Source organism: Manis javanica, chromosome 2 (assembly GCF_040802235.1).
Source record: "Manis javanica isolate MJ-LG chromosome 2, MJ_LKY, whole genome shotgun sequence".
NCBI lineage: Eukaryota > Metazoa > Chordata > Mammalia > Pholidota > Manidae > Manis > Manis javanica.
The window spans coordinates 31,240,003-31,383,284 of record NC_133157.1 but is presented as its reverse complement, the minus strand read 5'-3'; the positions used below and the strand labels follow the sequence as shown (position 1 = coordinate 31,383,284).

At 48.1% G+C, this 143,282-nt stretch overlaps 1 protein-coding gene and 1 long non-coding RNA gene across 3 annotated transcripts; one reads left to right on the top strand and one right to left on the bottom strand.

Moving 5' to 3' along the window:
* Positions 1 to 34,507: 34,507 nt before the first annotated feature.
* On the bottom strand, positions 34,508 to 37,604 carry LOC118969559 (uncharacterized). The gene is made up of 3 exons (XR_005057468.2): positions 37,479 to 37,604; positions 36,187 to 36,983; positions 34,508 to 35,719 (listed from the first exon to the last, which is right to left on the bottom strand). It is a non-coding gene; the product is annotated as an uncharacterized lncRNA (long non-coding RNA).
* Positions 36,934 to 135,182, top strand: COL15A1 (collagen type XV alpha 1 chain). 2 transcript variants are annotated; one of them, XM_017659747.3, is made up of 42 exons: positions 36,934 to 37,070; positions 37,324 to 37,425; positions 37,506 to 37,591; positions 71,457 to 72,004; positions 73,065 to 73,139; positions 74,653 to 74,733; positions 80,180 to 80,327; positions 83,576 to 83,685; positions 86,016 to 86,168; positions 87,442 to 87,594; positions 89,603 to 89,752; positions 90,250 to 90,393; positions 95,657 to 95,716; positions 96,876 to 96,968; positions 97,720 to 97,845; positions 98,403 to 98,465; positions 103,342 to 103,377; positions 103,797 to 103,937; positions 104,124 to 104,192; positions 104,976 to 105,011; positions 105,116 to 105,199; positions 106,453 to 106,518; positions 108,594 to 108,629; positions 110,536 to 110,598; positions 112,896 to 112,964; positions 113,075 to 113,110; positions 113,638 to 113,691; positions 113,792 to 113,851; positions 115,295 to 115,363; positions 115,484 to 115,525; positions 117,951 to 117,996; positions 120,167 to 120,247; positions 120,700 to 120,749; positions 120,843 to 120,944; positions 121,786 to 121,930; positions 125,354 to 125,418; positions 126,780 to 126,908; positions 127,051 to 127,110; positions 127,837 to 127,896; positions 131,581 to 131,766; positions 133,047 to 133,162; positions 134,099 to 135,182. In XM_017659747.3, exons 2-42 carry the CDS (start codon positions 37,415 to 37,417, stop codon positions 134,310 to 134,312), a joined length of 4,116 nt encoding a protein of 1,371 aa, XP_017515236.2. In that variant the 5' UTR covers positions 36,934 to 37,070; positions 37,324 to 37,414; the 3' UTR covers positions 134,313 to 135,182. The 2 variants fall into 2 exon arrangements, with proteins under 2 accessions (XP_017515236.2, XP_017515237.2); XM_017659748.3 differs by lacking the exons at positions 36,934 to 37,070; positions 108,594 to 108,629 and having other exon boundaries at positions 37,096 to 37,425.
* Positions 135,183 to 143,282: the final 8,100 nt, after the last annotated feature.

Below are 143,282 nucleotides of genomic sequence, written 5' to 3'. Positions count from 1 at the left end.
TGTATGCAGCATTTGGTACTATCTGCTGTTTCAGGTATCCACTGGGGTCCTAGAACATATCCCACATAGATTAGTGGGGACTACTGAACCATTTTGCTAACTGAAAGAGATCTGAAGAGAATTTTCACTTTTATGAAAAAAGGGTAAAAGCTAAAATAGCATTCACATTTGCTTTGCAGCCGCTATTACAGAAGCAGCTTGTGCTCTGAGCAGAGAGTGGCCCCTGCCGAGCTCCTTCCAGGGAACTACGCTCAGCATCTCAGCATCAAGCCTCCATAGCTTTCAACTGTGTCTGTGAGCATCCGTGCTTTATCTTGATTTATTTTGTGCATTCGTTAGCAAGATGTGCCCTAGGGTATCAGAAAAGGATAAGACAGGTTACTTTTTGGGTCTGGAGCATACAAACATTTTCCATATAAATCAGTGGTAACTGCTTCTTCATTTTATGCCATCTCAGCTTACAAAAGTTTTCATAGGAATGTTCTGCTTTTGGATAGAGGGGGAAGTCTGTATAATTGCATTAATCCTGAAAGATGAGCATTTCCTCCATTTTATAGCTGGGGAAACAGATTCAAGGAGGTGAAGTGACTTTCCCAAGGTCATTACTTGTTAATGGCAAAGCTGTGGTTTGAATCCAGGCCTGTCACATTGCCTCATTTCCTCAGTTCTTTCTGGAACCCACTTAGTCATCCGATGATCTACTTATCTATTTACTCAACCAGAATTTCTTCTGGACTGACCAGGGATCTGGCATTGTGTGAGGCCCTGGGATACAGCAATTAGCCACACAGACATGCTGGAAGGACACCATCAGGAGCACGAGAGAGGGCTCTAGCCCTGCTCAACTACATGGCTTTATTGGTGAGATGAGCCATATGGACACCACAAGTTCAGACACTGTTGCTTAAAATGACTCCAGGAGTGACCAGTATTGGAAGGGCTTTAGGAGGTCAGAGTAGAGAGATGTCTGAGGACTGGAGTCGTTAAGGATGCCTGCGGTCCTGGAGGACAGAGAGAAGAGAAGGGAGGAAGACACCGCAGCAGGCAGAGAGGCACTGTTTCTACCTTCTGAGTTTCACTTTTTACATCTGCTTCTCTGTGTCCCCACTGGGCCCTCCCCTGTTTGGGGTCACCAACACCTCTTACCTGGGTACCACCTAAGCCTCCCTAGCAGATCTTGCCCCTCTCTGTCTTGTTCTCCACCAATCCACTTGAAATTTAATTGCAAAATGCTTAAAGCATATTGTAAGAACAAATTGCAACTTACAGAGCTGTTACCCTACAGATGCCTGGAAAGGTCATTTCTACTTTTTCACCATTACAAGTGGTACTGTGGTGAATATCCTCACGTATGTCTCTTTGTGGATAGAAACCAAAAAAGGGAGTTGCCAAGTCAAGAATGCAATATCTTCAACTTTGCGAGGTATTGCCAAATGGTCTTTAAGATGGTGGTGCAGGTTAAGTGTAGACTTCCCAGTGTATCTGAGTATGGGAGTTCTAGTGGCTCCACATCCTCACAGAACTTGGTATTGTCAATCTTTTTGTTTGTTTGTTTTTAATTAGAGCCTCTCTTCCCATGGGAAGAAGGTGGATCTTTCTAAAATACATTTCTGACCATGTCCCTTACCTGCTTAAAATCCTTCCAGTGGACCCCCACTGCTGTCTGTATAATACCCAAAGTCTGGCTCTGTGTGAGCCAGTTCATGGCCACCTCCCCAGGCTCACCTGTCTGCCCTCTCCTACTCCAACATGCCTGCATATATAAACACACACACTCACACACACACATAAGCTCGCGTGCATGTGCACACACTATGGTCCACCCCAATCACACCATGTTCATGTCCTCTAACCTGCTCATCCTCTCTTGTATTTGGGCCTTTGTGAAAGCTCTTCTTTCTGCCTGGAATGCTCTTCCCCTCCTTCAGAGGGATGATTGCTACCGGCTCTCAACTCTCAGCTTGATGTCCTCTCCTCTAGGAAGCTTTTGTGGCACCCCAAGTCTGCGTTAGATGCCTTTCCTACCCTTGCCCCAGCACCCTGACTTCTGGCATTGCAGTTCTCAGGGTGCTTCTTGTAACTGCCTGTTCATCACCTCCCTGCCCCACTAGACTGTGCACTCCTGGAGAGCAAGGCCTGTTCAGAGCTTCTCACAAGAGTGTCCTCCATGCCCAGCCCATCTACTGAGTGAATTTATACGTAATCCAGGGGTAGGAGACAGGTGGGGATGGAGCAGAAGTGGCTCTCCATCACCATCCCGGTTTCCAGGCAGGAAACCACAGCTCAGCCAGGTAACTGACCCTGCCTAGAGAGCCACACACTTTGTAAGTGACAAATCCAGATCTGATTCCCAGTATCCTGACTCTACATCTGGCCTCTGACTGCTGCACTTGAGCTGCAGTGATGGAAGGAGCCAACAGAGAGGAAGAGAGGGGCTGCCAGGAAGGTGAGGGTGTGCAGGAGAGAGGGGCCATGCTACGTATGCAGGTGCGGGGCTGGGCCAAGTAGACATGACTCCCAGTCCTCTGAGCCAGTAAGGAAGGAAGAACATTGGGCCAGATTTTTAGAACAGACACTCATTCAGGCCAGCCCTTCTCTGAGGAGGAGCAGACTTGTGGGGAGTAACTCAGCATCTCCCTCAGCACCCAGCCCACCCGAGTGGCTTCTTCCTGCTGCATCAGGAGAAGGATTTCTCAAGGGAGACTGGAGCCAAGGACAGCTGGGAAGAAACAGGGGCCAAAACTAAACAGGCAGGAGCTGCCTGGGAACTAGAGCTCTAGTGGAGATTACACTGGCCAGGCACAGAGGCTCGGCGGCATTAGGCGCCTAGAGGAGCCCTGCCGTGGACTGGCTCACACGCGGCAGGGCAAGGGGATGTTGGCAAAATGGGGACCATAGTACCTATACTTGATGTGATTATAGTGAGGATTAAGAAAGATGAAATAGATAAAGGGCTTGGAATAATGCTGGGCACATAATATCACTCAGCCAACTATATTTATTATTTTCTCATAGGGTTGTTGGGAGAAGTGAACAGGATGATATGGCGAACAGACTAAAACTATCAGTGTGGGTGAGCATCTTTCTTTGTTAGGAACTCAGTACATGAGTACCAGCAACAATGGGACCACCAGGGGGATGGAATGGAGGGCTGTGGGATCGAGTGATCAGCCAGCCTCCTCTGTTCCTTGAGTTTCTCACCTGACATGGGCATCAGACGTTTAGAGATGGTGCAGTCCAATCCTCCAGCTTCACATGAGGGAAACCAAGGCCCACAGGGCAGGGGTGACTTGTCCAAGGCCGTGTACAAGGCACCTGACTCAGACCCAGTGCTTGTCCCGTCCCCTTAGCCCAGCCCCAGCCCAGGACATGGCAATTTCAGCAGGTTCGCTGGTTGGCTTTCCTTCCCCCAGTTGCCCACTCCCTTGAAAAGTCAGTGAGGCCCCTACCAGCTCTGAGAACCGCAGCCTCTGAGAGCTCCTGCCTTGAATGCTCTCTTCCTGTTTTCCCATGGAAGGCAGTTGAAAAGTAATAGAAAGCCACTTCCAGCTCTGGTTTCCCCTCCAGAGCTCTTCTTTCTTGCACCTCTCGGAGAGTCGGGAGCAGGTCAACAGCGTGCACACACCTGCCCCCTTCACCAAGGCTTCACCAGCATCAGACAGGTGTGAATATTTCCCTCCCCATCAAGCAGGGCTCCCTCCTTCCCTTCCTCCTCCTTTTTTTTTTTGACAGCTCCACCACACACACCTTGCCCTTGACCATACCCATCTGGCAAATCAGAAGCTCATTCTGATAGATTTCTCTACTGAGCAACAGTTGCAGGAGAAAGATACAAAGTGGCAGGCCTGATAAGAGCTCACTTGTAATGCACCTGTTGACCAACAAACCCTGGAATTACAGGCATGCAAAGAGTGGAAAAATGAAGATTTGGGTTTTTTCTCTTTGCTTCCCAGTTTCTTGGGGGAGCTCTTGGACCAGCCCCAGAGGGGCCTTGGTGCCGTGAAGGACACCCACATGGGCAGAGGGGCTTCCCACTCATGAAGCAGGCTCACAGTCATTATTTCATTTGAACTCTGTAAGGGCCCTGTGAGGTGCTGGGAAGAGTTATTTTCTCTGCTTTCCTGTTGAGGAAACTGAAGCTCAGAGAGGTCAGGGTCATGTCTAAAGATCAGGAGGTGCAGGCCTCAACTCAGGGGTCTAACTCCACATCCAGGGATCCAGGGCTCCCTTATCTACTGAAAGAAATCCAGAGTTTTAAATTTAGGACAAGATTCTGCCTTGAATCTTTAGTTCACAGGTAAAACTAAGTCAATTGGAAGTAGACAACCACAAAAGGGACAAGTTATGGTGAAGATAGAAGTGACCATGAAAATCAACAAAAATTGTCCCATACTGTTCTTGTTCTGCCTTTAAACTAGTTGGACAACATTTCCTCCCCTGACCCCTTCCCACAGCTCGAGTTGAGAGGATTCTTCTCCTCTGGGGTGACCCTTCCAAGCTCTGGTCCTGTCATTTTCCTGTTCCTTTAACACTCTCGTCCTGTGTGCAGTGGGTTCCTCCAGGGTAGAGACCCCCAGGGCACCACGGCCTTATGCAGTTGGGTGGTCTGCAGCTGGGCTGCTGTGATCCACTTCAGCCACACAGCAAAGGGTCCCGTTGGAGGCTGGCTCAAAGCAGTGGCATTTGGAGGTCCAGGGAGAAGCCCGAAGCAGTTAAGAGTGGTGACCCTAGAAGGTTCTAGGGCACTGGGAGCTTCTGAGGAAGTCTAGGAGCCATAAGTCTGAGGCTTGGGGTCAGGATTCATGTCATTGGGGTCCAGGCGTAGGGACCTAAATGACCTTGAGGAAACAGGCTGCAAGGCCTGGACGGGTGTCAGGTCAGGAGGGAGTCAAACCCTTCCCTGCAGGCCCAGCTGCCAGGCCCACCCCAGCTGAGTCCTCTGCCCACCTTGAGAGAGGGGAGCGCCAGGGACCTGGGGCCACCTCTGCGGTGGGGAGAAGAAGAAGGCTAGGGGTGAGAATCCCCATTTTCCTTATTCCCAAAAGGCAAAAGTGAGGAGTTCTGAGAAATTAAAATACAAATACCAAAAAATAGTGTTTGGTTTAGAAATTGCCATAACCCGCATTCTTAGATAAGGGGGTGCCTGACTTTCATACAAAGCTTTGTGTGATCTTTACTGTAAAGGAAATGGTCTCTTTGCTCCATTTCTGCTCCTGCTAAGCTGCCCTGGCCCATCACTCTGACCTCAAGGACAGGCTGACATCCAGAAGGCATATTGAGTAACCGAGCTCATATCTTACCAAACCTTTTGGATTTGACTTTCTGGGTAAAAAGTAACTGCAGTTTCTTTAAAGACAGGTCATTCTCGTCGCCTCTGGAAGGAAAGCACATAGTCCCTGCACCCTGTCCCCCGCAGGGAGGAACACTAGCCCTCTCACCTGTCTGTTGAGCCAAGGGAGCACAAAGGTCAGTGTATCTTGTGCTTGAAGAAGTGAAAGGAGGAAACTAATAGTATTTATTGAGAAACTGTTTTGCACAGATGTGGCCTTAAGCTTTGTACATATGTAATTATATGTGCACACATTTGCATATAACAGTCCAGGGGCAGTCCAATCTCCAACGAAGAAACAGATGCCATATAGGAAGAGTAATGGAGGTTGGATCTCCAGCCTCAACTCAGGCCTCTCAGAGATCCTTACGTCCTGTCTTTCTGCACAGTGCAGATGCCCAGAAAGGATGGTGCTGCCTTTTCAGAGCTGGTGCTCAGACAACACCAAAGGCCACTGGAGCTGGTCTGATTACAACGGCTTTTTGATTTCCCCAGTGCCCCTCCTTTACTTCCATCTCTCCAGTTGATGTCAGCTGGAGCATCTGGTGGGTTGGCCCAGATGTCCAGAGGTAAAGGCCTGGCCTGGCCTGGCCTAGGGGCTGCTTGTTGACGGGAGAAAAGTGCCATTGCTGGTTCTCTGTGAGGGGTACTGTGAATCCACCAAGAGGAAGCACTGGCTGGACAGGTTTGCTGGCTGAGGAACCAGTGCGGTTGGTTGTATGGAATCTGATGAAAATAATCAGCTGCAAACTCCTAAAACAAACAGACCACAATCCAGAGGTTTGAATAACAACCCCCTCAGCCAGATGGCCACAGGAGCCTTGCCAGCGAGAGAAAATGATCTTCCGCCCTGAATTTCTTTTTGTTCTGGACTCTGCTGTCTTTGGATGTCATCGGTCCCCCCACCCATCTTGTGTGCCAGCTACCCAGACAGAGTCTTATGTTCAGGGAGCTTAAGGCAGCTTTCCCCAGATTAGGATTTGGGAACAGGGAATCCAGGCAAAGAAGCAGCTTTCTTGTCCCAGCATGAGTCACCCTCGACCGGAGGAAGCACACAGCTGTCTGCATCTGGACGTGGAATGCTGCTTCCTCCTCGGAGGACACTCCCCAAAAGCCTGGGACTCTAGTGGATGCAGAGCAGGAGGTCATGAGCAGGGCTGCCCTGAGTGGGGCAGGCCCTCTGGACACATCAGTTCTCTCCATGAGACCTTCGTGTCCAATATGTTGGGAAACGGAATGCTAGCTTGTTGCAATGTTAAATTACAGCCATGCCTGTAGCAAATGGTAGCCAGTGTGTGTCCTGCCAAACTCAACCTCCCTATGGTTCCAATAAGAGCATTTATGTAAGAACAGGCCAACATAGATATGAATCCTTGCTCTGCCACTCTGTGACCCAGGACAACTTATTTGACCTCTCTGAGCTTCTGTTTCTACTTCAGTGAGTTTTAGTGAATCTAATAAATTATATTTTCAATGCATATAGTACAATACCTGGCACACAGCAGGCATTCAATAAACACTGGTTTCCTCCCTCCCAGCCCGCATTGGTCCAGAGCCTTTTGGTGCTAATTTCTTCTATTACCCACTACTAAGTGCTTTCACTGATCCATTATTTAGTATTTTATTCTTGGATTTTGGCAAAGCTTCCAGGTATTATTTGTTGGGCAGCTGCATCCCTGTGCACTAGGTGAAACGTCAGCCTGGCCAGGGGGAGGGTTCTTGACTCTGAATGAGAACGAATTCTCAAACAGGTTGGCCAGTGGAGGTAAGGAAGGAATTCATTTAAGCAAGAGTAGAGCAAATGTCGGCAGGTGTTGGGCAGCAGAGAGCAAAGAAGAGCAGAGCGAGGAAAGGGAAGTTCATTAAATTCCTGTTCAACATAGAGCAGATCCCTTGACAACTCCTGAAGCCAGGTTTCCCTGGTGTCCAGTGTCCACTTGAATCTGCATGGTGTGGGTACTAAACCCCCACCAGCCCAGGATTTAGGGGAGCCACAGAGCACTGGATGGAGTGAGATTATGTTCTGAGAACTTCCATTTCCCTACCGATCTGAAATAAAACAGGGAGAAGAAAAGGACTGTGTTAAGACTTAGAAAGCTGAATGAAATAGCAACGTGACAAAGACATTTACCACCCGAGATGGAGGCTGGAGAGTTCTCTTCTTTATCGTGGAAGAGAGTTCAGAGGCAAGTGCAAATCTGCTTATGCAACACCAAAGTTTGTTTGATCTAAGCACACGCTCAGATGGGAGTGCTGGTGACCTCAGAGGGGAGGTGCACTTAAGGGTTTAGGGTTTGGGGTTTTGTAGGGCCTTTTGGGTAGGGGTCAGCATGAGGCAAGATGTATACTCGTAATTCCTTTGAAGTTTTGTCTTAACCATAGCGTAATTTAGGTGATTGTGTTGGTCTTTATCTTGGCATTCTTTATTTCATTTACACTTTGGAGGTCTATCACCTGTCCTGGTTACAAAGTTACTTAATTGATTAAGGGGCTGGAAGAAGAGCAAGAACAACATGCAGATTAAGTTAAAGAATAAGATCAGCCTTTTTCCTCAGGCTAAGTACATTTTACCATGGCGTGACCCTGGTCCCATTTCCCTGCCCTACCTCACAGGTACATTCCTCCGTTTTTCCTGAACGGATTCCCATCTCTCCTCCATTGTTATGTTAGCTGCTGTGTTTGCCAGTGTGTATTTTAACTTGCTAAACTATTACACACTCTGTTTGGAAGGAAACTAGGCAGGATATAATTGCAGTGAAGGTGGAAGAGGCTCCTTTAATTTGCAAGCTTACTTAGAAAACTTTCCTCCCCCTGTAAGATATAATGCCACTTAAAAAAATCTTCACAACAATAAACACACCTATTAATATTTATCAAGATGTAAAACATATCAGTCAGGATAGATTGGGTTTTGCTGCAGTACCACACAGCACCCAGATATAAATGGCTTAAAACAGCAAAGGTTCGTTTCTCATTCAAACTATACATCCTTTGTAGATTGAGGGGGTGGGTGGTCTCTGCTCCAATCTGGCTTCTCTTAGGTACTCAGAGTTCACTATCTGGAACATCCTCAGTCACTGGAGCAGGGGAGGAGAAGATGACTTATCAGCACTTTAATGCTTCTGCCCATAGTAACACATACCACTTCACCTTTCACTGGCCAAAGCAAGTTACAGGGTTTCCCCCAGCCTCAAAGACTCAGAGACATCCAATCCTACTATGTTCACAAGTGGAAACAACCAGAAACATGGATGGACAATGCTAATGTCTACCACATAGGAACTCAGTGTTTTAAAAATAGAGGAAACCCTGCAGCAAGCAGAAGCTCCAGAATTGTCCATTCCTGCCATTCACCACTAGGGATTTGCTAGTCATTTTAAGAACAGAAAATGCCCAGATATTTACATAGGGAAGTTCCTTTTGTCCCTGCCTTCATTTTATTTCGTGATCCTCAATTTCCAGTGTGCTTAAGAATTTCTATTTGACATTGCACAACATTGTATACCCACTCCTAAAGGGTTTCAAAGGGTTTGAACATGTGTGGTTTTCCCTGCATGTGCTGAATTTAGAACCTAACCTATTTAGGATGTGACTCCACAGTATCTAACTGGTACTAAGGTCTAGCTTTATCATTTTTAAAAGCTACTTTATTGAGGTATGATTGACATACAAAAAGTGGTTGGTATTTAAAGTATACAATCTGGTAAGTTTGGAGATAACATACATAAACATCCATAAAGCCATCAACACAACCTTTGTCATAAATGCATCTATCACCTCCAAAGGCTTCCTCCTCTCCTCTTTAATTGCCTAAATTTAATTGTTCTATTGTTTTAGCACCTTCTCTTCCATACTTCATTTACAACCTGAGGGGCCACTCCCTCTCTGAACCCAATGGCAGTTAACATTTGATTTTTTGTGTATATACTTGACAATAAGAGTTTATACTATCTAACTCCTATCCAAAATTCTAAAGAAGTCTTCCACATATATTGTATCATTTAGTAATTCTCACCATAGCCCTAAGGAATTGGCTTACTAATAGAACATTTCCATTATATTGATGAGCTAATGGGGGCTCAGAGAGGCTGTGACTTGCCCAAAGACACACAGAACAAAATGTGTTGAAGTCAGGTTTGGAAGCTGAGGTCCCCCAGACCTCTCTCCCTACTGCTGCCCCCACCGGCTGGGGCACTGTGTCCCATGGAAGCCGGCTTCTGCGGGGTTACTCTGGGCACGCAACCTCCCAGGAGCTGGACATCCAGGAACTCCTGTCAGTTAGGCATTTATTCACGGAATGAACATTTCCCTGAAGAGCTTTCCGTAGCTGGCCAATGTCACGGCCCTGCCGTGGTTCAGTCTTAGGTGGGGAGAAGCCCAATAGCCTCGGGGGCCGGACAGTGGGAGGTGCACGCTCACACATGCAGTTTGTAATAGGTTTAAATTAAGTGTGAAAGCTGTGCTTGTGTGGGTTGATGTTTGTGTAAGACTGTCTCAGTTTGTGGGGTCACGAATAAAATACAGGACGCCCAGTTAAATTTGAATTTCCCATGATTTATTTGCTAAATTTGGCAACTTAATCTCTACGCGTGTCTGCTGGTATACATGGGCTTGGTTATGTCTCAGGGAGCACTTCAGTGTGTGTGTCTGTGCCTATGTGACCCCATCTGTGTGTGGGGGTGGTCTTTGGGCATCTGTGTCCTGGCTTACAAGGAGTCAGCAGGTGGCTGGGAGCAAAGGACCACCCACAGCTCATCTCTTGCCAGGCCAACCCGGCTGGAGCAGGAGAGGGCAGGACAGGCCTTGAGTGCCAGAACAGGGAGTGTGGCCTTCCTCCTGAGGACCATGAAGAACCCTGGAGGCCTCTGCCCTGGGACGGGCAGATTCAGGTGTGTGCTGGAGATGCCCCCTGGCTGTACTGCAGGGAGAGAGCTGGGGAAGGAAGACCACATGCAAGGGAAGTGAGGAGGCAATGGTGCCTTGGTGAGAGAGGATGAAGATCTGGACCCAGGCCTTGGCAGTGGAGATGGAGGGAAAGGGCAGGCCACGGGACTTGTTTAACATTCCTGCAGGGGGTGAGGGAGGGAGGACTTGGAGGTGATGCTCGGGTTTCTAGCTTGGGCACATGACAGACTGCGGGCGCCTTGAGGATCTGTCTTGCTCCCTTACTCATTCTCAATTCAGCATAGTCCCTGGCATGTAGTACATGCTAGTGTTTCCAGCATGGATGCGTGCAGGCATGAGTGAGAGCAAGGGGGAATACAGGAGGCAGAGGAAGGAGAGGTCTGGGAAGGAAGCTGACCCAAGTTATTTGGGGAGACCTTGAGCTTGAGGTCGCAGTGGGAGCTCCCAGAGAGATGTCCAGCAGGCAGCTGGCCTCCTCAGGAGAGACGTGCAAGGTGGAGAGACAAATCCAGGGTGTATGAGTGACTAGGAAAGGAATGGAACCACCAGCTGGGGTCATATCACTACAGGGTACAGTGAGGAATGAGAAGACAGTGGCCGAGGAAGGGAGCTTGGGGGCAGCGGTGTTTAAGGAGTGGAAGGAATCTGAAAGGGTCAATAGTTACCCTTCACAGGGCTGCTGGGGTTTAAGTGAGATAACCCACTGGCCTGGGAGCTCCAACATGGCCAGGCAAGGGCCCATGAGCAGCACATTTCACGGGCCCTGGCCCATCAGGTCAGGCTGGGCTACTGACGGGAGCCTGGTCTTCTGGGCTTCCCGCTGTGCTGGAGACAGCTCTTAGTAGCTGGACTATGGAGACATGGAGGGAAGGATGGGAAAAGGGCCCAGGACAGCTGGGGCAGGGGGTGGGGAGCGCTCAGGGGCTCGGGCAGCTGCTCTGTATGCTAGAACAGAAGCATGTAAATATTCTAACAAGTGGGACTGTTACATAAGGACATCTGGCTGCATGTCAGTCCTGGGACTAACAGGGTCTACATCACTCCTGGCTACGGCCTTGCATTAGAATAGCACCCAGCAGGGACTAAGTGACAGTTCACACCAAGTCCTAGTACAATGCTTGGCATATAATAGGAGTTCAACAAGTGTGCTTTTTCATCTTGTTTTCATGGAGTAAAGATGCCTTCACAGTTCTAAGGAGTTTCCTTGCCTGAGCAGTTTTTGTATTTTAGGGAATCAAATTTCCTTTCACTTGGAAGACCTGTCTTTTCTGTCATTGAATTCCTGGGAATTTCAAAGCACTGGGTCTGCAAGCCTGCCTTGGATCACTGGACAGGCAGAGACCACGTGAACAACGGTGCGCTCTCGGGGGACAGGTCCAGTCAGGACCACCCCTCTCCAGCCTCCCCTTCCTTCCGACGTAGCCTTGTCATCTCCCGGCCTAGCTCACAGTCTGTGCTGTATTAAGTGTTTGCTGAGATTATTTTTGTTATTACTCTCCCTGGCCTGGTGTTTCCTCAAATTGAATCATTTTTGTGACTCCAAAGTTTATTTATTTTATTTTTATCCAAGCCTCAGACTAATACCTTGATGGCTTTAGATCCCCAAAGCAGAGCTGTCTCCCAAAGACTAATTCCAACACAATCTCTTTCCGGTGATTTTAAACACTCACATCACAGAGGGAGGTAGGCTTCCTTCAAAAGGTTACTTAGTTTAGATAAATATTTCGCCTTGTGGATATACAAACAGTCGTAAAATGTGTATTTTTCTAGGTATAGGGCCTCAAAAAGAATTTTCAGGATTCACCGTATATTCATGCAGTCATTGATTTGTCCACCTACCCACCAGAATGTCAACTTCTGTTCTACTCACTCTAAACCCAGAGGCAGAGCAATGTAGGTGCTCGATGTATATTTGTTGAATGAATGAATGTGTGAATGAGCATCTTCTCTGTGCCGGGACACTGGTGTTGGAAAGCCAGTTACAGGACACAAACCCTGCAGTCTGTGTGGGCTTGTGGTCTTAGGGAAGAAATCCCACTCCCTCCAACACCTACCTGAAATTCAAAGCACATCAGCACAATTGCCCATGAGATATGTGAACACACTGCAGTGGCCATGAGAGCCTGGCAGAAGGGGTCGTCGCTGCCTTTGGGAATACCAGAGAGGCTGTCCCAGAAGAGGTGTCCTTTGAGATAGGGTTGATTTCAGCATGAGTAGTTGGAGGAAGGGAAACAGAATGAGCCAGGGTCCAGAGAGGGAAATCCTGGTTTAGTAGAGGGAGTTCCAGGCGGGCCACCTGGGTTGCTCAGGTCACTGGACTGTAAGCTCCAGGAGGGCAGGGGCTGTGTCTATCTTGTCCTATATGACACAGTCAGTGTCTGGCACATGGTGGGCTCTCAGCAAATTGTAGCTTAAGTGAATGAATGACGTGACATGGAAAGAAAAGATGGGACCTAGAATTCTTTTTTTGTAGGTCTCATTGTCTCCTTCCATCCAGAAACTGTAGATGCTGATGTCTGGGAGGAACTGATAGGCCCAAACCTCATCACCCCCGAAACTGCCCACTGAGTAATGGGTAGCTGGGGCCCGAATGCCCCTCAGTGATGAAGGGCGCCCTCCTCCCACACAGCTGGTCTCTGTATAGAGCTGATGGTGAGAATAGCCGTCCTTGTACTGCCCACACAGCAGAGGGGCGGCAGAAAGATCGCTGGACTTGGCTTGGCTCCTGGCTCTGCTGCGGACTCATATGGTCCTCGGGCAGGGCTGAGGTCCAGTCGTGGGCTCTAGCATCCAACACAACTGCAGTTACTTGGCATCTCTGTGCCTTAATCTCCTTATTTGTAATGGGGGATAGCAGTACTACTACTTACCTCATAGGATTCTTGTGAGGGTTGAATGAGCTAATACATGCAAAGTTCTTAGTACCTATTGGCAAGTTAGTAAATGCTCAGTAAAAGTCAGCCATGCTTTGTGTATTAGCTCCGCCTTCCCAGTTCTGGGTTTCTTCCTCTGTAGAATGAGAATAAGAACCACTGTCTAGGAGGCCTCCAAGAGTTGGTGTGAGGAGCCAGAGAGGGCAGCTGGGCGGCATCCTCGCAGGGAGGGTTGTGTGGCATCCCCTTCAGCTGAGGCATTGGCCCCGGCAGATCTCACCAGCATGGTGCCCCCTCAAATCACTTCCACCCCATCTGGCTCCTGAGTTTTCTGTCTACTTTTGGCGACAAGGTTCTGCTCCCTGCTATCCTGTATCTTGACCTCTAAGATATGTATTTAGAACAGACCTGCAAGGAGAGGAAGGGGGAAATGAAGGAAAGGAAGCTGGCTGGGTTCTCTCCCAGCAGTTCCTTGGGGGCCTCTGGGCTCAGGCTCTCTGACTGCTTTGTGAAGGGGACTCACCTAGCCTTTGACATAACCACTTGATTCTCTTCTCGCCTTTTCAGATCAGAGAGGTGGGAGCGGGTGGGGAGAACAGGTTCCCAGGTATGCCGGACAGGAGGCAAGCTTCCCTCTGAAGTGCGACCCTGCTCCAGGGCCCCGGGCCTCAGGAGCCAGGCCTGGGCCACGGCAGCTCCTCCCGGGGTCGGCGTTGGGCTTGCCGCGGGCCCAGCTGCCCCTCACCACACCCATCTCTTCTAAGAGGCTTGACTGACCTTCAGCATAGCTGAGAGGCTCTCAGAGATGAAAGGACCTTTAAGACTCCCTCAGCCAGTAGTTCCCAGGGTGAGGGCCCTGGGCACTGGGGGGCCTCAGACTATTTCCAAACCTTGTACAAGCCTGAAAAAGCAGTAGACAGCCCCTCTGTGAGGACTCACAGGCTCCTAACAGTGTCAGGTTCCCTGTGTTTCCCTGAAGTCAACTCAGGCTGGTCCCTCTGTGCCCTGGTGTTGCTAAGGATAACAACATAGTGAGCTTATGTGCTACCAGGATCTGGGCTGCCCACATCATCTCACTTATTTTCAACCAGTAAGGTGGGTACATTTATGAGCCCTGTTTGGCAGATGGAGAAACTGAAGGTCAAAGTGGGTAAGCAGGTTGTCCAATGCCGCACAGCCAACCAAGATTCCGGTCTAGGCAGATGGATTCTGCAGCTCCAATGTCCAACCACTAGGAAACAGCCTCCTAGAAGCTCGGTTGTGCGCCTTTGCATACTGCAAAAGAGCAAACACATTCATCATTACTCAGGGAAGGGTATTTGTATGGACAGTTTTCAGATGCAAGTACTAGATGTAAAAGAATAATAAAACCGGTGGTGGAATAGTGGAGAACCAGCCGCCTCGTATTATAGTGAAATGAAGGTTTTTTCCAGGGTCTTCTTGGAAACTGGCAGCTGGGAAAGAACTTGATTCACTTCAAGTGGCCTCGTGGGCCTGATTCCAGAGTGCCCTTGGCTAGCCAGGAAGCAGGGCAGCAGTGTTTCCCACCACGATGGCTCATGCCTATGATGGCATATGCCTGTGGCTCTGCCTGGCAGGATCTCGGAGTGCCCCTGCCCCAGCAGGCCGCTCCCCAACAGGGGTCAGACCACACACCCTGACAACTTCCCACTAGTCCCCACCTACCTCCCACCGGCTGCACAGGGCTTCGGCCTTGCCAGACCACAGGGCTGTGGAGTGCTGGCGGAGCCGGCCGTATTTGTCTTCAGCAAGCTCTTCCTTTACCATCTCTGAGACTGCTAACTCCCTACTTGTGCATATACTTAACAGTTGGCAAAGTGCTTCCACATTTACTATTTCATGGGGCCCAAGGCTGTTCTGGAAATTGGGCAGGGTAGGGATAATAGCCCATTTTACAGAAGATGAAAAGGAAGTTTTGAGAGGCAAGGTGCCTTGTTCAAGCTAAGAAAGGTTAGAAGTTGGAGCCAGGTCAGCCTGTTCCACCCCACCAAGCAGCCTCTCTCAGAAATGAGGACTCTCAGGGAGCAGTGAGGAGTAGGGCTAAGCTGGGTCCTGCAAAGAACTTCATACATACCCTCAGCAGGATCTTTAACTCTTTCTTCCTGTAGTGGGCAATTGCAGGTGCCTGACTTGAAACAGCTAAACCTGTGTCATCTCGGATTGCAGGCCTGCACACTGAGAACTTGTGATGTGATGAAAAGAGACAGATGTTCCCGTCAGAGGTGGTTTATGTCTTAGGGCCATAACTTTCTCGCTGTGACCCTGCCCTGGAAAGACAGGTCACCTTCCAGGCCTCCATTTCTGCATGTGGATAGTGTAAATGATGATATTATTTACCTTACATATTATAAAAATGAGTAGGGCCATCCTATACAAATTTCTTTGAAAAATTTTAAAAGGTGTCATACAACTATTACACTTGACAGTAATTTTCATAAATAGGGAAGGCAAAGGAAATTCAGATATATAAGCTAGTGATTATTAATGCTTCCTAAGTAATTTACATGGATTGTTCTATTAATTCAAACAAGAGCCTTTAGGGCACCGGTACCATTATCATCTCCATCATATAGATGAGAAGACTGAGACCCAGAGATTTTTAAGTAACAAGTCATAAATGGCAGAAGCAAAATATGAAATTTTGGTGATTTAGTGTCTGCAGATAATTGCTCATAACCACCTAGGCATAGCAGAGTCACCTGAAGGACTGAGTTAATTGCTGGGCCCCACCTCAGAGTTTCTGATTCAGTAGGTTTGGGGTGGGGCCTGAGCATTTGATTTCTAGCAAGTTCCCAGGTGCTTCTGGTACTGCCGGATGGGGGCCACACTGTGAGAACTCTGTGAGTCACGGAACTCTCCTTACCTCCCAGCAACCTGCCTGCCGTGGCCAAATCCAGGCCCTCTGAGGCCCATTTGCACAGGTTAGCTGGACATCTGTCTTAGCTGGACACTAGATATTTGACCTGTGTCATGTGGATACATGCTATGATAATGGGAAAAGTGGATGGGGGTGCTGAGGAGGTCCTTAGTCCTTCAGAGACCAAGGGAGAGAAGTTGCCACTTGCCTGATGGCCTAATAGGCACCTGAGTCCTAGCTTGGACTCATCAGGCCCTTCCCCAGAGCTTGCCAGTGGGAGGAAAGGCTGTTTGTCTGGGGAAGGCACAGAGAACAGATTCACAGGCTATCTCCCATTTTTTCCCATTAAGCTGCTCACATTCCCGGATTTCAAAAGTAGTTTATGAACAGAGAGATAAGACAGCAAAAGTTTATGGAGAGAGAGATAAGACAGCCTGCAACAGAGAAAGCGCAGACCAAAATTTAAATTTAATTTATGTGTTTGAAAAGAAATAAGAAAATGACTTCTAGGGGCTGATATCCAAAGCATATAAAAAACTCATACAACTCAACACCAAAACACCAAATAATCCAATTAAAAAATGGGCAGAGTACCTGAACAGACATTTGTCTAAAGAAGACATACAGATGGCCAACAGGCACATGAAAAGATGCTCTACGATGCTAATCATCAGGGAAATGCAAATCAAAACCACAGCGAGTTATCCCCTCACACCAGTTAGAATGGCCACTATCCAAAAGATAAGAAATAAGAAGCGTTGGAGAGGATGTGGAGAAAAGGAAACCCTCCTACACTGCTGGTGGGAATGTAAATTAGTCCAGCCACCATGGAAAACAATATGAAGGTTCCTCAAAAAATTAAAAATAGAAATACCATACAACCCAGTAATTCCACTTCTGGGAATTTATCCGAAGAAAACAAAATTACTGATTTGAAAAGATGTATGCACACCTATGTTCACTGCAGCATTATTTACAATAGCAAAGATATGGGAGCAACCCAAGTACCCATGGATAGATGAAGAAGATGTGGTACATATATACACAAAGGAATATTATTCAGACATAGAAAAGAAGGAAATCTTTCATTTGTGACAGCATGGATGGACCTAGAGGGTATCATGTTAAGGGAAATAAGCCAGACAGGGAAAGACACATACTGTATGATTTCACTTATAGGTGGAATCTAAAAAAACAAACAAACAAACAAAATAGACCCACAAATATAGACAACAGACTGTTGGTTACCATAAGGAAGGGGATTGGCAGGATGGGTAAAATAGGTGAAGAGGATAAAGAGGTACAAGCTGCAATTGTAAAATAAGTTAGACATAGGAATGGAAGTACTACATAGAGAATATAACCAATACTATTGTAATATCCTGATATGATAATGAGGTAACTACACCTATTGTTGTAAGCATCTAGTAATATATGCAATAGTTGAATTTCTGTGTTGTATATCTGAAACCAACATAAAATTGTATATCAACTTTATTGCAATAAGAAATTATAAAAAATATATAAAAATAAGTGGAAGCCTGAAAAATGAGGGAGGGTGATGATAGTACCCTGCCAAAAAAAGAAAGAGAACAACTTCTAGAAGAATAGAAGCATTTCAGAAAACAGGGTTGAGCCAAAAGCAGGGGACACAGGTAGAAGAAACTAAAAAATCAAGCTTATATGAGTATCCAATTATTCCAGAACTCTGTTAAAAAGACTATGCTTTGTCCATTAAACTACCTTTATGCCTGTGTCAAAAGTCAGTTGTCCAAACCTAGAGTAGCCAAAACAATCTTGAAAAAGGAGAATAAAGTTGGAGGACTCACACTTCACCATTTCAAAATTTACTACGAATCTTCAGAAATCAAAACTGTGTGGTACTAACTAGCATAAAGATAGACCTACACGCAATGGAATACAACTGAGAGTCCAGAAAAAATCCTCACATTTATGATCAACTGATTTTCTGCATTGGTACCAGGGCCATTCAATGAGGGGATAAAAACAGGGTCTTTAACAAATGGTAGTGGGAACAGATGAATACCCACATCCAAAAGAATAGAGTTAGACCCCTACCTCATACCATATACAAAAACGAACTCAACATGAATCAAAGACTCCAATGTAAGAGTTAAAATTATAAGACTGAGAAGAAACTAGGAGTAAATCTTTGTGATCCTGGACTAGGTAATGGGCTCTCTCTCCATTTGTTTAGGTTTTGTTTAATTTCTCCCACCAATGTTTTATAGTATTCAATACTCGTCTTTCACATCTTTCACCAGATTTATACATAAGCATTTCATATTTTCATGCTCTTGTAAATACCATTGTTTTTAGATTTCAAATTCCATTTTATTGCTAGTGTATAGAAATAAAATGAAGTTTTGTGTATTGAGTAAGTATGGTGCAACCTTGCTAAACTCACTTCTCAGTTCTAGCAGCTTTACTGTAATTCAGATTTTCTCCATAGACAATCATGTCATGTGTGCATAAAAGTAGTTACTTCCTTTCTAATCTGGACGTCTCTCATTTCTTTTTCTTGCCTTAGCAAACTAAGTAGACCCTCTGATACAACACAGAGTAGCAGTGAGAGTGGCCATCCTTATATTGTTCTGATCCTAAGGGGAGAAGCTCTTACCATGGAGTTGGAGTTGGTAGTGGGTTTTGTGGGTGCCCTTTGACAGACAGAGGAGGCCCCCTTGTATTACACTTATATTCTTAGTTTGCCGAGACTTAATCAGGAATGTATGTTGGATTTCACCAAATGCTTTTTCTGTGTCTGCTGATACAGAAAATACAGTGGTCACTGACTGGAGAGAGTCCAAACTCAAGAGCGGCCTCTGCCTTCTCTCAAAGAGAGAAGGGGAGGAAGAAACCCGGTCCTGTGGAAGGAGCCTGTCTTCAGGAGCTGTGCTCATCCTGCCTCTGCTCTGTGCTTCTGTCCTTGGCTGGCCTTCCTAGAGTTCAGAGCCTGGCCTATGGGCTCCAAAGCAGTGCTCTTTCCTCTGCATCAAATTGTCTAAAGACTTTGCCTCTGGAACCCAGCCTGGCCAAGGTCCAGAAGATGGATTAACCTTCAGATCCCTCAATAATATAAAATATTATAGCCATTTACTGAGCAATTTTGGAATATCAAGAACCAGGGCCGGGACTAGGGTGAGGTGAGTGACCCATCTATGGGTATGGAATTTAAGGAGGTATCCGGAGGCCCACCAGTTGCTTCACCCTCAATCCAGCTCTGCAAAAGATAGTGCTAAACACTCTGCTTGCATGATCCTCAAACAACCCTATAATGGTAGGTGCTATGATCATTCTTATTTTTCAGATGAGGAAAGAGGATCAGAGTGGTGAAGTGACTTACCCAAGTAATAAGTGGCACAGCTAGCATTGTAAGCAAAGTGTGTTCACACTCCATCTGTGCTCTTTAACTCTATGGGTCAGACTCTCCTGGAAGATTAGTTAAAACACTGATGGCTGCCCCACCCCAGAATTTCTGAACCAGTGGGGCTGCTGTGTAGGCAAGAGAATGTGCTTTTCTAACAATTTCCCAGGTGACACTGATGCTGCCTGTCCGGGGACCCGACTTTGCGAACCACTGTGCTATGTCATACTTCCTCCTCTGTGGCTCTGGCTCATCAGATCTCAGGGACACAAAGATGCCGAGTGTGCAAAAGAGAAATCTGAGAAAACACTGCCAGATCCCTCCGGCTTGTGAAAATAAAGAAAGCACCAATTTCCCAGGACTGACCAAGAGTTTCCTTGTCCATCCTACATGTGTTGGAGCCCCAGCCCATTCCAGAGTGCTTCACGTGGAATCAATGAGCAGCTATGAGTTGAATAGAGGGATGAACTGACCAGTCGTGATGGGACCTCTGTGGGGACTTACTCATCTGAAAAGAATGCCTGACATTTATTCTGAAAGACGTCTTTCTATAGACCCTCAATCCTTGCAGTACAAAATGGCATTTTTCTAAATGTGTTTTAATATGTTTCAAATGTTTTCTAATTTATTCTTAGGCATCTATATCAGACAGACATAATACATCAAAATTTGCAAGCTTTTGAAGAAGGGCCACTGCACAATAACAGAGAGTGGGGGGAGAAAACCAACACAGAGCTATTCACCATGTTATAAAAAAAGCAAATTTAAACCAGACTTGGCAAAATCGCCAAGCTCGAAACATGTGACAACATTCCAGAGTTGACCCTAGTGTCCAAGGGGTTAAATTTTTCTTTAATCTCCCAAATCTTTGGACCCTAAGGCCCCCATCCAGCTATTCTTGGCTCTGAAGTGAAATAAGGAAAAAGCTGATTTTATTCATTCACTGATCTTTATCAGGAGTATCACAAGTCCCCATGGCAGGAATTCTCAACCCTGCTGCACACTGAAGTCGACTTGGGGAGCTTCTAAAGAGCCCTGCATTCTGGCCGCATCAGACAAAGCACAGCAGATCCCCTGGGGGTGGGGTCAGGTAGGAGCCTTTCTGAAAGCCCCCAGACAAAGCCAGGGCAGCCAGGGCTGAGAAAGTCCTATTCCAGAGATAGTGAATTATCAGTGAATCCCCTCAGCCTTCTCCCGGACAATAATGCTTCTGAATCCTGAATATCTCCCTTGGTGTGAGACCCTTGCTTAGAATATGGAGACAGCTGCTGCCCGGGACTCCGAACAGAGTGGGGATGAGTGGGAAGGGAACTCCTATTTGTTAGAGGTCTTCCTGATGCCAGTCTAGTCCCATCTGCTTAGTCACCCTGTGAGGCAGGTATCACTACCTTCACTTTGTAGAGGACACTCTGCCCATCAGAGAGGTGAAGGAACTTGCCCAAGGTGGTGCAGCTGGAATGTAAAGCCAGGCTTATCTCCTTCCTTTTTAGAAAAGAGTAAAGAGGCTGAGTCCCTGTTACAGCCACAGATTGCTCCCTCCAATCACAGGGAGCCCCTCCTTCTTAAGGCAGCCCCTTCCATCCCTCCTACCTGGACCCCTATGCCCAGCCTGGTAAGCACGACCTCCCCAGTTCCGAGGCCCCTTGCCTCTCTAGCTAGAGGCCAGGGATGGGTCAGCTCCCTTATCCTGCTCCCCAGGACCTGCTATTGGGTGGGGGATGACAAGGGCCCGGCTGGGCTTGTCTCCAGGATTCTGGCTTCTGGCATCCCCTCCCTTTCTGTGCCCTGACCAATAATCAGCTGCTCAGTCAGCAGCAGCTGACGTCCCCATGTCCACTCACGGAACGGGTATGGGCGACCTGATCAAACATGAGAGGAAGCTGTGCTTTAATACTGCTCCTAATATATGCACAGCACACAACGGCCTTTCTGCCCCAAGTAGGCATGTGGTACTGTGATTTATGATAAGAAATATGTACTTGGTCTTCACCCCCATTTCTGGCAAAGAGCTGCTAAAACCCTTGAAATTTCCTGTGATGAGAGGAATAAGGTTATTTTTTATGTTAATGAGGTAGCTTTTGGTCCAGCACCTAATGATGGGGGCTTGTTACCAGTGAAGCCAACATGTGGTTAGAGGGTCAGAACTTTCACTCTTACCTCCAGACTTCTGTGAAGGGGGCAGGGGCTGGAGGTTGAGTTTCATCACCAGTGGCCATTGATTAATCAATCATGCCATGAATGAAGACTCCATAAAAACCCAAAAGGATGTGGTTCAGAGAGCTTCCTGGTTGGTAAACACGTGGAGATTTGGGGAGAACGGCACATTCCCTGAGGGTGTGGAAGCCCCTAGCCCCACACCCTTTCCCCATACTTTACCCTATGTATCTCTCCCATCTGGCTGTTTCTGAGTTACTTCCTTTTATAATGAACCAATGATCTAGTAAGTAAAATGTTTCTCTGAGTTCTGTGAGCTACTTTAGCAAATTAAACCCCAGGAGAGCACTGTTGGAACCTCCAGTCCATAGGCAGTTGGCCAGAAGCTCAGGTGACAACCAGTGAAGAGGGAGTTGGGAGGTAGGCAGTCTTGTAGGACTGAGCCCTTAACCTGTGGGATCTGATGCTACCTCTGGGTATCAGAGGTCAGAATTGAGTTAAACTGTAGGACACCCAGCTGGTGTCAGAGAATTGCCTGGTGGTGTGGGAGGAAACTTCCCCCATCAACACACCCGCACCCCCACTGGAAGTCTTTAAGGTATCCAACAGTTTCAAGTGTGTGTCTCAGTGGAGCCTCAAAACACCATGGAAGGTAAAATCTTTATCCCTGGTTAATGGCTGACGATGAGACTCTGAGAGGACACAGGGCTCAAAGCAGCCCATCTGGGACCAGCGCCAGGTCTCCTGTTTGTAAAGACCTGCTTAGGTTTCTAAGACCCCCGCTGGTCACCAGGTCAGGCCTTCCTCATCTCCAGGCTCCTCATCACCTCCTTCCGAGACCACCATCAGAGTCATCCCTCCAAGGCACTGCCTGGCTTGCCCCTTCATTCAACAACCTTAGGGGACATTGAAAAAAACACCTTTTTATTATGGGAACTTCCAACAAAATGCAGAAGAGAACAGTGTAATACCACCATCTATAACTACCAACTGTTCATCTCCTTTTATCTTTACTACACCCACTGCTCCCATCCCTCCATATGTTTTAAAAGCAAATCCCAGATAGCACATCATTTAATCTGTGAACTTTTCTGTATGTGTTTCTAAAAGATAAAGCTTTGCAAAATAACCATAATACCACTATCACCTTTAACAACATAAACAATATTTCCTTGATATGAACAAAAGTTCAGGGTTCAGATTTTTTCCTAATGTCTATTAAATGTCATTACAATTCACTTATTTGGATAAGGATCAAAATAATGCCATTAATTCCAATTGGTTGACAAGTTTCTTAAATCTCTTTAAACCTCTAGATTCCCCTACTTCTTGTGTTTTTTCCCTTGTAATTTATTTGTTGAATAAAACTGACCATTGTCCTGTAGGCTCTGTCTCACAGTCTGGATTTTGCTGTGTGCATCCCCCATGGTGGTGTTTAACAAGTTTCTCTGTTCCTCATGTCTTAAAGAAAAAAAATCTAAAAGGAAAAATAATGACCTAATATCATTACCCTAATAAAACTATTTTTAATTCCTATCTATTCCTTTCTGATCCCTATTTCATGCATATAATTTTTTGTGTATTTTTGACACCACATTGTAAATGTTTTCCATGTTTATATGTAAAGGTTTCATAATTAACATTCTTATTAGCTACTTACTATTCCAGAGTGGTGTTAAACCTTAATCATTTTCCTGCAGTTGAACTCTTAGGTTTCTTTCTATTTTTGTCACTCTGATAGATAACAGTAAATCTCTAACGTCTCTGGTATAATGATTTCTTTTGGATAGATACATGCCCAGGTGTGAGACAGAGGGGCCAAAGTGGATGAATGATTTTATGTATTCTATGCATACTGTCAAGGTGACTTCTCAAAGTGTTGAACCAAGTTACATCATCACCAGCAATGTACACATGAACTCCATCTCCATCCCTTTGTCTATGCTGCTTCTGCCCTGCAATTTTCCCCCTAATTAAAGTGTTTGTAAAATGATGCTGTGGTAGACCAGAGATGATCACAAACTCTTTGCTGTCTCTCCCATTGAGAGATGGAGTCTAACTCCCTCCCTTTGAACCTGGGCTGGCCTTTGTGATTGTTTGACCAACAGTATCTGGTGTAAGTGATATTCTGGAACTTCTGAGCTAGGTTGCAAGAAGCTTTGCAGCTTTTGCCCAGGTCTCTCCAAACACTTGCTCTAGGGTGCCGGCTACCACATAAGAGCTGCAACCGTGCTAAGGAGACTGTCATGCTAGAGAGGCCCAGTGGAAGAGCTGTGGTCAACAGATCCAGCAGAGTCCAGCCTGCCAGCCTCCTCAGGCATTCAGGCATGAAAGGGAATCCTGGGATCCTCTAGGCTCATTTGCTAGGTAAGTACCACTGAGTACCCTCAGATGCCACCAAGAGCAAAAGCATGTCTCAGCTGCCTAAATTCCTGACCCTATGAAATACAATTAAATGGTACTTGTTTTAAGCTGCTAAATTTTTAAAGTTTGTTTTGCAACAGTAGATAAGTGGCATGTTGCCTTTATGTCCTCCCACCCTCCTTTTTATATTGTGGTAAGAACTATGTCCCTCTGACTTACATTTTCAGTTTGCATTTTCCCGGGTATTTGAATTTGGACCTGTGAATTTTTTATTCACCTTTGTAAATTGGCCTTATTTTGTCCCTATGAGAGTACTGACTCCATACAAGCTTACATAGCATGTCTGGAAGCCCGAACATCCAACTCCCCACCCACATGACTGCAACATGAGCTCTATGGGTAAAATTGTAATATTTCCAGAATATCTCACCTGGCTTTAGTACATCTGCATATCAATAGGCATTCAGAGGTGGAAAGAAGTATGGCTTTAGTGTATTTGCATCATTCCTCAGGGGTGGAGAGAAGTTCATCTTCATATCAATGGGTAGTTACTGGGGCAAGGAGGGCTCATCTACCTGAGAGGTGAGGGGAGGGCGGGTTTTGCTGCTGCTGCAGCAGGAAAGAGAGAAGGCCTCAGATTGAAGTTTGTAAGCAGTAAACGGATTTTAAACTTTATTTCTCCCTTTGACTAATTTCGGTGTTTAGAGGTATTTTGCCCCGGGATTTCCTTTCCCCTGACTTACAAGCTCCCACCAACGAAATTTCTACCTGAATGACCTTGAAGTTCCTTCCCATTCTTTCATGGTTCCAAGTGTCCTGAGTGGTAGAGGGAGAAAATTAGATTGTTTCATATCTAACTGATCGTGGTGTATTGAGTGCTACAGATGAAGTAAAAATAGATACTCAGCATCATTTCATTGCTCTTTGACAAGAAGGCCCTTGTAAGTAGATCCATAGCAACCTGAAAACACATTTCTGTAAAAACACAGAAATAAGAGAATCTTCAAACCCTGAATGATTTCTGCAGTAATATAATTTGGATTTTTTGCACCTTCAACAAACCATATGTTTCTATTTACTTTTTGCAAATTTTTTAAAATTAAAGTATCATTGATATAGAATCTTATGATGGTTTCACATACACAAAACAGTGGTTCAACAATCACCCATATTATCAGGACCTCACCCCCTCCATTGCGGTCACTGTCTATCAACGTAATAAGATGTTATGGAGTCATTAATTGTCTTCTCTGTGCTGTACTACCATCCCAGTGACCTACCTATACTGTGATTGTGAATTATTGTGCCCCTTAATCCCCTTTGCCCTCCCCTCTCACCCTCTCTAACCCTCCCCCTTTGGTAACCACTAGTCCCTTCTCAGTGTTTATGAGTCTACTGCTTTTTTTGTTCCTTCTGTTTTGCTTTGTTTTTATACTCTACAAATGAGTGAAATCATTTGGTATTTGTCTTTCTCTGTCTCACTTTTTTCACTGAACATAATACCCTCTGATCCATCCATGTTGTTGCAAATGGCAGGATTTCTTCTCTTTTTATGGCTGAATAGTATTCCATTGTATATATATACCACATCTTCCTTATCCATTCATCTATTGATGAACATTTAGGTTGCTTCCATATCTTGGCTTTTGTAAATAGTGCAGCAATAAACATAGGGGTGCTTATGTCTTTTTGAGTCAGGGGTCTTTTTTTCTTTGGGTAATTTCCTAGAAGTGGAATGATTAGGTCAAATGGTATTTCTATTTTTAATTTTGTGAGGAACCTCCATATTGCTTTCCACAATGGCTACACCAATTTACATTCCCACCAACAGTGTAGGAGGGTTCCCTTTTCTCTGCATCCTTGCCAACATTTATTGTTTCTTGTCTTTTGGAAAGTGGCCATCCTAACTGGTGTGGGGTGATATCTCATTGTGGTTTTAATTTGCATTTCCCTGTTGATTATGCTTTTTGCAGATGTTTTATGTCTGTTTCATAAAATGTGAAAGCACTGTAAATTAATTGGGCAATAAGATGGGCAGTTTCTCAACTTACCCCCTCAACTTCTGCTAACAATGTTTTCTTCCTACTTGAAGCACTAATAGCATCTATTGCCTTTTCTTTTTTAGAGATTGAACTTCTTAAAAAATTAGAGATATTATATTACAGGAATTTGAAAACAAGGTAAAAATCCTTATGCCTACCACTTTAACATAGTGGGAACTATATTTTTATATTCCTTTCCTGTTTTTACAAATCACGTGCATGCAAATATTTTTCCAGATTTTTTTTACCCCCTACTTTATCTTAAGTAGTTTCTATGTCCGTCATAAACTTCATACCCATCATTTTTAATGGTTATAGAATATTTCTTCAAGGCTTACACCATAATTTACTTTACCATCCTCCCTCCTCTTTTTGAATATTTGGGCTGCTTCCAGTTTCTCACTAAGCAGCTCTTTGATGAATATTTTTCTGCATATGGTTTTTCCATATTTCAGGGTATTTTCTTAGGCGAGATTCCCAGAAGGGGATTATTCAGTCAAAGTGTATGAACATTTTTATGGCTTCAAAGTATCTTTTGAAGAAGGTAGGTGTTCCATTTCATGAGGTCCACAAAGATAAAAGGAAATTTGGCTTCAAAAAGTTCCTTGTAACACATGTTATGTAAAAATTTGGGCAAAGAGCTGCTCTGATAATTTTCTAAGTCATTAAAGATTGCTCTTTTCAATTAAAAAAATTAGGTTACTTTTCATTTCATTTGTTCTTGATGAGAGTCTTTTCTGAGATGTTTTACACTTTGGAGCCTTTCTAGAAAGAACCCACAGAGCACAATTTAACCTTTTCTTGATAACTTACAAGATCAGTATAACCATGAGCCATTTCCCTGGGCTAATACCTGAGCACTTTCAGGAATTTCTGAGGTGGAGAGGCTACTTGCTCCGTTACAAAACAGCCGCAGACTAGGAGTGCCTGTGGGGGTCTCTGCCTGCCTCGAGTCTCACGGCTCTGCACCCAAGTGGCTGGCGGCTTCTACATGCTGCTGCCTTCTCAGGCTTGTCTGTCTGGCTGGAGACACTAATGTCAGCTCCAATCTGTACTCACAGACCACAGGCACCGCTTGGAACTGGGGGTCTGAGGACTGAACCTGACCTAATACCACATCAGCAATAGTCCCTCTTGGTCAGTATTATGTGTGAAGCACAAATATTGAGGTAGCAAAACACCTGTGTTGGGATTGTCCTGGACTCACCTTGTCATTAGAAATCTGCCTCTCCCGCAGGAGTGCCTTGTCACTATTCATGTGAGGGTGAAACACCCTCAGCTGCCTTTTCCTGTGTTACCTGGATAGCAGGTGGGTGGCCAGACTTGTGAATAGAGCCTGGCACCTTTCTGAGGTGGTGGAGTGAAGTGGAATGTGAGGTCAGAACACCCAAGTTCAAGGTGCAGCTCTGCCCTTCATTAGCCTGCTGACCCTGGTAGTCGCTCAGCCCCTCTGAGTTCTGGTTCTCTCATCTGTGAAATGGGGATAAGATGAGCCCTGCCACCTCCGGGTGGCTGTGATGACCCCGTGAGATAAGTGGTGCGGAAGCTGAAGGCTGCCACATGTGTGTGTTGTCATAATCTTGTTTAGATTGTAAGAACACAGACCTGCTCAGGCCGGCACAAGCTGATGTTTTATTTTGTCAGCTTTTTGGTGGGGAAACATATGAAGTTTCACATGTCATTAAGAATGGGAGCCCGGTAGGGCAGGGCTCCCCAAGGCCTAGAGTGGTGGGGGAAGGGTTTGAGGAGCCATCTGGTCCCTTGGTGGCATGGGGCTCCTGTGGAGAGTGTGGTGCTTACTCAAGGGCTCTACGTGAGAAAACACTGAGTCACAAATCTGGGGAGCAGAAAAAGTATAAGCCAAGATAGGGAGGGACTGTCCATGGGAGGTGGGGAGCACGGACAGGACATTTTCTTAAAGTAGTCTTTCCAACCATTTAAAGTAATATGTTGATACGATGGTTGGTACAGGTGTGGTAAAAAGAAGAAAGGAAGCAGTCAGAAGAGGGAATTGGATTATTTAGTTTGTGAGTGACCAGTGATCAGGAGGCGGTCAAAAAGTGGCCAGTCAGCCCATCAAGCAGTGTCATGGGCCCTGGCCCTGCCCTCCACCTCCTGGCTGGCATCTGTTCTTGCACTTCTGCCATATTAGAACCCAGCCTGCTTGCACACGGTGGTGGGGACCTTTGGAATTGGTTTGGAGAACCAGGTTGCCCATCTGACATAGGTGCCAGGCTGTGGTTCAGAGAGGATGAGAAATACATTCTTAATGCCTTTTGGCTTAATTCAGGGTCCTCAGCCCACCCCCACCCCACTCCTACTGTGGCTGCTTCCACTGTCCACTGTGATACGAGAGACTTTGAATGGGTTGATCCATCCCTCCCCTCTGTGGGGAAATGCAAAACACACGGACGGTCTGCCTCCGAGCAGGACCCTGCAAGAGCCACATGCCTTGGCAAATGGATAATTGCTTGTCTCTCTTGGGCATCTGGTTTGGGGAAACAGAGCAAGACTAGTTTAGCTCATCCAATCCTTGGGGCTTTCACTTTAGCCCTGAGATTTTAAGTCAAGTAGCATGGGTGAGAGCAGACAAATGATTCCTCCAGTGAGATTCATTCTGTTTCCACCCAATGGTGCTGACTAAGGGTTTTGAAATGATCACACTTAATATATGGGTCATGGCCTATTTGTACGTCATGAAATGTATTTAATGGATTTTGATCAGCCTTAAAAAATTTTTTTAATCCAATGGAACAGAACAGAATAGAGAAACACCTGAGTTCATTATGTATAGTAAGGGCAAGTATGGCTACATGAAACTCTTGTCCCAAAAGTGTGTGTTTGTGGACTTGGGAGACCAAGGGTCTTGGTCAAAAACAATTTGAAAGCCACAATCTGCTAGCATTTCTCAGTGGGGCACAATTGGCATTTGTGCTGGGATATTATTTCTTTATTGTGTAGCCTGCTTCTTGCACTGCAGAATTTAGCATCCTTGGTCCCTGCCTGCCAAGTGCCAGTAGCTCCCCATTCATTGTGCCAAATTCTAAACACCTCCTAGGAGTGCCACTGACCAAACCCTTGAACCTATAGGGTCAAGGACAGAGGAAACTGCAACCTGTTGCTGATCCAAAACAAGTCAAGCCCAGAGGAGACAGTAGGCAGCATGGCATATAAGGATAAAGAGAGAGAGGCTGTGTTTTTTGTAAGTTGTACTGCTGGCCACACTCAAAAGCAACGTGTGGCCTTGCCATTTGGGGGTATCAGTCCTTAATCAGTGATAAAGCTCCTATCACTTTGGACAGATTTCGTGTCCTGTTCTCTCTGGACGATAAAATAATACATTTATCATCTCTCATCCTCCTTGAGACAAAAACAGCCGTTGACTTTAGTGCCTCCATATTCGCCACATCATTCTTTTTGGGGAAGTGACAGCTATTAGCTGGTGTATTGGTAAGGGGGTTGGGGTAGGGTGGAAGGCAGGCAGCCCCCAGGTGTGGGGTTTGCCCACATCCTCTCTGATAGACCTCCTTCTCTAGCCAAATAGTATCCAGGGAATTCTCCAGTTGTCCCATTTCTTTAAATCAGAGACTGACTGGACTGGGCTTGGGATCAGGTGCAAGGTCCCTTTTAGCTTTGGGCTGCTTTCTCTCCAAATTCTTGGATCCTAAAGGCCTTAACTCAATAAAACACATGATCTCTTGCTCTTTCAAGGGTGTGGTGAGTGGGAAAATCCATCCAAGAGAGCTCTTGGCAGTCTAACTAGAGACTGCAAATGCATCATTGTGGGGAGTTAGATTTGAACGGGAAAGTGTCCTAATGCAAAATGTCCTAATGCACGACAGAATTCAGGAATCAAGTGCCATGAGAAATAAAGATGTGACACTTGATGCCAACGGCAATGAGATCTCAGTATACTTATGAGGGACCAGAGGAGCTTCTCAAGTGCCAGTTCCCAGGTTCTGCCTGCAGACATTCTGATTTGGCAGGCATTGGGTAGAGACTCAGAATCAGCACTTTTAGCATTCTCTCCACAAAAGAATTCTGATGCATGTGGGCCACAGGTTCAAAAATACTGGTATGGACTGTGGCTGCCTAATGCTGATTGGCAGAATTAAACACTTAGCATTTAGCATTTAGCAAATTGTGCAGAGACTTCGGGACATGATATAAGAATGAAACATTTCTGATTATTCTTCTGATTTGTAATGGTCTTAATTATGAATGTATGGGGGAACTGGGCAGGAGCCCCAAAAGGCAGAGAAAAGAGCACTGGTCAGGCGCAGGACTATTTGGCTCTGGCTTTGCCCTGGATTAACTGTGGCCCCGGGCAAGCCCCTGCCCGGGCATGAGTGGAGGCTGGCTGGACAATCTCTGAGCACTCTTCTAGATCTGATACTCTGTGACTATAAATCTGGGCCTTTTATTTATATTAGACAAAATCACTAAATAATAAAAAAGAAAAATGCTTAGTGAGTGCTACATGCCTGAGTCATTTAATTTGATGCACTCAATCACTCTGTGTTGTTATAAGTGTTTTCTCAGTTCGTGACCCTTGAGGCACGGGGAAGTTAAGTAACTTTCCTGAGGCCATACAGCCAGTATGGGACAGCCCATGAATTCAAACCTATACAGTCTAATTTTGGATGCTCTGTGCTGCTTGTATGTCAGATGTTGGATGGACTCCTGTCTGCCTATTGGAAATGACTTTTGCCTGCCCCCATTCTGTCACTTTTGGAAACCTGAAGTCATTCTCAATATCTAAGCAAATTCTCAGAAGCTAAAGTTCTCACACTTACCTCTGATGCTGAGCTCTCATTTGTGCTAAGTTCTGATTACAGCTCATCAGAACATCCCATGTGCGTAGCCTTTGTTCTGTTCTGTTGACCAAGATACGGAATTCATCTCTCAGTTGATATTCATAAAACCCCATTTTCACAAAACATTTGTGTTTTGTTAAACTTAATCAAAGGCTTCTGTTGTTGCTGGGGGAAGGGGACTGGCAGGAGGGATTTCCACTGCTGGAATGCAAACAGCTCCAAACCGTACATTGGGTTTATGATTTCAGATGTCCTGGGGCCATACCCACACCGGAAATGTTTCACCAGCTACTTCATCATACAGAACTTCCAGCCACTATCTTGATGGTGCTTATAAGCTCTTGCTTCTCTTTCTTAACCTGAGTTTCAGAAAGCAGAGCCTGAGGCCAATTTCTGTGCTCCCTTGTTAAGGAGTGGAATCCCAGGAATGAGGGGAAATGAGGCAGGGAAGGAGGAAGAGTCAATGAGAGGCATTAGATGGTTGATGATTCGGTCTGGTGAGACCTTCTTCTGAGACGCCTATACACAACTTTCTCAGGACAGCACATCTGGGAGAAGTAGGGAGGAAAAGGCATTTCTGGCTGAGTCCTAAGATCCCCATGTTCTGATCTCATTGTAAACAATTTAGACCAGCTTTGGTGACCTGAAGCTTCCTCTTGGCTATTTCTACAACCTTGCATTGAATGGAAGGAAATCACTTAAACCCTCAAAACACAGTCTGGCAGGAGGCAAAATGCCTTGCTTGGCATCCTGCCCCCATTCCTCCCACATGCGCAGTTGGAACCATTTGGATCCCCTTCAGCTCCCAGACCTGCCACCCTCCCTGTTCTCTGTTCTCCATCAGCTTGAGTTCACAGTTCCCACTTCCAGGTCAACTCCAAAATGAGAGCCCTAATGTCTTTGAACATGGCCTGGCTTCCCTGGTGAAGTAGGTACAAAATTAACAATACTAACATGCATCTATTTCCAATTATTTGTGGGGGAGAAATGTACTTTGGGGGCTTTCATCTTTGGATTCCAGTGAATTGGATATTATCAGACACAGCAAACCAAGAAACTATGAACAGTGCACATAGGATTTCTAACCAGAGTAAGGGAATCTGGTGCCTTATGCATACAAATTTTCCTCTACTAACAATGGGGTTACATTCTGATAAACCCATCATAAGATGGAAATATCATCAAGTAAAAAATGCATTTAATATACCTAACCTACTGAACATCACAGCTTAGCCTATCCTATCCTAAACATGCTCAGAACACTTACATTAGCCTAGCATTGGACAAAATCATCTAACACAAAGTCTATTTTATAAGTGTTGGATATCCATGTAATTTATGGAATACTGTACTGAAAGTGAAACACAGAATGGTGCTATGAGTACAGAATAGTTATGAGTTTCTTGGTTGTTTACCCTCGTTGATTGCTTGAGAACTGAGGCTGCTGCTACTGCCCAGCACCAAGAGAGTATATCCTACTGCCTATTCCTAGCCTGGGAGAAGATCAACATTCAAAATTAGAAATACAGTTTCTATTGGATGCATATCACTTTTGCACTATCATAAAGTTGAAAAATCATAAGCTGAACTATTGTCAATCCAGGACCATCTGTATGTATCCTGGATTGATATATTGGACCACAGTTACGCCCACCAATCAAAATGCAACTAGGCCTTCAGCCCTCAGGTAACATACATAACTTAGGGGGACCAAGTTTGTTTCAAAATGGCATCTTTTCATTTTTTCGAGGTAGGTATATCTTATTTATATATTAAATATGTAGCTATATATATATCTCTCTTTTTTTAACCCATTTTTAACAGAGACATGATTACTCAATCTATTTTGCTTTTTTTAAATAAGGAAAGATAGGGTTACATTGCATATAATGACAGATTTCTTAACTTTGATGTTGGGGAACAATAGGGAGTGGTGGGAACTATGGCAAACTGGAGAACATTGATTTAACTGAAGACAGCAGCCCTTTTCAATGTCACCACTCAGTTGTTGGCACAGGGAATGCAGGTCCCATGCTGTCAGGTTTTCCAAAAATGTAAAAAGAAGCCAGAAATCTAGATTTTAATGTAAAATCTTATCAATTATTAATATTGCTGAATAATTTAATTTGGAGCTTGTAACAAAACATATCTGTAGACCAAATTGAGTCCATAGCAGCAGTTCTCAACCTCTGGATATAACTGTCAGACCATAGAACTATTATATAATCGTAGTTAATGTGGCTCTTTCTAAGCAATACAGAAATACAGTTCTAAGAAAGTTATATTCGTAGTTGATATGGTACTTTATAAACAATAGAGAAATGTAAAACTAAGAAAACAAATTCCCTATGGTTAGTAATTCATAATAAAAAAGGTTTGTTCAGCACAGAAGGGCTGCAAATGGGAGAGAATTCATAGTCACTGAGAATATAAACAGATGAAGAAAGAAGTGCAGAGCAGACAACTTTGTTAGAAAGTACTTGGCTTTGTGTATTAGTTCCACCTAGGACCATCCTAGCTCCAGAGCTGCTTTGGCTGCTGGGCCTCAAACCCTTGAAGGCTGGGTCTGGGGTCTTGCCGCTCTCTTGCCAGTCACTCCTCTTGCCACAATATCGCCACCACCATTAACAGAGGCTGACATCTGATGAGCATTGTCTTGCATCAGACACTGATAAGTGCTTTATATCTCAGTAACACCTTGCATCCTCCCAACAACCTAGAAAGGAAGGAACTTCTGTCACCCTCATTGTACATATTTACCCACATTTCACATAGTCTGTAAGTAACTGAGCCAGGTTTCACTTAGACCATGACCCCAGAGCCCAGGTTCATAATTCCTACCTTCTCTGTGACCTCTTGCTTGTTAAGGGGTCTTTCCAATGACAGGAACTTCACCTCCTTTAAGGATCCCCTGACTCCATGTGAGCTCAGCAGCATTTGAAGAACTTGCCCATTCTTTCCTTCTCTTGTGTGTCCTTGGCTTTGGGACTTATGAATCTGTCACGTACTGGATAGTTGACTTGGTAAATTGTATGTCTTCTCTGGGCCTCAGTTTACCATCAATAAAATGGGGACAGGAGGGAGATAGGGTTTCGTAGGGGTCCCCTCTCCAGCCCAAAGAGTTCTTACCCATTTACTGCTTGGGTGTGCAGCCCTCTGAGTATTGCCTTCTCCTCCCTCCTGTTTGCCCAGACTCTTTGCAGACCCCAGAGCCTGGGATAACTTCACTCCCATCTTGAAGCTTCACTTGCCTTCTCCAGGCCATGTGAATTTCTTCCTTTTCTGAAGACTGCATTAATCCCAGACATGACTCTCACATCTGTGCAACACTTTACAGGGGAGAGCACTGGGGCATGCACGTTTTCTCAAGAGACTCACAGCCATCCACCCACATCAGGATCATTACATCCATTATATAGATGAAGAAATAAAAATCAGATAATGGCAGGATTTGCTCAGCTTCACTCTACAGCCAAGGCCAGAACTGGACTGCATCCCGGCTCCCGACCTCCAGCAGAGCTCCCTGTGGCACCCTCACTGCCCGTGCTGGCATCAACCCTTTCACGCCTGAGTGCTCTGTGCCTCTAGTGCAGTTGTGCTTTTGACAGTGGGAAGGAGGTCCAATCCTCTTGTTCACCGACAGGTGGTATGATTGAGTGGCAAATAGCATGGGTGTCAGCCCCTGTCATGCAATGCGAGGGCTTTATTTATTTATTTATTTATTTATTTATTAATTATTATTTTTTTTATTGAAGGGTAGTTGACACACAGTATTACATTAGTTTCAGGTGTACAACACAGTGATTCAACATTTATATACATGATAATTCTAGCTACCAGCTATCACCATACCAAGTTGTTACAATATTTTGACTATATTCCTTATGCTATACATTACATTCCGGTTACTTATTTATTTTACAATTGGAAGTCTGTACTTTTTGTTGTTGTTGTTGTTGTTGTTGTTTTTGTTTATTTGTTTTTGAGAGGGCATCTCTCATATTTATTGATCAAATGGTTGTTAACAACAATAAAATTCTGTATAGGGGAGTCAATGCTCAATGCACAATCATTAATCCATCCCAAGCCTAATTTTCGTCAGTTTCCAATCTTCTGAAGCATAACGAACAAGCTCTTACATGGAGAACAAATTCTTACATAGTGAATAAGTTACATGGTGAACAGTACAAGGGCAGTCATCACAGAAACTTTCGGTTTTGATCATGCATTATGAACTATAAATGATCAGGTCAAATATGAATATTCATTTGATTTTTATACTTGATTTATATGTGAATCCCACATTTCTCCCTTTATTATTATTACTTTTTTTTAAATAAAATGCTGAAGTGGTAGGGAGATGCAAGATAAAGGTAGAAAACATAGTTTAGTGTTGTAAGAGAGCAAATGTAGATGATCAGGTGTGTGCCTGTAGACTATGTGTTAATCCAAGCTAGACAAGGGCAATAAAACATCCACGGATGCAGAAGATTTCTCTCAAAACAGGAGGGGTGAGGTTCTAAGCCTCACCTCTGTTGATCCTCATTTTCTCACCTGATGGCCCCCCTGCGACTGTGCCTGTCTTAGGTTGTTCCTCCCTTGAGGAATCTTACCCATCTCTGGCTAACCAGTCATCTTTCGGGGCCATACAGGGAAATGTAAAGTTGGTAAGTGAGAGAGAAGCCTTATTGTTTGAAAAGGTTAGCTTTTTACTTCTTTGCATATTTATGCCCTGTGGCTTCTATGCCCAGCATTTGTCTTGAGGTATCGCGAGGGCATGTTTTAAACCTTGTCGGTGAAATGAGGATCAGTGCAGTGCCGTCCTTCCAGGGCTGCTGTGTACTCAATGACGTAACACAGGTAAGGTATCCCCTCCTTTTCGAATGTTCAAATTACGCCACTTCACTTTTATGAAAGATACATTAGTACAGGTTTTCAGTAAGTGAAAGAAATCCGAAGAGGATTTTCACTTCTACGAAAAAGGCAAAAATGAAAATACCAGTGAGCTTTTGTTCTGCAGCATCATTACAGGGTCATCGTGCAGCCCAAGCAGTGGCAGTGGCTCCACGAAGTTCTTTTCTGAGAACTACACTCAGCATCAAGCAACCATAACTTTGAACTGTGTCTATAGGCATCTGTTCTTTAGCAAGATGTGTCCTAGGTTATCAGAAAAGCCTAAGAGAGGTTATTTTTGGGGATCTGAGAACACTCCAAAAGTTTTCCTTCTAATTTAATGGTAATTGTTTATGCCATCCCAGCTTATGAAAGCTCTCATAGGAATGCTCTACTTCCAGATAGAGGTGGGAAACCGGTAAAGCATTTAGCACAGGGCCTGGGACACAGTCAACACTCCATCAATGTCAGCTACCAGGTCCATCCCCATCCCATCTCCATGGGGCTAATTGAAATTACCTCTTCACTCGGCAGATGGTGACTCACCTGCAAGAAATGGAATGAAGACAAGATCTACAGTCCACTGTCGCTGTATCGGGAAGACAGGTGCATCAGCAAGAGAGGCCTCTGGAGTTTGCCTGGCTGCAGACCTGTCCAGGTCTCAGCTGGTTTCAGGGGTGCTGCCCCTTGCCTAACAGTCTTATGCTACTTTGCCTGGTGGTAATTATCAAAATAAAGAGCTACCATATGAGGGCTTAGGCAGTGCCCGGCCCTGAGCTAAGCTCTGTGGGGGTGGGGTACTTAACCCCCGGCCCGCACCATGGGTCTGGGAGGCTGAGATGGGTCCTCTCTCCCACAGGACCACAGTGCCTGGAGTGGTGCCTCACCTAAGACTGTATTGCTTCATTCGTTCAGTGTTTATTAACGTCTCTCACTGCTATTTTAGGCAGAGAACAAAACAAATACAAACTCTTGTCCCCTTGGAGCTTACACACTGGTGGGAGTCCGGGACAGAGGTGGGGCAGGCAAAGTATAGGAAGGAAAACCTTGGAATTGTAGATACTTAAAAACTATTAGGATGATCTTTGCTGCATTTATTTCTATCTGTCCCTTATATCCCTCAAAGGAGGCTGCTCCAGGGCATCCAAGTGGGTTCGCGTGTCAGGCGTGCAGGGCGGGGCACAGCGGTCAGCCGCTCAGTCCCAGCCGTGTGACTTTGGGGCATTCGCTCCATCTCCCTGAGACTCAGTTTCTCCGTCCAATATTTAGGGAAATCACAGCGGTTGCAGCCTCCCTGGGCTGTTGAGAGAATTCCACTGGCGCGTGAAAGGAGGGCACTCTGCCTGCGGGACAGGAACCGACAAGAGGGCTGGAGGGAGCCGTGTCCCGCTCACGCTGGCGGGCGCGGGCGCGCTTTTCTCGCGGGCTGCGTAAGGCCGCCCGGGTGGAGCGGCGGCGGGGAGCGCGCGTCCGTAGAAGGGGAAAGGGGCGTGGGGAGGCGGTCGGCGCGGCGGGGATCCCCGGGCGCGAGTGCCGCGCCGCTGCCCGACGTGGGCGCGGCGCGCCGGGGAGCGCAGGGCGCGGCGGGGTCGGGTTTCAGAGCGCGGTGACTCAGGGCGCGGGCCGGGAGCCGGGATCCTGCCCGCCGCTGCCACTGCCCAGCGCCGCCTTTGTTCGCTGCAGGAAGAGCGAGCAGCGGCCAGCGCGCAGCGCCCCTGCGCCCTCCGCGGAGCTCGGCGGCTCGGTGCCTTCGGGGGCTCGGCTGACCAGCGAGATGGCGCCGAGGTAGGACGCGTGTCCCCGCGCCCCGGCCCCCTCTGCGCCCCGCGCCGCCTCACCTTCTCTCCCTTGGCCACTTCTTGCAGGAGGAGCGGGCAGACCTGGCGCCTGCTGTTGCTGATTTCAGTCTCCGCGCTACTCCCCGCTGTCACCCAGACCCGAGCAGCGACAGGTAGGCGACCGGCCTGAGGGTGGCACCGGCTGTCTTCGGCGCCCTGGGGGAAATTGATTTTGGCGGCAGGCGCGGCTGCGGTGCGCGCCTCATTCCTGGACATAAAAGGGAGTCCTCGCCGCTCAGTGCGCACTGACGGCGCTGCCGCGGCTCTCCGGGTAGTGCAAGAGGGCTCGAGGGGCGCAGCCGGGGCGATGGGGCACTGTCTGGGCACCTGAGGTGTCGCGGCTAGGCATTGCCCCTCCATTTCTGGGCAGAGAGGGACTTTGGAAGCACAGTGACAGCGCCAAGCTCCGCTGGGTAAATTAGCCCGCGCTCAGCCAGCGTGCGTGCCGGCCCATGGTACAGGCAGGGTTGACGCCCTCTCTGCACACAGGTGCGGAAGCATGACTACCAGCAGACACCTGGCGCCTTTGTCGTGCAAGAAATAACGGGACTGAATTGCCCTATACTTAACTTAGCTCTGAGTTACCTAGGCCGTACCATCCCTCGTGGGCAGTGGTGCCATGAGTGATGGGAAGAGTATGGGCTGGGAGCCAGGTGATCTGGGCTTCTGTTTCCTGGGCCTCACTTTTCCTACCAGGACCCAGAGGAGTTGGAGGACTAGTGGGGTCTGGGTTAAAATAGATTTTGCTTAAACTGTGTTGAGGCTGCATGGGCTTGGCTTGTGGCTGAGTTAGGTGCCTTGGGCGATGAATTTCACTTCTCTGTGCCTCAGTTTCCTCATCTGAAAAAGGGGAATAATTAAGCCACCTTTCCTCCTAGGGATGCTGTGGAAATTAATAGAGATATTTGAAATAATATGCTTTCTATCCCTTTGCACTTACTAGGTACAAAATAAGTGATAGAAAGTACCAGTTAATCCTTGCAATAGCTGTGTTAGAAACAATGCAGACATTTTTACAGAAGAGGACATTGAGGATGAAAGAGGCTTAGGAAATGCCCCTTCAGAAAGGCAGGACTTAAGCCCAGATCTCGAACCCTGTGCTTCCTTACTCAGCCCTTTCCCCATGCAGTTCTGCAGGAGAACTACCCTCTCCAAACAGTAGTCTCTGACTTGTGGATTTGTACATAGCCTCAGTAGAATGAGAGTGTGGGGAAAGGGAGGGACAACATTTGTCCCTCTGAAGGAAACAGGATTGAATGGGCAGCCTTGGTTAACTCTTTGTGTGCTGGAGGAAGCCTGGGACAGCCCAGACCATTGTCTCCTTGGGAGCAAGACCCAAAGGCGATGACAGTTTTTCCTGCCAGAAGGTCCAGCCTGGCACTTCTGCAGATCAAAGGGCAGCTGGAGCACAGTTTTGGCTTCTCAGCACCATGGCCATGTCGGAACATTGCAATTTTGCATGTGATACAGGCTACTGCCAGCTCAGCGGCGCAGGCAGCTTCAGGGTCCGTGGCCTTTTGTGAACTTCGCTGCAATCCTCACCTCCAAAAGGAAGAGGGCTCCAGGGAAAGAAACTTTGGTGTTTCTTCTCCTGCATTTATAGGCTGGAACCCTTAATGTACAGTCAGGACTGTTGTTTCTAACACAGAGGAAGTCCTGTTTCCATCTATAATGTTAAAAGGGAGTGACAGGAAACCCTCAGCAGTTGAAAAGGGCTGGGAGAGGACCATTTGCAACTCATGGGCATTCAGCGTCCCTCTGGGACTGTGAAGAGAATCTTCTTAGACGCAGGAAATATCCCCTTGCAAACCAGATTTTGCATACAGTCTAATAAGGCTAAGCCTTATAAACCACATCATGTGGTCACACAGTGGTGTGAACACACTCATATTTCATTCATTCAATCCTCACAATTGCTCCAGGAGGTGTGGACTGGAATTGTTATTATCCCTGGGCTTCACATGAGGAAACCGAGGCCCAACGTCCCAAGGCTTCTCAGCACCTGAGGATTCCCTGGCCCAACCTATTTTAAGAGACCCTTGTCAGTGAGTTCTTTGTCCCCCCACGTGGATCCTTGTGCCCCTAATGGGTCATGGTTGAGTTAGTAAAGTCACAGTGTCATTGTAATACCTGCTGTTTTAGGAGAGAAGGAGGTTGTTGTGGGGGCAGAGGCAGTGGTGCCATAAGATAATAAAATGCTAATATGTACAAATTTACTTACCTTCAAACTGTTTTGTTGTGAAACATAACATCCACTCAGAAAAGTGAACATAAAAAAATACAGTCCAATGATTTATCCAGAGCAAATATCCACATAGTCCAGGTGGAGAAGTAGGATGGCCCCAGAAACTCTGGTGCCTTGGCTGTGATTATTCCCTGCCTCCTCTCAGAGGTAACCATCACCTTGGCTTCCATGGTGATCACGTCCTTACTTCTAAAAATAACTTTAATTCCTAAGCATGTGTCCCCAAATTCTACAGTTCCATTTTACTTGATTTTGAACTTTATACATGCAGGATGTCTTCTTTGCTGGGTAGCTTCTTTCACTGTGTATTAAGTTTTGAAATTCATTTATGCTATTGTATGTGGCTGTAGTTAATTCATCTTCATTGCGATATAATAGTCCACTGTTAGTAGACCACATATTATTTATTCATATGTCTCCAACATTTGTTTCCATTTTTGGCTGATGCAGTAGTGTGGCTCTGCACGTTCTCGTGCATGTCTCTTGGTGCACATGTGCTTGCATTTCTGTGGGTTTTAGATCTAGACATGGAGGGCTGGGTGACAGTGTATGCACATCCACCCGTGAGCACACATGCCAGCACATCTTCCACTAAGGCTGTACTGAGGTCATGGCTGCCTACCTGGCAGGAGAGTCCCCATAGTTTTGCATCCTCACCAGCACTTGGTCTTGTCACTTGGGCTGAATTTCCACCTTTTTACTGGGTATGTTACTGTAGTCTAAATTTATATTTTCTTAATTTTAAGTTCATTATCTTTTCATACACTTATTGGGCATTTGAATATTCTAATTTACCTTTTTTTTTCAAGGTGAAATTCACCTAACAGAAACTAGCCATTTTCATGCATACAACCTAGGGACCCTGAGTGTATTCACAGCGGTGTGCTGCTGTCATCTCTTCCTGGTTCCAAACATTTCATCACACCAGAGCAAACCCTGTTTCCGCCAAACAGTCACTCCCCACCCTCCCCACTCCCACCCCTCCAACCCCTGGCACCCACCAAACCACTTTCTGCCTCTGCGGATTTGCCTATTCTGGACATTTCCTGCCAAGGGAAACATACAACATATGACATTGTATGTCTAGCTTCTTTCACTTAGCATGTTTTCAAGGTTCATTCATGTTTTAGTGTGTGTCAGTACATCATTCCTTTTTAGGCTAAATAATATTGCATTGTAGCATATACATATACATTGTATGGAAAACGGTTTGTTTATCTGTTCTGCCATTAATGGGGGCATTTGGGTTGTTTCCTCCTTTTGACTATTATGAGTAGCGCTGTTATGAACATTTGTGTATAAGGATTTGAGTATTTCTTCTCAGTTATTTTAGATATATACCTAGCAGTCGGATCACTGGGTCATATGATAATTCATGCTTGTTTTTTTGAAACTCCCCAACTATTTTCCTCAGTGGCTGTGCCATTTCACACTCCTACTAAAGTATACAAGGGTTCTGATTTTTCCAGATCTTTGTCAACACTTGTTATTGGGGATAACACGTCTCAGGGGATATGAAATGATACCTCATTGTGGTTTTGATTGGCATCTCCCTAATGACCAGTGGTGTTGAATATCTTTTCATGGACTTATTGGCCATTTGTTTATCTGCTGTGGGGAAATTCTGTATTCTGATAATCAGAGAAGGTTCAGGTTTTCCCTGTAATCATCTTGCTCTTGTTCATGGCAGTCTGATGTGCTTTCCTGAGTGAGAAAAGAGTTGATAAGAGTTGTATCTGAATCTCCCATGTTGTCCTCCTGCCTTATTTATGCTTTGGCCTGTAATGAGCTAATATTGTCACATACCATTAGAAGCTGTGATGAACATAAATGACTATGGTGTTTTAATTACTGGCTAAATTTTTTGTTTGCCTGAAGTTGGGAAAGCCTGTGGTAGCATCATGTCTCACTTGTGTGTGTTTTGCAGCAGAGTAAAGGCTGAAAACCCCTGGCACACTGAACCACTCACAGCTCCCCACGTATCGTTGGGGTTTTTGTAGTCTCTGCCACTTTGCACAAGTTGTAAACTAATCTCCCTGTCTAGAGTACACTTTCTCACCCTCCTGTTCTCTTGAAGGCTTAATCTTACCTACCAACTTAAATGGCATTTCTTCCAGGGTGCCTTCCTGGGTTTCTCCAGCTGAGTGCTCTCATTGCTAAGCCCCACTGCCTTTCAGTGGCCTCTCCGGGCACCAGCCACTACCTCCTGCTCCCACCATACTGCCAATATATTTCTTCATCTCTCCTTCCCAGAGGAGCATCTAGAGGGCATGGGTCGTGCCTCCTTTGTCCAGAGTTGGTCACTTGGGCTTTGGCTATTTTGTCATTATTATAAACAGTGCTGCAGAGAGTGTCTTCAGAAAAGTGGCCTTTGTTTTCTTTTAGATTATTTCCTTTGACTAGATTACCCCCAACAGACTTGCCTTTCAAAGGACAGAACTAGTTGGATAGTTGCTATATATTTAGATGGATCTTTCATATATATAAATTTTATCATGCCACTTCCTAGTTTAATTGCTCTCAGTGGGTTCTCATAATGCCTACGATGGAGACATGCTCCTCACCCCAGTGGGCCTTTTGTGGGCAGGCCTCTGCTTGCTTGCTGGTCTCCACTCATACTGAGCCCCTTTTGACCTGGTCTCATCCTGAATCACTGGCGGGTTTTGGAATGAGATATTCAATGTCCCACCTCTGTGTCCTTGCACAGGCCAGGCTCTCTTTGAGAATTCCTTTCCCCTTGTCCACCTGGAAACCCCATTCATCCTTTCAGGATCCTCTCTGGGAAGTCTTCTTGTTCTACCAGGCATTTGGGTGTCTCTGGGCTAATACTTATCTCACCCATCTCTCAGTCACAGGGCTTCTCAGACTGGATGGTGGCCACTGACTACTCATCTGCCTCCCCTACCACAAGGGAAGCTCCAAGAGAAAGGGACTGGGCCTTACCCAACTCTGAATCCCAGAACCTACATAAGGTCTGGCAGAGGGTGGGCACTCAGCAGACTCTGTCAATGAATCAAAGAGGGAATGAATGGGTAGGTCCACCTGTGGACTAGAGAGAATGTACCATTTTCCCATGTCCTTTGCTGTGTGTAAGTCATCCCTATTCTTCCATGACTCTGCCAACTATGGAGTGACTGTGGCTCAGTAAACAGGGTTCATTATGGGGCTTTTAGTTTTCTTTCCTTTAGTAACTAGTTAGGCTGGAATTTACACTAATGCTACTTTGCTCTTTACCTTTTTTTCATTTCATCTAATTGTATAAACTATTTCTAGTTTATCTTTACTCTTTTTATTCCTAATAGTTTTGTCAAAAGTTTTACATTTAACTTTTCTCTGCTTCGCTAAATATATGAGCTTATATTCGAATGTCTGCAGCTTGATCCATTTAAAACGGACCACAGATTAGGTAGATTACATTCACAGAGTAGATCTGAAGTCAGGTTTTTTCCTAAGTGGTACCCAGGATTCCCCAAAATACTAATTAAAATATGAGCTATTTTCCCATCATTATGTTGCTTCTGATTATCATATAAAATTCTTTTCTTTAATGATAGATTTTTTTCTTGAATCTCTATATTATTGGTCACTTTCTTGTATATATGTGCTTTTTTTTTTAATTCTACATGACCATGATAATTGTTGCTTGGTGATATATTTTAAAACCTGGTAAGGGAAGTCACCTGCTTCCTTTATTAAACCATGAATTCCTTTAGTATAGATTGACATATCACATAATTTCCTCATGATATGGTTGACGTGATGTGTATGTGGCATATCTCATGATATGGTATGTAGTGGTGGTACACAGGTGAGGGTTATAAAAAGGGAGGCAGTCTTATACTAAGAGTCAATTGAAAACATTAATGTGCAGCGAGGTAAATGGATGAGCAAATAAGGCTTCACAATCCTAGCAGCAGATCCTGGGGCCTGAGCTGCTGCTGTTGACACAGAGCCCAGGGAGCTGGGATGAATCAGGGGTGTTGAGAGGAGCCAGGCTTGCTGTCAGACCACCTTCCTCTGCTTGACCCCAACTCCAGAGAAAAGGCCTAGGGTTAGAACAGAATCTGGGAGAAGGTCCAGACCTCTTCCTGGGCAAGATCTAATGGGGGAGACATGAGGCTGGCATTGCCTAATGAGTACAATGCCCCCTTTCACCCTCTCAGAACTCATCTCAATCCAACCCAACCCAACCTAATCCAGTTGAATTTGCTTTGCACTGGCTGTATATTCCGTGGATGATGTGAAGGACCAGGCAGGGCAGAAAACCATTACAAAGTCCCTGGTGTCTCTCAAGTGAGCAGGATCCTGACCTGGGGTGTGCAGAGAACCCCTCCCTGGGTCGGTGGCATGGCTAGAGTCTGGCTTGCAGGGATCAGCCCTGCCTCATGCCTCTCCAGAAGTCTCCCTTCCATCACTGAGGGACTCAGAGGGGTCCCCACTTGAGAGCCCCCTTCACCACCTTCTTCAGCTAGCCTCCCCACAAAGTGAACGACTGCTGAAGTCTTCAAAAAACTGCCCTGTTCTGTGTTCTGGCAACTATATAGACTTCTGTTTTCCTCCCAGATTTCCTGGCTGCCTGCTCTCTCTGAGGCCCTCTGGGGTGGGTGGCAGGGTGACTGGAGAGCTGCATTGGACCCAGTGGCCATCCTGGAGGGACTCACAGTCCAGTGGTAGTGTCCAGCAGCTGACTTGAATGCTCCGGAGCTTGTTCTGAGTGCCCTAATATGGGTGCAAGTGAGCCTCAGCACTACCGAAGTGAGGGCATCCCTTTCTACCAGAAGATGGGGGAGGCTGGGGGAGGTAAGCAGACTTTAAAAGAGATTTATTTTTTCAAGAACATTTAATTTTTTTGATAATAAAAATAATAGTCATTAAAAAAATCTAGGGGGAAAAAGGGAGTTTAAAAATGTCACACATCATCTTGTGACTCAGAGATAAACCTTACTAACATTTGATGGAATATCTCTCAAGTTTATTTTCCATGCTTAAATACACACATATATTATAATATGAATAAATCATTCCATATGTGTTTTGTTACTTGGCATTTTTTTCCTTAACAATTATGTAGACACTTACTCTGGGACATTAAATATTGTTCCCTAACATCTTTCGTAATTGAAATAGTATTTCACTGTATGTATGTCCCATAATTAAACTAGTCCCCTTTTATGCCTTTAGACTCTTTTCAGTTGTTTCTAGTTGTTCACTATTATAAACATTATTGCAACACCCCTATTCTTGTAGCTCTGTATTTGACCTTTTTTGTGATTATTTTCTAGCACAAATTACTAAAACAAATTGTTGGGTCTAGCACATGCCCATTTTAAGGCTTTGCTGCACCCACAGCCTCTACTGTGATGGATGATGGAGGACCAGAGATGTGGTAGGAGCAGGGACTGGATAGAGCAGATATGTAGGGGATAGAATACATGGCATGAAAGAAAAATATAGGTATGTTTTTTGGGTGATGGGAAGTTATAACCATCCCACTGTATAGATCAGAAGTGCAGAGAGTCCAAAAGCTGGTGACAAAATGAATCTAAATTCCTGCAATCTCAAAAATGTCACGTGTAGAACTCCATCTGAAGTTGGGTTAGCTAGCTTCTTCTCCACTTCCAGCCATACAGTCTTAGTTCTGGCTAGTTCTGTCTCTAATTTCAGCACACAGATCTGTCTCCTGACCTCCGTTTTCTCCACCCTTCAACCCATCCCCATTGCAGCCACAGTAGTCTTCTAGCTCCTTGCTACTCAGATGTGGTCCCTGGACCAGCAGCATCAGCCTGACCTGGGAACTAGTAGAAATGCAGAGCCTCCAGTCGCACCTGCAGACCCAGTAATTACATCAGAATCTACATTTTAACAGGATGATCCCTGGTGATTCACAAGCACAGTAAAGTTTGAGCCATACTGTAAAACTAACTCTGATTATGTCACCCCTGCTCAGAACCCTTTGTCATCTTCCCGTGCTAACCTCTTGTGGTAGGCAGAGTAATGAGCTCCAGGAGTGTCCACATCCTAACCCCCAGAACTTGTGAATATGTTAGGTTACATGGAAAAGAGAAATCAGCTGACCTTAAAAGAGGGCAAAGGTCCTGATTACCCAGGTGGGCCCAGTGTAATCACATGCATACTTAAAAGAGGAGGAGGTCAGAGAGCTCTGTGACTTGAGGAGTACTTGTCCAGCCTTCTTTAGTGATGCTGGGAAGGGGCCATAAGCTAAGGAATGCAGGCAGCCTCTAGAAGCTGAAAAAGGTAAGAAAATGGATTTTCTTTTAAAGTTTCCAGAAAGGAGGACAGTCTGTTGACACCTTACTTTTTTTTCTGAGTAAGACTTGTGTCGGACTTCTAACCTATAGAACTGTAAGATAATAAATTTGTGTTGATGTAAGTCACTAAATTTGTGGTAATGTTTTACAGGAGCCATAGAAAATCATCATAGCACTCCTTGGCATGGCATTTAAGACCCTCTAATATTCCACCAATGTGCTGGTCTGGCCTTGTCTCCCATTATATCCCTCCTCACAGCCTGATTTTATACCATCCACCCCAAGAATAGCTGGAAGGTAGGGAGGCCACCCCACAGCCTGAGAGTCTGGACTGGGGTCATTCTCCCCGGCAGCCCCAGCTCCTAGCCGAGCTTGGGCCCTGGCAGATACTCAGGCAATGCTTGTTAAATGAGTAACTCAGTGGAAGCTTGCTGCATTCACGTCATCACCAGCCACAGAGGGGCCCCGGTATTTGAGCGCAAATATGACAATGGGGAGGAAGGGGAGGCATGGTGGAGACTTGCTCTATGGCTCGGGTTCGGCATTTCCCTGCTCTTCTTTTGTCTTGGGAAAATCTCTGTCTCTTTTTGCATCTCAATTTCCCCATCTGTGAAGTGAAGGGGTTGGGCCAGATAAACCCTAAAAGCACTGTTAGCATGAACATTCTAGGATACCTGAGTTTAGTTTGGCCAGACTTGGCAGCCATTGGGAGAAATGGTTCAACCCAGCAGTTCTCGGCCCTGTTGATCTTGTTGCTGAGCAAACCCTCCACTGCATCCCATACCCCAAGTCAAGTTACAAAGCCATGCCCAGCAACTGTGTGTACGTGGTACAAAGTGGAGACTATAGCTGCTCTCTTCCCCCTGTCTAGTTAAAATGCCAAATTCCTCACTCTCCCACAGTAAGAAAAAGGGGGTAAAAAGGAAACCATTTCTTACTGCAGAGTTTTTCCATGTGACACATTTTCTAATTTTATTTCAGGTTTAACTGTCTAGAATAGATGGCTCCATTTCAGGGTCTCTCCACCCCCTTTCAGAAAATGAGCTTTCAGTTTAAGCAGTGGAATGTTTTTGCTTGTTTAACAGTTGCAAGTGTGGGCTGATGTCAAGTTACAGCTGAAGGTAATTTTCTCTATTGGGAGAAGTGCTCTAAAATGCACAGCACTGTTCTAGCAGTAGCTCCCATTCTGGGCCCAGCTGTGGGAGCTTGACCAAGTTGCTTCCACTCCTGGACTCAGATGCTTCAGCTGCAAAGAGAGGAAAAGGCTGGCTCACCACGGAGACTGTGGGGCTGGATTGGAAGAAGTGGTTGGTGGGCCCCATTTCTAAGAGTAGTTCTGTTTCAGACTTCACTGGCATTGTAGGCACCAAAGTATATGTCTGCCATCAGCTTTTGTAATCTCTGCTTTGTTGCTCTAGTGCATGGAGTGGCTGAGAAAGTTTTAGCACCTGGAAAGAGGACTGTAGCTTTGTTGCAAAGAAAGTGGTTCTGCCCCTGTGATTCTGCTGTATCCAGTCCCTCCCTCCCCGGCCTTTGCCCCACTGGGTTCAGGCCTGCATCTCGGCCTCTAGTAGGTGGTCACAGCAGCTCCCTGCTGGCAGGGCCTCCATCTCTCTGCCACTCTGTGAGAGTGGCTCCTCAAACACAGGTTCTACCATGTCATGCTCCCTCTTAAAAACCCTTCCATTCTTCCCATTATAATACCTTAAATGCCACTCTGCCTGTGCTGGAGCTTGAGGCTTCTCCTCCCCTCACATCCCTCCTCATGTCCTGGCTCCAGCCAGGCTGAGCTACTTTCTGATCTCCGAATTTAATGAGTATGTTCCCTTCTCCCAGCCTTTGCAAGGGTTGCCCCACAGACTGGAATACTTTCCCCGCCCTATAGAAGTCCTCTTTCACCTTTTCTCCTTTATAGACTTGCTCTCAAAGTGTGCTCCCTGCATGAGCAACATGGACCTTACTCCAGAGCTTGCTGGCAATGCAGGGTCCCAGGGCCTGCCACCTGGAAACCTGCACCTCACCAAGGCCCAGGGAAGTGCTGGGACTGTGGGGCCAGACAATGCTGGTTGGGTTCTAGGCTTTGTACCATACTAGCTAGTGACCTTGGATGTTTGCTAGCCCTCTTCTTTCCTCAGTTACCTCATCTGTAGAATAGAGATGATGATATTACCTGTCTCAGAGTTCTTGTGATTAAGTACATGACATCACGTCCCTAAAGTTCTTAGCATAGTGCATGGACCTAGTTCATTCCGTCAGGGGTCAGAATTCATTTTCAAGTCCTTCTTGCCAAGGACAGGGAAGGCTGTGACAATGTTGTTCATTTTTGAAATCACTGACCTTCCAGTGGAGGGAGATAAACAGCCATACTCCAATATGAGAAAAGTGAACTAACCAAATATTTGCAAGAGTGGGTGGTAGGGTAGGATTAATGCTAAAGTCTCTGTCCTTAGTAGATTATTACTATCCTGCCTGTCATAGCCTGGTAGGGTTTTCATTTATTCATTTGTTCTCTCACTTTTTTTTTTCCTTTCTCTAATTTTTTTTTGTATCATTAATAAACAATTCCATGAGCAACATTATGGTTACTGACTCCCCCCATCACCAAGTCCCCCCAACATATCCCATTACAGTCACTGCCCATCAGTGTAGTAAGAGGCTATAGAGTCACTACTTGTCTTCTCTGTGTTGCACAGCCCTCCCCATGCCGCCCTCCCTACATTATGTCTGCTATTCATAATGCCCCTTTTTCCCCCTGTCCCTCCCTTCCCACCCATCCTCACAGTCCCTTTCTCTTTGGTAACTGTTAGTCCCTTCTTGGGTTCTGTGATTCTGCTGCTGTTTTGTTTCTTCCGTTTTTTTCTTTGTTCTTATACTCCACATATGAGTGAAATCATTTGGTACTTGTCTTTCTCTGCCTGGCTTATTTCACTGAGCATAATACCCTCTAGCTCCATCCATGTTGTTGCAAATGGTAGGATTTGTTTTCTTCTTATGGCTAAATAATATTCCATTGTGTCTATGTACCACATTGTTCTCTCACTTTTATTGAATAAATATTTATTGACTGCCTACTCTTTGAGGCCATGTGGTATGTACTGGGCATAAAATGATGAACAAGATAGGCATGGTTCCCAACCTCAGGGAGCAATGATCTAATGGGGAACACAGACAGTAAATAAAGGATGGTATAAAAAATAAATATTTGTAAATTTATGAAGAAGTATAGGGAACTATAAAAGCAGATACCTGACTACTCTAATCTGTACTGGGGTTCAGGAAACTGTTTCTAGGGACATTTAAAATGAGGGGCGAATAGATTTAACCAGGAAAGGGGGTGGGGCTGATAGGTTGGAAGAGGAGTAGAATGTTCCAGATACAGGGAACAGAATGAGGAGCAAAGTAGAGCAGCAGCCTTTGTGCAGCCTAAGCATGGGAAGGGACGGGAGGCTGGGGGGATGAAGGCAGAAACCCCAGCCAGCCAGTAGCTGCTTTCTGGAACTTGGCACTGGGCGAGCACCTTAGCTTCCCGTCATCCCTTGGGTCTGCACAGCACTCAGGGCCCAGGGATCCACTGGCTGAGGGTCTGCTTCTGACCCTGCTCTTGCCTCTACTTATCAGAGAGTTAAGTGCTTCAGGGAGGGGACACAGGGTCCCAATCTTTGTGTTGCCCAAGAGAAGTGCATTTATGAGACTTGCAGCAAAATGATAGGAACTGGGCTGCAGTAAGAGCCCCAAGCCAGCACAGAGTTTCTGTCCTTCCTTACCCACCCAGAGCCTCCCAGGCTGTCACAGGCCTGGCTGAGAGGTCATGAAGGTCATGTGGGGGAAGCATTCTAAGAATTGCCCTCTGCAGTTAGATTCCAGTTAGTCTTGGCTTTGAAAAGCCTCTTCCTGTCTGTGAAACCAAGGGTTGGACCATCTCTAAGCCTCCTCCAGATCTGATATTTTCTCTTGATTTTTGTCTCTGGATCTCTGTATTCAAAATGTGCCTCCATAAACACAATGCAGAATTTCTCTCTGGGGAACAGGAATGAGATCTTGAGGGGAATAACTCAGATGGGAAGTATTTAGGTATTTAGTTTTATATGTTTTAGTTTTAGGGAAGCAGTTCCTTTAGAAATAGTGGGATATGGAGGATGCATCACCCCCCCACCACTGTATGAGCCATCCCTTTACAGACCTGCTTCTCAAACTGGGGGTGCTGGTGGTCCCTGGCTGTGTAACAGTGGCATGCAAAGCCACATTATTTATTTCCATTTTACTCAGTGGTTGATAACATGGGGTCGGGGAGTGGGAAGTCGGGTAACAACTGGGGAATAATTTAGAATATTTTTATAACAAAAGAAACAGCATATGTGTGCTGTGGAGTGTAAAATTTCAGTGCTTTTAAAGATACAGCAGGAGGCTTTAATTAAATTTGCAAGCCCTGGGGGCTCTTTGGCTAGACCCAAGCCCTCCCATATAGGATTCCCTCTCTCTGATGATAGGATGCTTTAAGTGGAGATGAGGTGATATACATGAAGATTGGACGCCCCCAACTTGTGGGGAAGGCTCAGATAATTGCAACAGGTGCCAGAATCCATTGTTACATAAACATTTTCTCCACCCACAGATACCTAACACACTTGTGTGGGGAAGGGGCTATTAATGCTTTTTTTTTGCTATTGAAAAATGGAGATCACTGCTTTCCAAAGCTCTTGTACTGTAGCTATCAACTTTAGGAGGGAAGGAACTTGTCTCTCTGTCACTGCTGAATCCCCAGCACCTAGAACAGTGCCTGCCATACAGCAGGTGCTCAGAAAATGCTAGTTGAATGAACAGATGTGCGTGTTCCCAGCCACAGAAGTTTTCCTCTTTCGCTCTGCATTTACCTCTCCAGGAATAAGTGTGTGGGGCTGCATTAGCATGGGAATGTTAGGTGGAATGCAAAAAATGCTGCTCATGTATATGCATGTAGGAGACTGGCCAGTTCCACTCAAGTTCAAAGTTCTAAAAATCGCCTTTGGAGCCAGCTTCCTACCCAGCGTGGCGCATGCTGCACAGTGGCTCCTCGTGGGGAAAGAAGGCACGGTTCACCACTCCTGCACCCTGGATAACAGGGCTCCTGGGGCTCCCTTCTGATGGGGCCACAGCTCCCCCAGGACATCGTTTCCATCCATACCCACTGGGAACCTTGAGGACCCAGAAGACATTGGGCTTTAAGGATCACCTCTTCTAGCTCTCCTGAATTATCAATGGGAAGATGGAGGCTCAGACAGAACAAGGGATGTGAGAGCCACACAGAGTCAGGAAGAAGTGGGCCTGGAGCCCAGGTTTCCCATGCCCAGGTGGGTGGCATTGCACTGCCCTGAAATTCCCAAGTGCTGCTTGGCGTGGATGCATTGTCAGTCTGTCCCAGCCTCAGGAAAGATGGAGGACATGAACAGATCTCTTATGGCCCTAGGAGTGCTTGGTTAGAGCTGAGCTTTGGAAACATCAGATTGACTTCAAATTCCAGTTCTTCTATGTATTAGCCATGTGACCTGGGCAAATTGCTCAGAAAGAAGCACGGTTCCCTCATCTGGACAGGTGGTAGTAGAGGTCCCCCTCCCAGGGCTGCGTGAGGTGTTCAGCAGTAATTACAGAGGAGTGCTCAGAGAGAGCCCTTAGGGGATGAGAACCCTTCCCGAAGCTCTGAACCTCACCCCGCTGCATGGCACCATCCCCAGGCAGCTTGGAAAACCTGCTGAGACTGGGGCCTCATCCCCGAGATTCTGACTGGGGTGGGAGCCAGGCATCAGTACTCAAAAGCCCCCAGGTGATTCTCACCCAGCTGGGGAAGAGGAGCTCAGTATTAGACTGCAGGCCTGTGAAAGCAGGAGACGTATCTGTCCTACTTGCCCGTGAACCTGCAATGCTAGCAGTGGCAGGCGCTGGTGGTGGGTGCGGATAATATTTGTGAATGACCAGATGTATGAACAGGATGTGCTTGGCGCCTGACGTGGCACTGTACCACCTCTCTGAGGGCCAGGTGTTGCCATCTCTACATCCAGACGAGGAAACTAAAGCTCAGAGAAGTTAAAGAAGTAGTGCAAGGTCACTGGATAGTAAATGGTGGAACAAGGACTTGCATGCCTGTCTCTCTGGCACTGAATCCCATGTCCTTTCCCCCACAACTGCTGGGCAATACTTGTCCTCCTTAGGCACCCCCAAGGTCCCCTTCAGTTTCAGGTCCCTGGGTAGGGGCATCTCCTGGGTGCTCAGCTTGGAGGTCTGATTCCCCCTCCCAATACTCTGTAGTACACAGGCTCTTCCCCCAGCAAACATTTGGAGACCGTCAAGCTGTACTTTCATCTAGATTAAACAAGAGTCAGTTTGTTTCAAAATATGACTTCAGGGTCACCATCTGTTCTGGCAGTTCCCTTAAACTCCAATCCCATTTCAGAACTACATGGAGCTCCGGCATCCCGTGGGGAGCAGGTCTCTGCACAAGCGAGCACCAGGGTCTGCAGAAGAAGCAGTGTGTTTGATAACAGCTGTAGGACAAATTTCCCTCTACTCAACAACATCCAAGTCATTATATGTATGTACCATGGGCCCCCATTACAGACTTGAATGCCTTCATTCCCATATTGGGCACCTACTGTGTATGGAGTACATATGAGGTGCTTTCCCATGCCATGCCTTCTCTAGGGTAATGGATGAGAGTGACCTGGGTAGTAGACGGCTGTGGGAACATGACATGTAGGCATTTGTGTGAGTCCAGACCTCAGTTTTCTCATCTTGGGCGCATTTGGCTGGGTATTTCCTGAGGTCCCTCCCAGCCCTGCAGGTCACCCCAGTTCTCCAGGCTTCCATCAGACTTGGTCAGTGCAGGCGAGGTTTCACATGCCTGCTGAAGCCATGAGCTCATTCTGCCAGTCTCCTCTGCCCTGGCTGAATTCACACAAGCTCATCTGTTGCGGTGCCCTGGGGCCGTTCCCAGGGTGGCCTGATTTTGCCCAGGGCAGAACATGCCAAGTGCTGAGAGGCTGCAGGAAAGTATGTCTCCTGCTTCTGCCAAACTCCCGCCTTCACTCCACATTCCAAATCGCCCAATTCCACCCTCTTCTTGGCAAGAGAAAGAAAGGGGCCTGACTGCCAGGGGCAGCAGCTCAAGATGAAGTGGGGATGCCTCCTAAAATGGTCAGCTGAAGCCTTCCTCAGAAACTTGCAAAGGCGCCCCATTGCCTGTTGGATCAATTTGAGTCTTCTTGACTTGACATTCAAGGCTCTCCACAATCTGGCTCCATTCTCCAAAGTTAAAAAACAATTAAGAGTAGAAAGAGCTGGGAAGGACCTCAGATGACCCACACAGGAGTCCCAACCACCCCAGTTACCAGCTCTGTGGACTTGATCTTGCTCAGTCTCAGTCTACTCGTTTGCAAAACGGGATAGCAACAGTCACCATCTTAGCAAATGGTTCTGATATTAAATGAACAAATGCATGTTGGTTTAACATTTCTAATATCTATATTTATCTAGGTTTTTAATTCTCTACCTTCAGCTTTACTGCTGGAGGTTATCTAAGGGTCCCACCATTCCCAATCCCCGGAACTACTCACATAGCCTGTTTTCCTAACTGTGGGTTTGCTTGTGCTCTGCTCACCCTGCCGTGTCCACCTGTGCAAAGCCTTCCAGGGCCATCTCAGTTGCCCCATCCTTCAGTTCAGTCTTCTTGTCTCAGGCCTCCATGTATTGGTGTCTTGTCCCCCCTACTAGGCTGGGAGCTACTCAGGGACCAGAGTCCAGCCCAGGGCCAAGTCTAGACAAGGTTGAACACTAGACACTGGCTGTGGGTGAGATAAGAATCCTTAACTGGGACCAGGACAGTCTACCCTTCCAGTGTGGCTGCATTATGGCTGGGATAATGTAAATTATGACTGAATTGAGGCATATGAACAGCAACTTTTTAAGAGATTTTATTGACCAAGTGGTGTCAACCATGCCAAAGAATTCAAGAAACACCCAAAGACATGCCTCTCTTAAAGACTTAGAAAGCTCCAGAAGTGTAATACTCCTTCAGGCTCCTCCTACCATATGATGCCCCTCCCACCCCAGTGCTCTACTTCTGGGGCTGGGGGTGGGCATGGGAGGCAGGGATGCAGCCAGGAGCAGGAATTGTATCATTCTGCTCCTGGGATCTCCAGGGCTGTCTTGTTCCCCTTCCCCTCCCATCCTGCACAGTGGCCCCAGCTCACACTCTAACACCCAGACAGGCTACCACCCTCCAGCCAGACCTCAAGAACTCTGACAGTATATAATGGAGAAGGGGAGGCATATATTGTTCACCTCCCTCACCCAGACCCTTGTTGCAGGAAGGGGAAGGTGGAGGCAACTGGAATTTAGTCTGAAGTCTAAGAGGCCAGTGGGTTTAAGAGAGGCTCTCAGTTCAGTCGGTGGGTGAGGGCCAAAGGCAGGCACTTTGCAGAAGAGGCTCATTAAGAGCCCTCCTACTTAGGGGTCAGTCAGAAGGATGGAAGATTGCAGCCCCCAGAAAAGGTGACATCAAGCCCCTGTGTGGCTGTGCATATTATGCCTCAACAGTGGGGAACAGATAAGCGTTAGGCCATTAAATGCATATTGAGCTAAATGGTGCTGGGGTTACTATGACAACAGCCGGCACTCGTTAGAATTCCTGTGATTGATGGCAGTAAATATGGTATGGTAAGACAAGCAGATCACTCTTGTCCAGAATCCACTAAGCTCATTCACTGACTCATGTGTGCAGTATTTGTTCATCTGTTTCTTCATTCATTCATTCATTCATGCTCAGTCTTTGCTTACTGCAGTCCAGCTCCTGTGCTGGAAGGGTAGGGGTGAAGTTGGGAGATTACAGGGATGAAACCAGACATGATGCCTGCTCTCCACAGGGCTTACAGGCTGGTGGGAGACAGGCGAGTAAACAGGTAATAACAGAGGAGTGAGAAATCGGAGCTTCCTGGGAAATTCACCCAGGGAGGGTTTCTTGACAAGATGGTGTGACTCATTTGTAGGCATCTAGGAGTCAGCCCTAGGGCCCAGCTTCCCAGTGCAGCTGGAATGGACTTCCCTGGATGTCTTCAGGCCCCTTAAGCCCAGTGCAGGGAGAGGGGAAGCTGCGGAGGCAAGGGAAGTAGCTGTCGCCAGCCCTCCCGGAAGGCGTGGGTTCCTTATGCTTGGGACAGGCTTTCCCTGGGGATGAGCTCCTTTGGAAGCTACAAGCTGCTTCTGGCTGCAGAACTATCACCGCATGCACCCAGGCCCAGGAACTCAAGTTCCCAAGCCTCTCTGCAGCCTGCCTACCTCCTGCCTGCGGCTGTTCGGCTGCCTCACCCAGGCTCTAGGGCCCCCCTGATGTCAATCAGTGGGATCAGGTCCCTTGGAGACCCAGCATCCCCACAGCTTGGGTGGGAAGTTGCTTATTTGCTGCCCTGTGATGAGAGGGAAGCTCCATCTCAGTTGGTGCCCTGCCTGGGGGTCTGTCCCCTGGTGGCTGGAGTCCTGCCTAGCCCTGTGCTGGGGTTGCAGCCCTGCAGCTGCTGCTGGCTGCCCTCTTATACCTCCCGCCTGCCCTGCCGGTACCTCCACCATCCCCACAGCTGGCCTCCATTCTGGTCTTGGGCCACCACCTTAGCCTCAGTGGTACAACATAGGGCAGGGGGTCTCAGAGCTGGCTGTGTATCCCTGCCTGGAGGGCTGGCTGTAACACAGGGTCTGATTCAGTAGGTCCAGGGCAGAGCAGGAGCTTCCCAGGGATGCTACTGGTCCAGGAACCATACTCTGGAACCATTGGTGTCGTGGTTAAGCAGGTGAGCTATGGAACTTGAACCCAAGCTATCTGGATCTATCAGGGTCCAAATCTTGTCTCTGCCACTTATTAGCTATATGACCTAATCCCTCTGCACCTCAACCTCTGCGTCTATAAAGTGGAGATAGTAGTAACGCCTTCCTCACTGGTGTTGTGACTATCAGGTGGCCCAATCTAGGTCATACTTGGCATACAGCGAGCGTTCAATGAATGTATTAGTTTCTTTGGCTGCTGTAACAAATTACCACAAACTGGGCATCTTAAAGCCACAGAAATTTATTGCAAAGTTCCTGTAAAGGATGACCGTCTAAATCCAAAGTGCTGGCAGGGCCGCTCCCTGTCTGGAGGCTCCAGGGAGGATCCTTATCCGCCTCTCCCAGCCTCTGGGGGCTGTCAGCCTTCCTGGACTCACAGCTGCTCTATCACTCCAGTCTCTGTTCCTGCAGGCACAATGTCTCCTCATCTGTCTGTCAGATTTCTGCTGTGTATCTCTTTTAAGGACACTTGTCATTGGATTTAAGGCCAGTGAGATAATCCAGGAGGATCTGTCTCTTCATGTCAAGATTCTTAATTCAATTATATCTGCAAAAGACCCTTCTTCCAAATAAGTCACATTTGCAAGTACCAGGGATTAGGGTATGGACATATCTTTTTGGGTACGTCATTCAACCCGCTACAGTCAACATGGGCCAGTATTATTATTGGTTAGTTGTTTTTTCCTGCAGCTCAGTTAGGCCTGACCCTAGCTTCCTTCCTTGTGATGGGGAGGTATGGAGTGGGGTGCTAAACCAATTTCCAGGTTCTAGCTCCTCTCCACTGGCCCTATTGTCCCAGGCTGGGGTGGGAAGCATGTTCCAGTTTCACAAATCTGAAAAAAATAGCACTGTCAGCCCCAAGACACCTGCTGGAAGCCCTCTGTCCATGTTAATGGTTCCTTACGCCTGAGCAGTTCTGCATCTGACAAAGTGCTTGCACATGCAGAACCACATTTGACCTTCACGACAGCCTCATGAAGGAAGTTGTAGCTCCCCATTGTGCAGGAGAGAAAACCGAGACCCAGAGTGAAAATTGCCCAAAGCTATCTTTCAAGGCAATTATAGACAACAACAGTGAAAAGGGGAATAAAGAAGGCTTATGACACTGGTAATAATAACAGTAACCACCACCACTATGCTTTATTGTGCATGCTTTTGCTAGGCTCTCTGCTCAATATTTTATGACATTTAATATCAAAACTTTCTCTTGAAGTAGGCAGCATTATTATGTTACAGATGTTGAATCTAAGGTTTGGAGAGGTGAAGTTGTGTTGTCCAAAGTTGCACAGTTTTAAATGCAGAGATGGGTTTTGGGGCCGGAACTGGTTGTCTTTCTCCTCAACACCATGCTGTTTGGAGACCCTTCTCCCAGCTCTGAAAATGCCAGGTCAGCCATGAGGAGAGCAGTGGCTTCCTGGTGGCCAGTAAGACCAGGGCCTCCAGCCCTTCTAGGTCTGCTCAGAAGATGCAGCCCATGAAAGTCTGTCTCTCGCTGGCAGCAGAGCCTGGCTCCTGGCACCTGGGAGGCAGGAACTGAGTGTCGATGTCAGGAGTGATGGGAAGGGGCGGGTAGGGCGGTGGGCACAGAGAGGCAGATGCTGGTCACTGAGGGCTGGAGCAGTGGGGTGTGTTCCCTGGAGTGGGTCAGCTTGGGTTGAAGTGGCCTTCCTGGAAAGGAACAGAGGGAGACTCGACTCCTCGCATCCAACAGATGAGGGCTTAAAAAAAAATCGCCAGTCCTGAGACCTGACATCTACTTGTCCTTGTACAAGTTATTTCACTTCTCTGGGCCTCTGTCCCCTCATCTGTAGATTGGGACCAATGAGTGGGTTGTTGTAAAGAATGTGGTGGCTGTGAATTAGCATCACCTGGGAAGTTTGTGCAACCTCACCGTGCCCAGGCCACACCTGGACCAACTGGGTCAACCTCTCTGGGAGAGGGGTCTGGGCATTAGTATTTTTAAAAATCTCCCCAATGATTCTGCTGTGCAGCCAGGGTTGAGAACTGCTGTTATGCAGGTAAAGCACTGGGTGCCCGGGACACAGCAAGGGCATGAGCTATCATTATGCATTTGTGGAACTAACATCTATTGGGCACCTACCTGTGCCAGGCCTGAGCCAGGTGCCAGGTGTCACCTGTACAGGTCAGGTGTTTGTATTTACTGATTGGCCGTTTCTAGCATTGCTTTCAAGGTAATGAGTTAATTGCGTTCAATGTTTGTGATACTCAAATCTGGTATTCTGAGAAGGCGTTTTACTGACAAGGGGGAAAATGCAGAAAAGGTACCCTCGTCAGGGCAACCGAAACCCTGTGTGAAGGAAGTGCAATTAAAGATCTCCAGGCCACTAAGGAGGTAGCTAGAGAGCAGTGGGCTGCAGGCTCCCAGTGGGCCCTTAGGCAGGCGTCTTCCTTGCCACCCCCAGGGCTGGCATCGACGATGTGGAAGGCTGGCAGCAGTTGGGTTTTGTTGGTTGGTTGGTTTTAGATGTAGAACCCTTCCTTCAAATGGGACTCTACTCAAAACCAATATATTCAACAAATTGAGTCTAAGTTGCTTTGGTGTGAGCATGTGTCTGAGGGTAGGTGAGCATGTGGTGATGTGTGTCAGTGTGTGAAAGAGTATCCATGAATGCATGTGTAAGAGAGTGTGAGTAGGTATAAGTGGGTATGTGTATGGGATGAGTGTAGGTGAAGGTGTGTGGGTCTGGGCAAGTGTGGGACCGTGTATGTATAAATATATGTATCCGTGTGTCTGAGTGTGTTCATGGGGGTGTTGGGAATAGGTCAGAGCATGGATATGAGTACGCGAGTGTGCGTGTGGTCATATACATGCATGTGAGGGGCCGAGGGGCAGGCCTCCTCCTGCTCTGTGCCCCTTCCTCCCTCCCCACGCCGTCCCGGGCCCTGGAGAATGCTGTCTGAAACCCTCTGGTCCAGATGCCTTCACTAATCCTGCCCGCACTGCCGGCTGATGGTTCCCTGTTCCCTGCCAGTGCCGAGGCTGGCAGTTTTCAGGAGCTGCAAGTTGTAGGGTGCCCACTGCCAGCAGGTGGCCACACGTCTCCCTCTGGGGCTCCTCGCATGCCCCTGTCAGGCCCCTTCTCCATGCCCATTTTCCACGAGCTTCCCTCCCAGCCCTGGCTGAGTCCGCCTGCTGGGAGATGACTCATTCCAGTTGATGTCATCCTCAGGATTCAAGGCCCTCATGACACTCAATGAGTCTTTGTTCCCCAAATGGAAAAGGAAGGTCTATAAACTGAAAGGAGTTAGTTGACTACAAAACTCTTCCCAGATGCCCATAGCTGCTCGCGCCCGCCTACACCTGCCGGCCTTCACGTGCCACCTGGTGCACGTGGTCCCTGTAGTGGTCTGGGCCAGGTGCCCAGGACAGAGGTTGGGGAAGAGGGTGAAGGCTCTCACTCTGCAAGTCAGCAAGACCCACTGCATGCTCCCTGAGGCCTAACCCAAGTGCGCGTGTGTGTGTGTGTGTGTGTGGGGTGGGTGCTGCCGAGCTGCTGACCCACATCACAGAAAGACAGAGTCATACCATGTTCTCTCCAGCCTGACCTCCTCAGTTCCTTAGTCACTGGGCCTACTTATCCAATTATATTACTAATTTAATGACCACCAGCTGGAGGGTGGCTGGGAGGAAGCCTGACAAGAGCGTGAGAGCGCTCGGCCCAGGTCAGCCCCAGGGAGCTCGCCAGGGTTCACGCCAGGTCCTGGGCTAAGCACGGCTCCCCTTGTTGTCCACTCTCAGGGTGACTCTGAGCTGGCCTCTGTTGCTGCCCCACTGTGCAGATTAGTCTACAGCTCAGAGAAGTGAAGTGGCTCGTCCAGAGTCACGTACCAGTTAGAAGCAGACCCCAGGACTCAAGCCCAGTTCTGTCTGATATGAAAGCCCAGGGTATTAACCCTCACCTGTAGCTGCTGAGAGAGGGCATCAGACTCACCCTGGCAGACCCTAGAAGACTCTGAGGCCATAGGGCCAGGCAGGAGGGCCAGACCTTTGTGCTTTTAAAAGCTGCCTGGATGACTCTCATGGGTGGCTAGATGGAGCCTTGTACTCTGCCACACCACCTATTCAGATTTGACTGCGGACTCCAATCCCTTATTATCCTCATGGCCTTAGAGCAGTAATTAACATCTCCAAGGCTCAGATTTCTAACCTGTAAAATGGAGATAATATCTACCTCAAAGAGAATCAGGAGTGAAGATGAAATGAATCATGGAAAGCTCTTTGACTAGTGCCTGTGACACAGCAAGCCCACAATAAATCTTAGTTGCTGATATGATTATTTCTGTCATTCACATGAATGTCACGTATCATTCATAGATCACCCTTGCCAGCCTCTGTTCTGGTGCTGGGGACCAAGAGGTGAGTCTGCGTCGTCTCTACCCAGGAGCCTGTCTAATCATATCAGAGAAGGAAGGGAACTGACCATCAACATGCAGAGATGAGGGTGTTTGGATGGAAGGATGGACAGAGACTATGGGGACACAGAGGTGTGCATCTGCATCTGGGAGGGTCACAAGGGCAGCCCCCGAGGCAGGGGCTCTAATGTGCAGAGCCCAGGGACAGGTCTTCAGTGCTGGCCCCTGCACTGGGGTTTGGTCCCTCCCCCACAAAGTGAGCAAATGATCTCTGCCTTGCCTCCCTCTGGACAGAGGGAACAGGTGAGAGGATGCTTTGGAAACCAGAGAGGGTGCTGTGTGGCTGAGGATGTCTCCCTCCTGCTGAGGCCCTCAGTTGGCCTAGCTCCCTCCAGCTGCCAGGCAGAGTGGCCAAGCTGCGGTGCCCACACCTTGCCAGTCTCTGCCCACCTCCAGGCCCCTTCAAAACCAGCTCTTTCTCAGTTTAGGCCAGAGGCCAGCAAGAGCAAGAGAGAAAGAGAGAGAGGGAGGGAGGAAAGCTCACACAGTAACTTCATTGAGCAGGAAAATTCCTATGCTATATATGAAAACCGGAAAAGGGAAGGAGGCGTTCTAAGTTTACATGTAGAAAAATGCTCTTCTGTAATTCAGAAAAATGAGGTCTTTGATTGTTGCCAAGCCCAGGTCTCCTTTCTAAGTTGATCCAGGATTATTTCCCTGGCAGGGAAACAGTTCCTTTTCTAAGAAATGCATTGGGTGGTAGGTGTTTCCCAGAACCTCTTGCATCTTTGCTGGGTGCAGGCAGACCCTGTGCAGTGTGAATTTGGTTGTGCTCGCTTTCCTCTAGAAGAGAGTCAGGTAAATCCAGGAGACTCTGGGACTCAGCCTGGGTGTGGCAGGGTTTCCTCCCAGGCAGGGCTGAGACAGTTTCCTGGGCACACTCTCCCTGCCTCTGGCCAGACCATGCTGTCCAAAGGTGGGGAAGCCTGTGGGCAGGGCTGGGCTTGTCCTGGTCCCTGGTGGAGTCATTCCTTCCAGGCCTGAGGGCTGTGGCTGAAGGAACTAGCAGTTGAGGGTGGTTAGAGAAACTGGAAAACAGACTGGAGCTGAGGAGGATGCAGAATGGGAGGCCCTCAGGCAGGGCAAGGGCCTCTGGAAACCATTGAGTCCCAGCCTCCCATTTCACAAATGAGGAACCTGAGGCTCAGATAGAAGGGACCCTCAAGGGCATATACTGAGTTGGTAGCAAATTCTGCTTCCCAAGCCAACCCTTTCCACCACACTGGGTAACATCTGAGAGGCCCTGATGTGGGAGTGAATGTTGACTTATGTGTGGTCCCAGAGGGTAGAGATGGGCCCAGATAGGTGGGTGCTAGCTACAGGGAAACATGCCTCAGCACATCAGGAGAAAGAACTCTGAAGACTTAGGATTATCTAGCAGTGGTCAGGGTTGCCATGGGGGTAATGAGCTCCCCAACAGTGGAGACATGAAAACAGAAACCTCGCACATGGCAGATGGCCTTTCAGTAGGTATGTGGTGGAGGAAAGCCCTTCTCCAGATGGTGAGCTGTGCCCTTTCTGCATAGTCTGGGGCTTGCTGAACTCCTGGCTTCCTGTCTCTCTGGGGAGGAAGGAGGAAAGGAAGCCACAGACCAGGAGGTCTGATTTTGATATACCCAGAGTCCTCAGGGGCCACCTCCCTGTAGGGGTGTCTAAAGGGAAAGGAAAGAATAATCCGGAGAAGATGCAAGAATGCCCACCTTCCAGGCAGGCTGGCCTGAGAAAGAGCAGCAAAGAAGAGGGACACTTGGGTTACCTGAGGCTCCCCAGTTCATGTTCCAGGCAGCAAAGAGGGTACTGCCCTCTTCTCTCCCCAAGGCCCTAGTGCAGGGAAATCCAGGCTGGAGGGCTTCTGCTGAGGTCCTAGGGCAGGCCCCCACCACTTTAACTACACACCCTTAGCCTGCTGGCTCCAGCCCCAGGCTGCAACCACAAGGGGTCCTCTGAACCTTGAGCCCTGCCCCTAATGGGAATATACTGAGCAGCCTGAAGAATCACCAAGTCCCCAGGTAAGTTAACTGAAGAGTTCCATGGGTCTTCATGGCTACAGGTGGGATGAGAGTTGTGGGCAGGGGTACCTTTTGCTTTCCCAGGCAGCCCGAGTAGGAAAAGGGCAGAGGTTGGGGAAGTAAGTATCTGCGTTGTAGCCCTACCTTGGTCACAGCCCCCCACCTGACCTCAGACCTGCTCTCTTGGGTCCCTTGCAGACCTATGACTCTGAATCTGTTGTCGGGACCCCATGTTCTCCGGTTTCCCTAAGCAGGCAACGCAATCTCTTGCACCTGAATCCTGGGAAGCCTTCCTTGAGTTTCGTGGAGGGGCAGTTCTCCATGTGGCCGCCAGGGGCCGCTGCCGCGCACGCTCCTGAGCTGTCCTCCGCCTCCCTGTCTGGTTTCTCTGCAGCCCTCCTTGACCCAGAGCCAGAGGAACGCTCCTTAGCCCCTTCAGGCCTTAAATGCTAACAAACTTGAGCACTGGGCTCACATCCCAGATCATCATCTGCAAGATGGAGTTTTGCAGAGCTAGATATAGTTCCCTGGGGAGGCAAGGCTCCAAAGCCTAGGCTAGCCTCAGACACTGCCTCAGGACCCTGCAGATTTGAGGGCAGAACCAGCCCATTATGCAGGAGAAACTGAGACCCAGCTGGGGAGGAGAGATACCAGATATCCTGGAGTCTTTGGCTGAGAGGAGGAGAGGGAAGGGCTCATGTTCTTCACCTCCTCTGGCCAGGTTGCTGTCATCTCTGTGGAAGGAAAACCTGAATCCTGCCCTGTTTGTTTCTTCAGTGTTAGGATTATGCCCTGGTTCCCATGGAAACCGCCTTTGGACCCCTGGGAGGAAAGTTGCACCCTGCAGTGACTGTTCAGATTTTCCTCTGCCTGGTCCATCCCCAAAGCCGACTGATTTCTCTTCCCTGGGCCTGCAGGTGGGGCTGCCCCAGAGTTGTGCTCAGGAGCCTAAACCAAAGACTTGAGAGGGAGGCCAGTGGCATTGGTCTGTCCGCTTTCCTCAGGCCACAGCACTGAGTGCCTGCCCTGTGTCTAGTCCTGATGTGTGTGTTTAGAGGAACGGGGGACGCCTGCAACTCTGCGTATGGGGTGGGGGGCGTGTTCCAGTGTCTTAGGGTGCAGCTGAGCAAGTTTAGAAAGATTCAGCTGTGAGAAGATAGGGAAGGGTGTTAACAATAGAGGGAGCAGCATGAGCAAAGACAGAAGTCAAGGAAATGGAGAGAATGAGGAGATGAAGCAGAGGATGTCTTGAATGAAATTTCAACATGATCCTGAAGGCACTAGGGAGCCATCGAAGGCTTTGGAAGTTGTGAATAGCATGAACGGATAAATGCTGAGACACCCAGATTGTGAGCCTTTGAGGTCCAGCCCCATCTCCCCAGCAGCACACAAGGCATGATGTGGGGACTTTACAAATTCATGAATCGGAAAAGTGGGTTGAAGAACCTCTAATGGAAATGAAGCTATCCCTCTGCATTAATAAAGTAAGAGATTAAGACTGAGGTCAGATTCAGCTGCAGGAGGTATTCTGAAGGCAGTGAAGATACATAAAATGTGTCAGAAGGGATACAGCAATAAAAGTCCATCTTGTCTAACTTCTTGATGTGCAGGTGGGGAAACTGAGGTCAGGGAGAGGGAGCAGCTTGCACAAGAGCACAGTTGGAGCCAATGGCAGAGCTGGGGCACAACTCAAGTGTCCTGCCTCCCCCACCTGGGTCTCTCTCCTTGCCCCACAGTGTGTGCCTCCCTGGGGCAGGGGCCAGGGGTGGGGGTGGGGCAGGCCCTCAGACCCAGCCCTATGGAGGTGGGCCAGGTGTCCAGTGATGGATGAGCACGCAGGGAGGTCCTTGTTGCATGTGGGACCGGCGCCTAACCTCACTAGCCTTGACCTGGGCCTCAGACTCTGAGCCTGGCTCTTCCTGTGTGCTGAGCATTTTAGCTGTATTATCTTCCTCAAGTTACACAGCTGTCCTGTGTGATAGGTATTATAATCTGTAGGGAAGTATGGCTCTCTCCTATGAAGGGCCCTGAGGCTCCTGAGGCCAGAGACTTCCAGGATCAGCCCCTCCAGGATGGTGGGATGTCTTCCCACCAGCTGTGATCCCCACCCTCCCCCTTCCCACCCAGCACAGAGCCATCCAGGACAAGCCTATTGACCAAGTTGCTGGGCCTGTTTATCTTGGCTCCCTGGCCTCTCTCTTCTCCCTGGTGGCTGCCTGAGCAGGTGGCCCTCCTGCCAGAGGCCAAGGGGAAGTGAGCCAGCAGGCCCAGGCGCAGCCCTGAGCATGGGTCAGTCCAGGCCGGGGATGCTCCCCACCACACTGCACTGTGGCACAAGGCTTGCAGAGGGGCGTGGGGGTTGCTGAGAGCAGAGCTGGGCCGACTTGGGCTTCCTTTAGATTGTGGACTGGCTCTCTCTGTGGCCCACCCCCCTACCCCAGCAGAAACAAGGCCTGTGGTCCAGCACCTGCAAACTGTCCTCCTTAGCACGTCCGAGGCGTGGGCGCAGCCTGGTGGGCCAGGGAGGAGGCTCTCTGCTAAGCTTATACCTTCAAATGGAACAGAACCAATCACTACCTGTGCTGAGCACTTGTACTTCCCACCCATCATTTCGTTTAATCCCCCTGTGTGAGATGGGCAGATGTCCACATATCACTGGTAAGTCATCTGCCCGCCTGGTAAAAGACTAAGGCTGGATCTGAACCCAGCTCTGTCTGACACGCAGTCTGCCTCTGCAGGCTGCCTCCTTTTCTGTCTCTCCAGATGGCGGACCAACCACCAGGGCCTGGAGGGGCCAGCAGCTGGGGGTCATGGGAGGGGCATTCCAAGGCACTCCAGGGCAGAACCATACCCCTCCTCTGTCTGTCCTTGCTTTACTCTTCCAGCAGCCACTTCCTGGCTGTGTCTCGTGGTCATGAAACTCCTTCCCTGATCATGTTTCCCTCTCTGTAAAACAAGGAGGTTGAATAGATGTGTGATTTTTTTTTTTTTTAAGCAGAATCCTCCTGGGACGAAAATTCCCAGAATTGCCATGCAGAGCCTGGGTGTACGGGCTGCCGCAGCCCTGGGCTGGTTAATGCAGGCTTCGGGGTGGGAGCCCCCGGGGTCCCCTAAAGCCCCACCTGTCCCTGGAATCCCCAGGACACCACTTGGAAGCAAGCCTGTGGATGCGAGGCTGGGGCCCACTTAGTCCCTGCGGAACCACACAAGCTCCAGCCTGGAGCAGCCGCCCGAAAGGGGCTTCCTCTCCTGTTCTCAGTAGGAGACATCCTGGAACTAGAGGAGAAGGTTTCCACTGGATTAGGCCAAGAAGAAAGCAGGGCTGTCAGCAGGGTGCTTGTGGTTTTTGTTTTGTTTTGTTTTTATCTTTCAACTGTGGAGGGAAGAAAAGAAATCTCGGTGGGGTGTTCCCTTTTATTTCTATTTCTTTCCTTTTTACTCTCCCCACACACCCCCTTTCTTCCTATATAAAGACAGGCTGTATCTGAATGCAGGAAAAGCAGGAAAGGTTTTAGAATTTCTGAAAGAGGATGGAAGGAGTTAATGTCTTTAAAAATGTGTAAATGTCTTTATTTTTCACATCCTCTACATGGTGTAAAATTCACAAATTACAAAAGAATTTCTAGTGAAAATTCTGCTGTCCCCCAGCCACCAGTTCCCTTCCCTGGAGACAATCTGTGACCTCAGTTTCTAACCCGTCCTTCTAGAGACATTCTAATGTATGTTTTTAAATATACTTTATATATTTATTTACCAGGTATTAATATGTATTTCCAATGCATAGTGATTCTATTCTGCACCTTGTGCTTTTTCTTTGCTCTTGGTGTTTGGTCTGTTTTTACTTAATGCATCTTGTGATTGTTTCACTTAAGGAGTCACACCTTTTCAAAGGCTGCACTGTATGTCCTGTGTGGATATCAACATTTATTATTTATTTAACCCCTCCCAAAGATGAACACTTAGATACCAGTTCTGCAGTGAATATTCTTGTACCTGCTTTATGTGTCACACAGGTTGTAGCTTTGTTAAATTTCATGGTAGTGTGACTGCTGGGTCAAAGAGTACACTGTACATAAAATTTTGATAGGTATTGTTAAAGTGCCTCCCACAGACATTACACCAATTTACACTCCCAGCAGCAGTGTGTGCAATGGCCTGTTTCCTCAAACCCTTGCCAACCCGGCATATTATCCAACATTCTGGTCTTTGCCAATCTAATGGGAAAATGCTTGTCTCTGTAGTCTTAGCTCGTATTTCTCTGGTTGTGTGTGAGGTTGAGTATCTTCTCGTATGTGTAAGAGCCATTCTCATTTCTTTTGTTACCAGACCTCCAAAGACCAGGTTCTTGAGTTTCAGTGTTACAGAAATGAACACTGACCTGGGAAGCAAGCAAGCAGACAGTGTGTATCGGAGACAGCTGTACACAGGGAGCCGACAGTTCAGAGGAATGTCAGCTCCTCTCCTTGAAGGGGTTGTGCAAGGGCTTATAAATGCAGGTTCAGGTGAGGAGGCTGGGGAGAAATGGCATTGAGGAATTACTTCATGATGTTATCTCCCTCATTTGCTTTTTGGTGGCGCTACTCCATGGTCAGCAGACGTTGATTCACTGGCTTTCCAAATACAGTCAGGACATCCTTTTTTGATGTTTCTATAGGATAAGCTTAACATAAAGAATTTTGTAAATTTTTCTTCTTCCCTCAAGGTAATGATTTTAGTGAAAACAGGGACTGGTTTCTAATTCTTGGGACTGTTTGTTCTGGCTTAAGATACGGTCAGTTGATTGTTATTTATATGGATGGTTAATGGAATTTCTTTGCTTTTAAAGGCAGTCTAGGAATTTTACCATTTAACCTTTAAGCCCCAAGATGGAGGCTCAGCTTAACATGGAGTCCCTCTTGCTCTTCCCTATCCTATTTTACGTCTACTGTGGAAAGAATTTCCTGTTCTTCACTCATCTTTCTACTGGGTTCTTGCCCTCCTGCTTATTTATTTGCTTCATGTATTAGGGTAATTACTTTGTAGTCTATAATATACGTAGCAAATATTTTTGCTGAGTCTTGGGATTTTATTTGACACTGTGGAGGTATTTTTTTTGCTATGCAGAACTTTAAAAATGTCTATGTAGTCAGAGTTAACCAAATTTATCGATCATTTTATTTATGCCTTCTGGAATTTTCATACTTAAAATTAATTTCTGTTTTAATGCACTTGCAAACTGGAGAGAAAAAGCAATCCCCTTCCCTCTTTTAACCTTACTCTGCCTGCTATAGATGGACTTCATTCATTCACTCCTCCTCAGCCCTGGGCTGGGTACTGGGAACACAGGGTTGAATGGGGTACCCATGGCCCAATGGAGAGAGAGACAAGTGACCCACCAGTGACATGCAGTATGCTGGGGGCTCTGATGGGGGATGCAGGGTGTCCAGCTCCGTGAAGGGGAGGAGGCGCAGGGTTTTCAATGGGGTGAGGCCAGGCTGAATCTTGATATAAAGAGTTATTCTGGCAAAATAACGGTGGGGTGGGGTGGGGCCGGGTGGATGGCAGAGAGGAAAGCATTTGATTTGGTGAGATTGGGTGGAGGGGGGCAGCCTGTGACAGCCCGAGGCACTGGAGGGATTATGCTGGGACATGGCCAAGAGCCAGCATGCAGCTGCGTCCAGACCGCAAAGGCCGATCAAGCCTGGTGGTGGCAGTTTTACGCTAACCCCGAGGGCCACAGATGGCCATAGAAGGCTTCAAGGCAAGGCACCAACATAATCATATTTGCTCTTCTGTTGAGGCAGGGATAGTTGTTTTCATTAAAGTGTTGTGAAATATTTTCCATGATACTTTTAATAAAGAACAATACAATGAATACTTCTTTTGAATATTGCCTCGTTTAAGAAAAACATCATCCCTATAGCTAGAAAGCCCATGCTCCTGAATCACATCTTTCTTCTCTCATAAACACTGGCATATAAAATGGCAGAGTTGCATCTTAAATGTTCTCCCTGCAAAAAAGATATAATTATGTGACACGATGGAGGTGTTAGCTAAAGCTACTGGTAGTAATCATATTGAAGTATATAATGTATCAAATCAACATCTTGTACACCTTGAACATACACAGTGTTATATGTCAATAATGTTTCAATTAAAATTTGACACACTTGCTTTGGAGAACATTTTAGCAACATCCAGTGAAAATGCAGATGTACATCCCCATGTCATCCAATAATTCAACCCCAGGTGGTAGAATTAGATGCACAGGTAAGCAGAAAGAGACATGTAAAGATCATAGCAGTTATGTTTCTAATAGGAATGGGAACCTTACTTTACATCAAAAGAAAAGTGAACCAATCCATTATGGCTTATTTACACCATAGAGTACTGCTGTGAAAATCAAAGACCCGGAGCCACGTCCCTCGCTAGAGATGGATCTTAAAAATACAATATTGGGGTGGGGTGGGCAAGTGCCTAAAGAATACATGCAGTATGTATGCCAACATTGATATGAGGTTTAGAGATGTGCACAGTAGTACCACATTCTGTTAGGGACACATACATACTCATGTAGTAAACATACAAAGACATGCATAGGAATGATAAACACCAAATCTCCAAAGTGGCTGCTCTGGGGTGTGGGCAGCGGGAGAAGATGGGAGAGTTCATGAGAACTTCAGCTAAATCAGTATTTTCTTCCTTAAGTAGAGTGATAAGCACATGCCTGTTCCTATTATTATTCTTAAAAATTCTACGTAATTATTCTTTTTAACCTGGTATTTACCCAAATTATCATTTCAACATGTAATCAATATAAACATTATTAATGAGCTATTTTGCCAAACTAAACTGGTTTGTATTTTATATTTACGGCGCATCTCAGTTGGGATCACCCACACTGCAAGTGCTCAGGAGCCACACTTGGCGAACACTGAACAGGCAGGGTTAACGTATCTCAGATAGAGAGACTGTATCTGGTGGCCCTGGAGATTCCTTTCTGAACCTGATGATGATGATGATGCTAATAATACCTACCAGTTATTGAGCATTTTCCATGTGCCAGCACCTTGTATTATCTCATTTAGTCCTCTCATCTAAGCCCTCTTCAAAATTACGGTATAATATAAATACATAAAATTTACCATCCTAACCACTTTTATGTGTCTCACATTATTATTTATGTTTGTTTTGTGCCCTAAATGTTTCATATGGTTTTGTGAGAACCTCCCCCCCACCGCCCCGCCCCAGCACACACACGGAGGCCAGCTGCTGCTGACTTAGGCGTCCTGGCATCCCTCACTCCCATCCTCCAGGGAAGCTTGAGTTCCTGGACCATTCAGACTTTTATCTGCATCCCCCTTGCTGCTGAAGGGCCACTGGCACTGCCAGAACCACTGGGAGAGCCCCTGTCTGCTGAGACCGAGCCAACCAGCCGAGGTGTGAGCAGTCCTGGCTCAAAGACATCCTGTCACCCACTGGTCATGCAGGCTCAGGCCAGTCCCCCCGTCTCCCCCAGCCTTGGTTCTTAATCTGTGAAATGGGATAACAGCAGTAGTTCCTAGGACTGCAGTGAGGCTGAGCAATATCATGCATGAAAACCCAGTTGTTACTGTTCTTTGTGGGGAGGTCAGGGCACAGAGGCGGGGTGTCCGGGCCCCATCTTCAGCCCCCCTTCCCATCAGCGCGGTGGGAGCAGTGACTCCTGGCCACCCTGTCCTGGGGTGCTGCATGGATATTACAAAAGGGAAGTGCGGCGAGTGTTCAGCCATTACCACCATATTTACCGGGTGACACCAGTGGTCCCGTTGAACTGTTCTCATGGAACCCACATCGCGGGGGAGGACACAGCCTGAGAGCAGTGCGGGTGACTCACCTGAAGCCACACAGCTAGCTCGTTGTCCACTCAGACTGGGAGGCAGGCTGGGTTCATCAGGCGGGGCTTTCCTTGCAGTGCCCCCAAGCGGCTTGGGTTTCCTCGGAGGCTGGCCGAGTCCCCTGAGGTCACTCAGGCTCTCAGAGCCCTAGGCCTCTGGGGAGTGTGCCCTGCCTTCTCATCTCTTTGGGAGAACACTGCCTGATTCTGACCCTCCCTGCATCCAGGCTTCCTCATCTGGCTGAATCCTTGGGGTCCAGCTTCACTTCCAAGGCCTAAGGGCCCTGTTTGTCCACTGCCCTTGCTGCGGGGGTCCTGTCTGCCTGTCTCATTGCTGGAACCTTCGCATCCCCTCGGGAGTGGGTGTGTGTCCCCGCAAGCTGGCCTGCAGCCTTCTCCCGGGGGGCAGTGGTGGGGCGGGCCAGGCTCCTGAGCTGCAGCCCTTGCCAGGCCCCAACCATGGAGCCCGAGCCCAGACTCTGGGATCGGATGATCCGTCTTTGAACCCTGAGAGAATTTACCCCGGGCAAATTTATTAACTACTCTTAAGTTTTCTATGAAGTAAAATGGGGGTACTCATACCCACACTCATGTACTTGGTGCGAGGATTAAATGGCCTACTGTGTGGCAGAGTTCAGAGCAGAGCCTGGCTCAGGGTGAGAGCTCAGGGCTGCTGCTGATGACAAGGCGCCATGACAGCCAGGACAAAGGTCCATGATGACAGTGGTGCGAATTTCAAGTGTCCTGACGTGTGAGAACACTTCACTTTAGCCCTGCTTTTTCCCCGCACCCTGAGGCACTCAAACAGTAGAGTTCATTCAAAACAAAACAGAGCAAGCTTCCGTAGTTTTATAGAAAGAAATGGAGAGAAAGTCTCCAAGTTGATGGGAGAACATTATATACTTTAGGAGTATTCAAGGAAATATTTTGAAATGTTTTCCAAACTGCAGGTCATGACCTATTAGTGGGTAATGAAATAAATTAATAGACTGTTTTCAATATATTTTTAATAAAAGAGAAAACAAATTATTAAATAGAAAAGAAAATATGAAAGGGCCTGGTATGTATTAAGAGTAAAGAATGTTTTATGAAACATCTGTTTCAGTGTTACAAATATGTATTTATCTAAACAGACACACTGGGTCACAATGTAAATGCATTTCTTATTGTGGTTTCTTGTCAAAAAAGTTTGAAAAACAGTAATTAAGAAACTACAGTAGGGTTCCTGAGGGGTCCCATTTTATTTGTTATTTTATTTCTTCCTCTTTTCCAAGTAGAGGAGAATATATGTGTGAAGCATGTCCTCTCCCTCCTTTCCTACAGAATTGGCTTCCCAGAGCCCCCTGGACCTCACTGAGCTTGTCGGCGTCCCTCTGCCCTCGTCTGTGTCCTTTGTCTCCGGCTATGGCGGCTTCCCAGCCTACAGCTTCGAGCCTGGTGCCAATGTTGGCCGCCCCGCCAGGACCCTCCTCCCTCCAACCTTCTTCAGGGACTTTGCCATCAGCGCCACGGTGAAGCCCAGCAGCGCCCGAGGCGGTGTGCTCTTTGCTGTCACTGATGCCCTACAGAAGGTCATCTACCTGGGCCTGCGCCTCTCGGGTGTGGAGGATGGTCGCCAGAGGGTCATCCTCTACTACACAGAGCCTGGCTCCCATGTGTCACACGAGGCTGCCGCCTTCCTGGTACCCGTGATGACCCACAGGTGGAACCGCTTCGCTGTGATCGTCGAGGGCGAGGAAGTGACCCTCCTCGTGGACTGTGAGGAGCATAGCCATGTTCCCTTCCCGAGGTCCTCCCGGGCCTTGGCTTTTGAGGCCAGTGCAGGAATCTTCGTGGGCAATGCAGGAGCCACAGGGCTGGAGAGATTCACCGTGAGTCCAAGCCTTGCAGATCAGGGAGGCCATGGGACACTGCAACAAGCATATGCCACTATTCCTGTTATTGTTTTTGTCTTATGTCCTTAAAGAGACATGCACGTATGGTGGGAAGAGCACTCAGCCCAGAACCCAAAACTAGGTTCGCGTCCTCAGTTTTTTATTTATCCTGATGACTGTAGACAATACTCAGATTCTCCATTTTCTCATCTGAAAGTGGGGATAAGAAAACCTACGCCATGGGGTTGTAGTCAAGTGAAATAGCCTGTGTGAAAGTGCTTTGTGCATTTTAATGCATTTGCACTAAGTAATTTCTACAAAGGTGGAATAAGCCTGAATGTCAGAGAGGTAGTTTCTTTTTCTCCTTTTGGACAATGTGCCCTGAAAAAATATCAGAAAAGCGACCTTGCTGTCAATATGGGCTTCTGTGAATAGCCAGCCATTCTAAGATATTGTGGTTCTTCATTTATCAGCACCTGTCCTTACTGATGCCTTACCTGGCTGAGACAAGACGGTGCCGGGGGCAGAGTGTGGGTTTATGTGGAAGACAGAATCTCAAGTGTTAAAATCTGATTAATGATTTTTCAATACTCCCTTTAGGAGCATTGTGGAGAACGAACTCTCAGGTGTTGGGAGAGGAGGCTGGGAGGCTGGCTAGCAGCTTTTCGTGGGATGAGGCCTTCCAGCCAACACGATTTGAGCTACAAGGGAAAGACACATTCTGCAAGAGGGGAGATGTGCATTTTAGGGCCTACCCCTGAAAAACTGGGGCCTGGGGCCCAGTTAGGAGGCTGCTGTGTTATTCTGCACTTTGAACTCAATGCTCCCCAAGGGCCTCTCCAACTAGAGGGGCGCATATTACATTGGCCTGGGGAGAGCTGCCCCTAATGAGAGTGGGCCAAGGCGTGGGTCGTTTTCACGGTCACGGCCGCAGGCCTCATACTCCCACACCTGTCCTTTCTCTTGGTCCTCTCTGTTACGAAAGCAATCGTGTTTCCCACTGGTGGTCAAATTAAATGTGCAGGCAGTGGCTTCTGACCTCTCTGCTTTTCCCCAGGGCTCCATACAGCAGCTCACCATCCACCCTGATCCCCGGACTCCTGAGGAGCTCTGTGAAGCCGAAGAATCCTCGGTGAGCAACCCCTCTCCCCCACCACCCCCACCATGGGCCCTGCGGCCCCAGCAGTCATTGGCCAGGAGGGCTGGCGCCCAGGGAATTCTTCATCCCCAGTGTCATGGAGTCTCAAAAATCTCTCATCTTGGCACGTGCTGCAAGTCCTATTTTGGGCTTTTCGGTTTTCTTTTATATTTTAAGAAGCTTCAGCCATCTCCTTAGTGTGGGGGGTATATGTTTCTTCTAAGGTGTTAGGTTCTTCCATGGCTGTGGCAGTCAATGGCCTGGTTTCTAGATTTCCTGCCAAGAAAGGATGCCAGGATTCTAAAATCAAAGTTAAAACTCTAAGACATTCTGGGTCTAATTCCTATAAAAATGAACTTAAATTTAGCTTTTATACTTGGCAAATGAGTCAGTTCTTAAGTTGGGAGTGAAGTGGTAGGCAGGGAAATAGATGGGTCCTCTTCCCCTCCTTCCCCCCCATCTGCCCCTCCCTTCCTCACTCTCCTTGCTTCCCTCCTACCTCCAGGGTTTACTGAGCACCTGCTAGGTGACAGCCCTAGGGGATGCTGGAGATGAAGGGATATACTAGGAGGTGTTTCCATCCTTAAGCTGCACACAAGCACTTACACCCAAATGCAGTAACAGAGTGTGGAACATGGGAGAGCCTCAGATCCAACTCTGCATATGGGTTGAGTGGGGGCAAGAAGGTGAAAGAGGAGGAACCAGAGTAGGTCACGGAGCTGATGCCCAATCACTGACAAGTGCAAGTTACCCAGTTGCAGAAAGGCCATTTCAGGCAGAAGCCAACACGCCATGCAGAAAGTCAGAGGCAGGCAGAGCATGGCATTTTCCTGGAAATTGTGTTCCCCTCTGGTGGTGTCAGCCCCAAAACAAAATACAAGTTGATTTCTTTCATTTAGTAAAAAGCACTGAAGTAGTTGGAAAGTCTTTCAGAGGCGGAATTCAGCTCTCTAAGAATGTTTGCACTCCCTGAGGCCACGATCCTGGCCTGACTTCCTACAAAGCTGAGAGAAGGGAAGGCTTATGTGTATTCATTCCTTTATCTCTGCATTGCTGGAAAGGTAGAAACAATGCAAGAAGCCAAGAATAAGGGATTGTTTACACAATTGTGGCACATGGGCTCCTTGGCTGCCATTAGAGGGCTAATTATGGAGATTAGGAAGACATCCTTTATATGTAACAGTTCCCAACACAGAATTCCCGTGACAGCCATGCAGAGATTGGGAGCGTGCCCTTTGACAGGGATTGAGGGGAACCCGGACGAAATGAATGCAGGTATATTAAAGAGATGGTACATGGATTGTAGGTTTTTGTTTGAGCAATAAAATGTGGAAGGAAACAAAATAGCTAATATATGCCTTGTATGTGTGCTCAGCCCTTAATCCCACTCCCTGTCTCTGTCCGTCTCTCTTTCTTTCTCTTAGACACACATACACACACAGAGAGTTTGTGACTTTCCCAACTGTAACTATTCCCCTTATGCTTGGCATGATCTGTCTCCACACAGGCATCAGGAGAGACCAGTGGGCTTCAGGAGACAGACGGAGTAGCTGAGATCATAGAAGCCGTCACCTACACTCAAGCCCCGGTGAGTACTTGCTGCTGCACAGTATCCACTTGGCCAACTTTTGAGGGCTGAGCATCCATGGTGAGAGCCCACAGCCCCAGGTCTGACGTCTCTGTTCTCGGATCTGTGACTTCAACCATTGGCTCATCTGGGAAGGTTAGAAAAGTATTGGCCAAGCAGCATTTTGCAAAATCCCTGGTGCACTGGAATGCCACTTAACTCCGGAGATTGTCCAAATGCAAATGCTGTGCGATACGGCTTCCCAGCTCAGTGAGCTCAGGTAACTCCCCTCTCTGAGCCTCAGCTCCTTGTTCATGAAATGGTAATCTGAGTCCTATCTCACAGGGTTATCTGAGGGTCAGATGAGGGAGTACAGGGTCAGGTCTCAGCCCAGTGCCTTGGTACGAGGAAGTGGCCCCAAATGGTGGTGGTCGTCACATTGGCTAGGGGCTCTGACTGTAAGAAAGAGGTCAGGGCTCCACTTCTGTGAGATGCAGAGTTCCCCCAGGACTGTCTGTTCAGCCTCATGGGAGAAGCAGCCATCCTTCTGCTGGCACAGGCTTCCTCCTGCTGGCACAGGCTTCCTCCCTCCTGGGAATGTGCCCTGGGGCCAAGACAAGCAAGTGATTTTGAAAGCACTGAGTCAGACCATGGAGACAGCAAGAGCCCATTTTTTAATGAAAACAACCAGCAGTGTCTGAGTCATTGAACACAGAAGCCCCAGCAATCTCCTCAACTGGTCTTACTCACTCTATAAACTCATCTCTGATGGAAGAAAGTGGGAGATGGAAATAAGGCAGAGGTGTGTGTAGGCGAGAATAGGACCACAGTCTGTTAGTGCTGGAGGGAATTAAAGTTCACCTCTGTCTGTACTGAAAACTTCCCTTTGTACATACAGGTGGGCAAACTGAGGCCCAGAGAGGGGAAAAGACTGGCTTTAGGGTATCTGGGCAGAGCTGAGAGGTAAGGAAGGCCCCCTGACACCCCATCCAGTGTTCAGGCCATGACCCTGTGCTTCTGGCCCAGGTGGTGTTTCAGAGGTCCATCCCCAGGACTGCAGTCAATTCTTGGGCAGCTGGGATGGAAGAGTTGAGGGTCCAAGGTGCCTGCCTAGGCATGATGTTGCAATCCGTGTGCCACAGCCTTTGGCCATACCACTGGCATGTCCAGGGCTCATGTAGCGGGGTGCAGGGTGATGGTCCCCCAGGACTTCTGGTCTGATGCTGTCCCCCAGTGCACCAGTTCACAGCTAGGAGGAAGGCCAACTCATGCAGAGATGCCGAGAAAGTTGGTCCTGGGAGAGGGACAGAAAGGGGAGCAGGGTTTGAGAGCATGAGGTGATCATAGGGCTGGGCAGGGAGGGCTTTCTGGTGGAGGGGGCATTGGAACCAGTGAGCTCTGAACAGAGGTAGAGAAACAGAGAAGGAAGAGGACTGGCATTTCTTGATACCCACTGTGTGCTTCTGTATATATGACTTAACTCAATCATTGCAACAGTCCCGCAAGAGAGATGGCAGCAGACACTCAGGAGGGTTGGGTGGCTTTGCCAGGGTCACACGGTGGTGACCCAAGCCCGGGCCTCCTCCCCTGGACCTCGTACTGCAGAGCAGGGTGGACATGGGAGCATGCCACAGCCAGGAGGGGTACGGACTAAATCCTCACAGTGACCTGATGGACCTGGTGGCTCAAGGGTGCCCAACCCTACTCTCCTCAGTGGTTTTAAAAGACCTGGTAAGATCAAAGTCCCACCAAGTGTGAGTTCAGCTCTGCCACTTACTGGTGTTGATGGTGAGTCAGTAACATGACCTCTCCAGTCTCAGTTTCCTCCTGGGTTAAAGGAGCATGCCCACCATATAGGGTTAGCGCCAGTCAGGTGGCCCCTGTGAAATGCCTGCAGGCCTTGGCCAGCAGCAGCTTCCCGGGAATGTTTTCTGCTGTGGCTACTATTGACTGATAGGTTTATTGTGAGGCTTAGGGAGGTGATGTGTTGGAGTACCAGTTCCTCTTAGGGCCCTTTCCTGCCACCTGCTTCTTGGTTGGCTGGTGATTGGGGCTGCAGGCATGCCAGACCCCTGGGGCTACTTTCAGTCCTTAGGAGGATTCCCCTTGGAATGGGCTCTGGGCCTGGGGGTCCCAGAGCTATAGGTCCTGCTACTAACCTTCTGTGGGTTCCCAGCATTGCCCCTGCAGAGCACACACTTCCTTTGCAGGGCCATGTTTTCCATTCATTCCCACTGAGGCATGGAGGAGTAAAGAGCTTCATCCCCAGGGCTAACCATCCTGGAGGTGGCAGAGCCAGGTCTCCTGCCTGGGGCCACCATGCTGTCAGTCCCAGCACCCGGCACTGGGGCCTTCCCCCCTTTCCCCGTCTCCTGGAAGTTCTCTGTGGCTCCTGTCCGCGGCCACCCCACCGGAATGGGGGACTTTCCCTCTTCTCTCAGATGCCTCCTCCCCTCTCCGTCTGGCTTCTCTCTTGGAATGAATCTCACTTCTCTGTCCTCACCCTTTCCAGCCTGCCACCCTCCAAGACACAAGCCATGACCAGAGATCTAAATCATGCACTGTCTGAGAGGTCAGGGACTTAAAAAGCCAGCCTTCCTCACCTCCTGTCCCATTTAGGGTAAGACTCCCTGCTACCCACTTTTTCCTCCTGCTAAATCTGCTACTGCTGACACATCTTCCCATTTCTGGAAAATTCTATCTTATGCTGAATTAGAATTAATATCCCGGTGGTTCTCAGCCCTGGTTGTGCGTCCAAGTCACATGGTGTGGCAGTGGTGGGAGAATCTTTTAAAAAAAGACTCTTGCCCAGGCTGCATACAGGGGCTCTCAGAATTAGTAGGTCTGGAGTGAGGTCCAACAGTCTGTACTTAGAAAAGCTCTGCAGGTGATTCTGAGCCACCAGGACCTCTCTTCCAGCCAAATCCAAGTGCTCACAGGTTCCGGAACACACCAAGCCTGTTCATGCCCCTACCATGCCTTGGCTACTGCAGTTGACAACCCTTCCCCCTCTCGTCCCTGCCTGGCCAGCTCTTACTGATCCTTCAGGATCGAGTCCACAGCCCCGGTTGGAGGCCACTGCTACATTTCCTTCCTCGCACTCGGCTCTCCTTCTGCTAGCCTGCATGTCACGTTCAGTCACAGTTAGACTGGATCTGTGTTTCTCCATAGTCCACAGTTTAAGGGCAGGCACCTTGTCTTACGTATTCATTTTTGTACCCCGGGGAATCAGCCAGGGACCTGGCACACAGCAGAGCCTCAGGAAATACGTGTTGAATGAATAAATCTGATTGTGTGAATGAGGCTCAGCAAATCACTACACTTCTAATAAAAAAGTCTTAAGACTCAACATTCCTATTTTGTCACAGGCCATGCGGGTCTCCTGCCCACCCTAACCCCTGACAACCACCAGCCAGCTGTGGAGGTGGGATGCCTGCTCTGATCACATCTGCGTTCTGCCCTTGAATTGGGGGTTTGCAGCTGCCTTGTTGGGAGAGGTCTGGGGTTGGCAGGCTGGAGTCAGTGAATTTGTTAACTCAGACTTTGCCCCCTTGAGTTACAGAGCTCAGCTCGCCATTCCCTTGCTGCCCTGTGTTTCCTGCACCCTCACCTGCCCTCCTGGCCTTGCCCCAAAACCCAAGTCCTTCATACAGCAACTCTGCTTCCAGCCACAGCAACTTTACTGCAGGCTTCATTGACACCATCAGGGAACCCTGGTTGAGTGCCTTCGTCCCAGCCCCTTCCTCAAAGGGAGAGGAGGACCTGTCTGGGCAGGGGTCCTTGCCACGCTGCAAGGGCACCAGGCAGCTGGGACCTATCAGGACGTCCTACCTGGCCTCCTGCACAGCTTTGCCTGTGGTGGGGCCTGCTCTGCTCTTCCCGCAGTGCCCTGGTTCCTGCTTCACTGGGCCTCTGGAGGGCAGCCTTCTGGTCTCTTGGCTTAAACTTCAGCTCTCAAACCGCAAATCCACACTCCCATTGGCACCAGGGTGGACTCCCCAAAGTGCACACCTGCCCACACCTCTCTGCCTCACCTGGCTCTGTCCCCCCTGCTTCCCTCCCCAAACCCTTGCTTGCCAAGCGCAGGTGACAGGCCCTGACAATGCTGTGTCATTTCTCCCTCCACCCTTGTTTTCTAAAACTCTGCTCATTCTTTAAGGCTCAACTCTTTGAAGCCTTCCATTCCTGTCTCCACCCTGGAGATTTTACAGTACAATAAAATATATCTTTAATTTTAGTGTATCAATAGTTCATTATTGAAAAAAACAGCAAATACAGATGAGCCAAAAAGATAAAACAATCACCCCTAAGACCAACACATAGAGAAAACGACTACCCAGATGGTGGTCTTTCTCAAACTGGTGATGTTGATAGCTACCATTTATGTGCTCAGACTGTGGGCCTGGCCCTGCGCTAAGCCCCTCCTTGCATTTTCTATTCTGTGAGTGGTTATTACCATCCCTGTTTTACAGAGGAGGAAACTGAGGTTACATGACTTGCCCAATATAACATAAGTAAGCAGAGAGCTGGGATTTGCCGTAAGTTTGATTATAAGAACTGAACCGTTAAATCTTAAATTATGGGACTCATAAGAATCTCCTTTGTTCTGATGGACCTAACTATCTGTACACTGGATTCTGACATTAAGAAAATAACTTCTATTAGGATAGGTAAGTGATGCTGCAATAACCAGTGAACTCTGAGGTCTTAATGTCCTAGTGATTTCTTGTTCATATCACAGGTCCAACACTGATCAGCAGGACCCTTCCATGCACTCTCAACCCCTTGAGCTCAGAAGCGATGAGGCTTTTTGAGTATCAACAAGCCCTGGGCTCAGGAGCTGGTCTGTTCCTGGGTCTGGCTGTGATGCCATGACCTTTGTGGCCCCCATCAGGATTTCTGCCTGGATCTCTGAACTGCTTTGTATTTTCCACTGTTGGAGTTTTTTGTTTGTTCATTTTTCTCTAGTTGGTAAAGGTGGTTAAGATACTGGCCCTAGAAAAAGCTACACAGATCCAGGAGTTTCCTTAGATGGAAATCACACCCACCTTACATTTTAAAGGTGTTCATTGCACATCTTAGATTGGATTTTTATGGCATTTATGGATACAGCCAGGTTCGTTCATTCATTCATTCATTCATTCATTCTTGCATCTAACAGATCTTTGTCGAGCACCTCCTCTGTTTTGGCCTAGAATGTAGGGATCCCAGAAATGTGGTCCCTGTGCTCAGAGAACTTCAGCCGAGATTAGCGAAGTCTTGCTATAAACTGAACAGAATTTAATGACTCCTAGCACCTTTTTCAGGCCTTGGAAAGTTCAGTGATTGTCCAAGTACGTGATAGAAAAGGTTTTCTTTGGGTTTATTCAGCACTTCATGGATATATTTTCTCCAATGATACTCACTGCCATTTTGTGTGCTTGCCTGCCAAATAAATCCTTTTGGGTCTCGTTTTTCCTCCCTTCAGTCTAAAGAGGCAAGAGTTGAACCTATAAGCACACCTCCGACTCCGTTCCCTTCCTCTGAGGATGCAGAACTTTCTGGTGAGCCTGTACCTGAGGGGACCCTGGAAACCACTAACCTGAGCATCATCCTCCACAGCAGCCCTGAACAAGGCGAGTCTCCAGTGCACCTTCATATGCTGTGACCTTTTACTGGATGATTACTATGACCCCAGCCTGGGTGATGCGTGGGACATAGAGCATCTCAGTTTCATCCCCTCAACCCTTTGAGGAAGGAATTATAATCATCCTCATTTTATAGAACAGATGGGGAAATTGAATCATAGAGAAGTTACTTATCCAACAAAATCTCTGTAAATGGCAGAGCTACATTTAAACTTTTAACCCCCAGACTCCACCCTCCAGGAGGTCCTGAGGTTCAACAGAAAAGCTTGTAATAATTGTTGCTACTTATTAAATACCTACTGTGTGCCAACTATTTACATATTTCATCTTCAGTCCAGACAAAGCCCTAGCTGCTATTGTTAGCTAGTATTTTACAGACGGAAAATCTGACATTAAAAGGTTAAGTAATATGCCCATAATCATGTACCTAGTGAGTGGTGGGACTCATCCAGCTCCCAGGCCTGACTCCAGAATCCCCACCCTTTCCAGCCTCAGCCACAAAATCCCTGACTCTCAGAGGATCAGATCAGGTCATCCAAACTCCTGGGTAGCACACGTGGGAAATGAGGCCAGAGAGGGGCAGGCACCCAGCAGGCCAGTGGCAGGCCCTGGGTTGAGTGCTGGCCTCCTGGCTCCCCATCCAGGGCTCTGGCCCCTGCCTGCCATTCCCCAAGCCATGCAGAGCAGCACTGACAAAAGCCCAGGATCTGATGTGATCCACAGGCTGCAGCTTAACGCTTGCCCAAGGCCTGAGATTGGCCTGCGTTTTCTGCCCTTTATCAGGGGAGACACCATTTCAGATGGAGGTCACAGCCAATGCCAGAGCACCAAGATTTAGGTGTGAGGTCAAAAAACAACCCAGACTGCCCACAGTATGGACTGGCTGGGAAAATTGTGTTTCATTCATATGTAGACCTGAAATTAGTGATGCCGAAGACTTAACGACCCAAGGACACAGTCCATGAAGAAAAGAGATTTCAAAACCATGTGTGTGTGATGACCATAATTTTGAATGTTATTTATATCAACATAAAACCACATAGAGCGGGGTGCATATGTGCGTTAGAATAATATACAACAAAATGCTATGAGTAGTTATCTCCGGGTGGTAGGATACTGATGATTTTTTATTCTCTTTTTTGTGCTTCTGTATTTTACAAATCTATAATCATGTGTCTCATTCTTTTTACTTCTGCCATTAGTATTTTATCAGTATTTTGACATCAGTAAATGAATGTTATTTTAACAACTAAATTTGGAAGGTCTGTGGGTGACAGAAAGTGTGCAGGACTGAGTGAAAAAAATGTATAATAACTCGTTAAAGTCATAATACACCCAGGGGGTTGGGTGTTGCTGTGGAGAAACCTCAGGGTGAGCACAGACAGCTGGGGTGGAAGCCCTGCTCAAGCCTCCTCATTTGCTGTTAAGCCGAGGGCAAGTTGCTGAACATTTCCAAGCTTTAGATTCTTTAACTGTCCCCTGGGAATGTTCACAATCCCAGCCTCCCCGTGGATGAGAGGATTGAACACAGCCGCAGATGTGGAAGCGGTTTATGAATTGTGAATGCTGTTCTCCTGGGTGCAATTAGGATCTCCGAGGAGGGGCAAGGAGCCCCCGGGCTGCAGGGCCCGGGCGGGGATGTCTCCTAGCCAGGGGGATGAGTGCAAAGGGTGGGAGCCAAGTGTTGACCGGGACCCAGATCTCAGCACAGCTCACCTGTTCCCTCGGGTCAGCCCGACTCCTCTGGCAGGCAAGAAGCTAAACAGGAACAGTGGAGCTGGCTGAAATGTTCCTGTTCATCTATCTGGGTAGACAGCTCAGGAGGAGAAAGGGGCCTGGATCCCGAAGCCCCTCCCTGGCTAGAGAAAGCCTCCTAATAATTGTATTTCAAGCTTCCCTGACACCACCTTGGCCTGGGACACACCCCGGGGCACACCCCACCCCCACCTCCATCCTTGGAGGGCCTCAGTGCGGGAGAGAGGAATCCCCCTGCCTGGGGACCAGATGGCTGCTTGCACAGCGCCCCCTGGTGGTCACGGCAGGGAGGACGAGAGCGTGGTGATGCGGGGCGGTGGGGGGCCTGCGGCGGGCGGCGGGGGTGGAGGCATGGTGGAATAGTTCAGCACCATCCCTGACGACATTCTTACGAAGGGACTGCGTGGACACCACATGGTGGAAACGCCCAGCACGGGGACAGGCCGACCTGGCTTCAGGGCCATTCCCAACCACTTACTCTTTGTGGGACCTTGTTCCTCCTCTGCAGAGTGGAGTTAATAATGTCCCGGATCAGAACAGGGCACGCCTGCTGTCATGGGTGATAGTGGGCAGACTGAAACCGTGGGATTCCTCTCCTGGCTCCTCCCACCAGCTGTGAGGCGGTGGGAAGGTCCTTGTAACTAGGACAGATGGACTAGCAGGAGGATTAACTGAGGGGGTGCATGGGACATGTTTAGCCCGGGGCTCAGCCTATAACAGGTATGCATTCATGTCAGTATAATTTCTTTTTCTTTGCTCTTAGGACTCCATTTGTATTTTAATATTACCAAAGAACTATGTGCTTGTGGTAACGGTTCAATCAATGCAGAGTTGTATGAAACTAAAAATAGTAGTTTTCTCTCCTATCTTCTGGAGAAACCAGGATTAAGCCAAGTGTGTGCAGCCTATCTGCACACACACACACACACACATACATACATATATATCTATATGTTATATTTTATATGATAATTATATAAGGATGGTGATATATATATATATATATATAATGGTAACAAAGCATGTATATTCATATACAGTTTTTTTCCTTTTACACATATGGAACCATACTGACGATGAACATTTATCAGTTGCTGACTATATGTCAGGAGCAGTCTTCCTGCTTTTCTTGCATTAGCATCTTTAATCCTTGTAGCACATAATCCTCACAACAACCCAATGAGATAGATATTGTTGTTTCCAGTTTATACTGAGGAACCTGAAGCACAGGTTAAACAACTCGCTGCAGGTCATGTTCCTAGTAAGTGGAGAAGCAGGGGTCCCGCCCAGCACCTGGTGCCAGGGCCTGCGGTGGAAAGCGCCATGTTATACCGCCATTTAGAGTTAGTTCGACGCAACTTGGTTGTGTTTCCTCTTAATCCTGTGTATGGACATCTTTTCAAGTCAGTAGATGAAGGGATACCTCATTCTTTTTCAAGACTGAAAAATGCAGTTATTAATTGCAGAATGCAATTCCTTAGGGTCTGGTGAGATCCTGAATGACACACTGGAGGGAGTTCCTACTATGGATGGTGCTCCTATTACAGAAATGGGCTCAGGAGATGGGACTTTCCTCCATGTCACCGAAGAGGTGAGTGAATGGGAAATTTAATTTGCTCATTTCAGACTTGCTGGTGACATTTATTGGGCACCGTAGAGAACCACAGGGGTTTAGTTGAATGTCTGGGAGACTGCCTCCCTCCTGCTGGCACAGAGGAAGCCAGAGTCCCAGGGCCCCAGAGCCTCTGAGGGATGCACTGGGACAGGGGAGGCGATGCAGAGCTCACTGGTCCCCACACCTGCCTGGGATGAATACGGGGTCCCCACCACGGTTCCACCTCCTTCCTGCTGAATGATGAAGATGCCCGGCCTCTTCCACCCTTTGTGCCCCTTCAAGACAGAATCAGATTAACTGCTTGCATGTCCTCTCTACTGTTGGTAATTGGCCTTTAAACCTGCAAAGCCAGTTTTTAAAATTCTGGACACAGCAGTGTGCCAAAGTAAAGGAAATGTATTTTTCTCACAACTGCCTCTGCTAAAAACCCGCAGAATCAGGTCATTCTTTTCGTTATCCTGGGATGATGAAAATTAATTCCTTCTCCTACCCTCCTAGGCACTATCTGATAACAGCCTATTTTCACAGGTATTTTTAAAGTCCAGTCCAGCATAATATTGAAAATCCCGTCCCTTTGTCTTCTAAACTCCAAAGAATGCACACATTCAATTCACTAAATGATTTGTAGTGAGGAGAAGGGAAGGGGAAAGCCATAGCTCACTGAAAATTCTTCCCAAAGGAATTCTTATGCCCACCCCCCAGAATGAATTCTTTACTGTTTCTTCTATAGCCTGGAGGCTCGTGATGGGCTGATGCTGGTAGAACTGATTGCATTTCACTGTCTCTTAGCCCGTCTCACAGAAGTGGTCCGGTTTCTTCTTTTGTCGTGTGGTGGTTACCTGATGCCTGTGGAATTGAATTAATTGTACAATTAATTAATTAATTTTACTTAATAGTAAAGCCCATTGGGACTTTAGCTGAAGTTGAGTCAGAAAGAGCCTCATTTAAAAATCTGTCACATCATCTTGTTTCTGTTTTTTTGGAACAATAATTCTGCAAGGACTTAATATATGAAAAAAGGGTTCAATGGTCAAATAAGTTTGGGAAATGTTCTGCTGTATATCCTCCTTACTGTAGGCTCTGAGAAGTCCAGCACAAGAAAATGTAACTTTGATCACTTAGTATTTTTAGTATCCAAAGGAATTACTTTCTGGAAAAAAAACCTGTAAAAGAAAATTTAAGAAAAAAATGAAATAAGACCTAGTTCACCCATCCAATCCCTCCCCTTTGGTAACCACTAGTCACTTTTTAGTGTCTGAGTCCACGGCTGTTTCGTTCCTTCTGTTTTGCTTTGTTTTTATTTTCCACAAATAAGTGAAATCATATGATATTTGTCTTTCTCTACCTGGCTTATTTCACTGAGCATAATACCCTTTAAATCTATCCAGGTTGTTGCAAATGGCAGAATTTTTTTTAAATGTCTGAATAGTATTCCATTGTGTATATGTACCAGTGCTTTATGTATTCATCTACTAATGGACCCTTAGGTATCTTCCATATTTTGGCTGTTGTAACTAATGCAGCAATAAACATAGAGGTGCTTTATCTGTTTGAATAAGGGATTTTGTTTTACTCAGGTAAATTCCTAGAAGTGGAATTACTGGGTCAAATGATACTTCTCTTTTCAGTTATTTTGAGGAACCTCCCTACTGCTTTCCAACTGACATTCCCACCAACAGTGCAGGAGGGTATCCATTTCTCCACATCCTCGCCAACACTTGTTATTTCTTGTTTTTTGGATTGTGGTCATTCTTACTGGTGCAAGGTGATACCTCATTGTGGTTTTGATTTGCATTTCCCTGATGATTAGTCATGTGGGGCATCTTTTAATGAGCCTGGCCACATGTATTTCTTCTTTGGAGAAATGTCTATTCAGGTCCTCTGCCCATCATTTTTTAATTGAATTATTTGTTTTGGTGTTGGGGCATATAGCTCTTTGTGTATTATTCGACTCGTTCTTATGGCTTCTGGATGGCACACAGGGGAGGTCACAGGAGGCGGTGGTGTCTGAATGGAAGTGTCTGGGGCTGGGCAGGCTGACTCAGAAGGAAGTGGTCCTCTGGTCTGTGGAATGTGCACACAGATGCTTGGAATCAAACAGAGCCGTGGGTGCCTTGCAGTTGCTACTGTCCATGGATTCTGTGATTCTGAGACTGTTATGGGGCTGGGCTGAAGTCATAAATAACCAAGTGCTTTAAGAGAAGAAGCTGCAGCAGTGCAAGTTGCTAGAGGGCTGTGGGCAGGTTTCTCTGCGACCACAGGCACGCTGACCAGGGCCATGGTTCTCTGTGATGACTGTGTTTCAGAGTCCACATACTGAAGGACTGTCAGCGACAGTAGCAGCCTGGGAGGCTGAGGTGCCCGTCAGCACTGCTGCGGAAGCAGAGGCAGGCAGTGTGTCCACTGGAGGGCTCACCCTCTCCTCGTTTGCCCAGCACCCTGGAGAAGGGGTCGCTCTGGTAAGCAGCTGGAGTTCACGCTCCACTGTACTCACTTCCAGGGGAGGGTGGGCACCTCGGGGTGGGACTAGTCACTGGCCTTCCTCATCTGTTTGCAAAGTGCACAGCGAAGCCTTGTGGGGCCAGGCCTAAGTAGACGCTGGTTTGGAAGTTGAGGCATCTATGACTCATTCAGCAGATGGCTGTGGAGTGCCATGCTGTGCCCGGCACTAGGTAAATAGGACAGACCCAGTTCCTGGGGACAGAGTGCTAAGAGGTGCAGTGGGAGGAGACCAGTGCTCTGTAAGAACCAAAAAGGGGCCCAGAGCCCAGACTCAGGTGTCGGGAGCCTTCCTGGGGAAAGGATGCTTCAGGTGGGACTAAGGGAGTGCCTGCAAGTGGCCTAGCAGATGGAGCAGGGCAGCTGTTCCCGGAGGTGGGCCAGCGGGAGCAAGACCTGGAGGCGTCAGTGTGAACATACAACACCCTGAACAAGAGCTGCATGGCTGCGGGGTCAGGGTGAGCAAGGAGAGACCGGAGATGTGCCTAGGGAGGCCTCTCTGACCGGGGAGCCATGAGGAGCCTGGGCGTGTACAGCAGAAACGGGGAGTCACTGGAAGGGGTTAGAGCAGGAAGAGACACAGTCAGAGTAGGACTTTAAGTGGAGAAAGGATGGGGGCAGCAAGGCTGGAGGCAGGGCTCGGGCTCAGAGGCTGTGTTGAGGTCTGGGGGGTGAGGGGTGGTATTGGCTACCTCTGGGTGTGGTCAATGATGTCAGGTCCTGCCTGGACTCCCAGTGTGTGCAGGCCTGAAAAAAGTCCCCTGGATCTGTCACAGTTGGTGATCTGGAGGAGGTCAGTCTTAGGGATGTGAGAGAGGCGGAAGGCAGGGGCCACTGAGCCGGGAGACTGAGGCCAGGAAGTGGCCAGTGAGGCCAGCCAGCCCCTTCAACAACATTCTGAGGACCTGGGTTTTGTGCCAGACCACAATATGGACACTCAGTGGAAGCTCCACCCTTGGGGACAGAGATGGCAGGGACTGCTGGGGAGCCCATGTCAGTGGGGTTGGCAGGGAGGAGAAGCAGGGTGGCGGCAGGAGCAGGGGGCTGGCACCTGGGGTGGCATGCAAGGTGTCACAATCAAGGCCATGCTATAAGGTAAGGTCTGGGATATACAGCACCTTGAAAGTGAGGGAGCGACAGGATGCAGGTGTGGAAGGGACCCCGGCTGTCTGCCCCTCCAGCCATACTGCAGCTGGTCACTGACCTGGTTGCTTGTGGTGTCTTGCCGTTCAGGGTTCAGACGCTGAAGAAGGTTCAGGAGTGACAGCAGCCTGGGAGACCAAGGTGCCCATCAGTACTGATGGGGAAGCAGAGGCTGGCAGTGTGCCCTCCGGGGGACCGACTCTCTCCATGTCCACCCAGGACCCTAGGGAAGAGGTTACTCTGGTAAGGAGTGTTGGCAGGTTGAGGTCATGGCTGGGAGCAGATCCTGCCCTTGTCAGAGACCCAGTCCTCATTCTGGTCAGCAAATTCAGAGGAAGCTGACCAGGCAGGAGGCACCTCTCTGACCACATACTCCCTTGGGTGGAGTTGCCAAGGCATGGGCAAGCATGTGGTGAGCCCCTGGAGGCTTGGGGACCGTGCAGGCTGACAGCCCCAGCTGGCCTGTTGGGGCCGGGCCCAGGGAGATGTGTGTTGGGAGAGGTGGGAGTACGTCCCTAGGCTGACACAGGGGCCCGCACCCCCAGCAGCAGGGCTCAGGGGCCAGGGTGGGACTGCAGGACAGCACCACCGTGGCCTGTTTCTGGGTGCAAGCACAGGCTGCCGGAGGGCCATGGGCAGTCTGGGTGCAGGCAGGCCCTAACAGAGTCCCAGAGCACATCAGACCTCCTCAGGCAGTGTGGAGAACCGTTCCCAGCTCCTGAGAGCAGAGTGCAAGTATGCAGGGTGACTGGCACATTTGCCCCTATGATATCATGACACTGAATGTCCGGCAAGTGCTTCACGCTCAGCGCCTCCAAACACAGACTCCTCATGTCCACTCCTCCTGTGTTTCCACCTCGAATGGATGGGCCTCTCACCCCCCAATTGCCTAATCCAGGATTCTCTTCTCTCTTCCTTATTTCCCACATCCCATCAAGCATGGTCTGGTTGATTTTTCCACCTAAACACAACATGGGCCTCTTCCTTCTTGCCTTCTCCAATGCCGGCCCCTGGGCCACCGTGGCCCTGGCCCATGGCCTCCTCCACCCTCTGCCTGACTCCTCATGGGGGGGCAGCCCTCTGCAGGGAGCTTCCCCTTGCCCTTGCTTCAGCCCTGCCCTCCCACCTGGCCCTCAAGGCCTCGCAGGGTCTGGCCCAGGCAGCCCCAGCAACCACTGTCCCCCTGCTCTTGGCCCTCCAGCTTCACTGACCTTATGTCAGTTTCTTGAATGTGCCTCTTCCCTTCTTACTCTAGAATCTTCCTGTACCCTCTCCTCTCTGCCTGGAAACTTCTCCTCCCTCCTCCCCTCCTTCAACTACTGCTTAGCCTTCAGAGTCCAGCACAAACACCACTTTGTCAAGGAGATGCCATTCCCAACTGAGAAGTCTCCCCATCAGACACATTTATGGTGCCCCAACCTTCTCCTTGGAAGGCCTCATTATAATTGTAATTAATCATAAACTTGGTAAATAGTTCACTTCTGGCTCCCTAGCAGACTGTAAGCCCTGTGAGCACAGGGGTTATGTGCATCTTACTCACTGATCTGTCTTCATCACTGTAAATGACGGGTATTTGCTGGGTGACTGAATGGAGGGGGTCACCTGGCCGTCACACACCGACAACACTGGCTTCGGAGATCAGTCCACACGTTTGCTCCCAGCCTTTCACCTTGGTCCATCTGGAGAACCTTTGCAGTTGTGGGGGGGGCAGGGGTACCCTGACAAGGGGGCAGAGATCTCTAGGCCACTTGACAGTTACATGGCCTACTTTCATGAACAAAGTGGCCGCCATCCCCACCTCCTCCTCCTTATCCTTCTGTCTTCTCCTTCATCTCTCACCTCTCATCCTCATCCTTCCTCATTTCCCTCCTCCCCCACTGCTTCTTTAAGAGCAAAGCACTTGTCACAGGGAGAAAACCAGGGATCAGCTCCATGTTCTGCCAAGTCTTGACTTAGCAGGAACCAGAACTTGACTGTGTGGAGCTGGAAGGGCTGCCTGTGCAGGCGGTGAGCTCCTAGTTGCTGAAGAGATGCGGGCTGAGGCCCCAGGTCCTGCAGAAGCAGATTCAGGGAACTCTGGGAGATGGCTGGGATGAGCCGGAAGTGCATCCCAGCGGCTCCAGGACACTGTGGGTTAAGGCCTGCTCTGCTCAGCGTCTCATGGCCCCGGCAGTTCCTGCCTGCAGTCACGATCCCACTGGACCAGCGTGTGAAGGAAGTGGCATGATCCCTCATGCTGGTTTTGTTTCAGAGTCCAGGCAGTGAAGAAAGTTTGCCAACAGCAGCAGCTACAACAGAACTGCCCCTCAGCACTTTCGAAGAAGAGGAGGCTGGCTGGGTCCCCACAGTTGGGCTGGTGCCCCTCATGCCTACGGCACTCCCTGAGGCAGCAGTCACTCCCGTAAGTGTCTCCTAGTACCTCTCTGGCTCAGGGAGGGAGAGAAGCCAGCCTCAGGGGACAGCAGCAGGTGCTGGCCTGCCCGGAGGCAGGGCACATGCATCTTGGTTAGAGCAGGTGACTGGACGGGCACAGCTGGAGGGCCAGGAAGCAGCATGTCAGAGGAGGTCAGGGGATCAGGTTTGTGTCTGGCCCTGCCACCTCCTAGCTGTGCCCAAGAATTTTCTCAGGGTGGCCCATAGTGGGAAGGGGTTTCTGGGAGAAGGGCGGCATTGAGTGCCCCATCACAGGGGAGGGGGCCTAGAGGAAATGCACATTTCAGAAGGTGATTATGAGTCTGTGCTTCTGTGACTGTGTCAGGGTAATGATGGTAGGTAAGACAATGTTGTGCGATGGGCTAGCGCCATAGCAATGGGAGTCACCAAAACTCACCAGCAGCTGTGGGCACATTGAGTCATGGGTGAGGTGACATGATTCCGTGTGTTGCTTTTGCTTTTCAGGGTCTTGGTGATGAAGAAGTCTTAGCAGCAGCCACCACAGAGGAGCCCCTCACTGCAGCTGGGGCTGAGGACTCAGGCGGCGCTCCCCCTGAGGGGCCGCCCCTCCCTGCTCCCACAGCAGCTTCTGGAAGGGCCGTCACTCTGGTAAGTGGCATAGAGGCATGAAGATTTGATGTGGCCAGTCTTAGAGAGGAGAGAGAGAAAGGCCAGAGGCCTGGGAGGGGCCTGCTTCCGGCTTGTTCAGAGTTAGGTTTTTGTTTTTGTTTGCAAAGTGTTCCGCTCAGGCATTTGAAGGGCATCCAACCTGGGAACACACAAGAAAGCTGCAGTTTGTAGAGGAAAAAGCAAGAGGTAAGAATCTAGGGCACCCAGCTTCCTGTCCCAGATTGCCTTCAAATTGAAACAAGAACTTCCTAACAGGCAGAGCTCTCCAAAGATGCAGGGGCCCATCTAATTTGTCCTGAGAAAGCTTGTCAGACTTGCAGGAAGTGCAGAGGGAATGGAAGCCTCAGGCTGTGTGTGGGTGGCCTTCAAGGCCCCTCCCGCATGAGTGTCTGTGCGTCTGGGCTGCACCTGTGTGACCTCATGCAAATCCTTTCTTCTCGTTGGGTCTTATTTCCTCATCTGCAAAAGAGGGTGGCTGAGTGTCAGGTCAGAGAACATAGGTCACGGAAGCTTTGGGAAGCTCTGTACACTTACACGGGGTTGCTACCACTTAAGGACTGTAACTTTGTCTTTTAGAAATAGGAAACTAAAGCTGGTCCTCAGCATGGTCCTCAGTGTGATTAAGAGAATAAAATTGCTCTTCAGATATTAATATTTTTAAGAAAACTGTCCCATTGGTGACCAGCTTGGGCACATCAGTGCCCCAAGTAACACTTTGTCGCTCACATGTTCAGAGCCTTGACTCAAGCTGCAGGCATGTAGGCGATCACAGTGCTCTGGGGTGACCCGTGAGGGGAGGGCTGCAGGACCAGACGGCACACCGACGACCCAAAGGCCCAATGCTTGAGCACCTTTGCCAGGCACCCAGTGCTCACCAAGCTCACTGCCTCCTTGTTTGGAGTTGTCTATTTATTCATTGATCACTCATTGACTCAATGCACAGCAACGCAGAGCCTCAATCCAGACATTTGGAGATAGAGCTAAATATGACCTTGTTCCTGTCCCCAAGGAATTCACAGTCAAGAGGCAGGATATAAGCCATTTTTGCTGACGTTTATTAAAGACTCTGTGTTCCAAGTTTATCTGATTCTATTCACACCACTACTCTCTGGTGCAAGGGTATGATCTCCATTTTACAGGTGTGAGACTTAGCGAAATGTGCCTGCGGTTGCATGCCTCAAAGAGGCTGAGCCAGGATTTGAACTGAGGCATGCTGGCCTGCAGAGCTAATGCAACTTCCTTGAGAGTGTGGTGTGGGGGAACAGTCCCAACCCGGGAGCTGGGAGGCCAGTGTCCACCTTCCACGGGTGGCGCTGATGCATGGTGCATCCTGAGTCTCGTTGTCACCACTGAGTGGCAGCAGAGTGAGAGCTCCAGTGTTTAGTCCTCTCTGCACCCTGACCCCTGGACACTTAAGCCAGTACAGCTGTCCTAGTGCACTGCCAGACTACCTGAGGAGCCCTTGCTGCTGGGACTCAGACACCCTGCTAGGTACCTAGCATAGACTCCGCTGGCTGGCTGTGATGCCTGTGGCCCCCAGCTTACACCTTGTGACATCCTAAACAAAGTGCCCTGCCCTTCTGCCCCTCACCCAAGGGACATGCAAAGCACCCAGACCATACCTCCCCGTGATGCCACATCGGATGCAGCCGTACTGCCTGACAGTGCACCTCACCATAGGGCCCATTCTCCTTTTCCTTTCTAAAATTAGTTAATTATGGAAAGCCTAAAAATTCACAGAAGGACTTGGAATACTATACTACCACCCCCAAAACAGACACACCCATCACTAAGTTTGAACAATTATCACCATTTTGCCAATCATACTTTATCTCTTTCACCTCCCATGGCCATCTTTTTTGGAGCAGAGGGGAGAAGGCTGGACTATTTTGAAACAAATCCCAAATACCATGTCATTTAGTTCATAAATACTTTAATGCGTATTGCTGCAAGGTTGATCTGGGACTTTTTTTCCCCTTAGCTACAGTGTCATCCATCAATGGTAATGATAGATGTCATTGTCCATCTAACAAAATTAACAGTAGTTACTTCATATGATCCGATACCCTAGATGTTAAAAAAATTTGCCTTTTTACAGTTAGTTTGAATCTGAATCCAAACAAGATCTACACCTTACATTTGGTTGATGTGTCTCAAAAGTCTTTTGGTCTGTGATTGTCTCCCACCTTCCTTTTTCTTTTGCAATTGATTTGCTGGAGAAAGTGGGTCAGTTGTCCTTGGATCCTTTGTGTTTACTGCTTCGAGAAGTTGGAGCTTGGAGAGGGCCTGCTGAGACCAGCTGTGCTGGTGGGAGTGTTGACAAGTTTACTGCTTCTGAGAAGTTCTTTGTGGACACAGATGAAAAACCATACATATTGTTGACCCAGAAACTTCTGTTCTAGGGATCAGTCCTGACACAGATAGTCAGATATGTAAAATGGCTTTGTTTACAAGGATGTTAATCCCAGTATTGTCCATAGTAGAAAAAACAAGACACAGTTTAATTAGTCAACAATAGGGGATTAACTGAATAAAGTATATTAAAATAATGGAACATTGTACAGCTTTAAAATTATAGTTATTAGGAGTTTTTAATGTTGGGGAAAAATACTTACCATATAATGTTAAGTGAAAAAAGCTGGTTATAAACTTGAGTATATTGTGTGGTCTTAACTGTTTAAAAATAGACACACGCAAAAACCCTAGAAGGAAATACCCTCCCAAAATGTTAGCAGTGTGGCCTCAAGTGGTAGAACTGTTGGGCGGTTGGTAGGTGTCTAATATATTTTGGTGTTTACCCCATGGGAACTTATGATTTTTACACAGGGATTTTTGAAAAGCTCTTAAAAGTGAGGAGGGTATTGGTGGGGAGAGAGAGACTGAGATAGAGAAAGGAGAACAGGAGAGATAAGCACGCAATAGTTCATCCTGGCCTGTAACTAATGAAGGTAGATCATCCCTAAGTGCCTGCGTCAGGAATCTGCAATGAATTGAAACGGATGTCTCAATTCCTGAGCAGATGGTTAAAGCACAATAAGGACAGTCAAGAGAGCACTCACTCTGGAATATCTTTAGGGTCATTTGAATCTTGGAGTCACCGAAGTAGTGGGTGAGATGGGCATCTAAGCCTGGCTCTGCTGAATATCTGTGACAGATTTCTTCACCTCTCTCAGCTTACTCATGCACAAGATGGGGATCATAGTATCTGTCTACCTCTTGGGTTGTAGTGAGGATTGAATGAGTTAATACATGGAAAACTTTACCTAGCACATAGTACATGCTCAAAAAATTAGGTATGTAGAATTATTTACAGATGAGGCCCAGAGAGGGTTAGGGGTTTGCTTAAGGTCACACAGCTCCCAGGAGTCAAGTAGAGGTGAGAGGCTTAGAGTCTGGACTTCTGACCTCTGTTTTGCACTGTCCACAACCACCCATCTTCAGACGTGAGCCAGGAGTTGATCAGCAAAGTCCACGTGGTTCAAATGCAGTCATTCTGTTTCCAAGGTTTTCCCAGTGGTCACTTGGCAAATACTGAGAGCCTATTGTCTGTTGGATGCAGGGGAGCCTACTGTGCTTTTTTTATGGGGCTCACCATGCCCAGCCCAGTACAAGCCCCCAGCTTATGCCCAGCTCACTACTCAGGACCAGGGACTGTCATCAGAGCTGAGCAGTTACATGTCCCAAAAACATGGCACAGGTTTTAACCACATCTTGCTTGAGGTTCAAAGACAACATGTGGGAATAAAAGCACAAGTTGGGCCCAATGGAGAAATGGTTGTTGCTGTCACCATATTGGAGAGCACGTTGGCTTTGATCAAATGCCCTGAGCATGTTACTTGGGGTTCAGTCAATTCTGATCAAGGGACTAGCTGAAGCATAAGAGGTCTGAGCCCAAATGGAGCAAACTGAGTCTGGGAGAATCACAAAACAGCATGCGGCTTTGTTCCGGCCAAGTCTTTTCTTACCGACTGGTGGCCTCGGGCAAGTCCCTTGACCTCCATGCGTCTTGGTTTCCCTACCTGTGATCAGAGGGTCCTTCCAATTCTGCTGTGCTGGGTCTCAGCTCTGGATTCTGCCCCTGATTTTCTTTCTGGGAAAGCACTGGACAAACAGGAGCTTCAGAGCTCCACTGGCCTGGGTTCACTTCTTAGTAATTATAGGATTTCGGGAAAGGTCTTTACCACTTCTTCCAGTTTCTCCAAATGTAAAATAGGGTGCTGATGACTGCCCTATGAGGGAGTAGCCAGAATGAAATGAGGTGATGTTTGTGGAAGGGCTTGTCTGGTGTCTGTCACCACAGAAAAATAACATGTTCCTCCTACTGAAGCAATGGGTGATGTGAAACTATTGCCAAGGGGATGTGCCTGCAGCAACCCTGGCCAGGACGCCCAGGAGCCCAAGTCCTGTGGCCGTCCTGCCTGCGGAGCCGACTCTGGCCATTGACAGCAACCAGCTGCCTCTGGGAGCCTCTCTGTCTCTACTCGGGCCCTGGTCCCCTGCCCTCCTCACTTCTGCAGGGCTGCACCGAAGCCGTCCCGCAGGGCAGGTGGTGTTCCAGCCCTGGCGCCTCTTGAGGCTGCTTGTGGTGGGGTGGGGAAGGAGGGCTGGGGTCTGGGGAAGGTGGTGTCTTCAGTTCTCTCTGCTCTGATCTCCTCAGTGAACTTCAGGTGCCAGTAGGGTTTGGAGGGGGGGGCAGCAGGGGTGTCTGGGAGGGGGGTAATCATACCACCACACATGCTGGGGGATATTTCACTGTCCATGTTTCCATTCCTTTTTGTCACCTGATTTGTCTGAGCTGCCATTTCTCTGGGCCCTTTCTGAAGCCAAAAGCCTCCCAGGATGCCAGTCTTTCTCATTTTCTTTTCTGCTTTTCCTTTCTAAATGGGTGTTCCTGACACTGTGCAAGCATTTCCTACACACCAGCTGCGGGCCAGGCGCTGGGACCCGGATGTGATTCAGGCACCAGACCTGCTGTCCAGGAGACCACGGTCCCAGGGAGCCAGGCCCAGAGCAACAGGGACCCCATAAAGGCTGTGGGGCTGGTGGGAGGAGCAGGGCAGCAGGAGCGGCTTCGGAGTCGGGCCTGGACCCCTGTGCTTTGGCAGGACCTGGACCAGGGGGGCATGCTAGGTGACCGGGAGACATGTGTCCAGTGCCTGTGCACCCCACAGTGTCTACAGGTGGGAGAGGGGACAGTGGGACAGGGTGCACAGCTCTCCACCGACCATCTTGTTCTCTTTAGGGTGAAGCTGAGGGGGGGCTTCCCAGCCACCCTGGACCTGCCGGGCCTGCTGCACCCACGGTGAGATTCCCCCCAGGTTCATCACAGGGGCCAGGGATAGAGCCAAAGGAGGAGTTGACCTGTTGGCTCCAAAGCGCCTTCCAGTCAGACCTCAGGGCTTTTGCTTCTACCAGAACCTTCAGTGAACTCAGGAACAGAATCATTTACATCGTGTTTGTGTGCTGGACCTCCAATGCTCACAGGTCCCTCCAACTCAGCTCATCCCAAACTGTATTCATCACCATGCCCCCAGACCTGCTCCTCCCCCAGGGTTCCCCACCCTTGGGAATGGCACCCCCTCTTCCCGGTTACCAAGAGAGAAACAAGGAAACGTCCTCGAGTGGCCATCCCCAGGGTCCAGCTGTGCAGTGCATCCTCATCCCTCAGTCAACGGCAACAGCCTCCTGACAGTCTTCCTGCCTCCGTATCACCACCTCCCTTCCCCCACCCCTACACACACACCAGTGCAACCTTCCTAAACCCAGCTTTAACCCCTGACCCAGCTTCTCCTTGGGGCCTCTGAATGGGTGCTCCACACACACATTCAAGGATTGAATTAGGCCTCACGTGGTTTCTGTCTTGGGAATTAAGTACCAGAAAGGTGTTTTGGAAATTCCCTTTGGTTCTTTGGAGGAATTTGATGGCATTCAGCAAGTGTGCACTGAGCCCCTTCTCTGTGCCAGGCCTCGCTCTGGACACCAGGCACTTAGAAGTGTCTCAAGAATAGGCCGACCTTGGGGGTGCCCTAGTCTAAAGGGGCTCGCAGACGCACATACAACTAAGTGTCAAGTCAGGTGGCCCAATGGCCAAATTGAGACCTCAATAGAGGTTGGTGGAAACAGATGGGAGAGAAATTCCACCTAGAAACGGGGTGGTGGGGCTTCCTGGAGGAGGTAATGGTGGAACTGGGCCATGAAGATGAGTAGGGATTTGAAGGGCAGGAAAGGGGGCTGAGAAGATATGAGTGAGTACAGTGTGCTTGAGGACTGGCTGTGTCAGCTGCATAGCCGGGAGGCAGTGAGGGGGGAGGGTAGCTGGAGGGGGCAGTGGGAGAAAAGGCCAGAAGGAAAGTTGGCAGCATCAGGTACAGGGCTGCAGAACATGGGAAGCTTTTGGTGACACGGCTGTCTTTGGAGAGTGGCAGGTGAAACCAAGCTGTGGGACTTCCTTCTCTTTCCAGGTGGGAACAGAGGCTGAGGGCTCTGGCCTCGGCTGGGGCTTGGACCTTGGCTCTGGCTCTGGTGACACGATGCACAGTGAGGAGCTGTTAAGGGTGAGTGTGAGGATAGAGGGCCAGGTGTCTGGTTGCCCTCACAGTTTGACCTTCACCACTTCCTGGCTTGGCCCCACCACTCCCACCCCTCACCCATTACAGAGACCTGCCAGCCTCTTCTCTGGGTAGCACTTCACACTTTGGCTTCCAGACCCTTCTTGAAACTTTCCCAACCCTGAGGCAACCCCCTCCCTGCCTCTCCAGACCACTCCTTCTCCCTCTGTTTTTGCTCTCCTGGCCTCTGCCCCTGGTTGCACCCCCGCTGGTCCCTGGTCCCCAGGTAGCACCTGTCTTCTCCAGCTGCAGTGACTTCCAGGCCCCCGACCTCATTCCCAGTCCCTCCTCTGAGTCCCTGTGCTGAATCCCCTCCTAGAAGGCTCCACCCGGCCACCCCTCTGCCTGCTTGGCATGACACGGCCGGAAGGGGTGCAGACTTCCCAGAGGGATGAGTGGAGTGGGAGCCGGATGGGTGCTACCGGCTGCGGGACCAGCCGACTGAGCAGGAACAAGAGACCAGTACACGGCAGGGAGATTTTTAACAAGGGTTAACAACAGGCAGTTTTGACTCACCTCCCAGTATTCAGAAAACTGAAGTAGCCAGAGCATGTCTGAGAATTCCAAGGAACTAGGTTTTTACTGCATACATGTATGTAGGGAGAAGACATGATATAACGGGCTCAAAAAGACTGGCATTCAAATCTCAGCCTTCTACTAATTAGCTGTGTGTGTGACAGAGTGTCTGTTTTTTTAGGGTCCCCCAGGCCCCCCAGGCCCACCTGGCTTGCCTGGGATTCCAGGAAAACCAGGAACTGATGTTTTCATCGGACCCCCTGGATCTCCTGGAGAGGATGGAGTGGCTGGTGAACCTGGGCCCCTGGTGAGCCACTGAAGTCACCCCCTCTCTGTGGCTGCAGAGCTTCCTTCAGCCAGGGAGGGGCATACAGATTGCAGATCCCCGGGCTGTCTAAATCCACAGCAGGCGGAAAACAGCCAGCTAACATTTGTAAGCAAAAATCCTCCTCCGCCAAGTTTTGCTAAGACTCCTGAGAAGGAGCAGCCAAGAAATCACCATCCTGCGCATTGTTTTTCTGTGTTATCATAGTCGGCACAGGAAATGCTGACCCATGTAGAAATCCCGGAATCCTGGGCCATCAGTGCTGGCCTGGAGTGGGAGACCCTCAGTGTGTCTAGTCCAGCCTTGTGCTTGCCTCCCCCACGGGGGAGGAAACTGGATGGGGAGAGTGCAGGGCACTTGGCCGCAGGTGAGAGCCAGCAGAGGTGCAGCAAAGCCAGGGCCTGGCATTCTCTGTGGATGGGCACAGGCTCTGGAATCACCAGCTGGGCCTTCCCAGCCCTGGCCTTTAGTTCTAGGAAGAGTTTATTTGTGGTTCTTAAGAGAGCTGTTGTGGGCTGATTGTCATTGATGTTCCCCAGGGCCCTGAGGGACAGCCTGGACTTGATGGAGCCTCGGGCCTTCCAGGGATGAAAGGGGAGAAGGTAAGGGGAAGATGGGGGGGTTCCTACATGCCGGAGCCACCAGGCCCACACCACCTCTCTCTGACCTCTAGGCCCGACCTTGCCTCTTCTGCGAATGACCCTCTCTAATCCCCTCTCCTGGTCATCTCTGCTGGATGTTCCCATCCCTGGGCTCTATGGGCCTAAACCTGAACTCAGCATCTTCCCTGTGCACGCATGCATGGCCCCAACTTCAGTGAGTGGCACCTCCATCTACCCCAAAACAGTCACCTTGACTCAGAAACAGTCTTCTCTGACTCCTTCCTCCCCTTTTCTTGCCCATCCATTGCCAAAACTGGCCAATCTGATGTCTGTGACCCTCACCTCTCTCTCCACCCCGACCTGACATTCATCTCTTCTCATCCACAGTGTGGCTCCTCACTGGTGCCCCATCCTACCACCCACAGCCCAGCCTCCAGCCACCTACCCAGTCCATCAGCCACTGCCCTCTCCACTGAGAAAGTATCTATGGTCCACTGCCTGCAGGACAAACCCTGACTGTGTGCAGGCCTTTGAGGCCCTTTCCACCCTGCTTTTCTAGCTCCACCTCCCTCTGCTCCCTTGCGTGGCCTCTAGGCCAACCAGCCAACCCTATCCACGTGCATTAGGTCTTCACCTAGACAGCCTTCTGTCCTTTGCACATAGTTTTCTCTCCATCCCGGATGTCCTCTCCCTTTTCTCATCCTCCGATGCCCAGTTCAGATACATCCTCTGAGAAGCTCTCCCCGACTCTTTATGAGCAGAAAGCGTCCTCCTTCCTCCACTTCCCTTTAGCACGGTAGTTATTCGGCTGGGGATCTCTTAGCCAATGACACTAAAGCAGCCGGCTTGTTTGCCTGCTCCCACGCCCTCCTTCACAAATACAGAGCACGAGTACTGTCTGTGTGTCCTTAGAGTCCAGCCAGGACTCTGTTGGCGTTTGATGAGTGAATGAAACTTCCTCCCAGCGCCCTTTCTACCTTCCATGCCTGCAGTCCTGCATGCCTTCACTCTCTTCATTCTCTCCAAGCCTGTTTTGTCTTCTGTCTGTCAACCCCACTTGGGGCTGTGAGTGTGAGTTCCTGCCCCCACAGTGTTTGCAGCCTGGTTGATCAGATAAGCCATATCCTGCAAGGGGGCAGTGAGGATAACATGAGCCTCCTTGTAGAGACGGAGTCATGAGTTTTACTTGAGTTCACAGGAGGCAGGGTCCCTCCCAGATGGCCTTCTGTGTACCCGACCACAATGAAGTTATGAAAATGCTACCTGCCTAGACACCACTAGTTTCCATCAGCTCTCAAGTGTTTATTTTTATTGAAACAGTAACTTGATTTTCGTGGAAAGCTCATTTCTCAGAAAGACAAGAAGGAAACCATTGTCAAGCTTTATGGAACTTATTTTACATGTACCAACTATTTCATAGCAAATTACCGTTTGCAGGAAACATCACAGACCTCCACACATCTTCCCTGTTCTTACTAGCTTCTCCCCACCCACCCCTCCCAACTGGCCTTGAACTTAAAAATACCCAAACCTATATTCGCATATAAACCCCCATACAAGTGCACTCTGCCACTGCTCAGAGCTGTGCAGCCATGCACAGAGCAGCCTGCTTGCTTAGGATAGTTGATGGAGAGAAATCACATTTACCCCCTGAAATTTACTATTACTCCTTATTTGTTGCACTGTGTGTAAATGAGGCTTTCTGGTCAAGTAAAAGCAGACTCTGTAAGAGCTTGGAAATTTGCATCTGGAGAGCTCAAGGGAAACCTTGCAGGTGACATTTATTTAGGGGAAAAAAGCAAACCAAGAGGCATGGTCTGGACAGAAAATGCAAGTTAACTAGTCATCACACTCCCTTTGTCCAAGTAATCCCAGTTTAGCTTTGTGCAATTCTCTAAATTTTGTATAATAAAGAACAGGCTGGCCCTCAAGAACCTGAGCAATGGAGCTGCTCTTAGTGAGGATCCAGGAATGGGTTTAGAGCTTGTAACAACTTGTTTCAAGTAAACATTCCTATATATTGACCTGATTTTTCTATTTCTTATCTTCTTTAATCATCAGATGTGTCTGGTATAAAGCCTGGACTACAGGCTTTCATAAAACCACAGTCAATTGTAATGTAACAAATGGAAGTTATCAGCATAACCAACACCATGAGCAAGTTGTGCCACCTCAAATGATCACAACAGAAAAAAAATCCATGTATGCGTTAGGTTCTGTGATGCTCCCGGGTGGTGAAGTCTAATGAAGTCCTTGGCAAATCCAGTTGCCATTATGAGCTGAAATTTCGAGTGAATTCTAAGCCATAATTTCGCAGTCCTCCTGCACCTCAGTCTTTCAGGGGTTCCGTTATGGCACTGAACGAAGTACACTCTGCCATCACTATTTCAGGAATACGAGGTCTTTGCTGACCTTTTTCATTGGTGCTCCCACTGTTTTTTAATCCACCTGTCATGTAGATTCCAACAAGATGAGCTCTTCCAGCCCCATGCTGATCTGCCTGTTATGCCAGAATGGTGGTCCCCAAATCTGTGAGCCAAATGAATAGGTCCAAATACTACATCCTCCCACATACAAGCTGGATAAAATCATCTGTTTCTGAGACCAATAAATCAAGGTCTGAAATATCTCCTAGCATCCCTTTGATACTGCTATAAAACATACTCTTGATTTGAAAAGAGTCAGGAAGGCAATTAAAAGACACAGCTTTTCACTTTATGAACAAAATATCTTTAACAGGGTCAACTGGCAACACAATGAAAAGGTTTTCAGAAGATGGAGTCCAGAAGTCAAGAAATGAGGCTAATTTTTCTGTTTCACCGTAACCCTGACTGTGATTTGACTTGTTTACTGAAAAAAATGTATAAGGTTGTCACTTCCTTCAAGGACAGATGGCGACAGGCAGCAGACGACAGCATGACTGGTCACACTCAAGAAAAGCAGACAGAAACTGTAGCCTCTGGTTAGGCAGCAAACCTGGAACCCAATTCTTTTTGTTTTGGCCTAGATGGAGGGTCATCCTTAGCTCCTCCCAGGTCCGGCCAGCAGGCAGGGAAGGTCCTGCCGCTTCCTTCAGCGAGCACCCTTCTCCTGCACCCCACAGCATCCAGGGTGTCTAGCTGGGCTCTTTCTGCAGTTCTCTCCTCAGGAGTACATCTTCTGTTATTCAGCCCTTCCACAGAGTCATTCCTTTCAACAGTTTATATATTTTTATTTCTAAGCTCTCTAATTGATTCTTTTCTCTAAACACTCTTCTTATTTCGTAACAGTTTGTCCTTGTTTCAGGGCTGTAATACCTCCCTTGTCTCCCTGAGAATATACATTGTATACGTGAAGCTCTGATCCGACTGAGTTCTTAGCTCTTTCACCTCAGGGGCACATCCCGCTGTTGCCGCGGTGGCCTCTCGGTCAGAGCGTCCCCTTTGCTCAGACGTGTGCTGTTGCGGCTTTGTGTTTGCTTTTGGAGTTGGAATTCCTCTGTCCTGGTTTGCTGCCTCTTTGTACAGACGGTTGGGGAGTTGGGGGCAGCTACTTCTGCCACGGGCTTCAGGAAGTGGGGATGGGAGGAGCGGGACGTGCCGTCACTGAGGGCAGCTCGACAGCTGATCTTGTGTTTGGGGCCCTTCTGGACCCCCAGGGGTCCCTAGCCCCCAGGCTCCCCTGTATCCCTTTGCTCCAGTAAACAGCTCTTAGGGTTCTTGTAATAGGAATGGGGAGGGGGAGAGGAGGGGAGCTGGGTGGGCTCGGGGGCTGCCTGCCCCAGCATTTCGCCCACCTCCCCTGTGGAGCCACACTTGGCTCCTTGCTTCTCCCACCACTTGGAGGACACTTCCCTATGGTTTCCGCCACGGCTGAGGCCACGGGCTTCAGCCTCCTAGGTTTCCCTTTGGTAGTCCTCACTACTGCAGATTCAGTGTCATGGGCCTTCTTAATTTTGAGCGTGACTCTTTCAGAACTACCCACTCTCTTGTTCTATGGATTTGATGTAGGAAGGGCGATGTAGCTGGGAGGGGGCTAGGGTGGAGGGGAAGCCGGGGGAGGAGGGACTGGAGGAAAGGGCACAGCCTTAGATGGTGGGAATGTCATGCCCACATGTCAGGACCTTCTGCGTGGCTGTGAAATTGCTGGCTCCCTCTCTTGCAGGTCCTTTTAAGGTTTCCTCAAAGACTCCGCATCTGGGGGCCCCCAGCTGCAGTCCACTGATGGAAGGCAGTATCTCCCGGCGCTGACCCCTCCTATCCACCAGCACTCATTGGTCCTTCACTCTGCTCAGAGCTCACAGCTGGTTCCTTTCTGTGGGATCCACATCTGCCCCCCACCTGTACTGCAGCCCACATTTACAGCGAACATGCAGTCTGCTTTAGAACGACATCCTCACCCCACAGTTCTGGGGCCACTGGAGCCAGCTTTTGGTCCTAATATTTTTCCAGAATAGAGTCAGTCATCATTCCACTTCTCTTCAAAAGTCTAGGGAATACATATCAAACACTTGAAGCCCCTCTCCTCAGCTTCAAGCATGGGAAGCCCCCCTCTCCTTCCATCCCGGGAGGGCTGGGGAAAGGACCACGCAGCCCACTGCCAGCTCTCCAAGGGAATTTTTCCTCTGCAGTCTCTCCCTGGCTCATCTTCAACTTCTCCTTTTTGCTCCTGAGGAGGGTAATAAGCTAATAGTTGAAAAATGGGTTTCACAAGCTTTCCTAGCAAACTAATGGCTATTGTAATGCATTCAGCTTAGAGACAGCAATCAAAACTGGGCTGGGAAGAGTCTCATTTTAATATCCTTGTAAGAGTCTATAATTCTATGTGTCCTTATGAACCTACCTAATGAAATATATATTAATCGGCCTTTATTTTTGTTTATTGCTTTGTTTTTCAGGGAGCAAGAGGGTCTAATGGTGCAATTGGTGAAAAGGTAAAAAAAAAAAAAGAAAAGAAAAAGCTTTCTCTTCCTTCGCCCCTTTATCTGAGTTCACAATAATTGGACTGTTGGGCTGGAATATTAAACATAGAAATGCCATGGAGCAGAGAGAATTGCATCCCCAAGGAACTGCTGAGGGAAGGCAGAGCAGCTGGAGGTGGAGGGAGTGACTGAGCCGCGCTGCCCTCTCCCTCTTCACCCTTCCACACAGATGCACTGGGATCGGTGCACCGGCTTGTCTCCAAGGGAAGTGCCCATGAGCAAGATGGCTGTCTCTGTACCGTTAAGCAGCGCCAATCAGAGAATCCATCAGCCTAATTAAGTCCAAGAACGATTTTCTGACATAGGCATGTATGTTGTTCCTTCCGTGAGTGAGCCCAGGGTTGGATAATCAGTCAGTCCTCTCCCTACAGGGTGACCCTGGCAATAGAGGCTTACCAGGACCCCCAGGGAAGAATGGACAAGTTGGTACTCCTGGGGTCATGGGACCACCAGGGCCTCCTGGACCCCCTGGGCCCCCAGGTCCTGGATGTGCAACAGGACTTGGATTTGAGGTATGTCCTCCTTTCTGAGGTTAAAGGATAATGTGCACGAAGGACTGTGGGAAAGACCAGCTGGGACAGTGGCCCGAGGGCAGAGACTGTGCTGACCCCACTGAGTCTCGGCACCCAGTTCACACCTGACCTAAGTAGGTGCTCAGGAACTGGAATCTGAAATTCACATTCTCTTTCCTTCCCTAGGATACCGAAGGCTCTGGAAGTATCAGGCTGTTGCATGAACCCAGGATTTCTGGACCAATGGCTTCAAGTGTAAGTTGACTTTGGAAACCTTCCTTTTTGAGGGTGGTCATGCTGTCATGCTGGAGTGAGGACACTGTGTGGTCCCACCTGGTTCTACTAATTTCAGTAGTTTGCCTCTCTGTGCCTTTGGCACCCAGCTGTGCAATGGGGAGACTGGCTGCTCTGGATAGCTTCTTTCTTTGAAGAGCAGCCCAAAAGTTCTACGTAAAAGGTCCTGCAGGAAAGCTTGAAAATCATATTTCTCTTTCTGTCTCTCTCTCCAGCCCCTTGTCATCAAACATCTCTGCTTCACTGCCTCCTTCCTGCTGCCCGATTCAGCATTCACGCTTTGCCCCATTTCAGAACCCTGTGCTCCTGACAGGTGTCCGTCCCCACTGCATCTAGTGCCAGGGAGGTGCTGTCTGTCTTATGCTATGATACCTGCTCTCAGGGGGACCAACCCCCAGGATCTCATTATCTTTGTAAAGTGGGACCCAAGCTGAGCACACCAGTCCATTCTTGATTGAATGGGAGAACCTTCCCCTGTCCCCCAGAAGCAGATGGCTCTGAGATTCAGGGTCAAGAGAACACTCACCCCGTGCAGGCAGAGGGCCTCTGGTCCTCTCACTGTTGGTGGCATGTTCCTTCCTTCTGACTCTCAAAGGAGGATTTGCCTCTCATGTTTTGCTCCCATTATCTGGTACAAAATCCACTTGATAGCTTAGGGAGAGATGGCAAGATGGGAGGATAGATGGAGAGTGAGCAAAGTGCATAGAAGAAAACCAAAGAATATTTATTTTATTTTTTTTCCAGGGTCCCAAAGGAGAAAAAGGAGATCAGGGCCCCAAGGTGAGGTCGCAGAGCTGAGGTGGGTGTGGGAGAAAAGTCCAGCATGGTTTTAGGAGCATTATCCAGGTACAGTGAATTTCTTCCATTATCATTGCTGCATCCAGGGTGACAGAGGGATGGATGGAGACAGCATTGTGGGACCTCCCGGGCCCAGGGGACCACCAGGACGCATAGAGGTCTTGCCTAGTGTGAGTATCATCCTGGTCAGAGCATGACTATGTATTTTCCACCTTTGCTAAAGGTAACAGGAGGTTGTCCACAACCAAAGGGCTTCCAGGGCTGCTGGTTATACAGAGGGCACTGGAGTTATGTATCTGGCATTGGAGTTTCCTCCTGCCAGTGCACCCCAACTCTCTGCTTCTACCCCAGTACCACCATTCTCTCACATAGTGCTTCTGGAACATTCTCTTCCAGTTGGCAGCATTTACAGTCAGGAGAGAATGGTTGTAACAGAGCTGTAACTGAGAGGCAAAGGAACATAAGTGGGGAAACAAGGGAGGAAAGACAGTTTGGGTTATGAGAAATCAAGAAAGACTTTCTGAGGAAGTGTTTTTGAGCAGGGACTTACCTAGAGGACAGGACTTCTGCAATTCAGGTGGCAGGGACGCTCTGAGTCAAAGCACAGAGTAGGAATATGTGGGTATGTCTAAGGCACAGGAAGCTGATGGGCACGCAGGTGGATGGAGAGTGATGGGAAATTTGTAGAGGAGACCGAGATGTGGGCTGGGACCAGATCACAGTTCACTTAATATTAGGACATCACATTGGTGAAAAATCATCACCTTTCTGAAAAAAAATGATATCATCCTGGTAGATGACAAAAAGACAAAAAGTTCTAAATAATTGGAAAAAATTGTTAGAATAAAAAAAAAAGTATGATTTAAAAATACCAAGTGTGGGCAAGGGTGTGGTGGAGTAGCATCTCCTGTGCTTTGGTGGAAGTGTAAATTGTGTGTCCCCTTTAGACAGCTCTTGAGCAATCTGTTAAAACTAAAAACACCCATACCCAAAAATTCCACATGGAAATATCTCCATGCTGTATAGTTAAGTGAAAAAAGCAAGTTGAAGAATAATATATACAGCCTGATGCCATTTATATAGAACAACCACATGGACACACACACACACGCACACTCACTCCCCAACAATACTGCATGCTTACTGGATATATACTGTATATATGTTTAAATTTGTGCAGAGGGAAGACATTAGTGTAATGTGCAGTTTTAAAATGAATTGAAAGAAGAAAGCAGTAAGGCAGCTCAGGGCTGTTTTATAGGAAGTGGGAGGGAGAAAGGGAAGTGTTGGCAGCAGGTTAGAGTGTTAGCAATGTCTGCCTGTGTTCTGCCATGCTGGGTGACTCCAGTTGGAGCCTCAGTGCCAGGAACAAGGTGGAACATGTGCTACCCTCTATCTCATTGTTTGATTTTTCTCTTTTCAGTCTTTGGTCAACATTACCCATGGATTCATGAATCTTTCTGACATTCCTGAGCTCATGGGACCTCCGGTGTGTATCCCTAACTGTTCTAGGGTGAGGTGGGATCTCACTCTAGGTGCCCCTGTTGGATCTAAATTGGGTTGGTTTGGAATCTTTGTAGCTCCTGAAGTATAGACCTAGAATATATCCCAATAGAATGGGAAGAGAACCTTGCATTTCTGAGAAGTCATTATCACATTAATTTGAACATATGGGGAATTTTGTCCAGTGCGGTAGAAGCTTCCGGTTCCATGTATCAGAGATATTTGTAATGGAAATCAGAGAATCATTAGTAACAAACCAGTTGATGTCTGTGCAATGGTTTGGCCTGCTTTTATTTACATGATATCATTTCACAGAACAGGAAGCCTAGAGGGACCTATCCTTGTGCTAATGGGAAAACTGGTGCATGAGGAGAAAATGTGATCTGCTTCAGTCTTTGTACATTTTAGAGATCAGGAACACACAAAGAAGCTACATTATTCTGCAAGTCCACAGAGTCAGTCTGTGGCTCCACAGAACCTACAAGGAAGGACGTTTCCTCCTGCAGCCCCTTTGCATCTTCCAGTATCCACTGGTGACGGCAGGGAGAGAGGAAAGAGCTCTGGCCTTGTGGGCTGTGGGGCTTCAGCCCCGTCTCGGCTACACACACCCCTGAGCCTCTGAGCCTCTTCTCTGGTAACACCTTGCCAGCTTTGGGGCAGCTTATAAGAGGTGATGGATATGAAACTGCTTTGCAAACGGTGGTTCTCTGTTGTAAGCTGACATGGAGATTGAGGCTTATACTTCCACAGCTGTGTAGTCCAGATGTCTGCTGGGCTGCCCAGCCCTACATTCCCCAATTAGGTCGGTCAAACCCCACCATCCAAGATCTGGGGAAAGTTCTGTACCCTCCCCAAGGTTTCTGCAAATATCTGGGGTGGGTCCTCTAGAGCTCTGTCTCCTGCTGAGCATCCTATGTTGGGTGGTCATTTTGCTGGCTTTTCTGTTCTACATCCAGTGGGGCTCACATTCCTAGATCTCTACTAAAATCATCCCAAACACCCCAGTAATCAAACCCTGAAGAACACCAGCTGACAAGCAAAAGTCATTTCACAGAGGGCCCTGTTTTCCTCCAAACCAGTAGGTTCAGGGTGTTAGATGGGCTGATGCTAAAGCAAAGCGCAGGCAGCCAAAAATCAAAGATTCAGCATCTCTGTTCTAAGAGTCCCTGGGCCTTGTTTGCAGGCATTACCATGCCCCACACTCTCGCTCTGCCTCAGCCTGGGGTCCTCCTTCCCTGCTAATCTCTGTCCACTTCTTAGGCAAGTCCAGGCCCTCAGGGGTCTCCTTCATCCCTAATGGAGGGCCAAGATTTTCCTACTCTGAGGCAGTTCCCTCCCTGAGAGGACTCGAGTCCCAGGGGGCCCTTAGGCTTTTCCACCCCACTGTACATACAGCATATTGAGAAACGTGTTGCCATCCAGGTATGTCTCTCTGTGTATATATTCTGCCAACCTCAGAAGACTTTAATAGGTATGTGGGCATCTGGGCTTGTAGTAAGAGGCAATCTGGCCCCATGTGGAGTGAACCACAAACTCTGTTTCCTGAGACCTTTAAAGTGGGTGGTCCTTTAAAATTCTCACTCATATTCAGGGAAAAGGACTGACTGTCACCAACATGCCCCCATTTGAATCCCTAAAAACCCTGAGCACCCTTTGGCTCACTCCTCAGAGTTTAGGAACTTGTTTCCTGAGAACATTTGTCACTGGCGTTCTGCATTCAATGCCCCTAGAGATTTCGGATGCTGAGTGATTTCACAGGGAGGAGGCTGTGACTGAAAGTGCAGAGAGTTCTAGAGCCAAGGGTTGGGATGGGGTGGGGTGGGGGCTCTGGGCTCCTGGGTACAGTTCTGGCTTTGTCACGACCTAGTGGTGTGACTGCACAATTCCTCCTCCTCCCCGGCCTCAGCATCTCCTCTGCAGAATGGACTGTGTGCCCCGCTGTGTGGGAGCTGTTTGGGCCATTGGAAGGTTCCGGGAGGGGGTGGGCCCCTGAGGTGCAGTGTTCCTCCTGTCTGGGAATGCTGCTCCTAACCTGCCTGCTTTGTCTGTGGTGTGTCACAGGGCCCAGAGGGCATACCTGGGCTGCCTGGATTTCCAGTAAGTACCACAGTAGTCAGCTTCCCTCTGTGCCCTGTGGCTCTGCTCATTCTGTTCCTTCCACCTGGAATGCCATTCTCCTCCATCTGCATGACCAAGCTCTAGCACCATCTCGTTCACGTAACCTTTCCTTGCTGCCCCCCACCTGGAGCCATCCTTCCTTCCTGTGAGTCCCATTAGGCTTTATTCTCACCTCTGTCGTGCTTCTTTTCTGCCTTGAATAACTGTTTTTTGTCCCCTGGTCTTTTTTCACAACTGTACTTTGAATAGCTTGTGGAGTTTCAGCCTTCCTCATCTACCCCGGGGCTGGCTGACGCCAGAGCCAGTGCTTGGCTTCCTGTGAGTGCAGGTGGATGACCCGAGCAGTTCACAGATACAGATCAAGTTCCTGAAGAGATAGGAGGAGGGTGGCAATGGAGGATGAGGGGAGGGGAATTGTGGACTAGAAGTCCAATAATTAATAGTCTGTGGGTACCACACTATGGCGCTTCCACCATGGAAGGTAAAAATGTATTTGTACATAGAAAGTGATCCTTTCTGTCTAAAGCTTGAGCCTGTGCTGAAGCTCAAAGACCCAGAGTGAAATTTATGTGATTTCTCCAAGATACTGCAGCTCTGAAAGGCCTGATGCCATCAGGTGACATGTACTGCTTCCAGGATAAAGAAGGAAATTTATCAAAAATGCAATAGAACTTTGTTCTTTATGGTGGAATTACAAGTGATTTCTTTATACTTTTCTGAACTTTTAATTTTTAAAAAGAGCACATTCTATGTGATGACACCAAAAATACATGTGAATAGACATTTAAAATCAAGAGAGAGTGGCCGCCATGGAGAAAACCTGACTTAGGAAGAGGAGAGGCCAGACTGCCAAGCCCCAGCCCCAACGTGGCTGCTACAAACTGGTGGCATGTTCCAGAATGCATTTTCTTCTAAATGAGTATTTCTGTGTTCCCGAGTGAGCTCTAGGCTCCTCAGAAGAACCTCCAGGGTCATGCCAGCGAGTAAGGAGGGGACCAGAAAGCAGGTTTCAAGCCACCATACTCCACTGAGGAAACTCCCTTTGATTTATCTTACATACTGGGCTTTCGTTCAAGACTTTATTTGAAAAAAGGAATGAAAGGAATGGCCCTGCTAAAAAATAACAACAACAACTATTTGAAAGCCACTGCGCTAATGAAGAATGCACCCCTTAGCCCAGAACACAAGACATGGACTTGTGAAAAGCTAAACAGCAAGTGTTGAAATGCTTTTTTGGGACAGATGTCTGGCTATGTGAGTCATTGTCACAGATATGCCGTGCCTGTTGGAGTTGAGAAGAGGTCACCTCTGACTCGGTGTGCAGAATTTGGCTCTGCAGAGCGGTGGGTGGGCATTCCTGCAGGGGGAATGGCATGAGCAGATGTGCAGAGGCAGGGGGCAGTGCAAAGAATAAGGGCCAGGCTCAGCGCTGGTAGTATGATGGGGAGCAGAAGATGAGGCACTGGGGTGGGCAGGGATGGGTTTGGGTGTCAGGCTAGGAGATTTGGATCCCATCTCACAGGTAGCAGGAAGCCAGAGAAGGGGCAGGAGTCCTGGAAGGTGAGTGGGGGGTGGAGGCAGGCTGCTGAAGGACCCCAGGGGTGAGCAGAGGTTCAGGACTAGGCTGCTCAGTAGTGCCCACTGGAGGCAACCAACATTCAAAGGGGCATGTGGCCTCCAGGCTTCCTAAAGCTCAGTGCTGTCTTCTTTCCATAAGACCGCGATTTCTGGACTATTTACATTTAGGAAAATATCATGGCTAATTGTGAAGTCCACCTACCAGGGCAATGACACTCTCTATTCTACATTTTGAAAAAATGCTCCTATTTAGTTAAAGTGTTTTAATCTCAACAAACAACAAAATATCCTCCAATATTCCTTCTAGGGCCCAAAAGGACCAAAAGGTGACACTGGGGTGCCTGGATTTCCAGGACTAAAAGGAGAACAGGTAAGAGGGACCCAGGTTTTGATGGAGTCATGCTCCAAATATTGTTAAATATTTCAAGTTGGCTGATAGTAGATGTTAACTTAAAAAAAATTTGGTAGGTAATTCACACTCACATTATAAAATCTACTTTAACTTTTAAAATTCAGTGACTTTTGTATAGTCACAAGGTTGTGCCGCCATCACCATTACTTAATTCTAGAACATTTTCCACATGCCCCAGAGAAACTCCATATTTATTAGCTGTCACTCCACAGCTGTTAATGTTTATGATCTCAAGATTCCTCTGGGAGGAAGGTGGATTGTGGGTGGAGAAATTGATTTCTATCATTGTTGGGTAAAGAATTTACCTGACACTCCCGTGAATGTGCTGTGCTTTGTCTGACTACCTGCTGGGCACTCCTGTCCGTGTGCTCCCCAAGGGTGCTTTCACAAAGCCGGGTACACAAATGGCACTCAAAACATTTGGGTAAAATAATACATAATTCATGAATATAATGAATGCTAATGTTTAGAAACTATAATTTGGGGCATTTTGCACTTGGACAGCAGTCTTGGTCCAAAACCTTTAGAATAGGCATTCAGCCTCCTGGAAACTTCCCGGGCACTGGACTGACCTTTGTGCCCTTCCACATTTGCCTCTTAGAATTAACTTCCCAGTTGGTTTTTATAGATAAGGGGGAAGGTGGCATGCATAAACAGATGGCAGAGACTCTGGATTGGATGCATGTATTCATCTGTCCGTTTTTGCACTCATCCACCTTGCATCCATCTCCTAAGGTGTACCAGCCGATTTCCTGTACTCAGCACTCGGGGCATAGATAAGACATGAGGGGTAGACACACCAAGAGCCAGCCCTCTCATGGGGCCATGGCTGTAACGGAGCCTGTGCAAAGCCAATGGGAGCAACCCCTGAACTGGCCTTGCGGAGTCCAGGTGGTGGGTGTGTCTCTGAGAGGAAGGAACAGGGGCTTTCCTCCCTCGCCCCCTACATGCTGGCCCCCAGAGAGGAGGAAAGAGGCTCCAGTGTCTGTTGGTCTACAGTTCCAGAGGGTAGGAGGCTCACTGTGCTGGGCAAAGTGATCTATATTTGGCGCCCTGTGGGGTGATACCTGGGATGCTTTTTCTGTCATGGGCCTATGGCACGTGGCAGCTTTGGCTTGGGAGGTGGCCTGGCCAAGCAAGAGCAGCTCTTGATTTAAACACAGTTTCCTATGTGGTGAGGTCAGAGGGACCTAGAGGGACCTATGTACCACCCCCACCCCCATCCCCTGCCGCCTTTAAAACTGGGTTGGTCATCCCGGCAGCCCTGCTCCAGCCTTTGTGGCAAATGCACTTTCTCTCGCTCTGCCTCTAATGCTCTTGTGCTTGCTTCTTCCTGCCGCTGGCGTGCTCAGGATTGCCTTTTCTCACCCACGGAGGGGTAAGATCGAAATACCAGGTGTGGGCTTTGGGGGGCAGAGAGAAGAGGCTACTCTGCTTGCTTTGGCACCACTGCCTTGGCTGCTGCTGGCCCCCCTGAAGGGAGACTGTGTGTGGTCCAGCCCAGTGCCCCAAGGGCTAGCATTCAAAGCCTCAGAGTGATACAGAAGGTTCTTCGACCTGGCTTTGCTCTAGACATATATCATCTTGGAAGTCTCCTGGGATAGTAGATGGCTCTGCTAAGGACAGGATTTGGGGCAGGATTCTGTGTGCCTGCCACCCGTCTTTGCATCATCCCTGTTTCGCAACATCTGAGATAACTTTGCTTGATCAGTCTTGCGCAAGAGCCTGGAGTTCGGAGGCCAGGTTCCACATGGAGACACAGGGCCTGTGTCGAGAGAAGCCCCTAGTGTTCATACCTTCGTCTCTTTCCCAATTTCAGATGTTTTAACTAGAATAAGGATTCTTGGTGTGAACACATCTTAAGTCAAATTGTTAGGAAAGCAAGCCACTGAAGGTATTGGGAGCCCAGAGGTTCCCAGAGGGGTGCCATGCAGCACCCTGCTGGGGTGGTTCCGGGTGGGCCGCAGATGAGGGTGTAGCTCTGTCAGCAGTGGAGCCTGGAAGGGCCTGCAGGCCCCTGGCCTGTGCTTTCCGCCAGTAACTGACGGTGCCCCAAGGGGATAACCCAGACAACAGCCAGCCGCTCTGGAGGCTGTTGCAGTCCTCTAGGGAGAGGTTATGGCAGAGTAGCAGGGTCGAGAGGCAGGATGAAGGCAAGAGAAATCACGGGGGTAGGACCGAGAGGCCCCATGGAGCCTCTGGGTAAGGCAGCCAGGAGAAGGCCCAACTTCATTGAAAGATTCTCTGAATTACAGGGCGAGAAGGGAGAGCCGGGTGCCATCCTGACTGGGGACGTTCCTCTAGAAAGACTGAGGGGGAGAAAGGTAATTATGTCACCAGACCCTGAAGGTACACATCTGCTTCAATGTCCCATCTTTGTTTCTGCCACAAACTGTGCTCCTCTGAGTGACAAGTCCATGTCTCTGTGTTTTAGGGTGAACCGGGTGCACATGGAGCCCCAGGACTAATGGTAAGCCAGAGCTGCGTCTGGACTGAGGTTTGAAGCGTACTTTGGTTCAATTACATTGAACTGTTCCAGTTGTGAAAATAAAAAGGATGTGGCAAAATGTGTATGTATTATAGTAGGCTCGCTGCAATTAAATAAAGAACCTCTGTGGTTTTAACAGGATAGCACCTTATTTCTCACTCTTGCAAAGTCCACTGTGATTAATCCTAGCGGGGCATCTCCCCTCAAAGCAGTGACTAGGACCAAGGATGCTTCTGTCTTGTGACTCTGCCATCTGTGGACTGAAGGCCACACTGGTATCTCCAGCTGGCAGCAGGTGTGGGGTGGTACGGGGTTGGTTTTGGCAGAGAGCAGAGAGGCCAGGAGACAAGGAGCCGGGCAGGTGGGTACTTCCTAATTGCCCCTTGCCCTCCTTCCTCCTGTCAGTGGTTCATCGTCCCCACTGCCCATGAAAACAGAATGGGCGGCCCCCATCTCCCTGACCCTTGAGTTTCTGCTCTTTTCTAATCTGGTATTTGTTTTGCTGCTAGGGGCCCAAAGGACCACCAGGACACAAAGGAGAATTTGGTCTCCCAGGACGACCTGTAGGTGATGGTGTTCCTCAGACCAGAATTGAGGGAGGACCTGTGGGCCAGGCTGGCTGATGGGCCCTGGGTTTACTAAGATGTCTCCTGTGGCTTTCAGGGCCGCCCTGGACTGAATGGCCTCAAGGGCGCCAAAGGAGATCGAGGGATCATGATGCCGGTGAGTGCCACAGCCACTGCGCAACCCTGGGGACAAGGCCAGCGTCCAGAGGAGGGTGAGACAGTGCCTGATGCAGTGAGCGGGGCTGCAGACAGAACGTTCAGCACTGTTTTTTCTTCCTCCATTGCAGTGTCCAAAGATCCTCCAGCCCAGCCCTGTCATCTACTCACTCTCAGGAGGGTCCCTGCTACTGAAAGCACCTTAGTGGAGTATAAACTTCCTTGTCCAGGCCCCAGAGGGACAGGGAGAAAGCAATCTGGGCACACTCGGAGAATCTGTTTCAGATCCCAAGTCTTCTGACTCTAGAATCATATCCATCTTCCTCTGTTACCCAGGCCCAGGGATTTCACGCCTCACTAGGGGCTCAGTTCACATTTGAGTGATTACCAAAGGTAGTCAGCTGCTTACATAGGGCCTCCCAGGATGGCAGGCACCGGGGGCATCACTAGGGTCTGGAGTCTAGAATAAGGAAGCCACTATTTATTAAACACCTACTGTTTGCCAGATGGTCTTCAAAGTGCTCTTAAGGACAGCATCTCAGTCTTGATAATAACTGTTCTGAGAGACACTCTATGGGGTTTTTGTTTTTCACAAGAAGGAACTGGGGCCTAGAGAAGTTACATGACCCACTGAAGGTCACCCAGTTAAAGAGCACCAAGCTAAGATGCAAGTGCAGCTCTCAGCCTCTTGCTGCTTGTTTGTGCCACACTGTTCCCACTTGGTACTAGGAAATCCAGAAATGTAGCCCTGAGGGACTGACTCACACTCATGAAGCCCACTGAGGCTACTGGGGAGGCAGAGACTGATGCCTTCACTTAGGATGATCGATACAGCTTCCAAGCAGGCCAGAGCCTCCCCCTCCTACTGCAAGATCCTGCTTGGTATCCAGGTTTGGAGGAGAAAACATTGCATTGCTTGATCTCATTATTAAGGTCAGGCTGACCTCACTTTGACATGACTCTGTCTAGCAAGATTTTTGCATTCACTTTTGCATTTATGAGGCACTCTCCCAGATACCATATCACATGAGGAACCCCCCACCACCCTGTCCCTCCATAGCAGGGATGTCCTGTTAGAGAGGCAGTGGGCTTACTATTGGCTGAGTGCTGCTCAGGGAGTCAGAATCTGGGTTCAATCTCAGCTCTGCCATAAGTTGCTGTTCGGCCTTGAGCAGCCCATTCCCTTCTCTGGGCCTTGTTATCTCCATCTGTAAACCAGGATAATACTTCCTATTCTGATGTCTCCCCCATGGGTCATTGTGTAGATGTGATGAGGTCACAGATGTGCTCTTCAGAAGGGACTAGCCTACTTATGGGAGAAGTTACTTGGCTTAGAGGACCCTCCTTTCCTCATTGTGTCCCCAAACCCTGAGGAGAGTATCACAGTTCCCTCTGCACTCTCAACAACCTGAACTCAGGAACGGTCTTTTCTTTCTTCCTTCAGGGCCCACCTGGTTTACCTGGTCCTCCAGGCCCTCCTGGACCACCTGGAGCTGTGGTTAACATCAAGGGAGTAAGTGGGGCAGGGGCGTGGTGGGGACCTCTCTGGGGGAGCTGGCAAGGAGCCCAGACTGGCCTGAGCTGGAGTCAGATGTCCTGATGGCCTCACTTCTCTTGTTTTCACTTCCCACAGGCTGTCTTTCCAATACCAGCCCGGCCACACTGCAAAACACCAGTAAGTAGCATCTATTCACTGCCTCAAAGAGCAGGCTTTCATATAGAAAGCAACTCAGAGAAGGTGATCAGTCCTAGTCTTGAGCTCCTTCTATCCATTAGTGTTCTCTTTGATGTCTTCTATCACCTACATAGAGACCCTTAAATGACTATAAGCTTCTAGATAACAGACTGTGGCCATGAAGCATTCTGGATCCTCTAAGGTTGCATGTGTTGTCAGTGTTTTTTTAACACAGTCAAAGAAGCAGTGCTTTGTTATTGTAACCTCATTAGCTTTGTGCTTGGAGCAGTATAGTAAGCGGGAAAATGGGCTCCTTAAAACTATAGATAAGAAGAAAAAGCAATTCCAGCCAGTGCTTTTTGCTTTGGGAGTTTGGGACTAACTTTTGCTGTCCTTTCCCAGTTGTACTGCAAAGTGCAGAACCCTGCAAGGCAGGAATTCTCACTCCCCTTTTGTAATGCGGGAATGGACTGTGACTCAGACTAGCTCGCTGACTTGTCCAAGGTAAAAGGGCTGACGGAGCTGGAACCATCACCCAAGTCCCCTTACCACCAGGCAGCAGGTACAGGCACTGGGCCCCGAGAGGCCAGGCATGTGCACAGTCGCCCATCCAGTCAGTGGCACCATCCCTGAGGCCTCACATGTGTTGGCAGAGTCCTGGAACCCAGGGAGGGTGGGCCTCTCCCTGTACACGGACATTCTCTCATACAGCCAACAAATACTTACTGGGTACTTACTGAGTGCCAGGTACTTTGCTAGGCCCTGGGACACTGGGGAGAACTAGACAGGCGTGGCCTCTGTTCTCAGGACTTTGCAAATTACAATTTAGAAAGATTTCTTGAAGTGGACTCATAATTGATGCCTGTTGGGTGTAGTGATGCGGCTTGGGTCTAGGGTTTCCAGTGATGCCACGTGGCTGAGTGTTTGCCTAGATGCTGTCCCTGTCTGAACACTGAGTCGCCCAAGTCTGCAACCCAGGGTCCAGAAACAGAGGAAAGGACCCGCCTATGTAAGGTGACCGAGGGGTCTGCTGGTTCCCAGATCCACATGAGGACAGAGGCAACCCAGGTCATGCGTACTGCAGTGGCCTGCAGGGGAACATAAGACACAAGTGCTAGAGGGACCCTTCTGAGAGACGGCTGTATCTCACCTCCTCCTCACGTGGGAGGGGAGACTGCAGCCCAGAGGCAAAGGGCTGGCTGCTGGCTCTGCCATGGCTTAGTACCCGAAGCCCTGCCCCACTAATATGATTTCGGGCTTCCAGTAGGCCCACCCTGGGACGTCACTTGACAAATATCTGTCGTAAAAATGTTGCTGTACTTACTGCAACCTGCACCGGGACCCTTTGTAGTAACCTGGTCCTTTGGGGGCCATGAGTTTACTTAAAGAAGCCAAAGATGAGCTCAGACCATTTTTGATGAGCTTCTGATTTCACGTTGCCCGGCTGGATACCGAGGGGCTGGGGCATGGGGATCTCTTGACCAGCTCTCAAAATGGACAAGAAAAAGAAATGCTTCCCCTGACAAGTAGCATGTCACATGCCCCTTCCAATTTCAGCCCCTGTCTGACACAACAATTTACAGCTCACACCTGGAGTGGATGGACTTTGTTAGCAGAGCTGCAGGACATCAGCTTGACACTGCAGCCATCACACTTACCTTAGAAATGTCTTCCCTGGAAGATTCCCTTCCCCTCACCCCTCCCGGTGACCCCTAAGCAGCTTATGAGCCTCCACTCAAAAGCATAGAGTACCCTGGTGCCAGAGGGATCATTTTGATCCCATGTCAGCTGGAAATGGGTGAAGGTGAGCTACTAAAAGCAGGGACACAGGAAGCTCTGTTTTAATAGATGAAGAAACACAGGGAAGGAATATTATCTAGAATAGTTTGGACTCCAGATCCCTGGCACTTGATGGGGAGTCCAGAAGAGCCCTCCTGACCTAATGAGAACCCCTTTGTTAATCACCACTGTCCCCAGCTCCTGTTGGTTAGGCCCATCCTTAACTACATACAGTAGCAGAGCTAACGGCTGGCCCAGCTTCGCAGCCGGGCACATCATGTGTTCAAACGCTTGACCCCTCACATGAACAATCCTAATTGATAAGAAAGAAGGCCCAGAATGCTCACAGTTGGTCAAACAGCACTGCCACAGTTTGTTGACTTAAAGTTTTGGACTTTCCCTCTGGTCTCACCCCAGCCCAGCTACGTGATGGGCCCCAGCTGAAGGCCTAGGATGCCTGTGTACTGGGAGCTGCTGGGGGGCTCAGGGCTTCGGGGGCTTCAGAGCCAAAGTCAGGCCTGACTCCATGTCCTTGCCCCTCCTGTCACATACCGCCCCCCCCCCGGACAGGCGACAGTGGTTACATGTGCATGCAAACACCAGGACAGGGTTTGCAGCGAATGACCTTGCTTTTCTCTTTCCCCAGCTTGGTACCACTCATCCTGGGAATTCAGAGCTCATCACCTTTCATGGTACACACTCCATGTTCATCTTATGTTTCTCTGGGACATTTCTGGGACCTGTGTAGCTCTGCAGAAGGTGGTTTCCATCTGTCCAGTGCTAAGCACAAACCAGGTGGCCAGGAGGACCAGACCGCGTGTGGTGGGAGTGGGGGTCACTGAGCCAAGGCTGTGGGACTGGATGTCTCTCTTTGCTTTTGTCACCCGTCTGTCTTGGCTGAGCCTCCTAGCTAGCAGGAAGCATGCCGTATGTCTATTCATTTGTTACTTTGTTCATAAAGCATCCATTGACACCATCCCCCTGCCTGATGCTCTCCCAAGCACTGGGCTGAGGCAGATGATTCCCGTGCTGGTCCTGCCATCCAGGCCCTTCGACTGTTAGGTGAAACTATTTTTAAAAATCATTATAATATAATGTACCAAAAGCTAATACAGGGAAGGGCCATGGGAGCTCAGGAGACCTTTGCTTCAAAGCGCTCTTGGACCAGCAGCCATCCGCATCTCCTGGAAGCTTGTTAGAAATGCAGAATCTCAGGTGCCCCACACCCAGCAGACCTGCTAAATCAGAACCTGCATTGAACAAGTTCCCCTCTGAGGTGCATACGTGAGAAAGTGCGAGAAGTGCTGGCTCTGAGTGTTTGATTAGTGAATGTCAGCATGTTCTTGGCTTGTAGGAGCTTATCTACCCCACATCAGAGGGGCACAGGCCAGGAGACAGGAGCCTGCAGGGGAGCAGTCACTCTAGTGCCCTGTCTCCACACACCATCACACCATTTGTCCCCACTTTTGATTGAGAAGTCTGAACAGTTACAGTTTAAACAGGGGAAGGTCTACTTTTGTCAATACTGACCTCCGGCTTGGCCCCATCACCCTAGGCCCACCATGGTGTCTTCCATGTAATGGTATCTGGCCCCACAGTTTCTCTGTCACTTTTGGTACAGTGTCCAGGCTGTTTTCACATGTTATGCTCAGATCCAATTCAAGGCTCTCCCTTCCTTCTGATGCAAGGTGGGCCCTGGGGGAGAGGGAGTGGAGCTGGATGTGGAGGTACAGCTGGCTTTGCTTTCTCAGGTCCTCAGGGGGCCCCTTCCCTGCAGAAGCCCTCTGTAGGAAGGGAGGGAGCAGATCTTCCTGGACGTGGCAGCCCTTGGTGAGCCTGCTGCCCTCCCACCTATTTGTGGGTTGTTATTTCTGCTCCCTCAGGTGGGCAGCCAGTCAGTGGTGATGAGCTCAGTGTCCTGTTCTCGTCGGTGGGTGGAGGCCCTGTGGCCCCCTGTCACTCCTGTCTCAGGCAGCTCCCAGCATCAGGGAGGCCTTGACAGGTACTATCTGCTGCTGACCCCCAGCTGGTGGTGCCATGCCTCTGATTCTCACATTCTTTCCCCGCCACCCCACAATGCTGGGGAAGCCTGAGCCCCCAGACCTCATCTGTGCCATGTGCCCCCATCTGTAGGTTCATCAGCATTGGCCTCTCACCTCTTGGAAACCAGAAATTCAAACATCTAATGCCCCCACCCCATCCCACCCATCTGTCAAGGTGGAAAGTAGATCACTTCCTTTCCCAGAGGGGAATGCTGAGCTCCCAGCGGTTCCCTCCATGGCCAGAGAGGGTGGCTATAACCAGTTCTGCAGAAACAGAGCTGGTCACAAGTCCTGTGGGGCAGTGGGCAGTTGCACACTGGCATTCTTACAACATTAAGTGGAATGCTTATCACCTTCAGCTGTCCTCCATGGGCACTCCCGGGAGATTCCTCCCCTCCCCTTACACTACCATGCTGCACAGGTGTAGATGAGATGGGACTGGACGCTTGACGTGCTGGTGAGCCTCAAGCTGTGTGTGAAGCTGTCCAGGAGAGAGTTAGTTGTACTCTCTGCTGGGATCCCAGAATACACGGCTGGTACCTTAAGGATACCACTTATTCCGTCCTCCCTCCTGTTACCCTTTGCTGCTTCTGTCTCCTCAAGGAGGCCGAACTTGTCAAGGTCAGGAACTGTGTCTGATGCACCTACCTCTGTCTTCCCATCATTTAGCAAAGGATTGTATACCCTCAATAGGCCTTTGTTTGTTGAGTGGCCTTTGCTAAAGAGGCTCAGTTTGAAAACATGTCTCAAAAATATTTTCTGTAGAATGAAGGTGATTTTCCACTACCTTTTTTAAAAATGTGTGTGTTTTTGGTGGCAGGTGTTAAAGGAGAGAAAGGATCTTGGGGTCTTCCTGGCTCAAAAGGAGAAAAAGGCGACCAGGGGGCCCAGGGACCACCAGGTATTCCAATTTTTGCTCTGGATCTTGCCTTTGAGATTGGTTCCTGAGAAATCCAACTGAGCCAGAAAGTAAGACTATTTACATTACCACCCTGACTACAGGCTCCGCGGAATTCTAGAGAGACCCAGTCATGGGTGACCGGGGTCCAAGATAGACCATCATTAAGAGAGACCAGAAGTTCCAACATGCCTGCTTCATATGCACAATGAGGCCCAAAGAGGGTCAGGGACATGCCCAGGATCCCACAGTGACTGGGTTGCAAGGCCCAGACTAGCATTTATTTCTGCCTCTAAGCCCAGTGTCCACTCCGGTGGCTAAGGCAATGAGGGGTCACCTCCACTAGGAAGTAATCATGGCTGCCAATTGGGAGACTTATTTTTTAATTTCTGAGATTATTATTTTTTTTTACAAAATGAATTTTACATGAATTTTACAAAACATTTCTTTTTCAGGCCCTCCAGTGGATCCAGCTTACCTGAGACATATTCTGAGCAGCCTGAAGGTAAGTATTTTTCTACCAAACATTTGGCCAAGTTCTTGAGCATATGTCAGGGACTGGCTGATCCTACTCTTACTGATTGTTCTGTGCTTCCAGGGGGAGAATGGAGACCGGGGGATCAAGGGAGGAAAAGGAGACTCCTACAGTGACTTCTCTGAATCAGGGCCTCCAGGCCCGCCAGGAAGTCCAGGCCTGGTTGTGAGTAGTGGGCCCTCTGTGGTGTCTTCCTCCATGAGTCACACCTTTCCCTGAAGCCCCCCTGTCAAGGGTCAGTCACAGCACCACAAGCTGGAGGCAGGAGTGTGTCGGCCCCTCTCCCCATACTAACTTACCAGTGGGGGCCCACGGAGGAAAGATTGCTGGCCAAGGCCATACGCGTTCAGGTAACTCCCAGGTTGCCAACCACACAGCCTCACCCATGCCAATGATGGAAAATTCACACAGCACAGAGTTATCAATGTTGAACACATTGGATAATGGAGGCAGAATGGAAAGAAAGGGAGATATTTTTAGAAGGGCTATTTGATTCTTCTGAAATTTCACTGAAGAAGGACGCCTAGATAGGCTTGGTCTTTTAGGATGACAAGTATCTCCAAGTCACATAAGAAATTCAAGCTATGCCTCCAATGAGATTGTGAGCAGATCATGACCCTCAGGGATCAGAGTTCACCATGAGGGTAGAGCCGGCAAAGCCATGAGACCAGGGTTCTGCTTCCAGCTCTGCTGCTGATGTGCTGTGAGACCCTGTCCTCTCTCTAGGCCTCAGTTTCTTCATCTGTGAAATGTGAAGTCTGGGTCCTTCTCACCCTGGAGCTCTCTGGGGTTCCCTGTAGCGTCATTTAACATAGTGCCTTGGCTGCTGCTGTTTGGATCTTATGCCTCCTGAGCTATGCCCAGGATTGAGGATAATGATAATGATAGCTTGTATCTATTACCTTCATACAAATGACCTCATAAAAAGAGTAGGTGGGACTCCTAGTACTGATGATGCTTTCTCTCCACTGTTGCCCTTCTCTCTACCGTGCCCTTGCCTTGACAGGGCCAGAAAGGGGCAACTGTCGTCGGGCCCCAGGGACCTCCGGGTGCTCCTGGCCTGCCTGGGCCGCCTGGCTTTGGAAGACCTGGCTCCCCTGGGCCGCCAGGACCCCCAGGGCCACCAGGACCTCCAGCTATCCTAGGAGCAGGTTAGTACTGTGGGTGGTGCCCTCATTTAGGCTGACCCTGTTGTTGTGCTCAAGGTCACACCATATCTGGGAGGCGTGTCAGAACCACACTGTTTGATAGAGGGCTGTTTCCTGGTTGGAGTTTCTTTCTTTTCTCATTTAAAACTGAGATATAATTCATATGCCATAAAATTCATCCGCTTAAAATGTATGATTCAGTGGTTTTTATATATTCCCAAGGCTGTGCAGCCATCTCCTCTCTCTAATTCCAGAACATTTCATCACCTCAAAAGGAAAATTTCATCACCTCAAAAAGAAACCTTAAACCAATTAGTAGTCACTACTCTTTCTCTCCCTCCCCGCCAGACCATGGCAACCAGTGACCTACTTTCTGTGTCTATAGATTTGCCTATTCTGGACATTTTGTAGAAATGGAATCATATAATATGTGGCCTTTCATGACTGGCTTCTTTCACTTAGCATAATGTTTTCAAAGATCATCCATGCATGTGTCATGACTTCATTCTTTTTATAGTCACGTTATATTTCATTATGTGGCCTCATACTCCATTTTGTTTATCCATTCATAAACTGATGAACATTGGGTTGCTTCTACTCTTTGGCTATTATGAATAATGCTGCTCTGAACACTTTTGTTCAAGTTTTTGTGTGAATACATGGCTTCTTGGGTATATACCTAGGAGTGGAATTGATGGGTAAAATTTGGTTACCCTATGTTTAACTCTCTGAGGAACAACCGAACTGTTTTCCAAAGTGGCTGCACTATTTTGCATTCCCACCAGCAATGTACAGAGGTTCCAAGTTCCCCTTATTTTCCCCAACACTTGTTATTATTATAATATCTATTTTATTGTTACATCTCCTTTAGTCTAGTCATCATTCATTCATGTGAAGTGATATCTTATGGTGGTTTGATTGCATTTCCCTAAAGACTAATCATGTTCCCTAAAGACTCTGCTTGTGTGAGTGGAATGTGCTGGGCTACTCTCTTGCTGCCTGGGCCTTAGGGGACTTGAGGACCAGCATTGATTCTATCTTTCTATGTAAAAACCTCTTCACTCCTTGGTACCTCACTTCCTCACATGAAAAAGAGGTATAATAGAAGAAAAAAAATCTCTGTTTATTGAACATTCATCAAGTGTCAGCTGCTCTGCTAGTCACTCTACTACATTATTTTATTGAATTATCAGAAAGCTCTTCAAGGAAAGTATTACTATCCCCATTTTACAGATGAGGGAAGCAAGACCAAGAGATGTTTAGGAAACTTTCCAAGGTCACACAGCTAAGGAGTGGCACCAACAGGATTAGGACCCAGCTCTGAGTTCTTCCCACTATGCCCATAGTGCAAAATACTAATAGCAGCAATACCGGCATGAATGCATCATTGTTCGTTGTCTGAATTGTCATGAGCCAGGTGTAGTGGGTGCATACCTGAGAAGAGCCCTCCAGTGTCTAAGGCCTCAGGGAGAACTTACACAGGGGGTGGCTTTGCGACTGAGACTTTGACTTAGTCTTGAATCTTTGGCTACAAGTGACAGAAGCATAACTGAAATTAGCTCAAGCAAAAAGGGAATTTTATTGGATTATAAAGGAGGAGGTGAATAATAAATTTGTGGGAGGGGCAGACATGCAGTGGGACCTCAGGTACAGGCAGAACCAGGACTCAACCCCTTCTGGGCATCTCCAGCCATCTCTTGTCTCAGCTTCTCTCTGTATGCCAGCTTCCTGCTGCTCACCACAGACCACATCCTCTGAAAACCAAGAACTTCCACTGTCAGCTAGAAATCTTGGCCTACTTTCTTGGTTTTAGTTTGAAAAATCTGGGGTGGGAAGATCCTAGGGAAGGATTCTGATTGACCTGTCTTGGGCCAGATCCCAACCTTGGGCCAGTCTCCTGCAGCCAGGAGGTGGGATCACATGAGTACACGGCAGCTCCTTCTGGACCCCATATGGTCCAGAAATGAAGGGAAAGATCTGAGGAGAAGGTGAGAATACTCATCTTCCACAGAAGGAAAGTGCTGGGGGATGTAATCATGCAACCTTGAGGGACGCATAGGAATTGCAAGAGGTGGAGGGACATTACAGTGAGGACAGGAGGTAGAGACTCTGCTCTCCATAGTAGGCCTGCACTCCAGGCCCCAGGATGCCTTGTTCCGTGACATAAGGATTGCCCCTCATAGAATATATAGCAGTTCAGTTCACAAAACACGCTCACATCCATTGTCTCATGTAATCTTCATAGCAACCCTGGGAGGAAGATGAAATGGATACTACTATAAAACTCATTTCATGAAGAAAGATGTTGAATCTCAGAGAGATTAAGAAACTTACTTGCTCAAGGTCAAAGATACTAGGAAGAGGCATGGCTGGGGTCCAAATCCAAGTCCTCTGGCCCTCTCTTCACCAGACATTCACCACCTGTGTGTGGCTTCTCAGGTCCTGTGATGGGGTTACACACTTACAAAATCTCATGCAATAATTTTACTGGGACCTGTAAAAAAACCCTCAACTCTGCCAAGGGGTTTGCAGTTTTTGTGGGGGACAGGGAATCAGAGAGGTAGGAGAGCAAAGCACTGGACCTAATAATACTTGTTCGTGTTTGCCTAAAATGAGAGCTTTTCAGTGGGGAGCCATAAACCCCTAGAGAATTCAAGGATGTGCCTCAGGGAACTGTCACCGACTGACATTTTCTGTGGAATTGTGTGGATGTGTGTGCATACACACACATGCATTTTTCTAGGGAAGAGGGTACTAGGACTCTTCAAAAGCTGCAAACCTCAGACTGAATGCTATACAACTTGCAAAGCACATTGCTAGTGTATCTCTTAGTTCTCCCCACAGCTCAGTGGGGAAGAAATGGCTGCTTACATTTCACAGATGGAGGAAACTGAGGTTCAGAGAGCTTGTTGTTTCCCCAAGACCACACAGCTGAGAACCAACAAACAGGGACTTGAGCCCACGTCTCCTGGCGCCAAGGCTCCTGGCATTGTACTGCCTTGCCCTCCTTCTGCCACCAGGCACCTTCTCTTTCTCCTTTTTAGGCTGCTTCCTCTGTTCAGTGGTTCCTGCTTATCTCTTGGATGAAGTAAGTTGTATTAGGACATTTTTGTATGCAATGACAGAAAACTCACTTCAGACTGAATTCTGTTCAAACAACAGAACAAGAGGAATTTAATCACTTACAAAAACTGAAAAAGTCCTAGACATGGGTTCCTCTGGGGCTTCATCACGGATCCCAGCTGCTCCCCAGGCCAGTCGCCGTGGCTAAGTCATGTGCGGGGCCCAGAGCTTGCAAGATGCAGCTGCAGGGCACCTTGCTGCACCGTGAGGGGGCTGTGAAGGCTCTCTTCAGGGCCCAGCTGACCTCCGAGGCATTTTTCTGAGGGTGCTTTTCCGTAACCTCTCTTTTCTTCTTTGTCTTAGCCGTGGCCCTTCCAGGCCCACCCGGCCCTCCAGGACAGCCAGGGCTTCCAGGATCCAGAAACCTGGTCAGTATTATCAGTGTGTACCCATCTTTCTGTTTCAGGTGGGTTTACTGAGAACTTCAGCTGCAGGGTTAAGAGGCTGGCATACCTTTTACGTTGGAGTCAGTCCTCCGTGACAATAGAATTGGTGCAATTCCTCAGAGGGTATTTAGTCTCTCTTCACATGACTAATTCAGTAAAAAATACAGAATGCAAAATCATTTGATTTAAATTCCACCCTTCTAATCCTTAATTGACTGGATTGTAACAAGAACCAATTATCTTTCATGGAAAAACATAAGCACAAGACTGTAAACAATAGTACAGCATGCCCTGTGCTGGTCAGACTTACCCTGGATAATTCAGCCTTCTCTGTTCTGCCAAAGGATGTCTCTCTTGTGCACTGGTTACCCTACCAGTCATTGTAGCAGGATACAGCACACACAGATTATTATCATGTGCAGAGAGACAAACACCTCTTTGTCAGGAGGATGTAGGGTGTCAAGAGTCTTAAGAATGCTTTTTGTTTTTCACTGGATTTTAGTTGGAAAATTCGGCTGCCAAAAGAAAGAACTGTCCAGCAAATGATGGAATTTTGATATTTGGTGCCTTTGGGCAGGGGGTTTCTAAGCCATTTTGATGCACAAAGTCATTATCTTCAAGGCTAGGTGAAAATTAATTTTTTATGAATTTTCTCAGTTGAAATGAAAAACAAAAGGTCTCTTGGATGATATTTCTTTGAGACTTGATGCTTGTCAATAGATTTTTGCAGCTTTTATGTTTGCTGAATGGATGTACCAAAATAGCTGTTGAACCTTTGGCAGTTTTCTAGACAGAGAAATTACAGACCCTCATTTTCTGTCATGTATGTAATATTGCAACTACCCAGCTAGACACACAAAATTCAAGACCTAAATAATTGCACACTTGCCTACGTTTCTTATTCCAAATGCAAACAAATTTGAAACTCTTTAAGGAGCAGCATGAGATAACCCATTTAATGATGTCAGTGCCACGGAGCAGCTCACAAAAGCAGAAGTGGCAAAAGTTACTGATATCTCTGCTAATACCAACACCCAACAAAAGCAATTCTGTTGCCTCTTCAATGCCAGGTTTTTATGGAAGTTTTTAAATGTTTTGTACTCACAGAGTATTATCTCCTTGTTCTATTTATCAGAATTTAGATTGGTGTTCTAAGGTAATTTATGTTTTTTCAAAAGAAAGTCCTTTGGTTATCAGTGAAACTATACATCTCTTTATGACATAATAAGCCTTTTCATTGACTATGAGGGGATGGCTCATATTTGACTTACAAAGAGGTCAGTTTTTCAAATTGTGCCACTACTCTGATAATAACTGCAGTGTTTGGAATTTAAAATTGACAGGTTACAGCATTTAGCCACATGGATGACATGCTGCAGAAGGCGCATTTGGTTATAGAAGGGACATTCATCTACCTGAGGGACAGCACTGAGTTTTTCATTCGTGTCAGAGATGGTTGGAAAAAATTACAGGTAATTCTTGTACTTCCCATAACAAACTGCCTCCAAATACCCTCTGAAAAGAATAATCTACTCATGTACATGCCATTTTTCTGTGCTGAAAATTGGCAGTTTCTAGTTGATGTTTCATTTTAATTTACTGTTTTCCTTAAAGCTGGGAGAACTGATCCCTATTCCAGCTGACAGCCCACCACCCCCTGCACTTTCCAGCAATGTGAGTACATTCCCAGCCTCACTTCCCACGCCTTCATTCATCAGCATTTCCGGCCCCCTTGGCATCCAGCACCTGCTCTGCAAACTCTGGACACCCAGCTCTGCATGGCTTAGTATCTGATGGGAGGCTAGAAATTACCAAGTGCCAACAGAAGGTTCTCACTGTAGAGAGAAGGGAGAACTGGACCTAGATGCTGGAGACGTGCTATTCCCATGTCCTACCTGACTCCTGCCAAGCCAGGGCCTTCCCTTCTCCGCCTCAGTTATTCATCTGTGAAATCATGGTTGGCGTAAGCAATCTAGAAGAACCCTTTAACTTTTGGCATCCTGAAACTTCTTTGTCCAAAAAGAACTTAAGCAACTTATACTGCCCATGTTTTACCCCTTGAGCTACCCTTTGAGGCAGGTCCTATCCCCCACTTGCAGTTGAGGAAGCAGAAGCTCTGAAGAGGTGACCTGCTCTATTAAGTGAATGGGTCAGCTCTAAAAAATGGGTTTTCTGCATCGTGGTTCAGTGCTCTTCCTAAAGACTTGAGAATGTTCCCTCCCTTTCTGAGGGTCTTTTTTTTTTCATTCAAGCATGAGGTGCTTTGCAGTTAAGAGTGGCCCAAACACAGTGACAAACTAAAGTATCTTCTCAAGAAATATGGCACTTGCTCCTCAATGCACTCTGAAGAACAGATTGAATGCACATTCAGGACCATTTGTTTTCCTCTTTTACTAACAGCCGCACCAGCCCCAGCCTCCACTGATGTCTATTTCAAGTGTCAGTTATGAGAAGCCTGCAGTAAGTACAATTCATGCATTTATTCTGCAAATGCCGAATGTGTGTCTCCTGTGTGTGAGACCCTGTGCTTGGTACACAGTTCCTTAAGATGCATGTAGACTAGGGAGAGAGGCGAACAAAAAAATAGCTTATTACAAGTCAGTGTGCAAAGTCGTGTGGGGGAGGCAGACACAGTACTGGGGTGTGAGGCAGGTCAAAGAAGTCTGCCTTCTTTAGACGAGGTGAGCTCTGAACTAAGACCTATAGGACAATTGAGAGCACGAGAGAGCCAGGTGGGGGGAAGAGAATGGGCATTCCAGGCAGAGGGAATATGCAACAGAGGATGGCAAGGGGAAGCGCTGTCCATTTCTGTAATTCCACAGTATTTCAGTCTGGCTGAAGGAGTAGAGTTCAAGGTAGAGAAAGAAGTTAAGTCTGCAGAGGGTAAGACAAGTCATCAAGGGATTGTAAGCCAAACTAAGCACTTTGACTTCTTCCAGTGGACAATGGGGAGCTACTGAAGGGTCTTAAGCAAGAAAAGGGTATATAAGATTGGCATTTCAGAAATGGCCTGGGTTAAAGTGTCTGAATGGATTGGAAGGGACAAGATCAGGGGCCCAGAGATAGGTGGCTGCTGTATTATATGAGCTGGGATCACAGCACTGAACCTGCAGAAAAGTGGGCAGCTTAGAGGGAAATTAAGGAGGCAGGAGTGACAAATGGGGTCCTTGGGTGGCTATGGGACAGTGAGGAACGATGCCCAGGTTTCTGCCTGAGTGGCTGAATGGTGAAAGCTTCCTTTCCAGGGGTCATTTTTGTTGCTGGAATTAGAAACTCTCATTCTATTCCTTCACTAGCGTGAGTGAAGATTTTGTTCAGATAAGTGCCTGTACATCATGGGCTGGGCTTGCAGAGCCCTGTCCCTGCTATTATTCTGCTCCACTATCTCTACAGACCAGTTTCTGCAGGGGTCTTCCTTCCTGCCTCCTCTCCACCCCCCACCTCAACACAGAGACATACTTACCTCTATGAAGCTTGCACGCAGCTTTGGGTTGGCGTGGCACTGATCCTGACTCTGACTCTATGTGATCTTACAGGTGTAAAGTCCAATATTCTCTGACTCGGTTCAGAGTTTTGGAAGAGATTGTCTGAATGGGTCATCTTGGGCCAGTTGGCCCCTGCCAACCTAATGAAAAGTAGCCAAGAGAATGAGCCTGAATGGCCTTTTTAGCCAGTGTTGTGGGGCAGTTTCAAAGAACAAGGCATGGGCTTGGCAGACACAAGAGGCATGTTGCCTGTAGTGCTGCCATTCACCAAGCAGTAGCTCATTTGGGGCACAGTGAATCTGAGGAATCTACAAATCTGAGCAGAGACTACGGGAGGGAATAGGGGATGAAGGCCTGATGCCCTGCAGTGGGTCTGGTCTGGGGAGAGACCTGGGAGTCTTCAGCCGAGCCACAGAAACTGTGATGGGGGTGGCAGGGTCCCCAAGAGAGAGTCTGTACAGTGAAAGCAGATTGGACTGTGAGCAACAACCCAAGGGAACCGAAGGAAGAAACAGCAGGAGGGAACTGAGACGCCATAGCCACCGAGGAGGAGAGGGTGCCCAGCAAGGCAGAAGTCAAGTGTCAAGGCTGCCAAGAGGCCCATCCAAAGAACTAAAAGGTGTCCTTCAAATTTAGAAACTAGGAAAAGCCTTCCTGGAGCATTGAGAATGCCAGGAAGATTCTAGTCGGTTGAAGAAGAAATAAGGGGGTGAGGAAAGAGAAAAAGGCAAATATAAGTAAGCCTTCAAGAAGCTTAGCTATGAAGGGAAGAAGTTAGGGCAGCAGCTAAAGTACTCTTGAAGTAGGAGTTTGTAAATTCTAAAGTCATATGTATTCGGTGTAGAAAACTTGGACAATGCATAAAAAGAATGGAGAAGAAAATAGTAAATCACCTATAATTTTACTAAAACTACAACTGTCCACAAAAATCACCATCTTAACATTTGATTGTTGAAATGTTACCATCTTCACAGACATGTTCATACTCATTATTAAAATGTTCTACCAATTAGAGAAATACAAAGATGAGAGCACAAAAGCTCCCAGTGCTGCCATTCAGAAAAAGCCATCACTCCAGACATTCCTGCTTCCCCTTAAAGGAGGAGAGGTGGGGATGGGGGGAAGGAGAGGCATGGCAGGGAGGCTCTGAACCCCCAGCTGCCGCGTCCCTAGTGTCGCCTAGCACGGGGAAGCCGTCCTCTCACCACTGCCCTTAGGGGTAGCCCCCAGAAGCACACTGGCTGGCGGGTAGTGAGGCCATAGGACCCCTTCTCTCGGGGGCCATAGTTTCCAGATATGTGAGAGAGAGGAAGAAGGGTGGGGGACTGCATGGCCACATGGCAAGGGGATCAGAGGGCTAGGATTTGTAAGTGGGGCTGGAAGTGGTCGTGAGTGGGCAGTGTGCCAAAGCCTCCTCCTCATCCTAAGGGCTGGGAATGTCCAGCATGAAATGCTGCTCCTCAGAGGGCTACAGGGGACCCTCCTCCTGGTCGGGGGTGGAGGTGCCCAACCAGGGGCCTCCATCTAGTCTAGTGATAAAGGCAGAACCAGGGATGAATATAAAGAAACTGGGAGAGGTCTCAAGCTTGGAGTCTATCCTCTTCAGTGTAGGGAAGGCAAGGGATGGGGAAATGGAGAAAATATCCAGTGAAATGCAAGGACTTTGTGTAGTCTGGACATTGCAGTTCCTGGCCAGCCATGCCCAACTGGCTGGACTGTTGATAAGCAGAACGTCAGCATGGTGACACTTGGCACTGGGGACATTCAGATGGGAGACACAATGCAGAGACAGGGAGAGAGGCACTGACCACCTCCTGCCTCACCACATGGGGCTCATTTCTTATCCTTTGGCTTCAGGTATTTTAACACATTTTTCTCTCCTGGAGACTGGGCCCACGGCCTGCCCTAGCCCTCCCCAGCTCTATGCTGATGAGATAAAGTTACTGCTGAAGTGAGATTGTGGACAGAGATGACTTCCTGATTGTGTAATATATTCTACAGGGTACAGCAGAAAGGGCTGGGAGAGAAGGGTGGGTTTGGGGAGAGAACAGACTCTGGAATGACTTTTATCTGGGCTGCTGACCAAGATGGCAGGAATGTGAAGCTAGAATTACTGTATGACCCTTAGTTTCCAAACTAGGCCACCCCAGCAGTCTGAGCAAGTAATGTCTTGACCTTCTCCTTTCAATGCCTCTGGCCCCTCCTGATCAGCCCCAGCCCTACTCAGGAGGTAAAAGAAAGGATGGGAGGCAGATTGCTTGGTGTACCTCTGGGATCCAGAGCCAAAGCTGGCTTAAAACCTCCTGGAAACTGAGCTGGGGCAGACCCAGGGGTCTCCAGCAAATGGCTTGCAGGCTGGCCTCAGATCTCTGAAGTATTTGGTTCTGTTTTGTTTTTCTCATACATGGAAGAACTTTCCACCATTCAGAGCTGTTCAGAGAGCCGACACAGGTTGCTTTGGGAGAGAGACCTGAGCTCTCCTGCACTGCATCTGGGACTGGAATGCCAGTTTCAGGGAGAGGGTGAATAAGATGACCTCTAGCGTGCTTCTACCCCAAGAGGTCTAGGATCCTATTAGGAACGTGGAAGAGTTTGGGGGATTGGAGTTTACTTTTAACTCCTTAACTGCACTGTCTTTTCTCCCACTTTCTTTTTTCAGCTGCACTTGGTTGCTCTGAATGCACCGTTTTCTGGGGACATTCGAGCTGATTTTCAGTGCTTCCAGCAGGCCAGGGCTGCAGGACTGTTGTCCACTTACCGAGCATTCTTATCCTCGCATTTGCAAGATCTTTCCACAATTGTGAGGAAAGCAGAGAGATACAGCCTTCCAATAGTGAACCTCAAGGTAAAAATAAATATGGTTCCCATTGCCTCCCAAGGCCTTGGTCTCCACAGAGACTGTAAGTAGTTGCCATTTGCTGACATCATCAGAAATATACTGGTTCAAGGCCCAGCCTGTCCCTGATTAGCTGTGTGGATTTGGGTGGGTCACTTTGCTTCTCTGGACCTCAGTTTCCTTACATTTACAGTGGCCCTTCCTGTTTGGATGGTATGACTCTTGGAGCAGACAGGCAGAAGGAAAAATTATAACCTCTTTTGTTGATATAGCTTTTTAAATGTTTACAAAATATTTTGTATCCATTATCTTAATAGATATTTTCAATAAAAGTGGGACTTATTATTTTCTCAGTTTGTCTCAGATGAGAAAACTGAGGCTTAGAGGGAGAAAAGAATTTGCTTGAAGTCACTACAAAATGAGAATTAGTTTCCTCGACTCCCACATCAGGGGTTCTCGGTCCACCTGAGGATGCCTTCTACTGGGCACTGACCAAGTGGCACCAGAGAACAGCGGGCGAGCGCCGGTCCCAGAGCAGGGCCACTTTGTCCCGCACCTGGTCCACTGTGCTCAGCACGTCTAAGTGCCCAGCCTGGCAGATATTTTTCTGTCCCCCACTCACTGACAAGACAGGGCCTCCTCATAGACCCTTCAGTGATACGATGCCAGTGGCCAAGTCTCCTACAGAGAGACAGCTCTGTAGCTGCTCACACGTCCTGGATCCTGCCCTCTCACGGAATCTCCAAGGCACCTTGAGACCCTTTGGTCCCTGTGACTCCAGGACTCCAGTGTGAACCTTGAAGTTCCAACCTGACCACAGACCTGGCACTTTCCATCTCCTCTCCCAAGGTTCTGTCCCACCATATTTACTCACTCAAATTGTTTGTATTCTTAGAATGTGCTCCTTGAGGAAAAGGAATAGGAGATTCAGCTCCGTGTCACCCACAATGTAAACAGCACAAGGCCTGTCACAAATTTAAAGCTCAGTATATATGAAAAAGTTTTCAGAATAACTAATAAAGACCTAAAACATACTTTTGATGGGGAGGAGCCTTTATACACATGTAATAAAAGAAATTACCTCAAGAAATAAGACTGTAAAATCAAAAGCATTCAAGGGTAGTTAATAAAATCAAACCACAAATATCTGCTGAGCTCCCACTCTGTCCAGGCTCAGGGATTGGGGCCGGTGCTGTGGTTTGAGGTGGCATCTGGACCTTGAAGAATGAATAAGGCCATTTGCAGGCCAATGGTATAATGACTCTAATGTGGCATTTTTGTCTCCACAGGGCCAAGTACTTTTTAATAATTGGGACTCAATTTTTTCTGGCCATGGAGGTCAGTTCAATTCACATGTTCCAATATACTCCTTTGATGGCCGAGACGTAATGACAGATCCTTCTTGGTGAGTGGGGGTGGAAGCCCTGGAAGTAAATAGTATGATAAATAGTTTTAGGAGGCATGGGATGCTTTTACCAGTTGCCCCTCTGGGATGTTGCCAGCAGAAAACCTCAGTGCAGCAGCTGAAGGCCCTGGGACCTTAACATGAGTGCAGTTCCTTAGCATGGGACCTTGGGCAAGGTAGGTCCACTCTCTGAGCCTCAGCTGCCTTATATCCATACCATAGGGCTCTTGTGAGAATAAAATTGTGGGTATGAGAACATCCAGCATGCAGTAGACACTTCATAAGGGGAGGGAAGGCTGTTCTTGGTGATCTTTTTAACCCTGTGCTCTGAGCTCTGCCATTATTCTCTGAAAACTAAATACTATTAAGAATAGAAAAATTCAGCAAACCTTTCCGCAGTGTCTACTCTATGCCAGGCCTGATGGCAGGCCAGGAAGGCAGAGTGATAAACCTACACAGCCCCTGTGCTTACAACACTCACAGTCTACAGAGGAAGACAGGCAGACTGGCTATGGTTTGACAGAATATTATAGTTATAAAATGGAGAAACAGATAAAGTGACAGGAGCACAGAGGAAATACTCATGCTTCGGTTGTTGAGAATCAATAAGGCTTCTTGTAATGGACTTTGAAATGTGAGAAGGAATCACTGGTTTGAAAATGATAGAGAGGCCCTTCCAGACTAAGGAACCTCATGAACAAAGGCTCAGATTCACCAGGGCAGAGAGTGCAATTCGGAAACAAGTACGAGCTGGATATGGTTGGAATAGAGCATGTCCAGCTGGCTGGACAGGGCAAGGAGAATAGAGAGGAGATGTGGAGTCAGACCTTGGAGGGCTCAGGAGTTTGACTTGATGCCCTAGATTTATGTCAGTTTGTTCACAGATGCCACAAAGAAGTGACATTTCAAAAAGTAATGACAGAATTCCTTTTTTAGGCCCCAGAAGGTCGTTTGGCATGGCTCCAGCATCCATGGAGTGCGGCTGGTGGATAAGTACTGTGAGGCGTGGCGAACCGCCGACATGACAGTCACAGGATTGGCCTCCCCACTGAGCACAGGGAAGATTCTGGACCAGAAAGCATATAGCTGTGCTAATAGGCTAGTTGTTCTGTGTATCGAAAACAGTTTCATGACAGACGCTAGGAAGTAATGACCTGATGAGTGTTAAAGAGTTTTCCAGTTTTTCTTATGTGAAGAGTTGACACTGAAATCTAAAATGTTTAAATGTTGTAAATATTATTTTTTTTATTACATATTCGTCACAACAGCAACCAAAGAAAACATACCTCAATACACTCAAAACTGAAGACATAAAGGACTCAGATCAAAGATAAAATCTGATCCATTTATTGGTGCTAGATTCTGCAGGAACCCCCACGCAGTGTGAACACGTCCCGGCATGGTTAAGAGCAAGTTGAAAACAGAGGCCTTGGCGTTCTGCCCACTGCATCCTTCAGAAAGTACTTTCCTCCTTTTAGCCATTGTTGAGTGTAAGATGTCCTTCATGTTTTCTTACGAAGTCAGTGTTTAGAAATGTTACCGCTTTCTAAGTTATGTGCAGACCAAATGCTTTGTTCTTTAATATACATCCATCATTTGCAACTGCTGTTCATACAGAGAAACAACTGCTCAAATGATCCTATTTGTATTTCATGATATTACCAGACTTTAATGTTTTTTTCCTAAACTATTATTGCCATCATGCTTTAGGAGTTTTATATTTTTACACAATCATATTTTAGTATGGCATCTGTTTATGTAACTCTGACTTGCTGGAAAAGTTTAAACTCCAAATTATCTGAAACTAGAAAAAAATAGCACATAATTACTACCTTTCTCTTGGTGGCCCTTCCCTGCACCCCCTCCGGATTTTATGACTTCCATTTGGCAACTCCCAAATTATAACTACAATTGAACAGACAGGTTCACAAGGACGAATTTTCTGAGACACATTTATCTTCATGCTGTGTACTTTGATTTTTTTCCATTGTAAGTGAACATAAAAACCATCTTTTCCAGGCGCTTTCTTCTGTTTGACTTTTTCCCCTAGTTCCTTTATTCTCCAGCGTCCATGTGGAAGTGGCCCTGGGGCGGGCTGGCTGACCCTGCTTGTGTTGCCTCAGGAAATGATCTGAAAACAGGAAGATTTTCCCATCATGCTCACCTGCTCCTGCCTATTGGTGCCACATGGTGGGGGCAGCATGGGGTGGGCAAAGAACCCGAGCCTGTAACACAGGATGAACTGTGAATGTCTCAACACATGACTTTGGACAAGTCTGGCTTTTTCCCTCCAGAGGTTGAGATAAAATAAGCATAATATCAGCTCCCACTTATTAAACATCACAATTATTAAAAGTCCCATTTACCTTTCGTAATAACCTGCAAGGTAGGTGTTTTTATCTCTACTTTACCAATGAGAAAAAAAAGGTTGAGAAGTCACTTGTTCCAGGTCAACAGCTGTTGAGTGTTGGGGCTGGCTTCAGGCTCAGGGTCGGCCCTACTGCAGTGCCCAGGATCTTTTCAAGGAACTGCTGCACGAGGCTGCCTATCTGCTCCCTCCCAGTTCCGAGTCTGCGGCTCTCCAGCTCTTGGCTTGACCCTGCAAGAGGAACAGAATCACCAGGCAAGGGCATGCCGGGATATTTCCTCCCATTCACCGGGCTGGCCCAGAAACTTGGCAGAAGGAATCCACCCTAACAATCCCTGATGTAGGACGGAAATGGAGGACAGCAAAAAAAAGCAGACAGCCCAGAACCTCCACTTAGGGCTTCCTAAGTGGAAGAGCAGTGAGGCTGTCTCTAATGAGTCATGGAGTGAAGACAGTTACAGACAGGCTGGGAAGCCCCAGAGCTGGATTGCAGAGGACCAGCTCACCCACCGAAGGCCTGGGGTGGGGGATGCCTAGCATGGACAGGAACTGAGGGAGGAGGAGGCAGAAGATCCTGAGGTCATGAAGTGCAAATGCCATCCATTTCAGTCGAAGCCTGAGTGGCCCTGGGTCACAGAAGGGGTGGGCTGGCGTGGGGTGGGAGTCAGAGTCAAAAGGAGGAGAGACCCTTTTGCTGCCCCAGGAAGAGTGGGGATTGAAGTTTCTGACCTAGTTTCTCAGTCGTCTTTGTGCACCAGAGGACAGCACGAACAATCAGCCCTCTCTGAAGAGGCCCTGAATCAACCCAGCCCTGTTTATACTCTAAGAACCAGTAGTCAGAATCCTGGGGTGGGTATTCAAGACACTTCACTGAACATCAGCTTTCCTGCCACTTGCCAATGGCCACCAGCCTGGTGTCCTCATGGTCACTTAAGTGAGCTGCATAGGCCACTCTGCCAGGCTGCTGTTCATGCCCTGCCCTGTCTTAGGAAGGCCTAACCACTTTAGGTCTAGTCCCCTCCCCTTGCTGATAGCCAACACAGACCCTGCTTCATCTGTGACATCCCCCAGTGCCCCAAGCTTATCTGTTGTCATGCTTCCTCCTCTGAATATCTGGTGTTCTTGCCACACAACTGAAACGCAGAGGCTGAAAGGTCCCTAAGTCTTCACTCTGCTGCTGAATGTATCTAAAGGCTAGGAAGCCAATGAACGCCCTCAAGCTTAAGCAGGGCGTGGAGGTATGGCCCAAGTAGCTGGTCTTTACAGTGCTAGAGGTCTTGGGGCACTTGCTCTAATTCCATTTTGTAGATTCTGCAGCATCCAAGGTGCCCTGTGCAGAAGCAGACTCCAGGCAGAAGTGTCTGGGTCACTTCTTAGGGGCTAAAGGAGGTAGACTTTGGAGAGCACAAAGGAGCTAAGAGACCAAGAAAGCATGGGAGGTAAGGGAGACAGAACGTGAAGGAGAAGGTCCAGGGGAACGCTCACGGCCAACCTGAACATGGCCACCTGGGGAACCTGAAGAACAGTGGGAGAATGAGGAGAACGGATGCCAGGAACCACTCTCTCTGAGGTAAAAATTTTCATATAAACCCTCTGGGCTGTGTATGGTGGCACTTTGTTGCTTGAACCTATAGGGAGTGCTAGTAGGTGCCAGCATGGATTCAGGGAGCTGTCACCAGGCCAGTATGGCTGAACAGTAAGTAGTAAATTAGGGAAACAAGTCAAATTCATAAGCCAAAAAAACAAAAAGAACTTATTGGCTCATGAAACCAGGAAAGTGAACGTGGTCACTCAGTCTATTTTCTGTGTGTCTGCCTGTCTGCTGTCTTCTGCTTTTTTTTGTAATTGGCATCCCTCCAGTGAGGACAAGATTCCTTCATGTTCAGGGGTTGTTCGCAGACAGTGCCAGGCTTATATTACTTCACCACCCCAGAGAGTGGCCTCAGAGAAAGGAGGAGACTTCCTCTCCCCTCTGGAATTTTATCAATTCCTGGAAAGGATTCTGATTGGCCCCACTTGTGCCTATGACTGTGATTGGCAGCTCTATCCAATATGCGTTGTGCAGAAGGAACAATTCCTCCATCCGAAATGTGAGGAGGTTTGCAATGACCGGGGGCCTCAAGCAGGTCTTTTGCTTATTCATTCATCCATTCAGAAATATTGATTGATGATTTTGTATCCAGGAGTATGATCGGGTTTGGAGGTATATAATGCCCCCACTTCTCAAATCCACCAAACCCATTCTCATGTCATGGACTATTTCAAATCTCCTGTGTATCTCCTCCTCCCCCAACTCCTCAGAGACCTTACCAGTTGAGGCAAGCATAGGTATGTGGTCCTCGCCTAACCAAGCAACTGGAGAAGTAGCTCTGTGGCTCCTCCTTGAACTCCTGGGTCACCAAGACACCACTGAGCCCCCTCAAAGCTCTTTTGACCACCACTAGCTGATTTTCCCCTTTGTCTTCCACCTTGTACTTCAACTTGTGGGGCACTTAGATGTAGAGCTGTTGCCTGGGTTTGAATTTGGGCTGTGCCACCTACTAACCATGTAATCATAGGCAAGTTACTAAAAATCATGCCCTCCATTCAACATTCCCTGCAGCTCAGTTTCTTCATCTGTAAAGGAGAGACAGTAATAGAAATCACCCTCCATTGAGTTATGTTGTTGGAAGCACCAGGAATGGGATCCTGACCCTGAGTAAAGCTCACCCTCCAATGCGGGCTCGCTCTCCTAGCCAGCCCAGTTGCCTCTCAGGAGGAGCTAGGGGGCCTCCTCTAGCCTTTCTGAATGGTTCTTCCAATCTGCCTGGTTTCTCTGCCTGCCTCTAAGCCCAGGACTGCCTCAACCTGTACAACCCCCAGCTCTACCTACTGGTGACTGCCCACCTTCCCAAGCCCCTGAATATTCTGGCTATCCTGGCCCTTTGCTCATCTTCCCAATAATCCGACAGCTAAAACGTTACCATCTGGCCCAGTAGGGGTTCCAGGATTCAGCTCTGGCACCAGGGCTGGATGCCTTCTGATTGGCAGGAGCACGTGCCACAGTGCCTGTGAAATGGTCTGATCACTCCCTGCCTGAGCCTGCCTAGCACCCTCAGTTCCAAGAAGGACCCAGAGTGCCCTGTTACCTGATACGCTGGTGAAGGAGACTGCCTACCCTGCCTCTCCTTCCAGACTTGCTCACTTTCCTCTGGTTCTTCTCTCAGTGAATGGCACCACCATCCAGCCAGTAACCTTGGAGCCATTTATTTATTAATTCATTCAACAAATATTGACTGAGTGCTTCCTTGGTAACAACAAGCAGAACAATAACAACAATAAGAAAAATAAAGTGCTGGGAAGTTCACCAAAGTCTGAATATTTTCAGGATGGCTACTTCTATTTTTCTAAATGTCAAAATATTTTTTAAAGTATTTGGCTTTGTTGCACGTGTTGATCTCCCTTTGAGACAGAGTAGTGCTGGCTCCTCTCTTAACCTTCGGCAGGACTGCTGCTCAAACCTCCATGCTGACCTCACGGCCTCCAGTTCGTGCTCCACACCAGCAGACAGAACTTTCGGCCACACTGTCAGCATTTTGATATGGTTTCCCCCTTGGACAAGGATTCATTTGCAAGTAGCTCATGAAGGAGGTTATGCCAGGACACACCCAGAGTAGTGAGAAAGTGAGACAGAGAAGGGAGGGCAGGCTTTGCAGGGACCATCTAGTCACCCCTGGGGTCAGGTAGCCAGATGATGCTCTCCTCGTGAGAGCTCTGGGAGCCAGTGTAGAACCGGCACCTCAGTTTCTCCATAAGGAACAAAGGAGCTGTGGCATTTATATGCCAGCCAGTCCCTGGAAGGCAGGGGTGCTTCTGACCTGCCCTGCCCAGGCAGAGGGGCTCAGGCTGCTGGAGAAAACTTTCAGGCAAAGAGATGTAGATGCTGACATTGGAAGCTGGAGGCCTATGGGCTGGCACTGCAGAACCTGCTCTGTCAGGCTCAGTTGAAAGTCTGCTATAACAGATTTTATTTCAAGATTACAGTTTGAATTTACAGTAACTTCCCAAATCTTATTGAAATGATAAGACAGTAAAAATAAGGGGATGGGAGGGTGGGGTAGGGAGACCTGAAACCATTGTTAAATAGGAAGAACATCAACTGGGCAGAAACCTTGAGAACTTTTCGGAAGACACGAGTGGATATCTGAGAACCACAGCAAAAGCAGGGCCTACCTGTGAATCTGTCCTGATGTTACACCCACACAGCGGCGCCAGAGGGGCTGGAGGTGCGGATGCATTGGGAGCAGCTAGGACAGCCCACCGTGACCTGCACACTTGCCGACATCACTGGAAGAGCCATCAGTCCTCTGCAGCACAGATTTCCATATTGACAAATACCAGCCAACCCCAACAAGCACCAGTTAGTCATCTGAGGAGACTGAGCAGCCCCAAAATGGGGACCGAATCAACAGCCAATTAGAAAGAATTACTGGAGAAAACAGGAGCTAACTTTTCAGAAATTCAAATTTGTTTTTCAGTGAAATGTCAGAGCAAAAGAAGCATGAAATGGAATTCTAGGAGAAAAAGAAACAGTCCTTGAAAATAAAATACATGATTGTGCCCCCAAAATAAAGCAGAACAGCAGCAATGCATAGTATTGAAAATTGACTTAGTGATTTATCAAACTCATAAGAATCAATACAGTCCTCTCAGAACATAGACAAGATAAATATGAGATAAAAAATAAGAGGAAGTTAGATAGAATATTCCTATGTATATATATATCTATACATATATATACATATGTATATATAGTATAACAAGAATCATAAAGAAGAATGGATAGATGTGAAGTATCAATTAACAAAATAATGGAAGAAAATGTCCTGAGTTTAGTAATTATTATCTACAGATTGAAGTGGTTTACTGAGTCCTAGATAGAATTGTTTCAGTAATTTCACCCAAGGACATATCTGGTAAATTTTCTGAATTTCAAGGATAATGTAAAAATCCTAAACTGTCATACAAAAAGAGATTCAGACTGGCATTGGAGTTCTCATTTGCAATATTAAAAATTAGAAGACACTGGAGCAATATGTGTAGACTGTCCTCCTCACTGGGACATTGTAAATAATCCTGTGGATTAAGAATGATGATACTAAAATTTTGTAGCCAGCCAAACTGAGAACAAAATAGATACTTGCAGAGACTCAAGATGATACATCCAGGTGCTCTTTCTGAGAAACAAACTCTGTAGAACAATTATAACCAAATGTTACCAGAGCCCTGAGGCTAAGATCAAAAAGCAAAAGTTGGACTGTGCTAGGCCCGGATTCACAAAGGAAGAAGAGCCCACAGCCAGACACTGCACGGGAGGCAGAGTGGAAGAAAAATGCCTTCATTTGTTTCTTCCTCCTGCTTTCCAATCTCTCATCAGCAAAGGGAGTCAGCTGAGCCCGCAGGCATCAAGCTCCCGCCCCGATGAGGGTCAGGGCTGGGAAAGCATGACAGATGTACCTTGAGGGCAACGGGCCCAGGACAGACACAGGAAGCTCTCCTGACTTCCCGGTTATCAGAAGTCCAGTCTACTTTTAGATTTACATCTCCAACTATTAAACCTCTTCTCCCTTCCCCTTGCTCTGACACAGAGCATTCTTGAGCTGGGACGCTTGACTGCTAGGAATGAAGATGGGGAAGCAGTATGATCAGGTTCTGAGATGTCTCTCCCCTTCCTTCTTCAAGGACCAGCTCTTCCAGTGTGTTTGGGGCAGGCAGAAGGACAGGGAGGTGGACAAGAGTGTCCTCACCTGGCTATAGCTGTTGTCCTTTCTAGGCTGGCTGTCCCTGCCTGGCTGGCTGACAGTGGCCATAGACACCCTCTCTGCAGCGGGCATTCAAGTGCTGGTGAGTCCTCTGGAGGATGTGTGGGGTCCAAGCCCAGCCACCTTCTGTAATGCCCAACCGAAAATCCTGCCGTTCTTGCCAGGGCAGCAGGAGGAATATAGGGAGCTCCCCTTCTGCGCCTTTCACCATCCTGAAACAATGCCAGCCTCCTCTACCTTACTCAGATAAACCCAGGGGCAAGGTAGAAAGGTAGAAATGATAACCAACCAGCCAACAGTGTGCCAATTTCCTCTTCTCTCAGGGACCCCCGCTTTGTGGCTAACTCTCTGGGGCTTCCTCACTATAAGAGAAGGTCACCTCCCACCACAAATACCCTCCTCCCCACGAGGCAGATGAGTCTCACTCTAACTCCCATCTTTTTCTCCTTCTCAGTCATCTCAAAGATTAGGAAGGAGGGATGCAAAGGGTTAGAGTGAGACCTTTCAGTATGTCCCAGGAGGTGCGTCTGGTACCATGGTGGGCAGCTCTCTTGAGAAGGTGGTGAGCGTGGAGCTTCTTTGTCCTCATCTCTGAGCTTCATGCAGAATTCCGGAGAGTAGGAAAATCCCATTGAACATCCTGCAATCTTTAAACAATGGGAAGGAGGCAGGCTTCCAAAGATGTGGGAGAAGAGTCTCCCAAAAAAGGAGGAGCGACAGATGTAAAGGTCTTGGGATGCAAACTCAGCTGGTGTGAAATAGGATACAGGAAGAAGTCACTAGGAGCAAAAGCGAGAGTAAATGGGCAGAAAACAGAGTGAGACAAGGGAGGCGAGGCTCACGTAGGCTCTGGGAGACTAAGGTAAGCGGTTTGGATTTTATGTCTGGTTGCTCTGGGAAGCTACCGGAGGGAGGATTTTAAGTAGGAGATTACATGAACCTGCTTTTATTTGAAGCAGCAAATTCTATATTGGATGACATTTTCCACTGCCAGAAAACAAAACCAGCATTGACCCTGTATTCATTTTTATTACTGAGATAGATACAACTGTCTAGATATTTGCTCTTGTCAGATCTATAATGTTTAAAAGTAGGTGAACTGTTTTTTGGGGGTTCTTTTTGGAAAGGCTGCTGTGACTTCTGTGGCTGAATGGACTGTGGAGGCAACAGTTAATGAACTGTTGCAGTGATTTAGCTGAGAGATGATGTTCAGGGCTACAGCTGAAGCAGAAGAGATGATGAGAAGTGGGCAGATTTGGGATGAATCTAGGAGGAGCCCTGCTGAACAGACTCGGTTGGGAGAGAATGATTCCTGGGCTTTGGGTCGGGTTAGTTGCCTGGACAAGAGTCCTGCTTCCTGGTATGGGAATGACTCTGAAAGTCATTTTGGTTCTTTGTTTTCTTCATTATTGTGTCTAGAAGAATGTCTGCCACTTAATAGGTACCCATAAACATACGCCAAATAATTTAAAAAGCAATAGCTTGAACAGGTTTTGGTTGAGCAAGCTATTGGACATATCCATGCTCTTGCTACCTATGAGTAAATGATACATTTACCACTCATACATATTTGCAAAATCATGGCTTAAAAAGGGGAAATGGGGAAGCAATTCCAGTTGCATCAGCCACATACCTATATCCCATCCTTTTGGCAGGGACAGCAAGAACTCTCTGGCATAGGAGCAATTTCCTCTGATCTTCTGAAGCTTCCACCTCTTGGGGGACTTGTGAGAATTCACTGGGCAGTGACAAACTGGACCCCACAGTGGAGGACTCCTGCTCCTCACCAAAGGCCTAGAGGGGTGTCCACTTTCTAGGGACTCAGCTTCTGGTCTGAGCTGGCTTGAAGCTCCCAGTGAGGAGGACAGTCTACACAGGCCCTGGGCTGTGTTCCAGTAAATGCTGCTTCAAGATGAGATGCTCCCTCTTCACTCAGGCTCCACCTTCCTAG

Coding starts and splice junctions, on each gene's coding strand:
- COL15A1 (XM_017659747.3), top strand. Junction 96,969..97,719: donor ACAGTGAGGAGCTGTTAAGG/GTGAGTGTGAGG, acceptor CTGTTTTTTTAG/GGTCCCCCAGGCCCCCCAGG. Junction 113,111..113,637: donor ATGGAGCCCCAGGACTAATG/GTAAGCCAGAGC, acceptor TTTTGCTGCTAG/GGGCCCAAAGGACCACCAGG.